At 32.5% G+C, this 128,727-nt stretch overlaps 1 protein-coding gene and 1 long non-coding RNA gene across 6 annotated transcripts; both read left to right on the top strand.

Moving 5' to 3' along the window:
- The first annotated feature begins 9,053 nt into the window (after positions 1-9,053).
- On the top strand, positions 9,054-95,367 carry LOC123714973 (fasciclin-2). 5 transcript variants are annotated; one of them, XM_045669691.1, is made up of 16 exons: positions 9,054-9,481; positions 83,521-83,683; positions 84,232-84,392; positions 84,638-84,762; positions 85,400-85,540; positions 86,394-86,528; positions 86,685-86,992; positions 87,450-87,571; positions 87,774-87,924; positions 88,348-88,540; positions 88,756-89,030; positions 89,103-89,250; positions 89,363-89,555; positions 92,066-92,261; positions 92,952-92,972; positions 93,249-95,367. In XM_045669691.1, the coding sequence occupies exons 1-16, from the start codon at positions 9,415-9,417 to the stop codon at positions 93,376-93,378; spliced, it is 2,529 nt and encodes an 842-aa protein (XP_045525647.1). In that variant the 5' UTR covers positions 9,054-9,414; the 3' UTR covers positions 93,379-95,367. The 5 variants fall into 5 exon arrangements, with proteins under 5 accessions (XP_045525647.1, XP_045525646.1, XP_045525645.1 ...); XM_045669690.1 differs by lacking the exon at positions 92,952-92,972 and adding an exon at positions 92,471-92,539; XM_045669689.1 differs by lacking the exon at positions 92,952-92,972 and adding an exon at positions 92,435-92,539.
- LOC123714975 lies at positions 74,951-76,465 on the top strand. The gene is made up of 2 exons (XR_006754381.1): positions 74,951-75,064; positions 76,221-76,465. It is a non-coding gene; the product is annotated as an uncharacterized LOC123714975 (long non-coding RNA).
- Positions 95,368-128,727: the final 33,360 nt, after the last annotated feature.

Genomic DNA, 128,727 nt, shown 5'->3' with positions numbered 1-128,727 from the left:
GACAGGTAGATAAGGTTAGATCTATATTGTTAGTTATTTTAGCAGCGCAAGTGTTACGAACATAAGTATACTCCAGCGACAACAGAACAAGATCCTGAGAGCAATTTCAAAAGTACTATGGTACATAATCTATGACAAAGTTCACGAACACCTTAAAATGAGAACTGTCAAAGAGAAAATCCGGAAACTGGTACTGGAATCTTTCGCCGTTCGAGCTAAACACAAAGAGCGGTTAAGTTGTCATCCGAACGAACTTGCTCGCAACCTCACCATAAATCAGTATGTGTGACGACTAAAACTTCACCAAATTCTAGAGCTATAAGGCAGTTGCACTAGGCAGAAGATGAGTACATGATTCCAATGGGAAGCTACTCCACATGATAGATAGCACCACAGAAAAGATCTTCTTTTTTATCCTTTTCTAATTTTTCTCTCCATAAAACCCTACCTCAGAGTTCAAGGTATAACTTAAATGAAAATATTCGATTTGGTCCAGTCGTCCTCGATTTTTGTGCTTAACAACATATTTTGCCACTCATTTTTATTTATACTCTCATAGATATGCTTTTGGCATATCATATAAGTTCCATTTTACCTAGTTTTAACTGACAGAAATGTTCTTCAACAAAAAAAGGAGTCTGGTAACAAAATAATTTCGCGTTGTAAAATTCAAAACATTCAATGAAAACATTATGTACCTTTATTGGTATGGTAAACATTTTATTAGTAATAGTTTATATAGAGATCTTTCTAACAACTTGGACATCCCTTATGAATATGCGAGAACCAACGTCGGACTCGCAAGCACAACTTATATTAATCTATTCAGAATTCTAATTCCTGCACACATCCAACCGCATTGAATATTCTGCACTTAATAGATTTACTTAGCTATTTATTATGTGTATTGGCGCAAATGTTATTGCGAGATAGCTTCATAGATTTAACACACGAAAACCCGGTGCGAGGTTTTGTTAAAATGACCCGGAATTAAAGCAAAACCAGGCTTTATACCTTCGTGCTTCATAAAATGTGACTAAAATAGAATTGCCATTTTTATTTGAGGAGCTATGTTACAATTGTTATTAATTTTATGATTTTTAGATAATGTCTGATATCTTTTGTGAATATTTGCACATTATCTTTATATATTCCAAGGAGATATCGGAAACACTTGAAACAAAAAACTATCAGGAACAACAATTTTCTTGTTGGAACAGTTTAATGGGCACCGACACCGCAACGAATGTCATTACGATGATCGTTGAAACGCGAACTGATACTAACAACACTTCAAAAATATATCTGCATTTTATTTCGCTTGTATAAGTTCTATTTTAATGAAAAAAATTGTATTTTAAAATAAGTTATTGGCATGATATGGGTTATTAATTTTTAAGTACAAGTTTTAGCCAGGAAATTCTGGAAATTTAATTATAATTTTGTCCCATAAATAAATGCTTAACCCTAAATAGTTTTTGAGTTTATTCATGAGAATAAGTAATATTAGATCAGTTTGTACACCCAATTGATAAGTAACAAATTCTAGATGAATCAAAAACGTATAATTATAATGTGCGTACTAGTATGTCAGAGTTCATATTTATAACGCCATAGACAAGGATTTTACGCTCTAGTGACTATGGATGCGCATAATTCTCTTTTTTACATGAATGGTCTATGCGCATTTGAAATGACACAGGACGCGTATTTGTCACGCGTATTGCACTGCTTATTGTATTCCCCTATTAGAATCGTATAAAACGATTTTGTTAATATAGGAGCCAGTAGGATTAAAAAATATTAAACGAAAAATGTATTCCACGAACTTATCAAAGTCGTCCATAGTGTTAAAATTATAACTTTGTCTACATACTTTATTTGTTGAGCCGTTGTAAATAAAATCTAAATTTAAACTCGCTCTTCAATGGACATAAATACTGTTGATATAAGTTTAAGTTTTGTAAAGAAGTGTAATCAGCTGATAGATCTGGGTTTAGAATAAAATGTTTTATTGATAATGAGATTATTAATACAAAATAGGATAAAAAATATTTAACTTTCAATTTTAATGGTTGCTAATGCTTTAAGTTTCAGTTTTATTTAGTTATATATTTTAAAAATATTGTAAAACTCTTAAACTAATTATTAGGAGAAGCACAAAGCTGTCTCGTATGATTATTGAAGCGATGTCACGACATTTGACACGTGTTTAGTACGATTTAAAAGCCATTGTTATAAATCGGTTTGGGGAGACGCGATTTCGCTATTGTGATTAACAATAAAATTATTGTCATTTGAGAGACAGATTATAAAATAAGTTTTATTGTGATGCGTTTGATTTTGCTCTATGATATAAAGACAGCATTACTTTTTAAATTTCTGCTTATCTCCAAGTGAAGAGGAACTTACAAACAGTTTAGTTGTACTAGAAATCGAATGGTCTCGAATTTGGTTTTCGTAAATAAATATTTAGAAACAATAACACATTTTAAACAGACACGTGAAATCAATTTGTGCATGCAAATCAATTTCACAAAGCTGATTCCTCCGCCACGTGCTAGCTGTCATCTAGTTGCTGTCACTTTTTGACATGGGGCTCACAGGACTCGTACAGTTACTGACAACTGACGAAACGACGCATTCTATTTTTGCGAATCATATTATATTTTATGAGTGTTACAAGCATATACAAATGTGTAAGTAGAATGTTTATTAAATTTTACTTACTGTTCAAAGTCTAAATTATTGTTGGTTGAACATTGCCTAAGGAATCATATTTAACGCGCCACCAGCGATTAAGCCGCAATACTCCACTATTACTAAATTCAGAGTATTGTATATCATATATCTGACAACGACTGACATCAATAGAGGCTGAAACGTCCTTAGCAATACCACCATGACATAATGGCAAAACGTGTAAATATGTGATTCAAGATATTACCTAACTAAAGCCTTCGCTACCTTTCCCATTGCCTCTCGCGCTGTATCAGCGTGTCACCAAGTCTAACGTCAATTTAAGTTCGATTATGCAATATAGCAATAAGTAATAAATTATAACTCGCAGATGCATATAACTAAAGTACGTACTAAACTGTAACATCAGTCAAAGTTACATCCGTTCGTAATATATTACTCATAAAGGCCGGTGTCTTCCTATATTTCCATAAAAGCATACAACATCCCTTTATACGTTAGCCAGCCGACCCATTTAATTACAAAGCTACCTGGTGCAGCCATGTGAGCTGTTCGACACTGTCTTATAAAGACCATCGAGCGTCCACTAACAGATGAATGAGTTAGCTTTGTTCCAATAAAATCGGCTTGAGGTTCATTTTCTCTTTTTAATGAATCGCTGTATCCAGACAATATAGTCAGGAAATAATATGTCTGGGTTTTACTAGACATGAGATACGGCTATAAAAAAGAAGAAAATAAAAAAATTTAACAAATTATAACCGATGTGTGGCCTCGATAATAGATTCATTATGTCTTACGGTATTCAACTGAAGGAATTGAATGTTATATACCCTATATATATTATATACTCTATGTGGTCAATATATTCTTGAAGCCTTGTAGTATGAAACAAATGGTGACTTTCATAAGCATACAAATTATTTGATTTCCTCCAATTCAAATCATTTATATGACTTAAAAGTTGGCGATTAAAAAAAATGGCGGACAGTTTCTTGCCCGCTCTACGCCCTTGACTTGCGAACTGGTAGTAAATGTAAATTAAGAATTAATTTAAAATCTTTTTTGTTGACGTACTTGGTTGAATAAAGTTATTTTGAGTTTGATTTCATTATATAATAATGCTTAAAATTATTAACTTCTTACAGGCATAATGACATTTTTACCAAAAGCTTGCGATTTATTTCGACGTTAGTTAGTTGTTTATTAAGTGGGAAAACCTTTTTAACTGTAGGCAAGCAAATTCTGGAACTTCAGCTATATGTTCACTCTTTATATTTTGCATTATGTAACACTACTGCAGCAAGGTAGCAAGTTATTTACAGAAATTTCTAACAAACAATATGTTGAATATTGCAGTCATGACCCTGACATATTATGATATATGATAGATTAGCAATTTAGGGTAGGTCAGTGATATTACCGACTGCGTCGCGTGACTGAAGGAATAATTTATGAATAACCCAAATTGGAACTGGGTTTGTGTGTTGGGGTGAATAGTATGAAACGTTAACGCCTTATAATTATAAGTTAGCAAAGGTGTTTCGCAACGTTTTAAAATTAATCAATCAATCTTCCTACCTTTTGTACTGTTGCTTTTTTCCTTTTTCCAATTTCTGAGTATGTCATTATAGTTATACTCCACTTCTCAGCTCCTCACAAGGTGTGTCTTGTCCATCTACCACTTGTCCTTTCGAATACTCATTGTTGTCCTGTATCCTTGTTGTGCTCCTAATGTAAATATTTCTAACCTTATATGTTTTGTTTATATTTAGTAAACTACTCTCCGTTGCTCTTTGTCATACATCCAATTTTTTTTGGGTATTGTTAGGGCCCAAGTTTGGCAGCCGTTTTCCAAAACAGGAACAATGCATGTATCGTCTTATATTATCGTATAAAATGTATTTCAAAATTAAAAAAAAACATGTGTAAGCTACACATGATTTACACAAAGTGGAAGTACATCCAACGTAGTCCCTGTGAAATGAAATGTGAATAATGTACTGAACGCAATCCGAATTGTAAATTCCTTCCCGATCATAGTCAAACGTCACGTGAATTCAAATCAGCCTTCTTTTACCTATATTACTCTTAAGCGCAGTTTTCATTTACATCGATTTTTCTCCAAGGTAGCAAGGAGCTCTGTAGCTGATTCTGCAAGTGAAGGTTTTGACTGGGGCTGACTTCACATAGATGAAATGAGTTTGCAACTGATCGATATATATTTACAACATATCGAGCACTTCATGTATATACATACCAACATAGGTAATGAAAACTTAAAGTTTGGCTGTACTTTCGCTATGAAAAATAGAATTTATTGAAATGACATCTCCCAATAAATTCTATCTTTGAAAATTGACCCGGAAAATTTCATGAAGCGATTAAAAAGAAATACTTTTTTACACGATAAATTGCCTGTAAAACTAGCAGTGAATTTCACTGACAAGATAGAGCCTAACATAATAAGCTGAATCCCGACAGCTTATCGTCAAACCAGTCAACCTGTCAGACGTCTCAGCTTCTCAAGTTCAACGCCCTTATCACTAAGAAATAACAAAACTGTTAGGGGTGGTTGGTAATAAATCAAGAACATGTCATAAATACGGCGCACCCCAAGAAGTGTCGCATTTTCCAAGTCATAACGTTAGGCTCTAATGCACTCTCAGTCTTAGGGAAGCTCGCTTGCGGCAGCCCTGAATTCTACGCACTCAATTTAGTTAGAAGTCGTATATTTTAATAATGGAAAGCCATTTTATTGTATTAGATTCGTGTAAAAGGGATGAAAACTTTAAAACAAGTGTTTTAAGAACTAAGAACGAAATACTATAAATCTTTGGTGAAAATCCCGATTTAATAAGAAAATGGAGTTGGTTTATCTTGTGTATTAAAATATCATGCAATTATAAAAGGTTCTTTAAATAATCAGCTTTCAGTGTTATCGGTCTACAAAACTTGCTCTTTTAGTAAAAGTTATATGTATTAAGGAAAAAACAAATATTTTGTTTCCAAAATAACAATAATTAACTGAATTATCAGAATGTCAATTGTCATTAAATACATTTGATATTTTCTAGAGTTCAAACCTTACACAGTTCTCAAAAGCGAGTTCAAATTACATACCTTGTAACCAATCAATTGATAGTTGGTCAAGGTGTAACTTGTATTATTTATACACTATTTATATCAGTGTGTCTACAACATATTTAATTAATTTATTTAAACTGTGTTACATTAAAATCAAAACAAATATACATAAATTGCTAGCGATGCAACTGGCCTTATCACTAACAAGCGGTCTCTTCCAGGCATCCCGAGTAAGAAAAAAAAACTAAAAGAGAAATACTAAGGTGAATCGAGCAAATCAACCAAATAAAATTACAAGAATCACTGAAAAATTATTACCAAACTTACTTATTTTCTTGCAGAGAATATTTTTGTAAACTACGCAAAATATAGTCATTAATCCTAGAAGCCATTTATTTAGCTCTGCAAGTTATCCTCGTTTCATGCACGAACGATGAGGCGTGTAGCTTTATTTAGGATTATAATGCGATGCCATCTACCTTTACGATATTGGTGATTTGAGAAGTCGCCAGCCTGTGAGTAATCCGCCGGGACAGTTGGGGGCAAAAATTCATCCCTCCTAATGCCATGGAAACCAAACAAGCTGAGATCAAACGGTTCATTACTAATGAAGTATTTTAGTAACTAATTTATTGTGTATATTAGTTACATGGAGCCCATGTTGAGGTTTTCTTTCGCAATATTTCGAAATTGTATTAATAGATAACAAAAAATATATATGATATTTTCAATATTTTTAAACCGAGAGTTTATGAGGTACCTATAACGATATTTATACAACTTTTTTATTAAACTGGGCTCATCTGAAGTCAGTGACACTGCCACCCACGACCACAGTGCCATGCTTTGCTCCGAAAGAAGGCTTGTTAGTGCGTGGCGATCCTAAGTTATGTATATGTATATACATTACATGATACTATACATCTTTGTGGTAAATGTGAATAATTATTAAAACATAAAAAGTTTAAAATATATTTATTTAGCCTAAGCAACTAATCGTTAATTAAAACGACTTATTTTTTGGATGTCAATTGTCCGTTATTTGATTGACATTCTAATAAATGGCACAGTCAAGTAGTAATCTTTCCAATTGCTAAATAGAGCGATTATCAACAAGGGGTAGTTTTTTAATTCTATTTGAGCGTTCAAAACAAGGGCCGATCGCCCTTCATTAAATTCGGCCGGGGAATAGTTTTGTCCAATTTTCGATAGCAGTTAAATTCTGAATTCGACTTGGTTCACCAGTACCAATATCCCACAAAAACTGATTTTAATTACCATCGAACCTTTTAGCGACGGGCTAATTACATATAATTTAAATAACGATATTTTTTCCTGACTTCGGCTGGAATTTTCTTTACCTAACCGGTATCGTAAAACCTGGTGATACTTTTCAGAGTATTTGTTCATACAGAGAGTCAATTAAAAAAAACGACTATGCATTCAATACACTTTTCTAATGTTCCACAATCATTTTCTGATGATACAGAGGGTAATGTAAATTGAAGGTGTTGAATGTCAAAAATTTGTCATCAGTCACCGTGACCACGCACGCTGTAAACCACGCGAAACGTCGGAAAAATTAAAAATTATGTAAAATAATTATAACTTTATAATAAATAATACCAGAGAATTTTAAACTTATGTTAACTATTCTCTCGAGGGAAATATTCTGCTGAATATAAAAAAATAAAGTCCTCAAAACTGTTCATTAAAAAAATATTATTTGAGTTTAGTGTACAGATCCCGGGATCCTATATAATTTAAATCAATTTACATTTAAAGAAAACACTTTTTTCCGGATTGATAGCTTCAAGAGAGAATAGTTAACATAAGTTTAAAATTCTCTGGTATTTTGGCTGGTACGTTTGCTTGAACAGTCTAGTCTCAGGAAGTGCCAACTTGAATTGAAAAAAAAATTGTATGGGGATTTACCGATTTACTATAACATCATGCCAGGATCAAATTAAAATGTAGGTCACCGCTATTATATACAATATATAAAATTAAAGGTAAATTTGAGTTAAAAGGTACATAGAGGTATATTGCGCCTATAATTACATTAATTATGCTAATGACCATTACATAAAATAAACGCCGAAATGCTTAATGAAGCTCTTGATAATTTTATGTAGTAATTTCAGTGATGAAATTATCATATATCGGTATTTGTATTGATATTAGGTATGGTTATTATGATTAATTGTTTAACCCAATTTTATTCGGGTATATTTATATTTAATTAATGACGACTTTATTACGCAGCTTTTTAACCTCTCAAAGCTGTTTACAATCAAATAGATACTTGAATCAGGTTGTGCTATATAACTAAACATAGTTCTACGAAATATTGTAATACTAATATACAAGATAAATATTCTTATTATTCCAAAATGTAGATGTATGTCGCCACGCGGATGCAATAATATTATCTTTGCGTCAACGATTCAGCTGAGTTTATTGTTACAAAGCTATTGCAATGAATTAACAAAGTTTTAGCTAATAAATAGACAAAATACCCAAGTAAAATCACAGTTTCCTGTGCTTTCCGGTTAACCAGGTCATCTAATTGGGATGACACCTTATCAGATTATAATTTTTTTAGGTACTACCCTAATAATTGAATAATAAAACAAAAAGAAACGTATTTGCTAAATATTGGGCCTGTAAAGACATCCATAGCTTACAGATGGATTACAGCCAGTAATTTCTTTTTGTAATAATAACGATACCTACTTATTTCCATTGGCCTCCTCATTTTATGAATGAACTCAATTAGAAAATTGCTCGGCGCTCGTGACTCATACGATATTGAACTGGATTAGTCACAAATCAACTCTCCCTTTTCACACTACAATTTGAAATGGATTCACAGATGGGATTCACGTTGTCTTATAAATAAGATACCTAATAAATAAACGCCAAAGAATTTTGAAGTAGAAGAAAGAAAATTCAATTTAAGTTGAATGAACGCATTAAAGTTTTTTTATTAATAAACTAGGTCAGATATAGTAAGAAGTTTTAGTAAGAAAACTTTAAAATAAATAAAAACTACAATACTTCGATTTAATGCTTCAATGTTTTAACATTTTTCTTATTTTGTCGCTCTGAAAAGGTAAAAGTAATAAACAAGGTTACATCAACGAAATTTAAAAAGCCTTTTGATCCTTGCGTTTCGCAGGCTCCAACCGCCAACGTCTGACGCCATTTAGTTCCTCTTTCTGCCGCGTCCTGCCTGAATGCCGCGCGCCGCGTTCTTCGCCGTTTGCGTCAGTTAGCCTCCGCGCTCGTGGAAGTTGGTCGTGTGCAACTCCCTACTTCTCGTCGGATTCAACTGTCGAAACAAGTTAAACTGTATGCGATCTTATAAGAACTTTATTTTATTATTAAACCATCGCGATGGACTTACAAATATCGTCCGCCTCACGTCATATTGTATTTTTTTCATAATGTTAGAAACTTTTGAAGTGAAGTAGTGTATTTTATCTTTGCGAACGTTACGCAGGTGTAACAAAAACTTTGTGCATTGTTTTGTCAAGAGACGTTAACTGTTGAAAAGTCAGAGTTTTAAATTTGACTCTTCTCTTGTTCCTGTTGTAAACCTGTAACGTGTTGAAAAGAGACAAAATGAGGTCCTCTCGTGGAAGGACGACAGGTGTGGCGGCGCTCGCGCTTATGTTGGCAGCACTAACAGGTAACGTACTTTTATTAAGTATTAAATAACCTTAATCGAATAAAAGTGCTCATTCTATCCCATACATTTCTTATAAGATACACATTTCGTACGTTACCTAAACCGGTGCGTCATATCTGATAACATGATAACGAGTTTTATGTTGGTAGTACTATATGTGAATGTAACACGTTTATTTATTGATAAAATGTAAATCTATGAGTCAGTTCACGCTGTTTATATGTTAAGAATTTGTTTCGTATTGATCACGGTTATATATTGTTTTCATTAAAGTTATTTTGAAATGGACTTATCATAATGTCATCGTTGTAATATTTTTTTTTTAAATTAAAACGGTTTTGATATCGTTAACCTGGTTGTACAATTTGAACATAATATAAAAGCGGCCGAAGATTTCTTTTAAATACTTAAAAAATATCATTGTAAAATTGTGATATTTCAAAAAAAAACCGTAAAAATTAGCATAATATGCCTACGTTTCGCATTGACATCTATGACGATACGCAGTACAATTTTCGCGATTTAAAAGAATCCCATATTTAGGCCGTAATAATCATAATTTCTTATTGCAATTGGAATTTAATAGGTACTTGATTAACTACGGATAGATGTTTTGTCGAGTCAATCTGTGCTAAATTACCGTGAAGCGTGCAAGAAACAGTTCATCGGAGTATCTTAGATTTCTCATTACGAATTGCAAACAGTTATCGGCGTTGTGGATTATTGTGAATCACGTATTCGGATTTGCGCAAGTTGAAAGATATGATGTTTAATTGATTTTTGTTTGAAGTAGTAATAAAATAAAATATTACAATTGAAACGCGAAACAAATCGTATTTCTTCTGACTAGATTTGGAGAAACCTTACATGTTATTAAATGAAATCCTTCGGCCGCGTCCGGATGAACGCGAATTCAAAGGTAACAAACTGATTTTTCTACGAATTTTACCCATGATTATGTTTTTCATAACACTGAAATGAAACAATTATTAATAAAGAGGTCGTAAAAGAACTTGGCAACGGACACGAAATCCTCGCGGGCTGATGTTGGCTGGGCCATTAGATTTTGGAGAATGTAGAAAACGGTCATCAATGTAATAATTGTCTCTGGAATTATAATTTGGATTTTATAAAAATTTAATGTTCTCTGTTTATTGAGACTATCCATCAACCAACGCATGGCTGAATCTATTCTAGATTGGATTGTTACAAACGAATAGAAACTCACGTGCACCACGAGGAGAAGCTGTTCCAAGAACTCGTGCTAGTAGTAACAATGGTCTCGCAGTGAACAGAGCAAAAACCATAAACGTGTACAATCCTAGTCCGAGCAGGGCAGGATTGATGCTTTTGAAATGTGGTGTTATGACTACCGTGGGCCGCTAAACGCACCAAACCATCGATCTTTACCAAGCACAATATTAAAACCCGTTTAAAAAATATATGTTTATCATGGAATATAAGATACAGGTTTCACTTATTACACATCATTCAATTTGAAAGGCAGACGTCCCTACTCATCGGCAAAGGGTGTAGGACGAGAGAAAAATCCGGAGTAAAAAAATCCCTGTACTCTTTTAAAATAGCAAATCATCAAACAACACTTATTGTAAAACAAATATCGCAAATTTAATAGAAGTGGCCTGTCTAGCACTAGTCCCAGGCCCGTTTATCAACTAGATATTCGTTAACTTTGTAGTAAGCCTTTTCACACAGCTTTTCTTTAATATATTTCTTAAATTTATTAAAAGGCAAAGATAAAAGAGCCTCTGGAATTTAATTAAAGAAAAGTATCCCTTTTTGCCAAAAAATAATTACCATCTTTAGATAGTCTAGTACGGGGAAATTGGCGCCTGCGTTTGTTCCGAGTATTCAAATCAAATAATTATCAGCTGTATGCCGATGAAGCAGAATTTCGTACTTTGGTCATACAATCGAGTGGACCTCCGCCAACGAGATGGACTGATCAAGTCTAAAACGCGTCGTCCTCAAAATTATACACCGTTGTAAAATAAGCGTAGGACCGAAATTGGTGGAGTAAAATTATATATACTGTATACAGCTGGCCATGATACTCAGACATGAGTTACCGACTTCGAGAGAGAAAACATCTTCAATAAATACATTTCGCCTCAAAGTACTTACTACCTTTCCTTATTAAAACAATAAGGTCATCTCTCTTAAAGATGACTCGTGAAGTTCTTAGAAAACACCACTTTTGAGACTTGGCAGTTCCAGGCACCTTTTCATTGAGTATATAAAAATAATATACATACTTGGTTAGGTATTAAATTCAAATGCTATACAGTGTAGGCATACTAAGGCAGTGTATTGAAGTCGTACATTATGACACATTTATTTAATGTTGTGGAAAGTAAGTTGTCATTTGCGACATATTCTTGGCTTTGACATTTTTAACATACAACATCAATACGTCGATAAATGCCGAATTCAGTTTCAAGACGTCTTAGTACATCGAAATTGAGTCAAGTATTTTTTTTATGTCTCTATAATATAACTACATAGTATCGAATTAAATTATTATTGTTAAGTAATTTTTATTAAAACGGTTTTCTTAATGCATTTATTTTTATTTGTTAAATATTTAACAATATATAAACTATAATATATATTTTTCCTATAAATTCTATCGATGCCTAAGTTTTATTCCTTTCTAGAAAGTAGGACTTCTGATTACGGATTTAATAAACCATGCCATTTGAAGTATGGAGATAGGAACATAGCATGTATCCAGTAATTGTCACAGTTAAGCTTTGAATGTACCACATCCTACATCTACATACATTCCAAACAATTTAGTCGAATTTAACACATCTGTCGTGTCATTAGCCTCGTTGAAGCGCATTACAGAAGTATTAACTGCGAGATTGGCGTAATGGGATATACTGACGGCTCTTCACAAAGTCATGACCAATTCTGATTATGACCTCAAGATTACCAGCATGAAGCTGGTACTTGAAAGTTTCACGGGAGATATACATTATAACGGACTCGCAAAACATTAACAATAATAATAAACCGTTTCTAGAAGTCATTTGGACGTTTACTTGAATATTAATGTTGCTAGGCCTTGTGGCTATTATAATTAAAATTGCCTTCGCCTATGTTGGGCTGTGGGGAGCCGAACGAATGGTCAATCCTCTCTGGGTACGGTGAAATTGAACTGATCGCTTGTGTAGATGTCGGAGACCAAAGCTTATTGTGCCTCAGAAATACCCTGGGATGTTTAAGTCAATTGAATTTATTTTTGTGTTGTGTTTAAAGCTATATGAGACCCATATTGTGTGTTAGACAAATTAAGATCATCGTATAATTCATTTCAGCCTGAATTATTTTTGATGAAGCATTTCTTTTAATATAATAAACTAATAAAGTTTTCGGTGTGAAATTTCAGTTATGGTTTACCACAAAATATATTTCGATTTAACAAAGTGTTTTACCACGTTCACGAAGACAGGTGACGTAGTCGATAATATTAAAAATCGGAAACGACTGCCATCTAATAATATTAGCAATAATTATTTGAAATATATTTCAGTATAACTTTCTAGTTTGAACAATTTCCGTACTACTTACAATTTTAATTGATCTTATATAACGATATTTGTTATAACGTGAGAGGTATTATGATTACAAATAGTTTGTCAGTCATATTATACATGCACGAATGATGTGGAATCCTCACCTCACATGATTATTAGAAAATGATTTCGCTTTAAATTCCATACAATGACGTTGTTATGTCAATTCTACTTAATATTTTTTTTGACAATCGAATAATTTTATATTAGAACCTAAAGCTTTTTAATAGCTTTGTTTAACAACCAAATCGTGCTATGTATAGGTAAACTATATATACTTCTAAACCACTAAGACAAAACAAGTGTCCTGCGGTTATTCATCAAGTTATTCCACTTAATTTTTTTCTTTCATAATTAGATCTATAGGATTAATAACAGCCCAAAGGTAATGGCCATTATTACAGGTCAAAGACCCTGTGATCTATAGATTCATTCGAGTGTAATTCAAATTGTAACAGCTTTCACTCAAGTGCAATCAAAGTGGCTTTATCCAACCGGTTATTTATGTCCAGGAAGTAGCCATCAATAATAGGTATTAGCAGCCTTTGAACGCATCTGTAATAACCACTAATGCTAAATGCGGTGTTTAAGAATATCATTGTTAATGCATGAACAAACTTCATTTATTACCCTTGATATAAATTGTATTAAAACTGAAACAAATTATCATGGTTTCCAACCAAAGATCACTAACTAATTATCTAGTAACTCTTATTCCACTACTAAAATATAATAAGTCGAAGCAGAGTACGTATATGGAAACATACAATCTAAACTTAAACTTACACATAATGTACAATCTAATTTTATTTACTATCAATTTCATGACACACATTGATGATGTTGTATAAAAAATATTATAAACTTCATATGGTTTTAAATTTTAAACTTAGGAAAATTCTCAGTCGGTCGTTAATTAGGCAGTCACGTCTTTTCAAAGGTCAGGTCATATCTGCAATTTCTATGAGATGTAGGCCGGATGAATCACGTTCCATACATCATCTTAACACGTAGACCACTTCTTACGTGACAATATTACTAGCCTATTCAAGTTTTTTACTAAAGATTTATTCGTGCGATATTTTCTGAGTAGAATTTTAACTATACAAATTTAGATGTATATAGTAAATAAATATGCTTCATGATTTTGTGTTGTGTGAATCAGACATTTGAACCCTAATCTAATGTTAAGTTTATTTATATCTCAAAAAACGTTCCGAGTAAGATACCAATACGAGTACTTGTATAGTTTACTGGGTCACTAACATTACCTTTATTTGCTAGACATCGTCATTGATAAGAGATTACAGCGAGTAGTTCCTAAACATGTGATAAGACTACTATGACGATATAGCAACGCAGCAATAATAAATTACCAAAAGTTAGAGTAAATCTCATAAAATTATCGGACGAGATAGAGCCGATGTTAAAGTTTCCATTAGTTTTTACGCCGAGACTTAGCGAAAAATCCGACGTTAGTACTATAATATTTAACTATTCGTACGATGTCTTGACACACTGTCTAATCATTTCCGTAGGATATTGCATTTCTCTAGACAGTTTTTATTAGTTGTTTTTGCTGTCGAACGAGACGGGCGTGGACCGGTTGACAGGAAGTCCTCTGTTGCGAATTTTCTGTGCCATTTCACTGTCGAGGTACCAGTTTTTGTCTGACAGTGAAATATTGGGAAGCAGATCTTCTACTGACAATGAATGCAAATACCACCTACACAATTATAATAGAACTCTAAAAAGATGTTGTTTGAAATAGAGAGTACTAATTTATTTTCATGTTATTTAATTGCAATAAATAAAGTTATTTACAAAGTGCCCGAACCAATTGTAATAACGCTTTCGCCAAACCTGTAATCATTAAAAAGGAATATCACAAAACAGGAAAAAAATATATAATTGTACAAATTTTGCTTTGCACAAACGATTCATTGCATAAATGCAACATTATTTCGTGTTTAAATTCAAACTAGCAGTAGTTGCAGTTGTTCAAATTGAATGAACATTTGTCTGAAACCCACAACATTTATGAAACTTGTGTAAATTATAGTGAACCTATGTAGTACATTGTATATGTTAGAGCATACTTTGAGTAGAACTCGGTGCATGCTAAGACAAACTCTTTGCTAACGTAAAAGTTTTATATACATATTTCAATTGCCTTTCAATATACTAAAATGTTTGTATATAAAATTAGCCTAATATACCTAAATTCTAGCCAAAAATTCAAGAATTATAAGAATAAAAGTATAGAAATGTAACATTAACATTTGTATATATTTTAAAAAGTGAAGTCATTGAGTGGTCACGTGCCTATTGTATAGCCAAAGCCCTTCCAATGTAATGACCATGCACTTATGTCAGTCATGCTTGATTTTGATTATGCCTGGACTATGCTTTATTTTTACCCGTCAAGTGGCTTTGGAAGCGGAAAACTTGAATGCACGAGCTAAATTTAATATTCATAACGCATTTTATTGTCTCAATAGACGATTCAAGTGCAGTTTATTGTGCTGGCTGAGTAATATTGAGCTATAGTGGAATTTGCACCAAAAGCGTTGGCAAAATACTAGGGCTAATTGCCGGATTTCAGAAAACTACGAGTATAAAATCTTACGACCGCACATATATTTTAAAATTGAGTTCAAAGTTTCAAGAATATATAGAATTAAATCTATTTTTGTTTACTCCATACTTTGTAAAAGGCTCCTTGTCGCTCTATATAAAATATGAAACATAAAGCAGAGAATAATTTTCTATTAGGTAACGTTCATAGTATTTAACGGAATTGCGGTGAGTCCAGCCCGGTGTGGCAAACAGACTGTGTCGTCTATGTAAACTGGATTGACGACCGCGCCGTGGACCTTGACGAAACTGCGAAAGAACGCAGGAAACAGAACTTAGTTTTGAATTGGAATCGTTTAAGAGGTTTAATTTTTAGGACGCAGTACATGGAGTGAACCGATATTTCAAATTCTATTTTAAGTTTTTATGTAAAATGACCATGAATCAGTAAACCACGTTTAAACGAAGTTTTACACACACCATGTCAATTTGTTTGATAGCAGAAATAACTCGCTTCTCCAATTACCACACAATACAGATTTCAATAACTGAAAACAGCGAATAAATTAATTTCCCTCATTAAGAATGGATCAGTTGATAGAATTAACTTTACATCCAATCAACAAAACTTTTGTGGTTTTATTTACTTTAAACTCGTTGTACATAAAAATGACGTGTTTTAAAAGAAGTAGAGTTCTTAACAAAAGTAGAGACACAATAATACATGATACTGTATTTGCATTAATATCAAAAGTAATTTAGGACGACTAGATATACGCTCTAACATAAACTATAATTTTTGGACATACGAACAGGTGTGTGTAGTTAATGACCGTTTTAAACGAGATTAATTATTCAAAACAAATGACTATTTGTATTGTACTCTATAACAAATGTGTGCATCCCCCCATTTAACAGATTCGAAAACTGTAATCTATCCGTTGACTAAAAAGTTAATACCTAAAAGTTGCGGCAATTTTTCAAGCGTCATTTGTCACACGTAAAACCCAGTGACAGCAACACATTTATACACTTCAATGTGCTTTTAATATACGGTAGATATCGGTGTTGATATTTTTGAGGCTAAATGATGGACGAGAAAGTTGAGATGGTCTTCTCAGCAAATATGAAAGATTGCATATCATCCATAATTCTCTCTCAGCTTTGCTGCGCCATGGTTGTGAGAATATAACGTATTAACAACGCCTTAAATTAATCAATAAAAAAACAAAAAAAAATTAGAACGCCTGTATTCGAGTACTTCATGAGGATTACATTAAGTCTACGTCATGATGTATAACATACACCTCCGACGGAGTGAAAGCCTCTTCTAAATTCTTGTCTCTCACCCTTGCTACCATTTACCAATCCTTCCGCGCTATCCCAGGTTTCTGGTGGGACACTCTTTTGTCCATTACACTGGGCCATTCCAACTAAGGGTCTTTTTGGGGACCCATCTGTTATCATAATCGCGGGCAATGTGACCGGCATATTTAATATATATATATATATATACTCTATAAATGACTAAAGAGTTTTAAGAGTAACTTATCAAAATTCATTATTCAACGCAAATATCATGAAACCATTCTTAAATACAATTTTGCTCTGCAAATACAGACAGTTAGCAAAAACACGAGAAATGTAACATTGTTTTTCCCAGGGTGCGATGAATTTCATTGTGGAAGCACTTTCTCACTATTGTTCTTGATGTAATTGTAGTTTGCTAATGATTTTATGCGATGTGTGCACTAGATGTACTTTTTACGGTCATTGTGCTTTTAATTTACCTTATTTTTAAATTAAAATGAGTTTATTAAGTGCTATAGTTGAAGATTTAGCGTACTATTGCGCACTTGGACATTGAACTTACCAATGTTCACGAATCTTATTTTTTTTATTTCTTGGAAAAGAACCGTTTGTCTCTTATTTCTTTCACATGTGAGAAAGAGTAAGACATCACGGAGTATTACAATCTAGCTTAACTTGAGACTAATAAGTAATTTAACTCTAACTTAATTTGCTAAAAAGGATTTTTAACATGAGGAAGTGTCCAATAACACTAATTACAGTCTCTATTAAAGGAAAGACACTCTGTTCTTTTGTTCTATTTTTTGTGTTTGCAAACTATATAAAAAAGAAAAAAAAATCAAAGGAGAAACTGATGACTGCCAATTTTTTAGTTAGGTTTAAACTGTCTTCCTCTTGTGTTGTGTCATACCAAATAATGAGTTGCAGCTCATCTTTATATAAGAAGCACTGTAAAGCTGAGTCCAGTTGCTTATTTATATTATGCAACGGTTTTCTGTTCCCATAGACAAAGCTTGTTAACTTATACTGCAGTACATATACTCGACTAAGCACATAACATATTTATGGTCTTCATAAAGTAGCATTTCTCAGGCTGCATTCGTAGAAAGTGCGGCTTACGCTGACTTATCTTTTGATAAGTTAGATAAGCCGGCCTGACCTCCATTGGACGTGAATATACTAAGATATGCATTTTTACTTACCTTTAACACGTACTTACGGTTTTTAAAGTAGCTGTTAAGAGGTTTGCTGTACTATTTTCCATTTCAAAAAATTTGTAAGAATCGCTCTCGCTTTGTTTGCTGTAATTTTCCTAGTTCCAAGTTTCCTTCTAGGATTCCAGTGACCGTTTTCCTATTTGGAAGCATTATCATTATTAAATAATTAAAATAAATCAGTGGCGCTACAATCTTTTAATGATTAAGCCTCAGATTTAGCCAAATAGCCAAGTAGGTATTCATCCTCATGTTCTGACACACGCCGTCGACATTTTGGGTATAAGGCAAGCCGGTTTCCTCACGTTATTTTCCTTCACTGCTTGAGCGAATGTTAAATGCGCACATAGACAGAAAGTGCATTGATTCACAGCCGGGGATCGAACCTACGACCTCAGGGTTTAAACTTAATTACATTACCAAATCGAATCTATTAAATTTCGAAGTATTCCATTAAAAACTGTGTGCATTTAAAAGTAACCGACTCCGTCATTACAATATGCACAATTAATATCATTAACGATTCATTAGCTTGGCGCGTGGGTTATTTTGGTCCATAAGTGGAGCGATAAAGGAAACCGACCACCGATTTCAAATGAAGGATCGTATAATTGAGTTTTAACATTAAGGTCATGACTTGTCATGAGCAGAGCGGTAAGAATCATTAGTCGTAACGTATAGAGGTATGAAATTCCATAGTTAACGACGGACAACCGAGCATTTATTAAGCAATATATTGGGCACATCGATATACAAGCTGCAACTATGACACGATTCTAGATAAACTTAGATTTGTTGCGATGTATTTTTAGAAATGAAAAAGTTATACTATCAAAAACGTTACAATGTTATAATTCTTAAATTGAATAAATGATACCGTGTTTTATATAATGGTAAATATAGGGTTCTAATTTTATCTACAACGTTATAGGATGTCGAAAATGGCTTGAACTGCTTCGAGAAAAGGATGGTACGCCCGTGAACTCGGCGGATGGAACAAACAACACATTACACATACACTTCAAGGAATTTATCGATCCCTTGTAGTGTATATCGTTCTCTCAATAATATTCTAAATTATGACCAGTAAAAATCGCGCTTAATTCAAACACCCGGACTGATAATTTTCCCGCTATCGCTTATATCGCGTCCAACGTTTGCGGTTTGAGCTTTACCGTAGCCGAACATACTTAAAATAGCTTTTGAATGCACTTATCGGCCAGATACGAAAGATTAAAGGTACTTTGGAAAGGCTATTGCTTCCTTTAGTCATACATCAAAGACTCGAAAATAGCGGGTACACGAATTCCTATATTTTGTACATATAAACGACTTTACATGTTCAAGAGAGAATTATTCATGTATTGTTGCTTATATAAGTTGAAGTTTTAAGACGAGCTTTAACACAGAAAGTAGATGATTTTTATTATATCGTGATTATTTCGTATTGGTATTTAGAATTATTAATAGAAATAAAATTAAGACCTATGTCAAAAAATAATGTTTTATTGAAATGCTTGTATTATAAGGTTCATATTACCAACGAATAAAGTGAAAAGTTGACTAACTATAACTATGTCATATCATACCCTATATATCATTAACTTGTCTATTTTTATTAAAATACGAAGGTCCAATTATATTAAAACATTAACAAGTGCACTAAGAAAAAAAAAGTCTCGCGTTTTAAATGAATTTTTAAAGCGCTTAAATAATGCAATCGATGGCTGATCGCTATGTAAATGGCTTTTAGAGCTTTGAAATAAAAAGCGTGCAAATTGAATTGTAATCACGAGTGTTCATTGTTTAGGTAAGCTGCAATGCGGCGCTTATGCAAAATAGTGTAAAGTCAATCAAATTTGAAGCTGTTTTGTATAATTGTCCAATAATGGGTGATCTATATTAGGTATTTAATCTGATGGACAGATAAGGAAGAGCTTCTGTCTGTACCTAATTAAAAGTATTAATTTTACAAAACCAAGAGATCTATGTGGTCCGTGATAAACACACATGTGGGCTAATTTTTAAATTTAAACTGAATGTAAAAAAAAGTGGATTACCAAATATTTGTATCGTATCATACCTACAGGTTTTATTGAGCCCGAAACAAAATGAACACAGAAAGTTTACAGAATGTACAATAATATCTTGTTAAATTATTGTAACTATGTTACTGCATTTAATTTAAACTTATAATAACTGTTAAACATAATATCAGAAGGTTGAACTAACTGGCTTCACTCTGGTTATTTTGATAGAAACTGCTTGAACTAAACCATGTTATGCTCGAAACGTTCATTACAAGCCACAAGGTAGTAATAATTAACTAACTTTGCGTTTGTTGCTTGCTTCGCGTTGCACTAATCTATATTAATACTATATATCATCGACTAACAATTTTCAAATGTAAAGGTATTTTATGTTTAATAACAAAATACGGGGCAAATGTTTTTCTCTTAAAGTATATAATATAAATAAATAATCCAGTGGTGGCCCCAGATTCCAGGGTTTAAATAAAAAAAAAATGGCGATCAGCCTTGTTCCACGATGTTTGCTAAACTAGTGCTAATTGTGCACATATAAAAGGTCGATGCTTAGTCACTAGTCGAACACTGCCGTAGATACTACCCTTATTTTTGGCATTCAAGTGGCCTCAGATCCTGCAAGGAAAGGTCTTCGCATCGAAATAATTTCAAGAAAAAGCAGCATAAGTCAAACAATTGATACTTGTAGACCTTGCGCCTAATACCACCACCTTTAGACCCTGTATTGCGTTCGAATGCTCCACCACAATGTTTGTACTGTAAATGTTTGTGGAAGATTGAGGATGTGTGTTATCTATCCCCCACTTCGCACTTTGCCAGCCGAGTGGATGGTTCACACCACCGAAAGATTTTTACTCTACTGAGTTTAACTTATCCCTAAGTTGAATGACAATAGGTGCTGACGATGTTATTATTGTTAATAAACAATTTTAAAAGTTGTTGAAAAAAGTGTAATTTATTTTATTGACGACAGGTTTAAAAAGGATTGTGGCGATAAACTCGCTACAATTGAAGCGTTGAAAGGTTGTTAGATTTGAAACGGTTTAGCTGTGAAACGAAGCACGTCCGAAAATCTAGTGGATTGATGAATTGCTTGCCAAACCTTGGTAGGATGGCAGTTTTAATGCTTTTAAAAATGGTTCGTCTATTTTTTAACAAGTCAATCAAATGTAAATTAATATTACACATTGTGAACTCACTAAAATAGTATTTTGGCATTAAAACTAATTGTGATTGTGAATATGGAAATATTATACTTTTAGTCTAATAAGGCACCGAGACAGGAATAATGTTCCATTCACTTCTAAAGCAGAATAAATAGGTAAATATCATGTTTTATCATAGTAGCGTGTTAGTCTCGTGGTTTAGGTGATTCTTTGGTCGTAAGTTTGTACCCCGGCTAAGTTAAAAAGTAAATGACTTGACTCTGTGAGGTGGACCCACTACGTGACGAAGAAAAATGAATAATGAATCCGATAAGGGAATCTGGAGCCAAAACCAATAAGGTCGATATTTATGTATTCGTTATGCTTGTAACATTAATCATACTGTATAAAATAATACAGAATTTAAGTGCTTCAATATCAATAAGTTGGTACATCGAAAAGTGTTTCTAGACTCAATTATTTGCAAACCTTATAGCTCCTTTGACGTCATCAAATAAAGGCCATTCTGGACTCTTGCCAGATGATAAGCTCGACCTAACTCACCCTGAACGAGGTTAATGACCTCTTCAGCGATCTGCGATTTACAATACTGTAACAATAATATTTGATCAATAGAGTGAATCACGATGAAAATCTGAAATGTTTCATATTGTTTTGTTTAGTTGAAGAATTGTTGATTGATTCGATTGATTAACATTCGGTAACTCATTTAAAGTGTCCGCAAGTTAAGCGTAATATCAACAAAATACATAAGTTATTCAACCATATAACTATATATCAAAGTTTAAGTATATTAAAAGATCAAAACACTCAGAAAAATTACATAAATGTTGGGGGTATTCTGGCGTAAGGGTTAATAACTGATACCATTCTTAGCATAAGTGTCGACGAGGTGCGTTACCAGGTTGCCGTTGGTATTTTGAGACAGCTGAAGATGAACCAGCCAACCAAAATCTACAACTTGAGAGCTGTAATTGGAGTTGGAGCAACGTAGCATGCCTAAATTAATGTACCCTGTAATATTATATGTTGGCTTAGGGGTTAAGGTGGCACCCTGAGATGGTGTTTTCTAATCCTGGCTGTGCACCAATAGATTTTCCTTTAAGCGCAATTATCATTTGCTAGTTCGGTATATGAATACCGTAAGTGGACACATATACTGCCCAAATTATAGGATATTATTCTCATAACATAACCAAATAATGTTAAACTGAAAGTAATAAAGCTCAATGCACTTATGGGGTCGTCGAGTTACGCACTGCTTAATTAGACCTCGTTAACGATATGCGTTACATCCTTTTGTTACTTATTACTATAACGGTATTTAACTGAGTTTTAATGAATATTTAAGAATACATAATAGTATAGAAATACTATAGTTTTAAATGTGTGATAGTGATTGTAAAATTGTATAGATATTTTTACAGTTTTAATTAACTATAATCATTTGTATTTAATTTAAAAAAAGATTAAACCGTTTCTTTTGATTTTACTAAGTGTATTGTTATTAGTTTTCCAAGCAATAAAGGGACAATAATGTTAATAGAAATAATGTTTTCGTAGAACTTCTACAATGCTTCAACAGCTTTTCTGTAAATGTTTTAAACAAATTTATAACAGTAAATTTTATAAAGAGTTTCGTTTGATTAATGAGTATTATGAAAAATCCAAATTCTTAAAACGCATATTTTTTTTAAACCAGGTACAAAACCTAACCACACATAATCCGATTTTAATAACACAAGGTTTCATTATATTAATGCAACTATACATAGAATCATTTACGACGTGAGAATGTACACAGAGTAACAGTCTTAAAATGCTTATTAAAACAATGGTCCAACCAAATATTAACAGTGAGTCAGCTAATAAGTGGGTATTATTGACATTAACGAGTGCACCATCCGGCGGGAAGCGGTGTGGATGACATATCAAGTTACTTCTAAATAAATATAGGGGACAATTGGGGCTGAGGAAGCATTGATTAGGAAACTGATGAAAGAAACGGGAAAGCGAAAGTTTATTATAGTACACTTTTGAGCTAAGATATACTCAACGTTATACGCTGTGATTCCCCTATTTTTAATTCTCCGCGGTAGTCCTAGCGAGTGCGGTAAGCCCGTGTGGTTGTGGAATGTCCTGAATGCGGTTCGTGCTTGGCCACAGACCGCATCTTTAGCACACATGGCCAAACTACTGTGTAGTTACCGCTTACTTTCTGAAACTATTTTGGTCTGGTCGTTATAATTAATCCAACAACCTAGTTTCCTGTTAATTTCTGTTTTGGCGATATATAGATAACTTAAAACCTATGTTTTAAATTGTAAAATATTTTCTTACCCCACAGACTGCGCTCGCTGGCAAATTTTCTTTTCGCGGATTTCAGCACCCTTCTTACGATTTCATCTAATTAAGTGCTATTAAGTCTTAGTGCTTTAGAACTATAGGAGGAGCAGATGTTTCCCTAATTGTAACGATTACACCTGCTGCATACTCCAGCTAAGCTGCTAATGAGGCATTTTATTGTTCTATACTGTCCGGCGCTTCTAATAGAACTAATTGCTACAGTAGCTTTTGCGTTGAGCAACTTAATAACGGGAAATAACACAGAAAGCGTTCATAGTAATAAATTGTTAGCTTAAAAAAACTCCACGAATAAATGCCTTTTTAAATCCTAAGCTAATATCGTTTTAGTTGGCGATAGTGTGAATATTAAAACTATAAAATACTGTGTACCCAAATTGATACAATACAAAGTCAACAAAGTACTGAAACAAATAAACACATCTCACAACAAACGAACAAACAAGTTTTCCTGTGACAAAAAAAATCCCCACAAAACACTGTAATTGCTATACCCAATATTATCACGCCTAATCACGCGTCTAAGACATCTAAGAAAACAAAAGAACTGGCACAAAGGCTGTCCCCTTAAGAAACCTCCATTGATGTATTGTATTCATCGCCGTCCCCATAAGGCTTTGGCTTAGCCAAGGGGAATTTCGTACGCTCCTTTAATTTACCGTTTTTATTCCCTTCATGTGACCATTGTCTTTAACCGCTCGCCATGAATTATGTGCATCAATTTTTGTCTTTTGTTTTGTGAGCGCTTCGATCCATATTCAGAGGTCAGTTTTTATTGTAACGTGAATCTTGAATTATGGCACAGTGCTTACGAAAAACACTTGTGGATTCATGCACGTCAATCGCCCTTTCATCTTGATATTCCCTATCTATTATATATCTCTGACCTGGAAATGTTGATGATGATGAATGTTGGAATGAATGGTCATCGCATTCTTATAGCTTCTACGACTTTACCTTTATTGTATCGGTTTTAAACGGTTGCCCAACAGAATGGTCATTACACAACAAGTCATTGCCCTCAGTTAATTCAATACTTAAGCTTACACGCCTACAGGGTCAATCTTAAAATAGTAAATTGTGTTTGATATCAGTTTTCATACTTGAGAACTTGACCGCTCGTAACTTGATCTTAACAAGATGCAGCATCTCTATACATAATCAACAATTACTCTGTTGTATCGAACTACTTATATGGATAATCAAGTGTACATGGAACGAAATTTTCAATTTAAGAACAAATTAATGTGTATATAAAATATCTGAGATCTGTATCACTATCGCTATGTTCAAAATAATACAACTTCCTTGGATTCAAAACCAATTTAAAAAGTATTTAACGAAATCTTTATACGAACTTTCAAGAATTCCTGGCCGTCTATTGCCGTTTATTGTCCCCGTCGACCTCAAAACTATCCAATAATCTGAACGAAATGCGGAACGCCATAAATGACGAATGTAAAAGAATGCTTTATGGCTTTACCTTTGTACGGTTAGTAACTTTTTATTTAATAAACTTTTCTTATAACTCATAATTTCGCAAAGAATGTGCGCAGATAAAAATAGACTAGACTTGAATACAAACCGGAGCTATGTTTTCTTTTTTTTGAAATGCCACAGCTCGCTTTAAATCTGTTTACGGCCAGTATTATAGACTTTTTTTTATCTCCGGCATTTTTGTTAACAATTGTTCAAGGCGAGCGTGAAAATTCTAAAGGATTTTAATTTTCGGTTTTAAAATTTCGAGATTTACGTCTGACGAAGTATTCACAGTGTAAGTTTAAAATGTTTCTTTCGATGTGGAGATAGTGGAAGTTGGCTGGCTTCACTCCAAATAGTTTTTTATTTATTTTTTTATGACTAGGGTATGCCATTCAACACAAGGTAAGGTTTGAAGTGTTTTAAGTGGTTAATGTTTAAGTGAAAAAAGTCAGACGTAACTTCACGAGCCTTGAGTTTGTTTATTTAATTATGAATTATGGAAAATAATCAATTAAAATATTCATATATCTTTGTTTGTTATTAATCACGCAAGAACAATAGTCACAAGCAATAGTTTTAATATCTTACCGGTCATATTACCGACAATAATACTAGAATTTTTATTAAATCTTTTACTGTAACAGCGTTCGATTGTTGGCATTTTACTTTTATTTTACGGATACGATGTTTGACTTTGTATTAGTATTATTTGAAACGGTTAGTGCTACAGGCTATTTGTGTAAGCTAAAAGGCATTTCTCATATGATGGTTAGCGTTTAGACTTATAAAATAGTTTCAATCTACATATCTGTATAGTTTTGTAATGGAAATTAATCAGTAAATATTTCTATGGTGTTTATTACTATACAATAATAAAACTTTCTGATAAATGTATTTAAAAACGTGTGAATATTTATTTCAATTTGATATATCAATGTGAATGCCTACAATTTCTTTCGTCCGTTTCTCCAGCAGAATAATATAATGTTATTGCTCATGAGAATATCACACATTTAAATAACACTTCTTTAACAGATATTAAAGTGAATTTAATATATTATATTTTGAACTCATGTTTAGAGCGCTTTTCATATCTTGAATCATCAGAGTTTCTAATATCTTTACCGAACAAGTATATATATTTTTAATTATTCGCTGTATATATAAGGTGAATGTGTAAAAAATGTTACATGTGCAGACAGAAAACTGCCATCTACCAATACTCGATTTGAAATTTACATATTTCGCGTAAAAATATTTTCCAGCCAGCTTGCATTTCTCAACGCCATAACGATCTGAGCACGGAAGCGCTCCCAAGTGCCTCTACAGCAGTCAAGCGCCAACTGACCTCAAACTTATTTTGCAGGTGTCAGACATTACATAATTGTCTTTATAAATAGCAATTATTCACCTACAATATGAAAACGTCCGAGTAGCTCGTTAAATAGAATAATGTAAAAAAAATATTGAGTATGTTCACAATTCCTGCATGATCGGAACGATTTACTTATTTCAATGTAATTAAAGCTTTAGTGGACGGCGGTTTTACATATGTAAGATTGAGAATCATTTTTAATTATAATAACAATAATTATGAATAATATTTTTCATAATTAATCAGCGTGGACCTTCGATTTCTGTATCTGTATTATGATCATTTGTCTCATAGGCAAGTAGGTTATTAGCCTCCTGTGTTTGACACACGCCGTCGACTTTTTGCTTCTAAGGCAAGCGTTCACGATGTTTTCTTTCACCGTTCGATTTGTAAATGCGCACATAGAAAGGCCATTCGTCCACAGCCGAGGCTCAAACCTACGACCTCAGGGATGAGAGTCACACGCTGAAGCTGCTAGAGCAACACTGCTCTTTAATTATATTTTTATAAGTAAATATATGTATAAAATTTTGATTCTTTTTATCATATTGCCACATACTGCTACTACGACTCCGTTGCATATTTTATGTTCTGTTTAATACGATAACACTTTACAAAATTTACATAAATTTAATAAATGCAATTAAAATTGTCGAGCTGACATACTCACGCCTCAATTTAACATATACTCCGAAGTATCAATTGTCTTAGCCACCCACTGCGCTCATAAATTAATGTAATAAACGACTAGAAGAGTGGAATAATAATACATCCTTATATTAATTTTATAGCCAGACTGTATTCTTAATTAATCGTTATAATTTTATCGGCCTTGTTAAACACGAGTCTTGGAATTTTGAATTGGATAATTTCGACTCGATTTTTGTGATTTATATATAACAATTAGTAGTACTAGATAAGGTCAAGTTAGGTAAAATTCTCTTCTAAATGTATGATATGATACGTTTAACTTCATATTAACTAATAATAAAAAATACTGGTTCCGATAACGAACGTGTTGAATAACTATGAAAGCTATAACTCAAAGTTGAATATAATAACTTCCTGTCTCCACTCTCCGATGGATACGCTCACAGCTATTGCATTGTTCCTGTGCTTGACACTTTAATTATAAACGGAACTAACGCCGAACCACTAACATCTCGGGTATATCCAGGAACGCTCGTCATTCCATATAAATAATAAGCGCCTGTGGCTCGCTAAAATTAATTAATTGTAATAGACTAGCATCCGCCTGCGTGGATTATTCTAACAGTTTATTCAATATACAATAATCTGTTTAGTAAATAGGGTTTTTGGAGTTCATACAAACAGAAGCAGCCTACATTATATAATTTATAAGGTTATAACCATGGCATAAACAATCTCAGTCGGCTTCCAGAACGATTATTACAATAAAACCATTCAAATAATTGATTTTTGTTTGTTACAGGTAAATTTAAAACAACTAGATTTTGAAAACCGGCAAAAGCTTCGAGGCACCACATAACAGGTCAGGAATCAAGAAGAGAAGATGAAAATCGAATTAGAACAGAACAGCTCTAGCAAGCAGATTTACCATTTATAGCATTTGTTAGTTCTTGAAGGCATTAAAACGTTAAACCTTAAACAAAGTTTTAAACCAATAATAGGGCACAATCCCATTTTCTCGCTAAAGGAAATTTCGCTGACTTTTACTCGAGTGCTTCGGGTTTTATAAGTCACTTTATAAATAGCTTCTTTGATGAATGCTTTCCGGCGAAGAGCAAAATTAATTTCTCTATTCGATTTAATATTTTCCTAACGTACATGTTTCCTTTAATGGATATTTTTAATAAATCTTGGTAACATAAAAATATATTATGTTATGACATTATAAATAGAGTTATTCTCGCATCGTAACTATTTTTACTATATCAAAATCTATAAGCTACAGATTAAATACATAACTCTTATAACTCAATTTAAGTATTATTACAGTATATTTCTAAATCTTGTAAATATTTTAACTATACTCAATTACACAAAAAGTTCTGCATAATTTCCCACGTTTCTTTCGCTAATTATTTTCTTATGCAAGTTGAAGTTACGTATTGAATCTCGCAAAAAGCTAATTAAACTGAAATTCCATTGTAAGTGATTATGGATCTTAATCATTTCTTTGCAGCACCATTACATTGGGTTAAGATACAATCTTAATTTTTATATCAAAATATTTAATTACCTAAATGCTGTCATTTAAATTGCATTCGCATCGCCAAAAATCTAACAACAGCTTACACACACACAAGCAAACCATGTATAGGTATTATTGTGGCATTGACTTGTAGAAAGTTCTTGAGATTCTTTTCAATGTAGGTTTCTATACTATTATTATATAGAGGAAACATTTGTTGATGTTTGTAATGTTTTCACAGAAAAACTACTGGACCGATTTCAAAAAATATTTCACCATTAGAAAGCTGCATCTTCACTGACTGACATAGGCTATATTTAATTTATTATTGAGACACTGAAGTTCTAAAAAAAATCTCTTGAATATGTTTTATAGAAGATTTTTTTTTTATAATAATCAAGCTTAAAAATTCCTGGACTTATTATAAAAATTATTTCATTACCTACTTGTTTATCATGAATTTTTCAATAGTTGTACAATTTTTACATTTACTAATGCCGAACATTCCACGGCAATGATGTTACGGAATTAAAAATGTATTCGATATAAAAAAACTTTTATATTATCAAAAATATATCTTTAGCCGACTTGTGGACTTTCCATTAACACGAGATCGGTATCGACGCGAGTGAATCCGAAGGGGACTAGCAATGCTAGTCTTTCATGGATAGCTAGAATATTAGTTGTTGAATATTTGTAATTATACAAATATTATGATACTTTTATTAAAAGTATCATCCAGGTTTCAAGTAGGTATGATATGAATTGTTTTAAAATGCATATATTCGCAGCCTCACTACCATATTTAACCTATTTCATAAATTAAGTTTCCAGTTAATCCAGCGTATAGCGCATGTAAGTGTTCTTGATGTGGAATTTTTATCACAAGTGGCTTGATGGAAGACGGGCCCCGCATGAATTATGCACGTGGAACATTAAAAGCTATTGTCTGGCTGGAGATAGGTCGATCACCTCCTATTTACCGTTGATTGCACTTTATTCTGTAGTTTCTGAACCATTTTACGCCGCGTGCCATCCTGGCGACTTTTCATAGGTTTTATCTCTTTTTCCTTTAATGTCAAATGATTCATTAACAATCAAAATGATAACTATTGGTATCTTCATGAAAAATACTAATCGTAATTGTTATTCCTATTAGTTTTGTGTACAATACGTCAGCTACCTAAGCCTAAGAAGCTAACACGATCGAGTTGTGTTAGTATTATGAAATAACACCAATATAGTAATGTGAAAAGATGATAAAAACTGCCAACCGAGATTTGTATGTGTAAATTATACCCTCCTCTTCATACTATTGTTGTTTCTATACTTATGCTAATAAGTATATAGTTTTATAAATCTATTAAAAAAATACATTCAACTAGTTATCGTAAAGTGCTTAAATACAACAGATTTATATAACAATGGTTTTATTAACTTAACTCGACAAGCATTATTGTATTCTATTTTTACAATAGTCTATCTATAATAGTCGAACTTAAGATACTTCGAAGTTTGGCTCGGATAAAAATCACGCGAAAACCGTATATGCGATCACAACCGTGCACCGGATATCGTTAATATTTATTTCTTGTTAAAGCGATACGAGTATTGCATTAAATATGAAATCCACGTACAGACCGATATTATAAGAATCGGTACGTCTACTAATGTAGTTTGTTTACTTTAGATTCTGTCCCGTATTCCGATATTTATGATGCTCATACGGCACTAAACTTTTATAGCCATACGTTAAAATTGTATCACTGTAGATATTTTAAAACTGATATAAAACCCTCCTACATATTACGTGGCTTTATTAGATATATTTATAAATTTCTGTAGTCTTTATGATTAAAGCTATATGCCATGAATCCATAACAGCCGCTTCTATGCCAAGCCCTCACGTCGAGCACCAATTAATAGTTTTATTATTGCAGAATCATGCACCTTCTTTAAGGATCATCGAGCCCATTTTACGTTGTTTTACAAAGCCTTTCAGCATCGAGCGACCCTAATCCAATCTGAGTACTGACCACATCATTAATTTTCTACGATATCTCACCCTCAAAAAGCGCGAACTATTTATATTTCCCTCCAACAAAGCCTATAAATAAAGGCTTGGTCCCAGGGGATACATTGCTGCCTTTGATACAGCCCCCTTGTTTTGGTGCGGACTTACATTCCTATATCATTACCTGTCTTGGAGTTGTCAGATACATGCATTGTATCCGCGTGCCCCTAAGTGCTTTAATTGTAAGAGATGCTTCGTGAAAGGAGTGTTTATATCTAATTGATATTGTTTGGACTTATGACAACCTTTAGTTCAATTGACTGGACTTTTTCGAGATCTTAGAGAAGACTTTTACGGATTTTAAAACGCCGTTATTGATCCAGGTTGAAGCATGTTTTCACACCCTACATAGAATATCCAGATAAGATCGGGGTTCCTCTTCTGCTAACAGTGAGCTGAGGGTTGGCACAGTCTTACTTGTTCCGTTTTATTTCTGTTCTAGTTTGTTGAAGTTTAACAAACCTTGTCAGTTGTTGATTTTATCAAATAATGTTGAATGGTGTTAATTTCGTTAATACACACAGAAACAGACTAATTTTGAATAAGTTATATAATTACGTTATCTGTGGAACAATTTAAATGATGTTCTTCGTTCGTTTTAACATTATATTTCTCAACGTTAACATAGGAATTCTTTTCGTAAAATTGTTACTAGATTGAATTGGCGCAAGCCATTAAATGAATCATAGAAATGATGACATACTCGAAGTCAGCAATCTGCCATTCTCTTACATTGTCATTTTTTGACAGTTCTTACTTGTCACTTGGGCTGAAATATCAGGGTATATGTCAATTTCAAATTGGATTAAGCCTCACCTCTTAATACCTCTTTCCCCAGTTCAATAGAGTGACCAAGTATGTATTTTTTTTCATAGTTTATATTTTGATTACAAAAACTTTAAATAAATTTAACCACTTCAACATCTGTCGACACTATATATTTTGCTCGGCTCTGAATAGTCTCGCCAATATCTCCGTATCTTGCAAATTGTCTACAATCTACATCTTGAGACTCGACACAACTAATTTAAGTGCAATTTACTCCGGGCCTTATGTCAGTACGAGCTTGTTAGATATTCGTATGAATGTTGTGTTGATTTGCATATTAACAAAATATTAGGCATATTAAATCTAACGTGGAAATTCCATGTACTCTTCCTTTAGTTAAAGTAAAATTAATATAGTTTCTACGAACCGATTTCTTTCTAGTCCAATTCCTGTTTAATGAATGTAGTACTAATTGTCATATTTGTAAAACAATAAAGTAAAAAAAATGTCCTAAGCTAAATTAATATATATACCTGAACTTAACACAATTTTAATTAAAATATCAGCTCACAAAAAGCTCCACAGGCTTGCATCCTGTCATCTGCAGCTTCGTTGAAATAGTTCTTTATCAACCAGTAGCTACCACTCTAAAGATGCTTCACTAAAGAACACTTACTATACAGATAATAATTTTAAAAATAGAACAAGTGGTTTAAGCGTTTGAGAGATTAGAAAAATTGTCTATGAAAAATATGTATGTGAAGCAAATACTGATCTATTCACAAAAATTCATCGTTTGTTGAACCACGAATTTGCGAGCGAAACCCGTTGCTAATAAAATATTTACTCTGTTATTACGACTGTGTATAGAATAGATACATAAAAAAACCCCAATAAAGTTTAGAACTCAATTTACTAGAAATGTCACATTTCGTTTTAGGCTTAATAGACATTGTTAAAATTTGAATCAGAATTACAAAGCTACATTCAACACTACAAATGAAATGCAGAGTTCGGTCTATATCATTAAATTTAAATGTTTCGAAACAAACATTCAACTACGAAGTTTGTAGATCGCAGTATCGGCCGCAGTGAATCGTTTAACTTATAAAGTGCATTTATTAAAACAACTTGGCTCATTAAGATGTCTATATTTACTTTACTATGCTATAAAAGGGTTGTTAATATTCTTGATGGCTTCAGGTGTTTTTTTTATCACATCTGTTATTGATATAAGATAAAAGTTTGGCTTCGCCTTAGGATGGCCTAAAAAATCAAGTTGTATAAAACCTGTTTATAAATAGATTAAAATTAGGTTTAGGTAATTAACACAACTATTAGTCTAATAAAAAATGCTTGTGTGTAAAAAGCTTTAAACAAAATAATTTAATTTGTTCCTTTTAAATGAGTTTCACTGTATTAGTCAAATTAATGATAACAAAAACGGCAACCTTGTTATATGATAGACATTGCAACTAAGTTGTTAATACTTGCAGCAAAGTTTCATCGGACGTCGAGGCAAAATACGTAATTCCACCCTTATCACCTCGGCGTCCACCGTTCCACGACTGAGCGTTTTTCAAGGCAATTTTTGCGCGCACCAACGCCATGTGGAATCAGCTGCCCACTGAAGTAGTTGCGAACGATGAAAAGAGCGTACCAATTCTTAAAAGGCCGGCAACGCACTTGCGAGACCTCTGACACCGCCGCCCATTGATAGTGTCCATCACTTAACATCAGGTGAACCTCCTGCCCGTATGCCCTATATAAAACAAAAGTTATTATTTCGATTAAAATCTACATTTTGTACCGGGTTTCAATGTATTTTTTGATATCAATGAATCGGTAAATACAGTTTACGAATCCAGTACAGTTAAATGAGGTAAATTGTTGGTAAATCTTCTTTCTCTTTTGTGTTATTATGAGAATAAATTTATTTTACAATTGTCTAATAGTGAGTTATTGCCTGTTGTTCAGTGGCAAATACTTAGCAGCATCTCTTATGGTATGGATGGTTTCTTTTACGAGCAAATGTTTCCAAGCCACCCATCATTGCCCATTAAAGGTATATAAGTATACCACGAGAAAAAAATATTCTACTATTTATGAAAATTCCAGGGTTAAGCTTGAAATTATAAAAAAATGCTACTTATAAACGGCTTAAATCTGAGTCCATGGGAGAAATAGGCTTTGTAATTTCTTAAAGCCTCTGATCTTGCTTCAGGCTTTATGCGGATGTATTTGTTGTGGGTTAAAGAAACTTTCTTTTATACTTACTTTTAAGGTTTTTTTTTATTTTTTGAGTACGATATCCAAACTAATCTACAATATCAATTTAATTGAAATACAATATATCTAAGAAAAAAAAAGTGCTTCACTAAAAATATGGCTATTTTAGTTTCAAATACTTAAATCGCTTAAGTAACGACATTTAAAGGATTATAGGTAGGACTTTTGATAATGAAATGTTATTAAACGTATATAAAAAGTTTATTACAAATCGCAGAATAACGCGTTTCTGGTAAATTATCTAAGAAACTTGACGTTACTCGTAAGAAGCAAAAACATCCCAATTATAATAAACAAATCTGCGTCAAGTTAATTTACGTAAGAAAGCTTTGTTGTTTCACACAGCTGGTGGTTAAATTTCTCGTTTTAATTATCTTTGAAGAGTATTCAGCTTTTTGTATTTTTTATTATTTTATTTATTTATGTATTGATTTATCCTTACTGCCTCAGCTTAAAATAGAAAACGCCTATTATTAAATCGCCTTTAGAATTAAATTACATTTCGATAAATGAACTATAGTTAATAAAACATTAACGCGGATATTTTCACAATAATAGTATGAAAATGTTAAACTAGACACTGTCTATGAAAATTACCTCATTTTCTTCAACCTAAGGCGGATCGTCTATGAATAAATTATTCAAGTAATTTCAAAGTAAAAAGACAATTTGTTAATTCATATTTAAGTACCTTATTATGCTTGTTCAAAGAACAGTTATTTTCTATGATCAAAGCTATAATTAATTCATATTTCAACCTGACGTCCTATAAAGTTATTACCTATTTTAAAAATTTCTTAAGCCCTTGCGCCTGTCTTTGTCTCTGTTAATAAACATACAATTGATTTTGCTTAAGTTTAAAACTTAAGAAATACAGTAACTCACTCATTCTCCTTTGATAGGAGCAAGAATTCTGTTAGGTAAAAAAATAGAAATTATATTCAGTAACTACAAATGTATAACCACTGTATCTCTATTAATAAAAAAAATCCTAACATAACAGTAAAATCTTACATATAAAACAAACAAAAATAGCAATAATGAATTGTACATCTTACAGGCAATTACAGCATACTCGATAGCTATTAGTAACATAAAAAGCGAGAATTGTATATGATATCTTATTGGAATACTAAATTTAAAAAAAAAACTGGAAAGCCTTGCTCCGTGAAACAGTAAGAGGGGTCAATTTTAGGGACAAATTTATTGGCTAACTTAAACTAACAGCCGAATGGAAGAGTTAAAACCTGGGACGGTTCTACGAAAGAGAATCTATAATGAGATATATAGATTTGAGTAACGATTATATTGAGCAATATATTCTTGAATCTTTATTGCTAAGTTAAGAAATCTAATTAATTTTTAACACTGTTTTGTGCTTCTATCTAGTTAGGACAGTCGAGATATTTTTACTAATATTTGATTTAAACTGTATAGTTAACAAACGAAAGACTATGTTCATTAGGGGTGCAGATTCCGGATTCGTCTGGCGCCAGTACATTGCAAAGATTATCTATGACAGATATGTAAACTGTCCTATGTCAATTGTCACATTTTAGCAAGTCAAGTGGCATAGCAGAAACCGACCACCCACCGGGCCTGTCACTAACCGATATTATGTCTGGCTGACACGTTTCTCTCATTTACTATTTACGAGCGTACAAAGTGCTTGTTACAATGTCTCTGTAAATTGTGATGTTGGAAATGAATCGTACTTTTGAAAATCAACCCGTGGAAATAGGAAATATTGTCCTCAAGTTGCTATGCACAAAGCACTACCGTTCGAATTTTTAATTTCTCAATTGAATCGTTTGACGTAAATGCCATTTTGAGTTCTGGCAAACAATTAACTCATTAAAGAGGTTTTATTACTATAGTTACTAATTTGAAAATCGTAATGTTGATTATAGACTTAATTTATCTTTTTATACAGCAGTATTATTTCGTATTGAATTTACTTAAAAATCGAACTTTACTTAGCATATTTTATTAAAAATTTTAGATTAGAAAAACACATAATTAATATTATTTATACTACATATTTGTGCAACCTCCTTTCTTTTTCTTTCTTATTTTTCTTAAAGACAAGCCAATTGATCCAAACTTTAACGGAAACCCAAGTATTAAACACTTGAAGCCGTACTAAACACTTGTTCAGGTAGTTTTTTGCGAATATCAACGTACGGTCGCCATGTGGTACCGAATACCGATTTTTGGGCCAGTTTGCGTGCTACTTGACAACATGTGGGCTTTATCACCGCTCAAAGATTTCGAATTTTTATGACGCTTTTTATTCACTGCCTATAATTCCAAATTGACGGTTATTTCCACTACGTAAAGTACATGTACAGTATTTGAATGAATAATAAATATGTGTATAAATAGTTTATGTATAACATATAGCTAATATCGTAGTAATATAAAATTCTTCATTTCAGACCACATTTTAGAAAATAGAATATAATAAATAATAATAGTCATTCAGTGGCGCTATAACCTTCATTGCGAATTGACCGCAGATTACATCCGGTTTTCAGATTACTTTTTTTCATACGTAGACAAGTAAGCGATAAGTTTTTCACGTGACGGTTTCGTCGATTTTTGCCTTTACCGTAGGAGCCAGTGTTAATTGTGCACATGTAAAGAAAATCCATTGGTGCACAGCCGTAATTCGAATGTACGACCTAACGATTAAGAGCACGCTTAAGCCACGAGACCAACCCTGCTAATAAGCTAATAAGTTAAATACAATTAAGAATTTATGACAAGGTTTTTTCATTAAAATTGCGCCTTAAATAAATTGCCTGCAATTCGGCTAGACCGCTTCAAAATTTGACTATAAATCAATTGAAATTGTTCTACAAGTGTATTCGAGTCGGCAGTTCAAAGTGGTCAGCGCAACAATGAAACTCGTAACAGATGGCGCTGTGTGGCACTGCGTAAATCAAACGCGATTTATGCTCTAAAGTTGGACATACTTAATTGTTTTAGCTCTATGACAAAATCATATGTAAATTATTTGATTCATGTAAACCTCCTTCATTTGCTTGTTAGGTGTCGTCACGACGCTCTCCTGAACCTTGGTGCCTGAATATTATGGCCAGATTCTATGACACGGGGATGGTCGATTTTTCAACTTAGGTATCAGTGTGTGATTGGAATCAACCATCAAGCATGTGCTTTTAGTATAAATTTCCATTGGAACTATATCTCCGTGTTTAACACCAACTGAAGCGTATTCGTCAATATTTATGCGAGCTTCAATATTTGAGTATAAATTTATCTGAGATCAACAAAGCCTCATGTTAACGCTTAACATGATTCTGAATAAATAAATTATTGGAGCATTCAACTACATTAATAATGTTTAATAATTGTTACATTTTATACGAGATCTACTGTGTATTTTAATTACAAACGTTGATTTTCTCAGCTTGTTTATTATCGCTATAATTTAATATCTATAGCAAACATATAATAATAAAAATTGATTTCGAAGAATATGGTACAAATAATTACATTATGAGTTATCATTGTAGTCAATTTGCACGATATTAAAATATATAATTCCGCGTCAAATTAATATTCATTATAATGTTTCACGTAAATAATAATTAATAGAATAAAAAATATAGTATATTAAATCGATTTTTAAAAACTCTAGTAGGAAGTTCTTTGAATGTTTTTTAGTAATTCATTATAACCCTTGATATCCATACAAATGGTGTTTTCTTCCAATTTCTCCTCATGTCTACACGTCCATTGTCTATGAACGTGGCCCATTCCCGTTTTTATTAAATATATTTATGGTTTTTTGAACGAATAAGGACATTTCCAAAATATACATCAAGGGATGCAATAACATTTTGAGCTTATTTATCTAGTTTTATACCCAAAAATACGCAGGCGTTTATTATGTTTAGTTTATTGTTTTTTTATATTATAAATTTATTTGTGTTTTTGAGTAATATGTCTGAAAATTACGAATTATGTTAGGCTTGGTCATGTTTATTTGTATTTCGGCCAGTTGAAGGCATCGTCTATATTAATTAATGGGTAAATTAAGGTTTTGAATGTTACGTAATTTGAAATATACTCTGTAGTATAGTAGATTAGAAGTACCTTGTAGGTTAACTGTTTTTTTTTATTAATTTAGCCCACAGTTTAATTAAACATAATACAACTGTATTTTCGTATTTCCCTTTTTACTTTAATTTTAGAATTATTAATTTAATTAATTTTTATTAGATTTATCCTTCCGCGATGTTTATAAAACCTTCATTTTATTTTTCATAGCACTAAATTTTTATTAGTAATAAATAATAATAAATAACTTATAAGTTTTGTATCTCTGATATTATATAATAAGTTAAGTTAATATGACAAGTTTAAAAGAGATAACTTCGATGGACGACGTGTCTAATTATCATAAATTTACAACAATTTTTTTTTTAAATATTTATCACATCATATCAAACACTTACCCGTCCTTTCAAATAATTTTCTAATACCCGTCCTAATAAAAAGCTATATTCATCGTACGCACACAAGCAAGCATCAAAATATTTCTAATCAAATATTCTTTATCATGAAAAATAAATTTTATTCCACGGTTCACTTTAAAAGCTCGTTTGGCAGCTTTATCGCAATTCGACAGCGATTCCTGTTTTCACGGAATGCTTTTTACAAAACGGCAACAGCCATGTTATTTAACATGCGTAATATTTGTGGATACCTGGGGCTTCAATTGCGCAATTAAAAATAAAACTTTATTTATTTATTGTGTAACTTCATATACATAACTTGAAGTTTTATATATTATGTTATATATTTCAAATTTTGGGAATACATACGACTTGTTCACTAATATATATATCATGTGATGCGACGAGGTGGTGACCCAAATAATTTAATTTAATGTATGTTGACAGCTATCGGAGAAGTGACGCAAACAATAATTATAATGCACACAGACTACAACTTTTATACGAGGCCCAATTATTCTTTTAATTCCTTGAGTGATATTATTAAGGCTGCTTTCGTTGTACTCTCTGTACGTAAGCCACCGCCAACTTTTGGAAAAAAAAAATCGTATGAATCGTATTTCAAACTTTTAACATTTACTCCATTTCGAATGGAAAGTTATGTTCTGTTTGTTCGGTCAGGTACAAATTTACGAGCCATTACTGAACTGGACTCACTCAACACCTCTCACCTTTAGCCTTTAATAAGAATATTCTCAATTAAAGAAAACGTTTAATTTATTTATTTATATTATATTTTCAACATTTATAAACAAGTTACGACTGTATTCACGTAGCATAATTAAAGAAATCTAATTCCAAAAGAAATGGCCTTAAAACGACATAAAAGAGTAATTTATCTACTGAAAACGACCTCTTAACATTATCATTTATAAGTTTATAACTCTCCTAGGTTACCTATATTGACTTACTTAAGGTGGGGCCGAGGGAATCCAGCGTAGAAAATCAGTCTAAACGGTCCTGGACAGCTCTCTTAATTTCTCCACGTCGTTTCAGCTTCCTTCGCCTCTGCAATGATGCTTTGTTGCCAGGTCTGGTTTGGGCGGCCACTACTCTTTTCGTTTCGGTAATCTGCTAGTTTTAAAACGTACCTCTCACATACCTCTATACACTAATACAGGAATGCGTGGACTGTTCCGTAAGTTGGACACGGTAACAAATACATCATCGTACGATATAATTCAATTTTAAAAATATCACATACATTCGTCACATTTTAAAGAGGCTTATTAGAGGAACATTTGTTAAACTGCTTCGAATGTTATGCTTTCAGAAACGTAAACGTAATAATAATAATAAAAATAAATAAGGGATAAAGCAAATTCTTTCGTGTACGGGCTAAGCATTTTTGCAAATATTTAATAATGAATTTGTGACCCATGCTAATCCATTACATCGCTGAATCGGCACGTTGGCGTGAGACCTGAATAGGGCCTGTTTGGGCACGTTCTTAGTAGGGCACATAAAACAATGTTATTGTAGCGAATAGCCAACATCGTTGTTTTGACTTGAAAGAACAAAGACATTTTTCACATTACTGTTACTGTGTGTTTATCGTATACGTGTTGTATCCTTGAGAAGTTGCGAAGTAACTAAAAACTATAAATAAAATTTATTGAATTAAATAGTTCCGTTTACTCAAGTATACAGTTAAATATTAAACCATTAAATTATATAATGCAATAAATATATATTTATGTACTGTATGTTTATGCCATGTTCTTAAAATTTTTCAACTATCATTGCCTCCAATCTAATAAATACAATGTTAAAGTAATTATGAGACTGAATGTTTCAAACAATTATCGACGCTACCGGAAATATAAACTTTTTGCTATGCCAACTACTCACTCTACTGCAGTCTAGCGTCACCAAGCTTCTTTTTCCCGTTTGCTCTTGCAGCTTAATAGTTTCTTCGCCGGGGCGCTTACCTGAAACGTATTAATGAAGCGTATGGAGCAAATACTGTGGTTTACACTTACTGCAAATTAATATAACGCAAGAAGCAATAAATTTATGAAACTAATAACACTTTTGTAACTTTTTTATTTTTCTGTAAATAAATAAATAAATGAATGTAGGTTACAGGAAACAGTATTAAAATAAACACATCTTTAACAGGTAGAACTGGAATCGTATCTTTTTTACATGTTTACAAATAGAAATGCTATTAAAATGTGTATCAGTTGTCACGTTATGTAATTTGAGACTTCTGCTATTATTGGCGGTTATAAAAGGCTTTTCTAAACGAAGCTTTTCTATTGAATTGGTAAAATTGATATTTGATATTTGTGTTTCTTATTCAGTGGTGCCGAAAATCTATTTAAACGAAAACAATACGTCTGCAATACAGAACAATCAAGAATTCCCTTATTCCTAATAAGGACCCACAAAATTTGTTTTCCTCTGTTTTTTTTTATTATTATTTTAATCGTTTATTTGGGCTTCTCATATTGTACTGCAAAAGTAAATTACATAATACAATTACACGATGACTTCTGTGAAAAAATGTTAACAAAGGCTAGTAAAATGAATTATTGGTTTCTTTTATTCAATCAACTTTTCCGTTGGGGAGGAAATGTATACGGTATGCATGCATTCGGGAATTGTGGTCGGAAGCCTCACCAGAGCCTACCCTGATAAGGTTTCCTGTATTCAGTACCAACAACCTTTTTTACCATTCAAATAAAAAGTTTTGAACATTACAACTTTGTAATTGAATTTGTTAATTTAAAATTTATATTAATAAGAAATTATACATGAAATTAGAAGTTATAGTTTACTCACTGGTACTGTGTAAACGTGTTTAATTGGCTTTTAGTCTTTTTTGTCTTTAGATCGTTTTTAGTATTCTATAACCGCCGTTATTCTGCGACGAACAACATCATAATTTCCTCTTAAGAATATAAATCGATTTTAGTATTAGAAAAATTCACAATGCCCTACAAGACTACAATAGCGTAATATGTACCCGATGCATTGTCAAGATAAACCTTTCTTTAAATCCCTTTCTCCTTGCAAAATCAATTTGTTGCATTTACCTCGCACCGTTCATAAACTTTATTTTCACTTTCTAGAATGTTCGTGCTTTTAAATAATGAACTTTTCGATACAATCTCATTTAATACTATGATGGATTCTGTGATTAGCTAAGTACTTTTAATCATTTACTGTTTTACGGCCGAATAACCCACTTTAGTACGTGAAAGCCTAAAATGAGCTGACGATCAGCACAATGAGTCTAAATAGAAATTTCTATTCAGTAAATTGTAGATTTGCCATTTAATTTGCAAACACATATATTGTGTTATTAACATGCGTACATACTGATGCAATTTAATATCACACTAAATGGGTATTGCCGGTCAGTTCCGTCAATGCCGCCATTACGCCGTACATATGTAGATAAAAATGTAACAAAATTTAAAATCTTAATCGTTGTAACAGTTTGTTTTACATGATATCATCAGGTCTAAAGGTACATCTTATGTCAAATGTAGGCTACGTGATTGGTATTATTATTCACTTAGAGGAATATAAATTGTCGACATGAATTTTAAGTAGACAATTGAATGAATCGTAGTTTTTGATTAACTTTCGGGGCCTAGAAAATGTTCTTAATCGTCAAACTAGGCAAATAGCCGGCAAGCAAGCTCACTCACGTATATTTTAAAACAACTTAAACTTATAGGTTTTGACGTTAGACGTTGACGTTAGTCATGCCAAAGATTAAATATCTTTGGCATGAATATTTAAGTGTTTATAGGAAGGTAATTTCAAAATACAATAGATTCTAAATAAATGTGTTGTCGCTTTCAGAGACGAGTGAAGTTGTTTCATCGACGAATACCCCAGAATCCTTTAATTTGCCCAAATGTTTTCAATTAAAATCATTGGTTTTATTGGTTCGGTTCCAGGAAATCTTTTAGTTCGTGTATTCAGTGAAAACGGTACGTGATTCGAGTTACACACGTCACAAAGGCCAGCCTTTGTTGGGATTGGGGAAATTGCATCTCTCAAATCCTATTTCAACAGAACATCGCCGAGTTTACGCGCGATCGCCTTCCGCAGTTCATTTGGCTTGAATATTTGGGAACTCTATAGCTTTACGTGCTTGAAATACCTCGGTATATAAATCTAGGACCGACGAAAAACTATAGAATGCAAAAGTGCATTCGAGCTTGTGTTGCGGTCTGTTTTTATTCTGATAAAAGGGGATAAATTACGATACAACATTCCAAATGTCATTGCTATTAAAATATGTGCGTGTGCGACGCTTTGTGGCTTAGTGGCGTAGGTTTATTTCAGACATTTAGCGTGAAGTACCCTTAGTCTAAGTCAAAAGTTAAAAATGCTTCTTTAAATTCGAATAAATGGTTTAAATGGTAAGCTACTTGATTATCATAAGCAAGTAGCCACACATTATCTAAACAAATATCTAAAAGGGTATGCGTGTGCACTGTAAACTACTACGACTACTGTGCAACTAAAAATGCCTAGTAGCATTCAATTTATTACCTATATATCGAAGTTATATCTGACTTATACTTTCAGAGTATATAACATCATTTTAATAGTGAGGAGTTGTTCGTAATAAGCTATTATACGACGATGTCACATGCATACAGCGGATTTCGCTACAATTTGAAAACATGAGGCGTTATTATAAAATTCCACGTCGTGGGTGGTTATATCATGTACAGTGAATGCAAACCATCTTCCTTATAGAGCCTTCCGTCCCCTAACCCTCGGGTGACACTTGCAGAATTTTGATTGCTGCTGGGGAAAGATGGGCGAACTATGGATTCCTTACAATTTAAGGAGATTTTTGGAATTTACAATTTTTTTATGTTTTCTTGAGAAGCAAAATTTTAAGCAAAACATTTTAAACGAATATAACCTCGTATTATCCATTAGTAATTTACATGGTCGTCGATGAATTTTATTTATAACAGGGGAAAACGGGCAGGAGGGTCAATTGATGTTAAGTGCCTATGGAGACTCAATGACTGGCACAGAGTATGGGCTTGCGAATGCGTTGCCGGCCTTATAGGAATTGGTACGCTTTTTTCTTGGATCCTAAATCGAATTGATTCGAAAATATTACAATATTTAAAAAAAAATATTTCATTAAGATTTAATCTACCTATATTTAAAACTATGTATTTTATGTTTCGTGAATTTTAAAATATATACTATACCTATTTACTTAAGTTTGGTAACTTTACAACAAAAGTAAGCTATCTCTTCAAAAAGGCAAAAGCTGCTCTATCCTATACTTTGAATCAATAGATTTTCAATAAGGTAATATTGTACATGAAGGAATAAAAAAAAACATTTATAACGTATGTTAGTTAACTGAAGAGTTTCACGTTGTCTCAAAGATTGTCTAATTACATGCTTCGTTATCCACGAGGACAAATGTCAACTGAGGTGATCTCGGTACTGAGATTGCAGCTTCCCACTTGACTCTATGATAATTAGTTTCACTAGGGAATGGAGTACCTGTTCCCGTAGGCATGTTTATTCTGCAACTCAACGTTTAATTGAACGCGTTAACGATCAGAACATTTACTAACATTCTATTATTAACTGTGTGAAAATGATAAAGTATATACAATGATACATTTTGGAAACAAACACCGATTAGACCTCATCATACACATAAGTTATCAAAAAAACGCACACGCTCGACGCTTGACGCTTTCATCTGTTTAAGAGACTTTAAAAAAAAATATCAGTAAGGATTCAACACTTTATACATTCACTAACAATCTTAAACAACGACATCTCCATATGCTCCTAACGTAATACTTGAAGTGCCCCAATGACACAAAATCTATTATTATAAATCGAACAAAGTCAGAATCCTTTATTCATATAATAGTGAAAACTTATCAACATCAAAAAGGTTATACATATGAAATGCTTCCAATTTTACATTAACTGCTAGTTCTCAAATCAAGGGCTTAGAACGGAAGAGAAGAACTGGCAATAAACTTTCCGCCGCTCAAAACCAAAGCAGACCCTGATGTACTTAGCTTAGGACTTAAACGGACCAATCGCCGACTATATACATGCAATCATTCGTTGTATGACGTAGGTACCCTATGTACTTAATATATTCATCTGTGTCATAACCCATAGGACGAAGCATGGATCTAATAAGTTTTTGACCAAAATATGTCACTTCAAAAGCCCTCGTTATGAAAATTTCACGTCCTTATTTACAACTCACAAATAGGGGCCTATACCCCATATAGACGAGACACAGTGATCTATATGTAAATTTTATAACCCGCTTATTGTATCCCGAGGAAGTGTTAGGGAAGTAGTGACACTACATCAAAATTTATTTGGTTCGCGCGCTGCAACTTCAACAAGCTTCCCCCAACAACGTTTCTAAATTATTTTTTTTACTAGATTCTAAATAATATTCGGTCATTTAATTTACTTTAGTAAATAGTTTTACATAAATATTTTATCTATCATTGGCATGTTATCAATAAAAATGCCAAAAATATTTCGCATTCAAACCGACGAGTGCTTTAACGCTGCGAACTCTTGACTTAAAAAACCATTTATTCAATAGCAATCAAGTGAAAATGTTATTTATAAATCTTTTCATTTCAAAACTTAAAATTTCGACCCTAAACTTACTAACTAGGTACTAATTATACTAAATTTAACGAAATACAAAAATAAAAACTACTTCACATGATTTAGCTGTGCGTTCAAACCCCGGCTATTCACTAACGCAGTAGGATTGTTAGTCACCGGACCTTAACAAGGAATTTGCTAAAGAGGGTCTGTTCCTCAGCCTTTTATATGATGACATACAATATTACATAAAAAAAGGACGTCTATCTGTAAAGTAACTGGCGTTTTAATTATAAAAATCCTGAAACCAAACCCTACAGTGCTTAAAAGTTATTAAACTTGGTCAAAAGCTAAAAAATGGGAGTTATGAACGTCAAATTAAGTTGGGACATTCTTCTTTGTATATAATATATACAAAGAAGAATATATAGTATTTTATATATTGTTGTGTTTTACGATGTTAATTTGTATTCATCATATTTTAATAACTACGATTTGTTTCAGACAACATAATAGATATTCGTGTGACAACGTTGTACTACTCAAATGCAATAAAATGAAAGTAAATACACACAATAACACATATCTTAAAAAGCTAAACTTTAAATGATTTAATGAAAACGGTTGCCTGTTTTTTTCTATTAAATAATTTCCTAAAATAGGAACATTCAATGTTGTCACTGTTGTGCGACAAATTAGTGAAGACAGTTTCGTTAATTCACTCCAACTCATTTCCTGGAAGCCCAAGTCGGGGATTCCCGGCGGGATACCGACTTCATTTGTGGTATATTAGCCGAGAAAGGTTCAAAGGAAACGTCTCTCTTACATTTGATATGGAATTTTATACAGACATGCTTTTGGCTTTTACAACTGGTTAAAGTACCTATAAGTACATAAAAAAAATTGTTGATTGAAATTAAATTTAAATAATGACTACTATGTAGAATGTTGTTTTTTAAAATAGTAAATAATTGATAAAGTAATTTGAACACTTTACTAACACGACTTGCGTTTTTGTCATACAGCGGCATTGTTTTAGACCCTCACGAGTTTGTACATTACGTATGTCGCTTATGTATGTATATTACGATCATCTCATTATGAGAAAAGTACAAGACGTTATGTAACAAGTTCTCAGAAATAATAACGCTGACGTATTTAAAAGAAAATTGCTCTAAGCACTTACGGTCCTACAAATGCGAGATAAATGAGAAAAATGTTATTAAAGTAGAATGTTCGTGGAAAATTTCAGTCATACATCTTATAAGGGTCTTAGCTTTAATAAATGAATATAACAAGTTAAACACTGGAAACTTATACATTAAGCTCAGTTTAACACTATAGTAAGTATTCTACTACAGAAAAAACATATTATGAAATAAAGAACTTACTTGACGTAGTGAATCAGAATGTAATTGTTTATTTAAAGTAGGTAATATACAATATTTATACTTCAGAATTTTGTTTGTGAACAACAAAAACATGCTGACAGTATGTATCGATGAGTTCGATTCGATATCGTGATTTAATAAATCAGGTTCAATATGGCTTCTTTCATTAAATATTCTACGGAGCGGAGATTTTGATTAAAAGAGAAAAGCAAATACAATTCACGCAAACGAAACCGGTCGGCAAATATTCATTACTTTGTTTTTATTTAAATAAGGATTTCTAATACGGTTTTATTATCTACAAAAGATTTTTTTTATTTTTTATAAATCATATAAATTATCCAATAAATAGAGATAGTTTTATAAGGTCGTTTAATATTAAGATATTTTTAAATAACTTGTAATAAATAAATTATCACGGTCAGTATTCGACCCTCCGTGCTTATCTAAATTATCCCCGAATAAATCAACTGGAAAATTGAAATCCATGCTTTGATGCCTGGCTCTCGTCTAATATTATTATGTGGGGAGTTGGGCATTTGGAAATATAGTTTTACATCTAACAGTATTCTGTCTACATTAGGAGTTAACTTTTAGTAAAATATTTCAATAAGTATACCGGAGCTTAGTTTTAGACTTTTTTAGATGCCATAAAACATTATTTAATGGGCGGTAAGTAAGTGTTTAAGTACGCGTTAAAAATTCACTTTCACGAGTTAGTGGACAATGATAAATTTGTAACAAAATTTATTACATAGTTGAATTTGCTTACTCTGAAAACGTACTATAATAGTAATGAATACAAATGAAGGAAACAATTCCTACAGCGGTGAGAGCTTCTAGCTAAACAGAACAACTAAAACCAAATTGTTAACAGAGTAAACTTTAAATTAATTAAAAATCGTTCATGCATTTAAAATACTATGATACAAATGCCTACTATAGTTTTCAAAATAATGTAATAGGGATTGTTTTGTTTGATCTCATTAAACTCAGAGCAAACTTTTGTACATAAAAGTTTTTTTAACTAACGGTAAGTACTTCTAAATATTAATTTATTTTCTTTCTAGCCTTTTAAATAGGCTGTAATACCAGTTCACATGCAGTGGTGGTTTTGGTATGGCGTGTACATTCAAATAAAATCCCAATTTTTTAAAGGCTGACAACGCTCTTGTCTATGGACGGTATCACTTAACATTAGATCAGCCTCCTGCCCGTTTATCCCAGTTATATTAAACAAATCCAATAACAATTTTAATAGCCTTTTTCATTTTGGTAAATAAAGAAGGCAATAAGGATAAAAAATGCGTAAACTGCATGATTTTTCTTATCATCTATAGGATTTCTTTGAGTTTAGATGAAATTAAGATAGCGCAGTGACTGCAAGTAATTGCTAGGGATGGGGCTCTATCTCACAGCCCATCAACATAAAAGTTTATTATCATGTTCGCTTCAATATAATCTATACATACGATAATAGCATAAACAGTTGATAGAACTATTGTTTCACTATATATTTAAGTAGATATAATTTTATGTTTTATTATGGTCATACTGGATGGAAACGATTTTGTCTTAGATACAATTCCTGTGGTATCTAGTTTTGATAGTACTGTGGTAAGATTTTGAACTTACTTTTCACGAATTTATTGTCGCCAGACTTGTGATACAGGTTATATTTATATATTTTTTCATTACAGGTACGTTCTACTTAGCAAAGTCAAACATAGGTGAAAAGGTATTTTGTTTAGAAGTTTTAGAATACCAACGGTGCATAGATATTCATTTTAACATATTTCGACCAAAATACATATTAATTTTACAGGATATGCTTAAACAAACGAATTATTCCGCAAACAGTTTCAACAGATACCCTTCCCTCATAAAGATCTCATCACAGCGAAGCAATAACTAGCTTAATTGCCAGCGCAATATAAACAAACTGATCAATACGTTTTTAAACAGATGAGAAGGAAACGGATTTATTTGAAGTGTTCTAAATTTAAATTATTTATTGACGTCTTTGTTTTGCTTAACAAAAGAGACCCACTTTTCTAGTTTTGCCACTTACGCTCGAGTTACAATCCTATAATATTTTCTTTTGAGTACATAGGGCAACTGGTAGGACGCTCACCTGTTGTTAAGTGATACCGTCGCCCATGGACACTCAATGCCAGCGGGCTCGTGAGTGCCGGTCTTTAAAGCAAAGCCGAATTGGTTCGGAAATACTTCAGTGGGCAGCTAATTCCATTTAGTGATGGTATGCGGCATCAACTAAATATTATTTAAGATTGTATATAAGTGTGCCTAGTCCAGCCATAAGTTCTGTTACTAATGATTTTTTTTTTGAATAAAGGTATGTAATTTTATTACAATTTATACCTATATATTTATTAAATTCCCAGCAAAATATTAAAAAAAAATCTATTCGACATGGCAACCTTTGGTTTTTTTATACAGGCCTTTAATCTGTTTGGCCACGAATCCATAGATTTACGTTATGTTTCCAAGTGAAATTTCGCTTGATCTGACTTTGCTTGAACCAAAGATTAAGGTCTGGACTAGATGAGGGCCAGTCTTCAGCTTATATAAAGTCCGGAACGTTGGTTTCAAGACAGGCTTAGGTGGTTCATTTCTTCCTAATGGGGTTTCGACGAATTCTGGATTTAACAGCATTAACATCCTTTCTAGTTCTAACAGCACGCGGCCGCCTCGATCTTTTGTTTTGGTCTTCTTAAACAACCCATTGCATAGTGTGATTTGATAATTAACACGAAAAAATATGTGAAATGGCGCTAAATCGAAAGAAGTTTTTAAAATAATATACATTTTCCAAATTCAAAATAAAAAGTTGAAAAAACATTAAAGTTTTTGTGTAACAGTATTTATGACCAGACTAGCTATATATAAAGTGAATTGTGGAAAACATCCTGTACTTTAATCCAATATGAAAAATAATTATTACAAAAATAAAATAATTATATGTATTTTATTAAATTAAGGTCTAATAAAAAGTATAGTAGGATATTTGACAAAGCGTCAAGGGTCATTGAAGGCGAATTTCAAAAAGCACAGTAGCCGTAAAACGCCCTATTTACTAAGAAACAATAAAAAGTTATGTCCAATAAGTGTCGAAATTATCGGTCATAAAAGCTTTAAGTGTCAATGGCTTTATTATATTTGAAAAAGGAATTTTCGATGAAACAAAGGAGGTTTGATGTTTGAAACAACGGGTTCTATTTTTGAAATTTGAGTCGTTCGATTTGCTTCGGTTACGTCATGTGACGTACAAAGAATTTCTTTCTTAGACTAATTAAGTGAAACAAAAATCATTGAAATGAGCTTCGTCCTATTTGTAAAACATTAGTTTACATACTAGATGACCCGGAGAACTTCGTACCCCCTAACAGCCTATGAACTGACGTCTTTTAGCTAAAATAAAAAATTGTTTATGAAGCAAATGTCTATAGAGTTATTCTTGTCTATGACGTTGACATTCTCTTATCTTTTTTTTACGTAAGTCTTTCTTAAATATTTTTCTAACATATACCTCAATCATTGTTTGAAAGATCTGAGACAAATCCAACTAAAAATCATCAAAATTGGCCCAATCTTACACGAATTTTTAATATAGATCGATGAAGGTTACATGCTTGGCAACCTTAAAAAATAATCTAAATTTCAGACATTATTAACAATACTAATTAAAAAGAATTGAACTGATATTTTATATGAAAATCAGACGGGAAGCTGTAACAATGTCTTCATTGTGGAACTTAATTAACATAATCGGATCGGATCGCTGACTGCAGTAACAGTATATGCATAATAAACAAAAACATGCCGTATGAATGAGCGAAAATTCGGACTTTATATCCCGCGTAAATAGTCTTTTGTTTGGGCCCCAGAATTGTTTCGCATACGCACACTCATTCGTTAAGTAACGTTAAAAATGTTATGTTCGGTTATGTACAAAAAACTAACCTTGAATTATTTTTTTATATACACGTCCTTTGCCCAATGCTTTATTTCAGAGGCCCTTTCTTTTGTAACCACTTTCTTAAAATATAGGTTTTTACTAGCGATTCAAAATTTTATAAACTTCCAATCATAAATAACATCTTCTAAACTGGTCCCATGCTGAAACCGAAAGTAATCTTCTTGTACAACAGTAGTTTCACTATAAAAAATTTATTTATTACTATATAGTACTCAGGCACTATTATTAATTATTAATATGTCATTTGCAAAAGATGCACTTTCTCTTTGTATGTAGCGTTAAGGTATATTCAATCAAAATCAAAATTAAATTAAACATAAACAAAACCACACACATTTACCATGTAGGCACATGCAGTCTATTGCAACATCCTTTGCAAAGGCAATCAATTGTGGGAAATTAAGTTCTTTCTTTTCTTTTTTCATTAGAGAACCAAAAATCTGTGTAGTAATCGTTAAAATTTTACGTTGGGCGCTTGTACTAAACAAATAAACTAGCATTGAATTGAAAAATATTACACGTCGAATTGCATACCTCCTTATTTTTAAATTTGGTTAAAGTTCACACTTTTTTAAACAGTAACATGGTTTTATGTTTGAAAGTTAATGTATGAAGCATATTTATTTCGTTAAATTGACAGTTTCTTTAAATATTACACGTTCGTCTTGACGCATATGGAATACCAAATATTTTATTGCTTTTAAATGCTTGAACTACTTATTATTCTATTTCAAAGACGTCCCAACAAAGGGAAATATGTCAAAGAATCGGGGTCATTGGAAACAAATAAGTTCAACATGTGGGCCTTTTTCTACATATGCGAGATTACGTAATGGAACAAATGTTTAAGATACAGTTTTCAGTGACCGAATTAGCAAATGTAATTAAATTGTCAAAGAAACAAATATTAACGATGTAATTATTGACGTAAAAGGCAATAATACATTATACAAGTAAATTTATTACTCAATTAGTTATATTTCATCTACAGCAGTACCTACCGAAAAAATGTCACCAACAGAATATTTCAGTTACACGACCTGGTTAGCAGTCAGTTTAAAGTTACTTATGTCTTAGAACCACCGTGTTTACGAATTTATTTATTTCGTAATCTTACAGCTAAAATTAACTAAATACAATAAAAAAACAATTACACTAAATATATAGCCAAAGATGGAATACATAATATACACAAAAAGGTTTAAACATTTGGGTAAGGAAAATATCTAATAAAAATGATTTAATAACTAATTCGGCTCTGCTCGAAGTGAGTACGGATATTCTTAATACTTTTTTTAAAGCAAATTTCACGATATATAAATAAGTCAAGGCTTAAATAGTGGTCGTCGTATGTCCGAGTTGCGCGATACAAAACTGAGCTTTCTGCATAGTTGGTTTTGATGTGAGGAACGTGAAACAAAGCATGATTGCGAGTATAGGTATTTACGAATACAGATGCAGAACTTGCCCGCCTCATGCTATACTATTTATTATTTACTTGATACGCACATTTATCGTCCACATTTAAAAGCTATATTCTCAACTCGTGACGTCATCATAAAGAGGTTTTATACATGAAATCTGGCTCAAAAAAAGCGCGCCACATGAGAACAATTTAGCTTTCGTCACAAAAGCATTCCTTTCGCTTCCGCTATCGGATTTATATGGGACTATTTTTCGATGTCAAGCATTCGCTATTAATATTGTTTATTACTTTTTATTATTTGACAGATGTTTTGTGAGAGAGGCGTGATACATATAGTATTAATGATAATATATGCATTAATTGGCGGTTAACCTTAAGCCTACTTATATTTATTTGCCATTCTGATGCTGGATTAGGTTCAATTTCAATGTCATAGGTTCTGCGATAAAAAGATGCAAGTCGTTTTTTATGGGCTCTTTTAAGATTAAAAATGAGATGTGAATAGAGACGCTTTTCAACCTTCATGGGAGACGAGACATCGTTTGACGAGTGATGACAATGTACAGAGTTTTACAGTGTATCATGCTAAGTAAAAACGTAGAACGCTGTGCTTGTGAAATTATTGCGGCCCTCTAGTTGCTTAGTAAACAAACGTCACACATTTTTAACGCCATCTTCTCTAAGTATTAAATAAGGCGCTATTAGGGATTGATTTGTTCTTCGACCCATGAAGCGATTTGTGTATTTCCTTTTAGAAAGCATAGTTTGGTGAAGTACTTTAAAAAAAGATCCGTAAGCGTACGTCTTTAGAACAGAAGTACGTTGGAGCTTTAGAAGAATTTCGCTTTTTTCTATGTAACCCCTGTAGCAAGCATTCAGTACATAAACATTTAAAACAAATCATAAATTCAGTGAGGGATAAAAAGTATTTTCTGTTAGGGATAGCAAATGGTTTACTTTGGCAAATAAATAACAATTTACGTGTCGCAAAGTTCAGAGCGCCGCAGGGTGCAGCCACATACGGGGGTCCAACTAATGCATTTTACTCGTACGGTACGAAAATAATTCATTTAATTCCTTTTACTGGAGGATATTATCTTAGTTTTTATCTGTAATAAAGTTATCGTAAGATAAAAGTCGCATCTGAAAGTTTATTTTAAAAGTTTTGATCTTAATAAGTATAGTACCTAACTAGTTTTGTGGGGACAGGGAATAGGGGCGTTCTAGTCACTTGAGAGTTGAAGTACAGGTCAGCCCAGTAGATGGGCGCGCCTCGTAACCCTGGCGTACGAACTCAACGTAAAGGAAATATCCCGAAAAAACCAGTACATCTAAGATTCAAAAGTGTACGGCGTGTGTCAGATACAGTATACTGATTGAAGTTCAGATTCATAAATTTGAGGAAATTGTAATGCCACTGATTGGTTTTTAATATTTGCTAAATAATGTATATTAGGTTAATAGTGTGCTAGTACATATTCTTACAGACAGATTACATATTCTTTTAAACGAATACTTAGTTATTTTGGGCTAGAGGCGTCAGCGTGCGACTCTCACCCTGGAGCTTGTACTTTCGATCCCCGTCTATGGACGTGTGCGCATTAAACGTTCGCTCGAACGGTGAAGGAAAACATCGTGAAGAAACCGGCTTTCTTTAGACCCAAAAAGTCGACGGCGTGTGTGCCTTTTAGATTGACAAAATATCATAAAACATATACAGAAATCTGAGGTCCAGACCTAAAAAGGTTGTAGTTGTGTTTTCATCGGACAAAAACATTTTTGCTGTAGACAAATATAATCTAGGATCGTGTTCGGAATTACAAAATCAAACCCGGTCAGTGCCCTTATGCTCTGAATATCGCGTACATAATAGCTTATTGATATTGAAATACAGAGCTCGAAGGCGTGTCTATTGAGAAATCAGATCCTTTTCAAAACGCACTTATCTCCACACGGTACCGCGATATAGACTAGAGCTTTGAATTGCAAATTGTGGTCGGAGGCCATTGAAATGACAATTTGTTTTCTTTTGGGGTTTCCTGTTTGTTTGGTGTTTTTTGTTTTGTGTTCTGGCTGGATTTGTGTATGGTTTAAATTTAAATTTTAGGAAAATATTAATAATAATTGTCTGTTTTATTTCCGTAAAAGTATGGTTTATAAGGTTTCAATACTATATTACTTACAACTTACGCAGAATCAGTTTAAGAAATATGGTTCTATGTGATTTCGTTTCTATTGTGTTAGCTACAATCTATTTAAAAACTGTGTTATCAATGTGAAAGCGTAACAAACGTATTTATCAAGTTTTAGTTTTGAAATTCCATTTGCAGATAATAAATCTTCTTGTAGCCTATTGTTTAACATTATGTAGTTCATAGCTTCGTGAATAAAATGTAACAAGTGAAGGCTAAATATATTAATTGCTTCACGAATTTCGTGATGATGCTTTCTCGAGCAATATCTTATTGTCAGTAAATCTCTGCTATTGATGATACAGTCTTTGTAGTGTATATTATAGCCTATTGGCACGAACATATTTTTTATATTGAGTGACCTAGAAATCTTAGTACACTTGATGCATTTACAGCAACGAGAGTGCAAGTACGAGCTAGTGTTAAAATAAACTTTTATTTGAAAGCGCGTCACGATCTAAGCTCACGATAACCACCGGAACATAGAGTTTTGCACTTCACGCTTTGCCGGCGCCAGTTAAGCGTCAACTGTTTTTTACGTTATGTAACTTGACTCTTGTAGAATTTTAATTATTTAGTTACGCCTCAACCGGTCTGTGTAAAGCTGTTATTCTAACACGCTTTTCCAAACGGAATTATTTAACTAAATATTTGATATAATTTATAAATGATTTAGAAAATTATTTGATATATCGTTTGCGTTTAAGATATTTTATGAATCAGGTTGATTGCCACAAACTTTTAACGAAATTTAAATTTGCTCCTTTTAGATACCCCAGGCATCCCATCATCTCATTTGTAGAACACATTTTGGCCACAAAAAACCGATATCCAGACTGCTCAGTCTGATATCCTTAGTTGCTACCCTAACATTTTGAAATCAATTTTCCTTTAGTTTCATAATTTATGAATGAATCTATTTTTCTCTTTGTGTTTGTTATGTTTGCATATAAGTGCATGCTATATTAGATATTATATTTTTTTCTTATGTTCCGCTGCATGAGTGTACCGAGCGTTGGCAAGTTTTTATAAATAAGTAAATTCTATTACTTAAACGCAATTAGGTATTGCCACTGTTAAATACAGTACACAAAATATTTATGGTAAGAACATGATCCCAAAAGGAACCAGTCCTACTACAAATTGTAGAATATATTATACTTAAGTGATAAAGAAACAAAACCTTTGAAGCAAAAAAAACTTCGCTCTGATGGAATGTCAAAATTACTATAAGAAACACCATAGAGATTTGAGTCGATCGAGACAAATAATAATACGAACATAAACTAGCGATCAGTAAAGGTGACGAAGCTTAAAATGTTATAGGTCCTTTTGTTGTGGGATTTTTAAGGGCTTGCGGTCGCATCCGGTGTATATCCGGGTTTTATTAGCACACGATATAGAGTGCCATTCAGCGCTTTGTGATTTTGTATTGGCTTTTGTGTGGGATGTCGTTCGGCTATTGAAATTTTAAGTGCGTATTTATTTTTTAGCGTGGGGCTCGAGGTTCCAATAATCATAAATTGGTTAGAATCTATTGAGTCGTATGTTTTAAAACTTTGATAAAGTAAAACCGTTTGTTTGAACAATTCAAAAACTAGGAAAACTAATTTTATTACAACACAATTCTCCGCGTTATATCCGGGACGAAAATTGCGTTGTAGGGGAGATTACTGTAATTAATAAATTAAAGCTTCTAAATATAATAAGCAGTAACACTAAAATGCAGTATTTAACAAATAATTTTATTTTCAATTGTTAAAGTTAAACAATATTCAAGCAGAAACACAAGCAACTTTTAATATCTAAAGAGTACAAAAACATCTGTTCAAATCGGTGGGAATTAAAATGTATTTAGAGAAACTGGGTATATTTACGTTCGCAAGCACATTTTGTTCTCCTTTGAGCATTTAGTTACAACGTATAATATGCAACCTCTAGAATTTAAATGCAATTTAATCTAAACCGTTGGAATTAAATTTTGTAAAGAAATCAATATATTTATTTTAATTTTTTATTTATTGACGTTTTTATACTTAAATATACTTAACCCACATAGTAATAACGATAATGAAGTATTAATAAATATATATATATATTGTTAACGCTTAGTTATTTAAGGTTGGGAACCTTTAACCTTAACCAGTTTACAGAAGGCACAATGTTAAAGAAACGGTAAATATATTAATATATATTTACCGTTTCTCCTTTTATAATTAAAAGGAGAAAAAACAGACAAATTACAAAAATGGCGCTAACAATATATGATAAACACAAATCATAAAAATACTAGCAATTTAAGCGTTTTTGTTAGCAGAAACAATAGAATATAAAAAATTACCAGCAAAACAGCGGATTAGGTATTGAGGTAGGCACTTAACAATTTTTTCTTTCAAATCGATCACCCCACTACCGAATATATCCAGTTGCGGATAAGTACTGTTTAATCCGTTAAAATCGTGAAGAAATCCAAAGAGTGCCTGAGGTCCTTGGTTCGTTTTTGCAGACGGAATATGTTATGTAAGGGACGACAATGTTAATGTCATGTAAGAGGTTACTAGTACTTAGTTACTAGAGGTTAGGTACTGTTGACCATTTAGCTCTTTACATAAGAACGTTACACCGGCTAGAGATCTCCGATCGTACAGTGCCATCATGTTAAATTCCTTAAGTCGCTCCTATGAGAAAATACTGTACTAATTAAAGCTAGGTGTCGAGTACAGTATATTTCAATGCTTTGCGAATGGATTGCATATAATGCTACCATATTCAGTATGACTGCGCATTAGAGCGTTATACAAAATTGTTTTAGTCTTACAAGCAAAACAATTTGCATTCCGTTTAGGAAATCCGAGCATATTTGCGCATATGGTGACTACTTTTTTAACTTGAGAGTTGACTTGTTATTATATGATTGTGAGGCAGATAATAAAGTAATTGCAAAAACCGGGTAAAATATGATTGAACCGGACATAAAAACGCTCTACCAGAAATAAGCTGTCAAACTCAGGTTGATATAATTTAAGTATTCCCAATTTCCAGGTGGAAAAACATAAAATGTTGACGGTGCGCGAAAAAGCTTGTCAAAAACTTTCGACACGTATTTTATGTTCACGCTCAACGAAAATTTGTGTATAAAAATATACGCCAACGTGTCATGTTAAAATATTTCCATTAAAACCTATGCCTCAAAATTCCATGTATTTTCGGTTATCAAATGAACTAAAAATGCAATATTTTCCTATTTCCCAATGTGAAAACAACCATGTTTTCGACAGTTTTAAGTGATATTCCTATCGAACCTGTGTTTGAAAGTCAGCTGATCTACACTCAGAATATCAACGTAGGTAACGCTGGGATAGATTCCCGGAAAAATGTTCCTTTCATATACGGTTTTTATGTGTCAAACACATAACACACGCACGCGCACACACACACACGAACGCGCACACACACACACACGCGCACACACACAGAGACACAAACACACACCAAATTTATTTTTACGACTCCGTTTCCATTTTTTTTCCTTTAGAACTTCCTTATTATCTTCTATTGTATCTTATGACAATGAACTGATTGTACGTGTTCCGGTCTGGTGGTGGAGAGGCTGGCTATCTGTCACTCAGGTCTCCTGTTACAGAGACCAGTCTCTCACATACACTTCCAAATGTTATCATCTTAGTTTAATCATAATAACCTTCTATTTATGTATATGTGAGAGAAGAAACAAAGATTATTATTATTATTATAGTAGCTTTAGTTTTTTAGATTATCTGTTTTATATTTTATTTTGTTGACACTTACATTGATATTGCATTTTTATTCTTTAGTTTATAAATGGGCCGTAGAAGCTACAGTTATGAATGTTAATACCTGAGAAGACATTTTGTGTGGTCTTCACATAACAGTAATACTCATCTATAATACATTAGTGACGGAACATGCATATTATAATTTAGTTAGGCGAAGTCTCAGGCATGTCTGGGCCCGCAGGTGTGGTCTTACATTTACACCAATATTAGAACGATGGCAGGAGTAAATCTTGAAGCGTGCACTATTTAGTTGTGGCTGATGTTTAAATGCTGTTCTTGGCCTCAGGTATTTATTCATAAGTCTTAAAACAACATGTGTGCTTAAATTATACAAGAAAAGAAAGAAAATAAAATATAGAAAGCCATGGATAGACAAAGTTGGAAAAAGCTGGCACTGAAGGTAGCTGGGAGATAGGATATATAGGATAAACATCTAAGCTGTATATTCTGTAATAATTGGAAATTAAACGGGCTTTTAATTAATCCAAACAACAAGTGTTTAGTTTACATTCCTTAATATTAGTATTAGTTGTGTTAGTATAAGTTAAAAAAAAATTAAGTTAGTGGTCTAGTTTTTGAATGGCCCCTTTTAGGGTTAAAGCCTCCTCCATATTTTTCCATTTCTCTTTGTCTTGAGCAACATTCATCCAGTTTTTGCCCGCTAGTTCTATAATGTCATCTGTCCATCTTTTATCCCGCGCTCTAGCAATATGACCTGCCCATTTCCATTTTTAATAATTAATAAAGCTTTAATAATAATAAATAATAATAAACGGGCTTTTATTTTTATTATATTATGATTAAATGGCTATTTTCAAATAATGCTTGATGATTTCAATTATAATTAGTTATTGTGATGTCTATGGTCTATAAACACTTTTTGATATAGAAGCTCACAAAAACCACACATGTTTTTCACTGATGTAACCTGTCGTGAAGTGAAGAGAATCATTAATTCGTAACTGCCTAGGTTTAGTAAACATCAGTCGATTAATCTCTGTAATCCCTCGAGACCGCTAATATAGTTATTCGGATGTCGGAAATGGCAATCGGACCGGCAATTGGGTTTGGTTTGACTTACAATGTTATTAATGTCATCAAAATTGCCTGGCATTAATTGAACACCTGGGGACGTAAATTTAGGATAGATATAGGTTTCATTCTTAAACGTTACTGCCACCTTTATGTCCCACTTCTTTTGGTAGTTAACCACTATTTTACCCCCGAAAAATGTTTGATTTATAGAATAGGTACATATATAGTAAAGTACATAATTTGCAAAGCATCTAAGGCCTTCGAAATGTGTCTAATGGTCGTATTGTTACTTTAATATCTCTATCCTGATTTGGGGTATGAACCCAAGAATTCATTTGAGCATTGTAACCACCTTAAATTGAAATGAAAGGCTTTACGGGTCCATATAGTATATTAAGCCTATATCATGGTATTGTCGCTGCTCACGCGAGCATAACATGAGTTAAAGGGATTAGAATTATGTACATATATGTACTTAGAGCTTGGTTATTGTAATTTTATGTAGGTAGTCGAGTGATTTTCAGAGCCTTCTAATTGTTTTCGAATTCCGCCAGCTAAATTTTATTGAATTTATTTTAATAGAAATATATATGTTCTGCTAGTTTATATTCATTCGCCATATATGCTGTAAAGTTTTGTTACTCGATGCCAAAACATTTCTCTCGCAAATGATTTCGACAAGCATAAATACGTCAGTCTGTATATATCATACTGCTTAGTTATAGCAATTATTGCCCTTTGAGTCTACGTTAAAGCATTGGGAAAGACGTAAATGACGTTAACGTCAAACTGTCAACTGTCACTTCAAAAGCTTCATTTCGAAATACAAACAAAAACTACTACACCATTTAAATGAAATTATCCAGAGTGTTATTACTAATTGTGCACAAAGAGTGCTTTGTGGATTTATTCTTATTCTAGGTTCTTATTTAAATATTCACCGGTCCGAAACTGTTGTGGAGTGAACTATTGAACGAACAATGTATGCCTAATGGATTTCCTAATAGTTTTGTTGGCGGGAAATAGTGCATTTGCCATGTAAACTAGAATATAAGTGTGGTTAGGCTCCGATTACCAATATAAACTAAGTTAAAATTGATTTTGACAGAAATTTAGGTGACATCGATTACTATAAATGTTTTAATTAAATGAAGAATAACGAGAATTACAGCTGTACTTAGAGTCGTTAATTAAGAGATAACGATTATCGAACCAATTCCACTTACCATCCTTTAAGAAAAGACCGTATCAATTCTTAAAAGGCCAGCAACGCACTCGCGAACCATCTGGCATTGAAAGTGTCCATGGGCGGCTGTATCATTAACATCAGGACCTGGTTGTTTGCCCCCTGTTCTATAAACAAAAAACATGAATTTAGAACAGATTAAAAAGTTCACTATAGATTCAATTGTAAGCTTAAAACTGTGTACCAATACACCAGAACGCTATGAAGAAACTATATAAGTTAACATTGACTTGAAATATGCCACAGACTCCAAAATTCTCAAGAGGCGATCGTTACTTGAGATTACTCTATTCTATATAAAACAAATAATGGTTTCACACAGCAGCTGAATCAAAAGTTGTGCGACTGCAATTCTCCGTATGAATTTCGTTTTATCCATTAAAATATCGTAATTAAACGTGGTTTAAACAAGCTGAAAACATACCTCGATATTTCAACTGGTTTATTAATTTGACATTGCGCAAATCAATTAAACCTTTGTTATGATGTTATGTTGTGTTATTTCGATCATTTCATGTACCAGTCTTTTCTCAATAAAATTAATAAAATTGTTATTTTGCATTGTTCAATATCATACTCTAAGTAGCGGTACAGTGTGAATTCCTTAAAAACTTGATGAGTGCCTCAGAAAATCGAGAGAGCCGCTTCAATGTTTCAGATATGATATTTTACTTCGATGAACTCAAACGGCCTATCAAATGCTTATGTTTATCTTGCCTTAACGTTGAAACAGTATGCAGCTCACAACCTAAAAACAGTTAAATTGAATCCACAACATTACTTTTCGTTTCGTTAATATTTTTCCATGTTTTACTTAACGTCCAATTGCTGTAATTAAAAATGTTATTTCAGTCAGGAATTTATCAAAAAATCAGCAATCTATTCTAGTGATACGCGCCATTTAAGACGCTCGTCAAGTACTATAAGAAAATGTCTGTTTCACCCTTCGAATGACTTACACAAATTGCGCTTTAACTTTGCAAGCCCATGGGGTCTCTTTGTCAAAATACACCCCTACATTGAGAGCAAATAGTCTTCGAATTCGTCACGCTTGAAATTACTTAGATTAAGTATATTGGCGACCTTCAGTTGTTAGGAATCTAAAATTAAAATTAAAATAAAATTCTTATAAAAAGCAATTGTAAATTCGACTTCTACGATATTTTACTTACAAAAAAACCAGGGTGGCGTGAAAATCCTTGAAGGTTACAAGAAGATGGCCTAAAGAGATTCTACTCTACGTTGTTAAGTCTCAATATTTAGCGTTTCCAATTTAAATTCTCATGAACAACAATACTGCAGAACTAAAAATAGATTAAAACCCTTGCCCAAAATTGTAGCTAGCTAGTAGCTTGCCTGTATAAATCAGCCAGTTCACTACATTAATGTTAATATAGTCGTCTAAGCCAACTTCAAAAAACCGTAGGTTAACCGATATGGATAGGTGGTAATAAAACATTTATTATAAGTTTCAACAGGCCAAAATGAAAACTGTGATCTAAATACATCAACAATGCTATTAAAACAATAATGCTTCATATAATCAATCATATTTATAAACATAATATTGTATGTATTGCATACAACAAGCCATAATTGATTATTAGCTAACTTCTAAGTAGATTCAAAGAGTTCTATTATTCTACACCTTTGTCACTTAAGGCATTCAAACTTTTTTAGACCTGGGCCTCAGATTTCTTTATTTGTTTCATGATCATTTGTCAATCTTATAGGCAAAACGGTGGTCAGCATTTTGGGTTAAAGGCAAGCCGGTTTACTCACAATGTTGTCATGAATGAAAGTCCATTGTTGCACAGCCGCGGATCGAACCTAAGACCTCAGGGAAGAGATTCGCACGTAGGGAATGCAATCCCGACTCGAGATCGTAAATTCGAGATCCCGCGGGATTAGAAATATCAATCCGGCGGGATCCCGAAATTTTCGGGATCTCGTATAGTTTAAAAAAATAATTCACGTGACTGAATACGATGAAAACTGCATGTTTGTGATAGTGAGGTTAATTAAAATACAATATTATTTGAAAGAAAACAAAAGCCTTTATCCTTTTACATTACGAACTAAACAACTAACAATTTCAATTACATGAACATAATCAAGGTAGGTATAGCTCAAGGAGATTACAATTGGTGATTTTGAAAGTAACTTATAAAAAAAGAGTATCTTCTAAAATGTCTCAAGAGTGCTATCTGCTAACCGGCATCTAATTTCCATTGCAATGTACCCTATGTAATGTGCAATGTCGCGTGAAGCGTCCCGAGCGGATGTGTGTAGAATCGCTGACCATTGCAGCCCGATCCCGTCAATCTCGAATGGGATCTCGTCATATTATGCTTCGGGATTGATCCCGAAAAATTACATGGGATCTCGCGAGATCGACATCGAGATCGCTTACTTTATGACTTATTGACAAATGACAAAAATTTCATTGGCTTTTAAAATATCTACACAAAGTTGCATCAATAATTTTAATAAATACAAAATTGTATACTTTTACAGTTAGACTGTAAACTGTTATGTTAAACATAACAATTTTACCACCCGTAATAAGAACGTGGAAATAAGTCTCTGGAGGAATATTTCTTGGCATTTATTATCTCGTGATGTATCTGCGGGGAAATGGATTAGATTTTTCTTTTCCGTACCATTTCTTTTCGTTATCCCGTTTCTTTAATAGCAATACAATGTTCAATATTTAGAAATATGAATGTGAAACTGTTATATGTTTATGTCATCTCCGTAGGAAGAAAAGTAATACACGTTAGTGTAACATTTACAGTTAAAAACTTAAAAAGAATGAGTTCAAAGTACGATGCAATATTGCAATAAATCCAAAAATTACGCCACCTACGTAATCAATAAAAATCAATTACACACCGAGTAATAAAAAAATCTACGAACAGTACGGAGCTGGACCCTATAATCCGAACGATTTTAAAATCCCCTTGTTGAATTGTGGCGATAATTGTCATGAAACGCGGCTATCATTAAGAGATTGAGAGATTACTTGTTCCCCATTTCGGGGTTAAAAATTGGGAATAAGATTTATATCATTAGTTTAATGGTGCGTCTTGACGCCGGGGTAGATTTAGACCAAGAATATACGTAGTTGAAAATATCCGGAGTTCTGCAATATTACTTTGAATTTTTTTTATGTTTATATTTATTTTTTAGTATAATATATTATTAATTAAGCTAATAAGTAATTTAAAACTAACCTAATTCACTAAAAAGGATATTTAACATAAGAATGTGTCGTACTTACAGTGTTAATTTGAAGACACTCTCTTCTTGTGTAGGTACAGTTTTTTATCCGCTTACCACTGCTGTGCACTGACGACTAACGTGCACTTACACTAATTCACTAATTCGAATGGTTGTGTCCTTTTCAATCTTCTCCAAAACTACATGGCAGCTCAAATATTCCCGCCGGTTTATTGAAAATAAATCTAATTTTAAAAAAATATATTAAAAATAGTCTATACTTTCACGTATGTATAAATCCTATCTTTGCCAATCAAACAGGTCTTAGCTAATTCGGCTGTTCATTTTCCATTTCGTTTTTCCAAGGAATGCATGGGGGAGGCTTATTGGAAAAGTTTTAACTGGATTACATTTGATTAGACGAGACGAACTCGGATGAGACAACTTTATGCTCGGAGAGTTTATGCTCGTAACTTGTTTATTTGTAATTTTAAATTACACTTTTGTGATGTAAATTAGCTAAAGTTTCTGCCTCATTTACGTTAAAAAATATAATGTGTGTATTTGAATAAATCTTATTTATTCGAGTGGTTTCCGGCTATCGTGGTCAGTTTTTTTTTTGAATTTGTTAAAAAAATTCTTATAAAATTTATTTGAATATGTACTGCTAGCAAAAGCCAAGGTAAATATTAGATCATATTATTAAAGCAAGTAAGACATTGGTCTGCTTAAATTCTTGTACAATATAAGTATGTGAGGAATATAAGTTCTCAACTATTTCACCTAGCGTACTATGAAATTGTGGTAGATGTAACATTTTAATAACTTGTATAATGCTTGTATGTGAATCATACAAGCATTATGTTATCTTAACTTGTAAAACAATTATTGTACTGTAAATTATTTAAAACAGAGAGTTTTTAAATGTACCAACTTCACTGCACTTCAATTACGATGAAAAATCAGTTTTCCTCCCTCAGTGACTTGAGATAAAACAGATTTTGTAATGAAATAATAACAATAGTCTTTCAACTTAAGTTAAATGGCAGCGTTTCTTGGAACTGTTTTCTAGTGCTTTTTATCCGTCTTTTGTTCTTTTTAAAGCATTTTTATTAAATTCACTAAGAATTTAATTGTTTCTTAAATAATTTGTTTAATCTAAAACGTATGTTCGTACCTAATTAAAAACAAAACTACACCAATTATTTTGTCAATTTGTTCTTTCGGTTGCCTTCGATTTCTGAATTTATTTTCAAAACTTTTATAGGCAAGCAGGTGATTCTGTGCTTGACGTAAGAACAAAATCTATTCGTGTATAGCTTTCCATTCCACAACTTCAGGCTTGAGAAACGAAAATTTGTTATTAGTACTTTTATCCTAATTGCTACCTTTAGAAGTCTAATTTATCAGCCTAGTGTTAACCACAACCCATGTCCGATATTTATCTCGATACGACATCCAAATTTCGTGAAAATCGGGACGCGGTAAGCGGCCCGAGGGGCCACTAAATATAAAAATGTAATTTCATTCTTTCCTTATAACTTCTAAGGGCAATATTTTTGTAATACGCAGGTGTAAAGGTCTATCATTAATGGTGGATCACCCCTAGTCTGCTTCTCACTTACACCTCACACTAATGTATTGCTATCTCGTTCTGTGCACAGATGTTTTTAAGATTCATAGCAGTTAGATATAATTTACTTTTTGTACGATGCGGAAGATTTCATAAGTTTTGTTCCCCCTTAATGTTGATAACATTAAAGCAGGTAAGCTCACCAGTAAATGTAAACAGATATTTAATACAATTTGTGTCAAACCCCCGAAACAAATGTAATATTAGTTCAATAGTGGACTAACTATTTAACAGTACGTAGTCAACAATATTAAATGTAAGTACTGCATCTAAAAGAACAATGCAGAAATGAGAAAATAGTGTACATGGCTCGAGGTTAGTAGACTAACACGGGTGTGATATGAGTAGAAGTATTTCATAAAAGATAAATAAAAGAAAAGCAGAGTTTGCTAAGGAAAAGTAATTAAATTTTCATAGATTTTTAGTATTAACTTAGAACTACACGAAATCTGTAAAAAACGAGCAGTAAGGAAATTAAAAAAAAACAAATTCGCGCACTGCAAACAGTTTGCATTTCACCCATATACCCAGTTGCTAGTCACGTAGCGCTTGTATTACGTTTTTTAAAGTAGGGTAACTTCGTTAATTTACACCAGCCAGAGATAATGTCGCCGGACGGCTTAATTAACTTTATTAGAATTTATTTCACGAAACGTTAACGTTTAGGGGTTTTTAATCTACGAAAATCCGTTGTCTCGTTAATATGAAATTTCGGAAATGTATTTCCGGTAATCTTTTTAAATTCCGACGTGAAATTTGAAAAAGGAATAACGATGTTTCGCTTAATTTGAAAATATAATTTGATGACGCTGTAATGAAGCTCGAAAGATTTTTTATTTTCCGAATAAAATAAAGCTTTATAAACCTAATAATTACACGTATTTTAAGAGTTAAAAGTCAAGCGCACATTAAGTTAGGTTTTCTTCAGAAATAAAATCAATGTAATAGAAATACCGAACATATTTTGCACAGTAGCTCCTCTTACAAAAGTAATTGTTTATTTGGCTACATACTTAGCGAAGCAGAATCATATCTGGGGTTGATAATCGCGTAAATTCATTAACCGGGCTGTAAAATGTTTTGTGAAGGAAAATTGAAAATTGTGCTCAAATGGAAATAATGTCAAAACAAATAACAGGGGCTTACTTACAAGGATGAGTCATTTAGATACGTCTTTTGATTGTTGGATAGAATATTGTTTGATTAAACCGAATTAGTCTGAAGTCATACATTTAGGAATATAACCTATGTGAATGTTTGTCTACGAAAGGAGACATTTTATTGGTGGTAAACAAGACTAATGTGTCCAAAGGGTTGGACAAAGCCTATGATTTAATATGGTCTATGATATTTACGCAGGGCCATCGCTCATGCCCTGAGCCGCAGTTAGTCAGTTGTCACTTGACAGCTGTGTTATTTGACCGCCATTTTGAATTCGTGACGCATGACTTGACGTTTGTTTGAAACTTTCCATAGCTAATTTGTTTAGATGAAAATCTTTATTCCAAATCTATGTCGTAATCATGGACATTTATATAACTTGTTTTACAACAGTAACATAGCAAATCAATAGGATTATTATATTTTAAATTATGTAGTTATTTTTAAATGATTTGAAACGATTAAACTTTTTTCACCATATCAAGTTCGTTACCCACGAACATATATAACAATTTATTCGCTTATTAAGTGCAAAACATCATGTTAAAAGTAACGAGTGCTGCGGCTAGATGACCGCATGTTTGCATTAATGAACTGTACATGGCCTACTTTTTTAATGGAAAAGGTGGTTTTGTTTAACGATTAATATTTATTGAGTTATTATTAGGTTGTAATTTAAATAACAATGTTAATATGTACTCAATGTTATTTTCCTTTCACAGGTAAATTATAACGAAGAAAAGCTCATTACAATGCCGTACAAGGAAAATCTTAGGTAAGTTCTTTATAAGGTCAACCACAGGATAGAATTTTGGTACAGACGTAATTATATCGTAAAGAGTATTGCACCATTACGATTTTGAACGATTTTTTAAATTCAAATTTATGTGTTGGGTAAATTTGTATTACATTATTTGTAATAAAAATCTAAACCACCATTATTATATATCCTTTTGCGGCCAATGCACCAAAATATGATTCACTGAAAGCAAAATTTTAAAAAGGCTACAAACAAACATTAACTAGCTTTAAGGAATTAATGTAGCTTATAGCCAACATGAGACAGAATCTTCAAACAACCACAATTTCCTAAGAATCTCAAGACGTTATTCATAATGTGCTCCTAAATGATCCAAAAGCCTTTTCAAAGGACACTTATGGCCTTTGAAAAATGTTTGAAGGACGTGGATATTTGAGAGGGTTTGAATTAAGCCAGTCCCTCTAGCCTTTTGCTTAATGTCTCTTCATTTTTTGGAAGCTAAGGTTACACAAAGTTACACTACTTGTTGTAATATTTTTTGAAATGCCAAACTGTGTCACTAATATAGATAAAATACGTATTTTTTAATAGATTTCAATAAACCAATTGCAATTTGACGCGTTGTTTTTTTTAATAATGTGATAATAAATAAGTTGCTAAATGATTTTAAAATGAATAAAGCCTAAAAACATGTTATCTACTGAAGACACCAATTCAACTTAAATCAGAATTAACGAAATATAGTCAGCACTTTTGAGGAATTACAGTTTAAACCCGTATGTGTCATTCATAAAAACACTATGAAATAATTTAAAAAAAATTTGGCGGCAAGAAGCTATGGGCGTGATTTAGCTAAGTGTAACTCTCTACTTTTAGTAGTATAGGGTTCGGAACCCTTTATGAGTCACTTTTTGGTCACTCACAACAAATTCGACCGAATCTTGGTAAATTTTACAAATAATATATTTTCCCAAATTATGGTTTATTTTATAATCTCACTCACTGCATTTTAAAACCTATTGTCAGATAGTATGTCTTACCAAACAATAAAAACTCATAGTTTATTCAAATTTTGTGGACACGCTTGACCTAGTTCATTTTCTAGATACATTTACAAATCTAGGTTGTTTAACTGTAGATTTGCAAATTTTACGCAATTCAATCATTTGAAGAGTGACAAGAAGCCTTTTTATATAATATAAATAGTACATATACGATTTTTAAGCACATATCTGAAGTCCAATTATCCTTTTGTCGATTCTTCTAATTTGAAAAAAATAACCAAAGACAAACCATTGAAAAACCAGGCACACAACCAGTTAGACATGCAGCCAATTTAATCTGCAAACCGCAACCAAATATAAAACATTAACAATTCCATAATTCATTCAAAAATGAAACAGCAAAAGTAATCGAATAAATCGTTTGCAAATCACTCAATTCACAATAAAACAATTAAAAACTGTATCGTAAACAATACTAATTAATTTCGTTTCACACGTTCATCCATAACCTATGGATCGATTATTCTAACGAACGTGTTAATCAGGATTATGGTGCTCGATATTCACTACGCAATAGTGATGGGCTCCCATTAGAGTTCGATTATGGACTTATTATCACTTAATTAGATCTGCCGAATGCCTTTAGGTTTACATTACACTGATTGACGGAAATACGTCAATTACAAGCGTAATACTAATTTGCAAATTAACCGGAAAATTAGTTTGATCTTTTTATAAGGAAATGGCGCTAAGCGCGTTTGTTGTTCGCTTTGTAGTATCTCCCAGCAATTACTCATTTTTCTCGATACGATACTATACTTAGACATAAATGTAGTCATTTCTTATTTTTATTAGAACCAGGCAAACCAGGACTAAGGAGAAAAAAAAGCGCACAACCAAATCAACAAATATAAACAAGTAACATTTAAAAATTAGACAATAACAAAATTTAATATAAAATAAATAATAAACTAAAAGATGATTTAGATAGAAAAGAAAACAGACCATACTTGGTAATCAGAATGAAGTTGTTCCGTCAAATTAAGTTTTAATTAGACGGTCTTGAGATTTTTCAATGATACATAGTCTACCAAAATCCTGGAATTTTTCATATCTAAATTGGTGGAATTTATTGGAGCGGATTTATTAGTATTCTATAAGCGTTTCTAGCACTTACCAGACGATCAAATATTGATAAACTTTAGCGAAGTTTAAGCTTAAGCCGGCCGTGGCTCTTGTAACTTAATATAGAAATTTTCAGAGCAGCCAGGCGTAAATCTTTCGTTAACGGTAAAGGTTCGGACTTCGTAAAATTAGTGTTTTATTTAACTTTTTTTCATTAACAAAAGTTGTTCCATACCTTTATAATTATTAAATATCTTGTATTACTATAATTGATAACGGTATTAAAATATAGACTCGTTTTAATTTTAATAACGTCGCTTTAGACAGGCTTTGCCTCGCTCGGAGTAATCTATTATATTTATAATCCAGGTAAATATCCTAAAAAAACGGTGATACTTGTTTATATACTGGTATATTATTATTACCTTTATTAGGGATACATTTGGACTTTCTTCCAATCTACAATTTATCTATATATTTTATTTTCTAATAGCATACTAGGTACTTTGACACTTAAACACATTTATATTTCCCATTCTTTTTAGGTATCTGTGTCCATTTCTTGGCAAATCCAAATCCCGTCATTCCTGTCTGCACTCTTCCATGTACCAGCTGTTGTTCCCTAATTTGGTCTATCCTTCTACCTTCTAAATGGTCTTCTTCTTTTTCGTTTATTGTACCTTGGACACCAGTGCAGTACTTTCTTGCTCCAATTTTGTTACAATCATTACACTACAAAAATATACCCGAGTCATTTCTGTCAATTGTAATTGAACAGTAAAATTGCAATTTGTCGTAAGTTATAATTTTAGCTCGTGGAGAATTTAGAAAGTGAACAAAATCTTAGCAATATTTTGGAATAATTGAAAAAAGTTTCACCTTTCCATTCGTTCGATTTAAGTACGATATGGTGTTACGGTAGGAAGTGGGGCAAAAAACTGTGTAACAGGCGGTTTCCGTGGGAATTCGTAGGGCTTCCGTCGAGGACACGAGAATAATTATATCGTATATCATGCGATATTGTAAAATGCTATACTTGATATTAAAACAAAAATAATTTTAGGCATTTTATGTATTTATTTATAAGTAATCTTACATTTACACATATATATTAAAGAAGAAAACACTTAGATAATATATAAATCCAAAACAGGTTACAAATACACAAAATATACGAAACAGAAAACATAAGTCAATTCAATGATAGATGAGTCATAAAGTTCATTAATAGATTTAAAAAATGAAAAATGAAATTAAACAAACGACAAGTTAATATATTTTTTTAAAAGCTGAACTTCTACGTCTGCTACATAAAGAACAGCTTCTTTAAATACTTCTTTTGATAAGGTGGAAATCGTCTTCATAAATTGTAGTATAGCGACATAATTTTGCAATGCGATAACTCAAAAAGTATATGTACAGTGGATTTGGGGCAATTATACTGTGACTGTATTTTCATTTCATTGTATCGGAATACATTGATCTTCAATTACCGCCTATAATGAATGAAACTCAAATGTGTTGCTGAAATATGTACTTTAAGAAACAATATTAACAGTGGTACAAAAAAACTGAGTTTGTTATTTTTCTTCAAAACTCACTTTTATCCTACTTCTATTATAATGCGAAGTGTTCTAACAAAAATATCTTCGAATTAAAATTTAAACCAGCGTTTTTTTTTCAGAGTTTCAAACAAACTAAATGAAACCTAAATAAATATATAATAGATAAGTAATAATGTAAATAATCAAATCTAAGAAATATAATTATTTCTTTACAGAAACTATTTATATTTATTTAGCTAAACAAGCTACAACAACTAAACAGCTAGAGTAGTTTATGCACTCGTGTGACAATCTTGGACCCTCGGGGCTTCATGTGACAAATTGGAAATAGCAGGCACGGAGGATAAGATAACTCAGACACGCTAACTTTCTACACAATGTAAGATATTCCGCCTAATATTAGAAATACGACTTTCACATCGTTCACAGTTATTTATTTCCACAGTTTCAGCGTAATACTAATAGAAAAATCTAGATTAATAGACGGAATAATTGACATATTAATAGAAATGCCGTAAAACAAATGACTAGAAACTGTAATACATAAATGATATATTTAGAAACCTATTTACTCGGTCTGGTCTGGTCTGGATTCCAGGAACAAAAAGGAGTTGTCTTATACATTATTTAAAATTGAAAATGTCACCAACATTTGCGAAATAAATGAACTACCTACATAATATAAAGTGTAGTATGTGTGAGACAAAAACTCCACTTAGTTATAATTTAAACGACATAAAATGTCTTATATTTAAAACTATGGAATAATTCACCCCAAACGGTCATTCCTAATAAAGAATTATGTCATTTTAGTTACGGTTGGTGTAACAGTTACCACAGGTTACTAATATGTTGTGAAGGGTGCACCCCGGAGGTTTCAGGTGACAAATTACATAAGATGTGCCCACCTGAGGTGGGTGCACCGAAATTCTGCTTTAATTAATAAATTACACGTGACATTCGAATACCTCCGTAATTGCTGTAGTTGTTGCATCCTAATCCTAATATATATGAAAATAGATTCTGTTTAATTAGAGAAATATAAATCTATTTCTGTGATTATATAAATATGTACTCATATTTGTTAATCTTTAACGTTGAACAAAATTAATAGAGACGAGTCCAGTGTCTTTTGCTTCATTAAAATTCCCTAACTTTTAATTACTTAAAAAATCTCCAAACATCAAATGATTATGTCCGGTTTACGCTCGTCTCCAGTTGCTTTGTTCTTTGACGTGCCTTAAAAAGACAACTCAAAAGATTTTTTTGTCTAATTGAATTAGTAAACAATTAAATCGGTGACCCACTTTGGCAAGTAATAAAGACTAGGGCTTCGCAGATAAATTAAAAAAGGGGCTCCGGTACTTCCATTTGCGATTAACTTTATTAGAATTCATTTGAAAGAACGCTCGGGGCGTACTAATGAGCTTCTATAACCTTTTGTTGATCGAGAATCTGAGCCAGAGAGGACTATATTTTCATCTGAGGTCATCTGAACTTTTTTTGGGGTACTTATGTGTTATACATATGAAATTAAATCGATATACATAGAAATAGTATTAGTGTTCCTGTATGTAAATTATATTTTCATTGTTGTTGTCGTATTGATGTGCTAACATCGATAATAATTTATCAAGCGTCACCTTGAAATTGTTCATAAATTTAAGCGTAGTTTAAAGCATAAATATTAATATATATATTGCCTTACTGTCTATAAATTCATTTATATTTTTAAGTTGATTTCGTAATCGTGAAATTTATTCTTTATTCGATTATTCACAATACAATCTTGGCATGAATCACATCCATTCACACAAAATATGAGTGCGAGATGGTTCGAATTCTTATCTGCACATATTTTTGTATTCCTTTGTATTCGCTTTGAATGCGCTGAAAAATGAATATTGTAAAGAAATACGATAATATCATTCTCTACTACAATATGTTAAAATATTTTATTACTGCTTTTTTATACAAATTTACATATTGAAGATATTTAAAAATTTAAGTTTTTTTATGTGTCATTTTATGTATTGAAGTTTAATTACTGCTACATTTTGCGTGTTGTCACTTGGTTAAAATGAAAGTGAACTTTTTTTTAATTTAATTTTATTGCAAAGACTCAATTTACTTGTTTTTCTATATAATTCTGGTAGTTCTTATAGATTTTTATATTATAATACCAAAAAGTATGTACTAATTTAGATTTCAAATCTAATCTTAATTTTTCTAACGAATGTTCATCAGTCATTCGAAATTTGAAAACCGGATATCAATACTTAAACTTATTGCAAATTAAATTCTATTCTGATTTCCGGTAAGAGCCAATCGTGTTATTATAACGCGGGGCTGCGTTTGACGAGTGCCGCAAGCGACACCTTGGAAAATTGGAAGGGAAATATAATTGGAAAATTATTCGGCTTCGCCACTTTTCAGTTACCCCACGCATTAGGGCATTAGATGAACTGCCTCGAGGAAGATCGTTGCATTTTCAAATTGAAATAACCTAAGAGCTATAGAGAACTGTAATAATCTTACTGGCTTTTGAATCGATGTCAGATCTCGCATCTGACATCGATTCTATTGTAGCATTTTAACGGGAAAACTAAGGTTTATATCTAGACAATTAACATACTTGATATCCCTTATATTATTTTCCAATCACTACAGCAGTGACCGAAAAAGGTCAAGTATGAACTTGCAAAGTTATAAAAAAGCGTAGACTAAAAATACAGAATACTTAGCCCAAAAATTTGTGATATTGACAAATTGCTTTCAAGTTTATTCGACGGTTTCATCTCAAAACAGTGACAAGTTGATAAGTCTCCGCCTTGTGCTGTCAAGTGTTTATTCATTCCATTTTTATGCCGCAGGGTGTTTGTAATACAATTGTACTCAGAAGTGGTATTTCATGGACTTAAAGTATTACCTTCTATGTGATAATGTTCTTTGCTGTCTCTGGAGTATGTCTCTAATTCTTTCGTCGTAACCAATGATTGATTGGACATTAAAAATGATATCGGACATGACATGAGTGAATAAAAAAAATCTTAATTTAGGCAGGATATTACAACTGTAATTCTTGATCATATTTAAATCCCGTTAAAGGCTGGGACAGTACGTGTACATTATCTAAGCACGCACCACCTATTGACAGTTGAGATAGATAACTTTTGTTTCATTAGCAAAGTAACGCATTTTAGTCCCTCGTGTCACGTTCGTCACCCCAGCACTCGACAAACAGCGCGTGATGTGAGGTGAGCGCGTAGGCTTTTGGTCTGCTGTTTGCTTTGCTGAGATAACAATAAGAAAAACTTTATGTAGCTTAAAATCACGTTCGCTTTGGTTCATTTCTTGGGTGTATTGGTTAATCCAGGGACAAATCTTTATTAACGAAAATTAAGTAAATCGCTATTCAATTAATTAATTTGTCGCATTAGTTTTTTATACTAATATAGATTAAAAATAGCAGTAATGTTATAAAGAAGTTCCTAAACATCTGGATATATGTATATTTATAATTTTTATTAAACAAGAAATTTCGGAATTGTTTTCTCTAATAATTGAAATTATCAAACGAAAAACAAATTATATAGCAAATATCAAGTTCATTACGTCTGTTGTTAATTGAAATTATGAATCTAGTCCTCGGTTAAAATTAACAAGTGTATATATCCCGAAATGTAACATAATTAGGCCGTGTATTTTCAAAGCTCCGAGATTTATACTGTAAACTCAGCGACTTATTGGCAAACATAGGGGATGCTGGCTGATAATTAATCTGCGCAGACGGATCCAACATCATGCTTTGAATACAAATCATTGCAGTGATTTTACGATGATAGGATATGTTTGAATGCTTTCATTGTGTAGATTGTTAGTTTTTAATGTGATTTTCGTTGGTAGATATAAAGTTGACATTATATTATCACAATAGAATGCTTAGATCGTCTTTAGGCACTAAATCTTGTGTTACTTGTTAAATGTAAATAGTATGATCGTTTAATATCGCGTATAAGTATAATATATACTTTTAGCACGCTTGCGATGCCTACAGTACCTTTTTCTCTACTCTTATCCACTCTACGCTATGATCTTTCTCACCGAAATGTATTCATTAAAGAGGACTGGTTATATCGCGATGATTGGTGTTAACAAATATTTTTTTTAGTAGTATGTTGATTGCGTGGTCTGGTAAATCAAAATTAATATTACTGTAAAGTTTTTACGTCTGTAAATCTAATTAGCATAACACATTAAACGCTCAAATCACGGCTCGCTTGAACGTAAACTTTCAGTATTGAAATATGTTTTTGTAAGTACTGTAAGCGATATCGTTCGTGTATGTGTTGGCGTAGACGGATACTTCATAATTATAAGCTTTTAACTTGTTAACGTGTGTACTAATCAATTTTCGAAAGGTCAGAGCGGATACAAATATGAATTGGGTACATTATTTACATAACTCGACGTCAGAAGCCTCTTTCTGCAATCGGAACAGTCGAGTTGTATAAATAATAATTGTTCGTTTAGCTTAATATTAGCTTTAAAATGCTTTGAAAAAAATGTGTTTGTTACATAGTGCAGGCATTTCTTAAACGACGCTAATATTGTGAAGGCACTGTGCCAACCACTAATCTAATCGCTCTCACTAAACCAAATCCCCTTTTACTATTATTATCAATATAGCTGTAGGACTTACTAAATTAATAAACGTGAAAGTTTGTGTGGGTTAGAAGTATATTATATTTAAAAAAATAATGTCAGATATTATTTAGGAAATATATGAATTTGATTTATATATTCTAGAGGTTTTGCCTTTACTGCTTTGTTATATGTATGGCAATGTAATATATGAAATTTATTGTATTGAAGTATATTGGCGGATACAGGCTGATGCTTTTCGAACGTTATAATGCAATCTCGCTTAGTTCCACTTAAGACCGCAGAAGTCCTAACGTTTTCCAAACAATTTTTTTAATATAAAACATTGACTGTTCGTTTTCTTGTATACGTTTGTATAAATGTACATACTAATTTTCATAGTACTATAGGAGTCTTAGGTTTCATTAAATTGCTATTGAAGTAGACAATCAAAATCGGCTGGCGCCTCATCAAATGATTTTTTATTGAAACCATGTGGTCTATTGAAATGCACCCAGTAAGTACAATATACTTTAGCGAATTGAGTGTAATGTGCGAAGGATGTTTTATAGAGACGACCTTGGCTTCGATTTGCGTTGAATCATCTCGAGAACTTGTTTCCTGGCGTTTTGGTTTGTCATACATGTCCAGAATATAAAGAAACGTCACTTCTAAACAGAAGTACGTTTAATATTTTTATTTCTTCGATAATAAATACTCACTCATTTTGAATAAGCTTCAGAATAGAAATGACAATTAGTTTTGTATTTTATATGCTAAACAGCTAAACGACTTCTATTTGATAACTTGCTATTGACGTGCATATATACACATATATTCTATTTAAATTAAGAATGCCATTGATTATATACTCGTTTACATTTACATAGGGAATGGTTCTAAAGCTAAAATTGCAACGTTCACCAATTTCAGCTAGGTGCGAAGCAATTTACAATGCAATGATGTCGGTTTGTTTGTGGGCTATAAACCAAGTCAGAGGCACAGGGGCAGAGCCGGCATCACACTGTAATTAATGGACGGCAAGACAGGGGTGAAATTGGATCAATTTGACCCCCCCTTCCCAATTTTAAAAGGACCTATTGGTAAACAAAACTAATTAACGCCGATCGTTGATTGGGTAAATGATTTTTTGGATTAAATTCAAATTTGTTATGTAATTTATTTCGCTCAGCGTTCTTTGAATAGAGGTATCCTTAAAGATGTTTATTTTAGCTATCTTTGAGATAACAAATAACACAGTCATTAGACAAACGAAATGCTGCGTTTTACGTAAACCATTATTCATTTACAAGCGTATACTTTTTTTATGATGCCGTATCTGCATTAATATTTAATTAATTTAAGTTTTATTTCTGTTTGCACACACATTTAAGTTCACTTAAATTACAAAACAAATATGTAATGTGTTATTCGAATATTTTTTTAATACAAAGTGTAATCTTACAAGCGACCTAATAAATTTCCATGAGCGTGCTTAGCAAAACACTTAGGTTATCCGCATACCCCAAGTCAGCTTTATAAGCACTTGGATAAGACTTGAGAAATTTAAAATTAACCTGTGCTAAAACTCAATTCAGCACATATAAAGGACCCTCGCAGGTCCTTCAGCCGAGTGCGATGTCCTGCCCCACGTATTTAGCTATTGTTTTAAGTGTTCTACGCTTCGTTACGCCCCTCTCCTCAACTGAATTTTAAGGTCTTTTTTGTTTTCTTTATGGAGGACCCTTGTGCTAAACTGATAATGAAGGTGGGGCTAGGAAAATTTATTATTGCAAAGGTTCTCGTTGTCGTAATTGCGTCTTTACGGCGCAATCAGGACGAATGCTGTGTTTGGGTTTCGTCCTTGTGTTTTGTTGTGAGAGAACATTTTCTGTATTCATTGTGTTAATTTTACCAAACGGCCAAACACTATTTAAATAATAAACGTATATTAATTTATTAATTAGAAATCTGGGATGAATGAAGCGTCAAAATACTAGAAGCAATGTTACCGCGTTACGTACATACGGTTAGCCGAATATTTTTAAATGGCCGTTAATGATTTGAACTATTATGTTATATTTATTTATATATTGCGAGCGGAATTAATTATCTTGCCTAATAATGAAAGCAAACACAAGAGTAATAAACTAAAGCTTTTCTCAGACCGCACGGTAAGGTCCAACAGAAAAATTCTTGTGATATTGGGATTTTATTAAATGAAAAATAAATATTACTTCATAAATAAAAGATTTTAACTTGCGTAATGTGAAAAATAAAACACGTCTTTCCCTTTGAGCTGAGTTTCTTGATTTAAGTTACGTATATTTTCCGTAAACAGAATACACAACGTAATTCCTCTTATTTCCCTCAATTACGGTCTTTTCAGTGTGGATTAGGGTTGCTCACTAAAAATATTACCTCACTCCTGTTGTAGGTTATTGTGAATGGAGTTTAAAGTTAGAAATGGATTCTGCTCCGACTATATATTAGTTTCAAAAATAAATAAATGAATGTCTCCTTGATCTGGTGGTTAGCTTGACTGCTAATCAAGAAGTTTTGGGTTAGAATCTCGTGTATTATCTAGTATACTATCGTCTGATACTGCCTTTTACCCAGTATTTTTACCTTTATAGAATTAGTTCGGAGTTTTGAAATAGTTCATTGGTAACCCTCTTTGCGATCTCATGTCAAGTGTAGGTGTCTGTCGTTTGTATGTTTTATGTGGTCGGAAAGTAAATTACTGTTCATTTTGTTTGAGTGCGAGTGTGGGGTGATTTATTGAGTTACTTTGCAGGTAAAATGGTAATGTGTTTGAAAAAGTTTTCATTCACATTTAACATTAAATATTCTATATAAATCGAGAACTTTCGACACGGACTCTATAAAGTCCCGTTAAATAGTAATACATAGAATTATACAGTTCAAACATCCTAGAAAAAATAAAATAAATCAATGGCGCTACAACCTTTTTAAGTCTTGGCCTCAGATTTATGTATCTGTTTCATGATCATGTGTTAAATTAATAGGCAAGTAGGTGATCAGCCTTCTGTGCCTGACGCAAGGAACTTTTTTTCGGTCTAAGACAAGCCGGTTTCCTCACGATGTTTTCCTTCACCGTTCGAGCTAATGTTAAATGCGCACATAGAAAGAAAATCCATTGGTGCACAGCCTGGGATTGAACCTACGACCTTAGGGATGAGAGTCGCACGCTGGCACGCATTTTTTCCATTGTTAATTTTGTTCCTTTTTGATGCATGTTGATGGTATAGTTTTAAACACGCCGTGTAACCCTATCATACATATAAAGCAGCCCTGAAGACGATATTACGTATTGTTCTAGCTAAGTATAAAATGTTATGTATAAATTCTGGAATAGCAACAATTGAAGTTTGCAATAATTTATTATTTCAAATGTGCAAATATTACACATCACGTTATAAATATATTAGCCTCACTAATTCACTAACATTTATCGGAAATATACTGAACACCTGGGAACCCAGAGCCCGCCTTATCAAAGGAAACCGCAGAGAGTGGCTTCCCCAAACATCTTCAGAGGACTAATTGTAATACTCGACGTGTCTTACGCCTGAGACATTTCTAGGATATGGTTTTACTAATACCACAGGCTACCCTACACGTTATAAAGAAACATTAATTAAGGTAACGTAGCATATTACTACGAAAAGCTTCATTTATTAGTGGATGTAAGGAACAAGTTTTGTTTATAATTTGAGAAGATTTCTACCGGTTTCGTGATCATTTATTTTCTTAATTCTCGTACACTAGTAGGCCTGACACACACCATCGACTTTTTGGGTCTAAGGCACTATTAACGACTATTTCCTTACTTACTTTTACTATACGAGCATGTGTGATATTCGCAGACAGACAATCAATCAATTGGTACCATAGGTATGGTAGCCATGATTCGAATGTTGCCAATGCTAAACTATTTACCAAGTTTGCATGGTGTTGCCATTCAAATAAAACAAATAACATTGTGTTCTCTTATTACATAATTTCGTATAGTTAGTTAATCGTACCTTTTGATTTATATTTAATTTGTTTTCGTTATTATTTTATTTTTATATACATATTTTAGAACCTAACAATTTGATTCATGACTCTTCGAAGAATAGCGTTTGGTGTTGTATATGTGTAAGTGTTCATTGTTATATACCCGCTGCCTCCTTCATTTTGATCTGAATGTAGTATCAAATATGTAATGCAACAAAATGTGGTATGTATGTAAATCATTTTAAAACAGAATTTACGTAGAGTATATTTTTTTACATAGGTTTAGAATATCTTATTACCAAAGTGTATAGAAGTTATCTTTGTGTCTAAAGTATCGCGTGACGACGCTCAATTCACACGGTGGCATTCTGTTTGCATTGAATTATCTTCGCTTAGTGAGCAAGTGAGTAATTCGAATTCACAAAGCTGGCTTACTATGACATGGGAGGTATTCATTTTCGTCAAATCGCGGATTAAGAACGTTACAGGAACAAAGGTTTTCACTAATCCACAACTGCCTTAACACATTTAGGGTTGTCTACTAGTTTATTGTAAATATACGATGCGAATCATCGATTAGATTGCCGTTGAAGTACTGGTTTAATTATGTACCGCTTCAAAACAAGACCTAGGCACGAAAATATTTGTGTCGAAGTTTCAAAATCTAGCAAAACTTTTCTAAACAGATCCGATGATCATAAATACTGTCCCTCAAATTTTATTTAAATTAACAAAAAATTGTATGCTTAGAAAAAACTTTTTCATTCATATGTATGTTAAGTCAAAGTAATAAATCATTTATTCATATAGGTAACGAAATGTACACCGTCAAAACAAATTGAAAATTTGTAAATAGAGAGATTTAAAATAACATTATAGATATAAAAATTGCCTCTTAATATCATTTCAAATTATAATACAGAGTTTACTGTATGGGTATTGAACTAATAAAAATGGATGGTGAAATGGACAACCCTATCTATTCGCGTAAATGCTGCAGATTCTCCAGGTTTTCTTCCAAGGGGAATTTATTCCCTCCGGCGTGTCTACGAATACGCTGGGGTAGGTGGGCTTAATTGGGAAATAATGCCGAAACGATTAATCACAATACCCCATGTTTAATTCGAGCCTGTTTCTACAAGAGAACACTTTGATGTTAATCTTAAAAACATTTAATTCCATCTGCGTAGCTATTGAAAACGCTTTGTTATTTGTTGAGAGATTCAAACAATTTCATCTCAATACTGTTTCCATCCAATGAGACTAATATCGGTTCAATATAATAAATGTTACGCTTTTTGTAAACTGTTGTTAATTTTTTTCTATGTAGTGTCATATGAATATGAAATACAAATAATTGTGAATACCGTGTCAAAATTCTGACACCAACTCGATGGGAAATAAATACCAACTTTATTATATATTACAAGCTAGAAAGCACGTTTACAGTGCTAAGCCTGCTATATCTTTCATACGACTACCTGTATTACAACGTGTTTGTTGGGGTTTTACTGATTTCCAATGGGACCGGGACTGCAGTAGACCTGAAACTGTCTCGGTTCGTTTCACTTCACGTGCGATTGGCCTATTGTTGGAAACTCGGTGGTGACTTGAAGACGGGCAGGGGTCGGACCGCACTGGATTCATCGAAATGAAAAGTTTTATATTATGGGAATCGCATTGTTTGGAATTGATTGAAATACCGTCCCATATGTAAATGTGTTATATTGGCAATTATTTTGCGATCATAACGATGCAGATTGAAATCGAAGCACAATTTAAATAATTTCCTATCGATTTAATTTCAGTTCGCGATTACATGAGTATAGAATCCCTAAGGTTAAATGGGTCCCTTCCACGTCTCTTACTTACAGTTTTGCTCAGCTGTCTTTTCCAAAAAAATCTTTCCTTCGTTTTTAGATCACATATTCATGGTTTGTAAGAATTAAGTTAGGAGGCAATAGTTATTAAGTATAAAGTATCCTGTGTTTGCCTGTTAAATGGTATGCAAACAATTAGTGTTAGTTGTTATATATTTGTGTTCCTTGATGTAGGCTTGTATTGTATACTAATTAGTTGGTGTATATTAAGTACAATTAAAATATACGTTATTATAATAGTGTCGCTTGAATTACATAATTTCACGTTTCGAGTGCCTGTGTGTTTTCTGCTGTGTTTGTTTGTATGTACTGTCCAATCTAATACAATATAACAAATCAAATCTATATATCTATATTAATTATTCATATTACTACGTAATGTTCATACATTATATTATTATCATTTTATAAAAAATCTAGATACTATTCTTATCGTTGAACATAATGTTTCTCAAGACATATTGAAACCAATTTTCATAAAAATAATATTTCAACAATTAACAGACGAAAGAATTTTGGAGTGAAATGAACAATACACAGATTCACCTCATTTGTGTCATAATACGTATACAAATCCTTGTTAGAACATAATTGGTAATAGGAAACCACGTCGGGTTACAATGACTACGTTATGAGGCAACGCCGCAAACCCTTTAATCCATAGCTCGCTTAATTCACTTGTCCCCTCATTTGAGAATTTGTCCACAACCCCCTAAACCTCATTGATGTCATTTCAAACGAATATTGCAAATTCCTGTTTATTTATAAAGCAATTTTATTCGGCAGATTTGAATTGGGTTGTTTGTTTTCTATTTAGCTGTAGGATTGGTCAATAATTATGTGGTTTTGCTTGTAGTAATTTAAAATAATAGTTTTCATAATCATCATTCCTGATGTGGTACGTTCAATCTACGGCTGTGCACTAATGGGCTTTCTGTCTGTGCGTATTTAACATTCGCTTGTGCGATGAAGGAAAATATCATGAGGAAACCGGCATGCCATTGATCAAAAATTCATGGCATGTGTCAGAAGTTTGCGCTTGAGACTAGATGGTTGTCGCGCCATTGGTTTCTGTTTTATCTAAAATACGATTAACATGAATCTAGAATGATATTTTACCGTTTAAAAATACTTCACAGGTTTCACTTATGTAAAACTAAGATTAATAATTAGAGCGCACACATGTGGGTATATAAAATAACTAAAACAAAGCAGCAACAAAAATGTGGGTAGACATAATAAACTCGATGACTCAACTAAGCATAACATAGAACATTGTGCGGATTTGAACATTAACCCTCCGCAGTAAAACATTCAAAATCTAGATTACCTCTATATAATGTTGTATAATAATGTATATTACTCTATTTAATGTTTGTTTCTGGAAGAAATTGAGCCTATAAATAAATGTGAACTAAAATATTGATAGTTGTAAGTTTGTTGTGAAAATCGGAAGAAAATGCTTGGTTAGTCAAGACGAATGTAACGTAAAAAATAAAATTCGGTGGAAGCGAAGGGACGACGGCTGGACGTGGTCTGCATACATAAAACGTTGTAAAAAATTCTCTCCTCCCCATTGATTACATACCTATATCTATGTTGGAGCAGATGCCGTTTTTATGATATTTACGAAATATTGTGGATAATCCTCAACTATATATGAATTCGGTAAGCTGATGTGTGAGATTTTATCTATAAACAATAAATTTTCCGTCTCTTTAATTGATATTTATCAAGTGCCCAACACACAGATATTTAAGTTGAATACATCTTCGTCTTGCTTTCACTGTAACCATAACTTGGTTTCGCGCATTCATTAATGAAACTTATACATATTAAATACTGCTCACGAGTTATTAACCGTTCTTAAAATACTAATACATTGTCTGCCCGTAAAATACAGCGAAAAATTAGTCTAAATTAAAACCTATGTTCTAAGTTAAAATGCATGCGGTACAAAGACATAAATTAGCAGCATTCTCGTCATATGGGCCCGAAAGTTTGGCTGGCGTTGTTCAAGTAACTGTGTCACGTGCCTTGGAATAAATTGTTCCGAACTTAATTAAAGAGTTCTATACACCCTCCGGTATTTTATGCGCCACAAGTATTCGGTATGGTATGTTAACAAGGTCCTATTCTTAAATTTAATGTCGACAATAAAATAAAACGATATCCATGAAATTAAACTGTAGGGATAAAAGTTTGTTTTAATAAATCTTTTTGGTATCTTTAAACGTATACGTCTCCCACTGTAGCTAACTCATATAAAACCCGAGGGTTCTGGGTTTAAATTTGAAATGTTATTTTTGACCTAATATTTTCTTTTACAGGATGTTCGGCTCAGAACCTGAGGATATTTCCGATGCAGAAGCAGCAAACGGTGGCTGTTGGGAAGTCTGTGGTGCTAACGTGCCAGGCTGATGCGTCAGACCCCGCCCTAGTGTCACAACCGCAGTGGAGGGATCCTAAAGGACAGATTATAAATGAGGCTGCGTACGTATAGCAAGAAAGACTTACTTTACTTCCAACTATAAATTCTACTGATAATTAACAAAATTAAAATAGCCTGTAATCTAGTTCTACATAATCAGGATTAAAATCCAAATGTCCAAATTCTTTCGTCCCTCTTCCTCACCACCATTTTCCAATTATTCCCTACTATTGTTTTTATTCCATCATCCCAGATTTCTGATGGGCGTCCTCTCCATTTTTTCCTACTGTTTTCCATCAATTCATGAACATTATAGAAAGTAGATGTAAAAACCTGCCTCTTCCCTTTCTGTCTTTTGATTGCCTCTGGATAATGTCCAATTTTCCATTATATAAATCGTTACAGTCAAGTATCTGTTGTGTAGGATTGAATAGATTTATTTAGATATTCGTCTTAGTTTTTCATATCCGCTTAAACTTATTCCGCACAATCCTAGTGGAGGCTTTTAAGGCAGCGTTTGGGTTTCATCGGAAACGAGGTCCAGCCATCTAGTAACCATCTCTCGTGTGACAGAATGGAGCTTTACGATTCACACTATACATTTGTACAGGTCTGGCACGCGCCCGGAAATCTACACCGAGCCAATGCCCGCGAAACAACTTCAGCTATTATACATATCGTCAATCACGCCGGCGATGGCAGGCAATTACACTTGTGAAGCAACCTTTACCAACATGCCGCTCAGTGCTAGCGTTATTCTGGACACTTTTGGTACGCATATTCATTTAATTGCATTTAGAATAAATAGAAATTAAGCCATTGCTTTTTTAGTCTAAATATTTTAGTCTATAATTACGCGCAACGTCTACGTTGTCTATATCTATGTTTATCGCGTTGGAAGGCATGAAAATGAAGTTTGATATATATGGATATAAATAATCAGGAATGTGTTTCCTCCATACTTATTTAATTCTAAACAAAATTGTTTGCTTTAATTTAAAATCTTTTTATTTTAGTGGCAATTACCTGGACAAATGCGAATGAAAATCAGTATGCGACGAAAGGAAAAGACTTTAAAGTAATGTGCGAAGTGACTGCAGAGCCTGCACCTTCAGTGGATTGGTTCAAGGAAGGCACTCCCGTATGTATTATTTCTATTTATATTTTATTGAATATGTAACTTGGTGTGCAGTATAATGTATCAAATATCTCGACTAGTAATAAAAGCCTGTTTCAAACAGCAGCTCATTGCAGCATATAACTCAAACACACAACTTTTATGTTATTCCATATTCAAATTGTCAATCTACTGTATGTTAAATATTCACACACATAGACAATGATCCTTTGAAGGACTTAGTGGGCTTACGCAGGTCAAACATGTGGAAGCCTCAGGACTAATAATCCAATTTGAACGTTACGGGATGCCATACATGTTATAAATGAATAACAATGGTGACTGTTTAATCATTTTTCTAACGTAACATTCAACAAAATTAGTTTTGTAATAGGTCTGCCCAGACAACTCTGTCTGACATGACTATAATTAGTCTATATTTAACGACAATTAAGTAGATAATTCTAATATGTGTTGTTATATCTATTATATTATTGTAGAATCAATTCCGAATCTAAAGGTATATTATCTTATTAATTAAAACATTTCAGTTTGCCAAAACATTTCAGTTTGCCAAAATATTGTCTTTTGTTGTATTATATTTCTAAACAGTTACAGTTAAAAATTAAACAAGTACTAATTATTGAATGCATTGTTCTAGATTTTGACTGGTGATCGATACGTCATTGATGTAAACGGTTTATTAATTAAAAGTATTGAGGAAAGTGACGATGGAACATACACATGCAGGGCTGTTGTCATTCAAACTGGAGAACTAGCTGAAAGGAATATTAAACTCGAGGTATGGATTAAATGTGTAAAATTACATACCAGTGGCACTACAACCCTTTTTAATCTTGGCATCGGATTTCTGCATCTGTATTTGGCAATGATTTCTTTAGGAAAATAGGTGATAGGCTTTTGTACCTGCCTGGTACACACGGGACACACCGACGTGGATGTTGGCACATTTCTAGAATAGAACGTACGCATAATGTTAATACTTAGTAATTCTTTTTTGGGAAAAGGGATAGTAATAAAATCCCAGAGGCCCTTTTATAAATTTAAGAAATGTGTTTAATAAAAGCTGTGTAAAACGGCTAACTATAAAGTTAACGATTATCCAGTTGAAAAAAGGGCCTGGGACTAGTGCTGGACAGGCTACTTCTAATAAATTTGCGGTGTGTGTTTTACAATAAGTGATTTTAGTTTGATGATTTGCTATTTCAAAAGAATACCGAGAGTTTGTTACGCCGGCTTTTTCTCTCGGCCTACACCCTTTGCCTTCTTTGACGATGAGTAGGGATGTCTACCGGCTCAAATTTAATGGCATGGAATAAGTGATACATATATCCTTTATTCCATAATAAACATAATTTATTTTATTTTAATAGAAAATGCATTTGGATAAAGCTGAGTTTCGAACTCACGTACACTTACCTTTGAAACGCAATCCCAAACACTAGACTGACACTTGTCATAATGTTTATACAGATAATTTGTATTGTCTTTAATTTTATATAATGATCTTCATCGCTTGGCTATACACATGTCTTTATAATACATCAATAACAGGCACAAGAGAAACCTTAACACATAAAGATTCATGAATTGAAACGTATTTAAAAATAAAATTAACTTTAAACACTTGCTAGGTATACACAGCTCCAGAAATGGAAGAAAGAGAAACAAGAGTGGTCATTAAAGAAGGAGAGTCTGCGTCAATCACCTGCAAAGCAAGAGGAAAGCCACCACCAACGTATTCTTGGATTAAAGCTTCAACACGAGAGGTAAAATGTTTTTTACAATCTGATTGCCTGCTTTATCTGTATGTAAATTTATTAAGCATGAACTACTGCAATTTATTTGGAATTTGTTTAATGGATAAAACATGCACTGTAAAATAATTGTAAGTTTGGAAGAAATAAAAACTTTATTTTTTTCAGAATTTGGGAACTGCCTCTCGGTTCAGCGTGAACGAAATTAAAGGTCTACTTACATTTGACCGCGTAGAGGCTGGTGACTACGGCAAATATATTTGCAGTGCTGTCAATCAGGCGGGTCATAACGAGACGGAAATCGAAGTAGAGGTTTTAGTTCCACCAAAAATATTTGAACTATATAACACAACCGCTGCCGAGAAAACCGAAGGCAGATTAGAATGTAAAGCTTCAGGAAGACCTGCACCAAGGATTAGCTTTAGGAAATTAAGCAGCTCTGAGCGGCTTTTAAATGGTCCTAATGATGATGGAAGGTAATTATCATTTATTTTCTAGTTAATTTCCCTACTTTTAACTTCCTTGAAATCTCTATGTGGTAGAGACCCTGAAAGTTGTAGTGTATATAATTCAAATGATGTTCATTGATTATTGACATAAACTGTTTATGTTGTTGCATTGACTACAGCTAGTATAGTAGCAACTATAACATTTAACTTTAATATAGGGAACCGGCAAAATCCAATAAAAAAAATCACGTAATCATTCATTTCAGTGTCAGATGGAGAAATCCTATTATTTTCTCTTTGAATATAGATTATGCCGCATAAGATTAGTGTATCAAAGATTTTGTATGACACTTTTACCAACGACATATTTAATTCTCTTTAATTGTCGATGAACAGAGTGAATGAGTTATCCTTTTGCAGTTATCTATCGGTATATTGGTTTATCGGTATTATTGTCAATGAGTCGGGTCTATTTTGTTTTTAGAATCATAATTGAAACCAGTAATCGCCAAACCGGTGATCAGATGCAATCAAGTGCGGTGATTACTATTACGTCTTTGAATAGAACTGACGATGGTTTATATGAATGTGTCGCTGAAAACGAAGGTAAATATTGACTTAACGAAACTAATGTTATTATTTTTTTTTACAATCAAAATGGTGTCTTCATTAAAATGTTTTCCTAATTGTTTTATTTTTGTGCCGGTGTATCCATCGTCTGTGGATAATTGGTATATAGGCATTTAATTATTTTGCGTTGTTTTATGACTGTAATAAATTTAAATTGTATATATGGTTGTATTTTTAGGAGGTGAAGCGAGAAAGAACGGACATTTAACTGTTCAATTTAAGCCAACATTTGATCATATGACGAATGTACCGATCTGGAGTTGGAATTCACAACCTGTAAACATCAGTTGCATTGCCGAAAGTATTCCCAATGCAACTATCAAATGGAAGTAAGTTTTCAACATTAACATTTTTGCTTTCTAAAAACTTTTCTTTTATGTCAGGTGCACAAATATCGCGTAGTTTAGTTTCATTAATAATTGTGTAGTGTATACATAGTTGGTTAGTTTATTTCATATTAGGCGTAACTTTGAAGAAATTATTGAATTGTTGTATTTAAATTTATATGTAATAAGTGTACAATAGTATTTGTATAGTAGTGTAAGTATTAGCAAGCTGCACTAGTAACGAATTTTATAAGAGGGTGAGACCTAGAACCTAAAACACACGATAGATTGCAATTAGATTTAATAAATATTTGGAAAGTATAATTAAAAATATCAAATCAAAATTTTAGTTGTTAATTTAGTTATTTGTATGAAATTACTTTTTAGATATAACAGAGAATGTTCAATTTCACATAATGTTTCTAGGTTCCACGATGTCGATCTAATCGAGTCTCCTCAAGTGAGAATATACGGATCGGGACCCATAAGCTACGTCACCGTCACGCCCACCGATAGAAGTCTTTACGGCGTTTACAAATGTTTAGCGACCAACACATTGGGAGAGGCCGAGCATATCAACCAATTAAGAGAAGCTTTCCCTCCAGGCACTGTTACTCAAGTAAGATATTATTCATGCAATTGTCTACAATTATTAAGTAGAATTTAAAATATACTTTTTACATCACGGCCAGTGATAATTATTTAATTTATCATTGGGAGTATTTCGTATTAAGAAGATAATTCATCAATTAAAGGCGATTCGAGTTATAGAGCTTTTCCCCGTAGCAACTAGTTCTTTAAATTAATTATTTTATTTCATACGTATTATTACAGGCTAAACAAGAGACTATCACAGCCACTTCCGTATCATTCAACATAGTTGGGCCGCCCGAAGAAATGGGCCCTCCGATCCTAGCATACACCACTCAATACAAGGAAAACGGCAACTACGATTGGAATTTAGCTATGAATAGAACGTGGTCTGCTAACTCCCCTTACATCGTTGAGAACTTGAGACCTATGTTCTCCTATGACTTTAGATTTGCGGCAGTAAATCGAGTTGGCGTTGGAAGTTGGGGCGCGCCAATCACTGTTATTATGCCTAGGAGGTTTGTGTTGTGTCGAGAATAAATTGATCTTTGAATGCAAATTCATATTTCATCACTATGTGATCATTATAGGTCTCCTCCGGAACAACCTAAGTGGAGAGAAGCAGTGAGTTCTGAATCATTGATTCATGGAAAGTTTGCCGATAGATACGAATTACAATGGAAAGTGCCGGCTCACAACGGTGAACCAATCGATATGTATGAAATAAGCTATTGTCCAGTAAGTGTTCTACCTTTTTTTCTGATTGACTCACATTCTTTTTAAGAAAATATACTGTAATTTACTTTTAATATTCTTTCGAAATCAGGCGTACTATTAATTTAATTTTTAGGTCATGAAAGTTAGCGGTGAATGGCGCATCTCAGGAGAATCAGATTGTTTGACGGAAGAGCTAAAGTCATACGAAGCTATTAACTACGAAGTCCGAGGTCTTCAGCCAGACACTAGATACAGAATGCACGTCAGAGCTCACAATATACTGGGCTACTCCTTGCCAGCCCAGCTCTACGTACAGACGGCCCTCGGTGAGTACCAAGATAACGAAATCCCTCATCGAGCTGGTTTCTACGATGTTTATACCGCACCCGATCCGAACACTTCTGCGGCGTCCACCTTCACATGTTACGTTTCAGTTTTATTTATCACTCTAGTTTGTGTTTTGTGAGATGTGAACATTTTCATTTTCGCTTTCATCTAGTAGATAGTTTTACTCCTGTAATTCTGGCTATGTTTATCGAGTACAATGTTGGAATAAGTTTGAATAAGTATTGTTATTTCTGATTCATTTTTGTATATTTTAGTTTTAAGTTTTATTCTATAACAATTGTTTGACATCTTCATCTTGCCTTAGCTTACGTGAATGCAATATTTGTGACAGTGATTAAGGAATCGTATTTTATTTTTTATAATTTTAACTATCATTTATATTATTGTAAAACGTAAATACTTTTGCGCTTGCGTTAATTTTCTCTAACTGATACATACGCATGGGGTTCAACTAAACCGTTTTATTTGAATTTAACCATCCCATTTTCATTGTGTTTGTTTAAAACGAAGTAGATATTTCTGTATTGGTAAGTTTCATTTTCATATTTAGAATATTATTTCAACGAAGTGTTTTCAATTAGTTTTTGGTACTCGCAGTTCTAATGTATTTATCGTATTAATATTTTTTAGGTAATCCCAATGGAAGTCCACGCAATTTCCAATGGGCTCACATTATAATGGATACTCTTTTTGCAATATTAGTAATAAATCTCGATTCAGAGATTTTAAACTAGTGAAAAATTTAAATGAGTCCAAAGATGACTGTTATTTAGATTTTTGTGATAAATTGATTTATTAATTGTAAAAATAGCTATATAGATCTACTGTCTAATGTTTTGAACGAATTGTCATTAAATGATACGATATGTGTTTACTAAAACTTATGTTTTAACAACTATTGGATGTGTTTCTTTTGATATATTAAACAAATTATACTAAAGTTATCGAAAAGATAATTATTCTAAATTTGTGTAGAGTAGATAGTTAATGGATAATGAATAATGCACTGCCGATTGCTATCAGTATTTACGTTTATAAAATTGATACATACTTAAAATTTTGCATGTTGTAGGGTAAGTCATAATGTACGAATTTTCGATGGCTATTGTATTCCTTTTAATAAAACTTAGATAATCTGAATTAGTGTTAAAGACAATCGTCCGTCTCAAATTGTGTGTGAAAATGAACAGCGGCTTAGATAGGTTGAATTCTTCGGTGAAGGACATGGTTATGATGCAAACTGAAAATGACCAATGTGCAAAGAATAAATGTTTCCAAAATAAATGTTAAACATATTTTTATTTTAAATGAAAATGAATGAAATGATGATGATGAATCCATTGATTCGTTCATTTTTGTTGCGTTTGCGACATCCTAAAACGAGTCAAATTCCCAGCTAAAAGCTGTCAAGATGCTCAAGATAAAATAACCCCTAGAATATTGTTCGATTGCAAAGTGTGTTTGTGGCCCTGACTGATGAATGGGTAAATATATTTTGTATTCATATTAATATAGTTAATATTTGCTACACAATTTATTTTGGAATGTACTAATTACCCTTCATATGTGTATTGCATGAACATGCTACTAAATTCACTTAATATATTTCCGAAACGGCATAGCATGTACCTTCCTAAGCAGCATAAAAGGTATCTTCTCTAGGATTATAATTATATAGAACTTTATTTGATTAGTCTCTCATTAGTTTAGCCGTATAGATTGTGTTAATTTAGAGTTTATTTTAGTATTTTATATCTGATCAGATTGAAATTTTTTTATATAGTTTTTAGGTATTCGGAATTTAACTGAACTATCTTCGAGTTCTTATTCGTCCTTTGATATTTGTAGTTTAACTTTTATTGGTGTTATTAATGTTTATAATAAAACTACAAATATTGAAATCTATTATAAGTATTTATTTAGTTTAATCCAATTAAACTTATTGTGGTGATGGAATAGAAAAGTGTATTTATTTTATGAATTAAGTAGCAAAATTCGCTTCTAGACTCGACATATTTGTCATGGGGTTTGAAACTTTATTTTGCGTCAAGTTCTATGGAATGTTTGCATCTTGACAACTTTTCTTTCTCGTTGTTGATTTGGGCTCTATTTTATGCATCATTATCTTCAGCTGTCATCATCAGTTAGGTTAATTCAAACCCCATTTCATGACACAGAGAGCTTTCTCTTTCAAAAGTTATAGACTTTGTTTGTCAATTCGGTGATTGGGTGCACGTTGCCTACTTCGAAAGCACTCTGTTTAGACTTGACTGTAACCAATGAATTTTTTAACATCACATTTGTTACAGTCATTTTAATATCACATAACATCATCAGCTTACTTGATATGATGCATAAAACTAACAATTGAGCACAGTGAAGTCTTTGGTTTTGATAAATTTAGTTCTTTCAAAGGTTTATAATAGACTTTGCTGTCTCTGTTCCCCTTCTGTGCGATAGTTAGTCTAAAATGATTCTATTTTAACAGGTGTCGAACGCTCAGGATTTGCACCTCCTCAACTGCTTTCAAGCGGAGCCATAGTTGGGATAGCGCTCGCCGGTGTCCTCATCTGTCTTCTCATAGTGGATCTCCTCCTTTTCTGCTTCCGAAGGCAAGGTGTCATTGCAACGATTTGTGGTAAACGCGTTAAGACCCACAAGGATGATGAAACAAAATTAGGAAGGTAATATATCTTTAATGTTTTAAATTTCATTAATTTGATCACTTTATCAGTATCATCGACATTCCTTGTTTGTTACCTTTTCTCCTTCCTTGAACTGTTTTATTATTTGTCTTTCGTCCTGGTTCCCCTCTTCATAAGTGTTAGTGTCGATGAGAGATGTTTCTGCCCGCTAGTCTGTACGGTTGGCGCTTCCCGCTCCCTTATTGCAGCACGAAGCCGCGAGCCCCGCCCTCACCCGCGCCGCTGCCGCCTCCGGTCAAGCTCGTGCCGACACCAACGTAAGGCGCTCACAATTGCATGCTTTCTCTGTGCGATTGCTACACGGATGACACAAGTCTTGATTAATATGGGGCATTGTACAATTTCAGCGCCAGCTTAGCGTTTTGCATTTGTAAATTAAACGATTAGTCGCAAGTGTAAATTTTTGCTAGTTTGGTAGACATGTAGATGTTATTACAAAATCATTGACCTAGATAATAACTTTTTAAAGTAAAGGAGTTTGCTTGGAACATCTCTTACGACAGTGTTTAGTAACGTTTGCTTTTTATTTATCATAGTTTATTTTGATGATATTGTTTATCTCCTAATTTTCTGATTATCAACGTAAATACTTATTATAAATAATATGAATCTTTGATTCTAATAAATTATATTTTTATGTCCTTCACGCTGCTATTTGGTCATTCGTAGTTATATTCCAACGACACCAGTGTAAGATATATTCTATTTTGTATTAACTACAGCACTTTGTTGGCATTTGTATTGCAAAGCTAACTTGCGTATAAATATGCTTATTTGTGATGTTAACATAAATTTTGAGATGTAGTCGTGTTGTTTGCGTTTCTTAAGCTTTTGTACAGGATTGTATAGTAATATAGTGTACATAATTTGCTTGTTTAGTTCTGGTACTAGCCGTCATTAGATATAATGTATATAGCCTAATATTTCACTAAAATACAAATGCACTTAGATTATTTTCATTCTTAGGGATGAAAAGGAGCCGCTGAAGGAGACAGGCGATGATGCTATCAAAAGGAATTCTTCGGTAGAGTTTGACGGCCGCAGAGTTTACGCCACTAGTGGAGGACCTATTATTGGAAAAAACTCAGCGGTTTAAATGTACTACTATTCGGTTAGCTATTTTGTTGTACTAAATCAAATATTTCCAGCGCTTTGAGCGTGAAACTAGCCTGAAATTAAGAAATTTTTAACTTTACACAACGGCACTGGAAGGTTGTATCTTTCCTACCTGAAGCTTATTATACTACTTACGCATTCGTGCGTTTTGACAGCACGCAATTACAATATTAATATAAATGTTTGATATTGGTACAACATTATGGTTTGGATAAGGACACTCAAATTGTTAGCGAGAAGCTTGTGTATTTGTGATGAGCGCGACCAGTATTTATAACTGCCAAAAGACGAATAACGTATTTGTTATGGAAGCTTTTTGTTTATGTTACTATGGGATTAGGCACTGACATTTAATCATCCTAGGAGGATATTTTTCTACTTTTAATACTCTAACACGTAATAATTAAACAGATTTAGACAAGATTTTATAATACAATTTTGTACTTATAAAATCGCTTCAAAGGTACAAAATGTGCCTTTTATGATCGGTTCATTTGTAAATAATTATAAGTTTTAGAACGTAAGTTTGGTTTAATGTTTGGCTATGCTGAAATATGTAATCCTTATACCAGTGATCTTTTGCTAATTTATTTAATCCCTAGAGGGTTAATCACAAAATATATTTATAAGTCATGCATTTAATGTACTTTAAGATGTGTAAATAATTAGTAATAGTGTTATGTAAATATTATGTACACACACTTAAATCATAAATTTTTCAATAGAATAGTTTCCCAATTATCTTAGATATAGACGTGGGTATTATAAATTGACTTAAATAGGTATTTTATGTCACTTTTCATTCTTCATTTAAATAGGACGAATTAATTTTAAACTCACCATAATGATAATAAGATCTTAGTTATAAAATTGCTCTCTTTAACATAAATCAGTAGGTTTAAAAGTATTATTCTAAGTTTTAGTATCTGGCGCGCTTTAGCTGTTATGTGTCTGATAATTTCTGAAGTAGCGCGAATAGCGAGTACAGAGACACTTGGTAACAGATTAAAGTATATAATCACATATATAAGTGGCGTAAAGTCTTTTTCAATGTTGTTTATTTATTTTCTGACGCTTTTATATGTAATGCTCACTGTTGTCCATAAAAAAACACTTTGATTTTCGCCAAAGTTACTTTTAAATAGTTTGTTATTGTCTAGTATCTCTCTTCAGTCGGTAGATCATGTCTGTCTGTCGTGGTCAGCAAGGAATCTTCTGAAGCAGACAATCAGTTTCCACTAGTTTTGAGACCGATAAATCTTTCACTTGATCGGTCCATCTGTTTGGTAGACAGCCACGTGAATTTTTGCCTTCTGTGTTACTAACCATGATCAGTTCTCATCGCCTATAACTTCAAAGTCAAAATAACTTATGAACGTCAGAAAAGTAGTTATATTATTGCTATATTTAAGCATTGTCTGGTACACTTGGAAGGAAATATAACACTGCCCTTTGCGGTCCTTTTTTAGGTACTACTCAAATAATGATTGCTGGTTCATACATTACTTAGTCACTATAAGATATTTTTATAACAATATGTATTGTCAGCTCTTAGAATATACGAATATATTTATAACAGCTGGCGCCTTTGCAATTTTACTTCAAACGTAGTATAGTCTAATCTAGATTATGAAATATCACGTAATTTATCTACATTGGTCAACGTTGATAAAGTTATCGCTATCGGTGGTTAGATTGGAATACATTATTTATGCACCCGTCTTAAACGATAATGTTAAAAATATGGAGCTTTTAAAAGTTAAATGTATTTCTTGACTTCAGACACGTCAAACAAATGGCAGAGCTACTAAAATAATTGCTAAGCGTAGTCTTGACGTAGCTCTTAAATTTGAGTGGCCTTGTTGGGCTAAATTTATCAAGGGCTTCATAGGAACTAAGATTTGTGTAAGCGGCTTTTGTAAGACGTTATACGTGAAGCATTTTTATAAAATAAATGTATTTCAAACTGCTCTCTCCTTTTATTTAGATGGCAATTTAAATATTGCTGGAACCAATTTGCACACTGCACATAAATACTGGACTATGAGCCCTCAATTATTTAAGTTATGTAGAACTGTTTTAACTCTAAGGATACAGTGAGCCCACCATCGTGGGCTAGCTACGACTCCAAACTCAGACAACATATCTATCAAAAACTATAGCGACTTGAGCGAGGATAAAAGTAATAGGAGGCAATCGGGCAGGAGGCTCTTCTGATGGTAAGTGTCAACAAGAGAGAGATGTGTCTTACACACACATTTCCAGAAGTCTCGCATGCTTTGTCGGCCTTTTAAGAATCGAAGTCGAATTGATTCCAGCTGGTGCCACATAGTGGTGGTGTACGGCAAAAGCTGCGCAACGGTTATATACCTTTTCACTAAGCAATATAAATTCGTTAATGTTTCGTACATTTATTTTTATTAACCTCGATACTTAGGGAAGGGTAGAAAAGCTTAATTTATCCTTGTTAGTGATACAAAGCGAGACATCACAATGCACGCTTTTTAATCGCGGCTCCTATTACATTGTAATCTGCACTAAGGGTTGCGCGTGAGCAGACGGGACCCGTATTTGTAGCAATATCCTAAATGTTACACAACACTACACAGTGCTGTACGAAATTTATACTATCGATAACTTTAACATATAGTACGTCTACTACTTTCGGTTTTCTCTACCACCCAAAAAAAATAGGTGCCTATGCCTAGGTAGTACTACTTTAAAAATCGTGATAAAATGTAATTTATCTCTAAAATAAATAATTATAACTTTCACCTTTTACCGATAATCGTATTAAGTGCAATTCTTTTGTCTCAAAGAGAAAGTTTGATTACAATCGGCGGACCAAAGAACATTCTACAAATTTTAATAACCTAAACGGAATTAGTTTAAAAATTACGCCTTAAATAATAAACTGAATTGGTCCAATTACAAAATATTCACTAGGCATCATTATGTCGTTTTTCACAGCTGTGTCATCCACAATTCGAAAGAAAGAATTGAATAAGTAGTTTACTACTTATTATGGGAAACGATTACTGTACGTTACAGATAGCATTTTCCAAAATATACCTTAATTGTTACGATCCATGTAGATTATATATATATATATATATATATATCTTTTCAACGAATCGCAAATATTCATATTGTAATGATCGCAGGTCAGACAGGGCCTTGAAATCAATACGATAGCAAGTCGAGTGTATATTATAAATATTTATTGGTTTTATATACAACTGAGTTATACATATAAGCCACAACTACAGAGTGATCTACTGACTACTAACTACAGGTAAGTGCTCCATGTATTTGTAATTGAAATAAAAGGTATACAATCTACACAATAAAGACTAAAATAAAGTCGTTAGAAATGAAATCTTTGTACTTTCATATATCAATCAATATCAATTTATTAACCTACAAATATGTATAGGAATATTACAATATTATCGATATATTGCAAACACTATTATGCGTCACGCGTAACCCTGGTATAGTTCATCGTTGCGGTTTAATACATTTGAGGTTCACACAATGACACACCCCGCTGAAGATAATTTATGTATTGTCCTTAACTATAGGGGCACTGTGATATATCTAGTAAGATAAATGGACTCGCTTAAACAATTTGCCAACGCAGATTTTGTTTCCTTTCCATGGATTGACAGTACAATAGGCGAATAATAAACTAGTTTAATTTTATCTCAGCTAAGTGTTGCCTAGTGACTTCAGCGTGCGACTCACATCCCTGAAATCGTAGGTTCGATCCCCGGCTGTGGGCCAATGGACTTTATGTCTATGTGCGCATCTACAATCGCTCGAACGGTGAAGGAGAACATCGTGAGGAAGCCGGCTTGAGACCCTAAAAAGTCGGCGGCGGATGTCAGGCACAGGAGGCTGATCACCTACTTGCCAAATAATAACGAATAATACGTATCTGAAGATTGATTTTTATTTAATCTCAGTTATATATCGTAAAATCAAAACATTCAGTAGTGTTAACATCAGAACTGATCATAAAATAATCGTAAGAGTTGTTGATAGTGTTTTCTACTTATCTTCTGTGTGTTAGTTAAATGAGAAAAAAATTCAAACATTATGCCTTACAACTCTGTGAATTGAACAAACATTATACTTTTAGAACATTCGCAACTGATAGTTACCCCCACATTAAGTTGTTATTGGTTATCGAGCGCAACAATTAGGGCAGGCCACGCGCAGTAGCTTACTTCCCTTCAAATAATTACCTCGGTAGCAGATGATACGGATTACTTATAAAAGTAAATTGTGGGTCTTATTGAAATTTGCTAAGCCGAAATTAGTTGTTGCATGTTTATGATTCGTATACGAAATATTTTATGGAATGAAGAAGGCTTTAAGCTAAATTAGCATCTATACACGTCTCTTAACCAATGGATGTTTTTGTCGTTTGACGGTCGTACGTTAAGACAAGGCTAGGTGAGAAAATCAGTATTTTATTAAACCAGAGCTTCAGACCCAAAAATCGACAAAGTACATCAAACACAAGCCTTATTTTTATCTAAAGGTTAAACCTTTATAAACAATATTTTACACAACTAGACGTTTGGAGTACTTTGCTGCTTTCTGAATTAATTTCCCGTTTCTATACGATTACAAGGTCGTGTAATGTGTATCATACGCTATCTATGTACGTATATTTTATATATTTTTTGAAGTTTACCACATCACACACTATACTATATTCACAGTATATATTATAAGCTACCTTTCCTTGATATAAAAGCTTCAATTAAAACAATGTTTTGACTTTAAACATTGTTAACACCACACAAGAGTTTTAAGGATAAAACTTTGATAATCTTTTTGAAACTTCTAATACAGTAATGGCGTAATACCTATGTTAGGTTAAGTTTTAATATTACATGTTCTACATTTAAAATGATTGTACAAAAATGTTGCACTTATTTTTTACATAATCGTGAAAAGGTATCCCTACAATGTTATATCAGTATTCTGCAGTTATTGACTAAAAGCAAAGTGTTATCCATCAATGTGTCAAAATCCCATCTGAGGGTGTTACAAAAGATGCAAAATATAATAAATATTGCACCCGTTTGAGTAATGGCGTAAAGTATTGTAAATTTCACGGATGATAGATAGCTAATAGTATCACGTTATTTGGAAATTGTAGGTTTATATTGATAAAATTAAACACATATATAGGGTTTACTTCATTATAGGTGCTGTTGATGAAATTGTTTTTTTAAGAATTGTATTATATATAGCTATGAGTAATACAAAGCAAGCTGCAAATGCCTTACTTACTTAGAAGGTATCAATGCCCTTACCGTGTCTAGCTTTCATGTCCTTTACTTGGATATCTCACACGAAAAACATGTATATATCGAAGTACATGCACGTGTTTATTGGGCAGCTTTCCTAAGCCCTACTACATAACCAAACTATAAATGAATATAGCCCTACCTCAGCTTAAGCAAACAAAGGGCAGAGGATTACGACATTGTCATAATTGACATATATTTAGTAAACCCCTTGTTTCATGTTGATGCATTTTGATTAAGGCTCCTTAATCCTTAAAGCCTCGCGTAGGTTGAATACTAAATTTATCCTGAATTTAGATTTGGAATGGGATTTTCGGACCTTGTGTTAGCGATGTAAATGTGCTCGCATGGAGCTGAAAGCTTTTGGATTGTGAATTGTGCATTAGGTGTTACAGAAATAATGAGGTTAGAATTGTTTACAGCGAGTCTCGGCTATTCATTGGTTCGCTTTAAATCTATCTAGGTGCAGTAAGCAGGTATGATATGTTTACTTGAATGATTTTAAGGTAGGAATTACCTTGTGTTTTTTATATGTAATGTTTCAGTCTTTTTGTTTAAAGGTAAGGTTAGTAACTATCACTCAGGATTATACTACTATTACTCGTTATTTTTAGGAGCTTTGTCGACCTACTGGCTAACCGTGAACGTGTCTAGGAAATAGGTTTTAGATGAGATGATTATTAATATTTTTTATTATGAATTGAATATGATGATGAATATTTTTGTACTAAATTATTATATGTGAGTAAATATGAGGCCCAAACAAAGGTTGAACAAGAACTAATTTTGTAAATTCGAAACAAGGACTCGGTTAAAAGCAATACGAAATATCTACAGTAATACCATTACTATGTTATTTATTTAGTACTTTGCCGATCTTGGATAATGGTATTGGCTAAAAGGTTAGCAAATTGTATTTATTCCCGACGATTATTTATTTATCTTTAGTTTTGCAGTACCTTTGTTTAAATAACATGTATCTAATATCCAAATCTAAACTCACGAGGTTAAATTTGTTTCGAGATTAGGGAAAAAGTAGAGAATTGTAGGCTTGAAACTACTCGCAGCTTCTAAAACGTTACGAGTTAAGCTTTTTCAATAAATGAGAACAGGGCTTTTTATAGAAAATTATATTGGTTATTTAGGTTGCAAGTAAAAATAAAATAGACATATCTTTATAGAATTAATAGAGATTTAGAGTAGTGATTGCCTAGTGGCTTTAACTGTGGCGGCACTGATTTATTTTATTTATCTGTTTATTTTTTTACTAAGTTAGTAAACTCTACAATCTTTCACTATACTAAAACAATTTTTTTAATTGATAAGTGTGATATTTTTACTTTATCTATAATTAAAGTCATAATTTTTAATTAGTTGGTATACTCTTATGGATATGAGCCCGTTTTGTGATTAGTGTGCGTTCCTAATTTAATTTTCGACACCTATTGGGGCACTAAACCTTTGTTTATTTTATAGCTCTAAATACCATTTGGACACAGAGCAGATGGTCAAGCGACAAAAGTTATTGATACTTTTCCAAACCCAACTAATACCCGTATAGTAACAGATGTTCTGTGGCTATTTGAATTTGGGTGTTAATTTGATTTATTTGCAGCAGGTATATATGTATTATTAAGGGTCTGTTTCACAATGTACGGATAAGTTCAACATAAGTTCCTAATAAGCTATTTATTACTTATTGGTAGGATAAACACTATTGTTGCGTTTCACGACTTTCAGATAGCGCTATTCGTCACAAAAAGTCCATCATAAATTATGAGTCCTATGAAACGCAAAGTTTCTTATTCGGAACTTTTACCTTCCAAATAATTTATGTGTTGCATAGCTATTTGATACTTTATATAATGTATGGTACATTGTGAAACAGACCCTAAATGTACTTGAAACCAAAGTTTAACTTTTGATAATTAATTTATTGATCGTAGTAATAGTTTTAGTTATTTTTAATGTCTTATATTTATCTAATAATAATTTGGTCAATAGTATCAAGGCTACGGCATGTGAAACCCTGAGGTCGTCAGTTCTGCTTTCTAGATATAGCAAGGAAAAATACCTACATTGTAACTGTAAATAGCATAGTAGTTATGGCTTATGGCCTACAATGATCTATGACACAGATGCTGTCACGAACCTCTTTAAAAAAATAACAGGGATTCATCATTACAAATGCTCAATCAGTCTGGTAAAAGTAATGTATATAATTATTTGGTTGAAATAAATAATAACGTTTTAAGGTATAAATCCCTTCCGTACATATTGATAAAATCACACCGTAATCTTCTTCATAAAACGTAAGATTACAACGTTCTTTCTGAAGCATTTTCATCTTATAAAAGTGTAATCTCAAAGCCGGTAATAAAACAGGGACATCTCCATGGAATAGAGGCTCGGCCGCCTTCGGGACGCTGTGATGTGGTCACGTACGGACTTTTACTATTTAGCCAGAGAGCTTTGTAAGGAACTGAAATTGAATTGTTCAAACTTGACAGACGTGGACAATGGTTGCCGAATATAACAATTTATGTCTTACAATTTAACCCTTTATTATTAGAAACTATATTAATTTGATTACGTATGTCTTTTCCCCTCACATCTACTACATACTATATAAAACAAAAACATAATGAGCAATGTCACCGTTTTTAAATTATTTTTATTTTTGATAATATTTGCTTGAAGGAAAACATCGTGAAAAACGTCTACGTGTCAGCCATCTGTGGCCTACTGGCCTATAATGGAAATATACTAATTACACTATGAAACCTCTCTCGATGACGGCGACAGTTAAATTCCGATTAAAAATAATTTACTACGCGTGAAATTTACAATGTCTTTAAAAGTAGCTTACTTAAAGATTGCTTTTTGTGGAACAGGGGGCAAACGGGCAGAAGGCTCACCTGATGTTAAGTGAAACCGGCGCCCATGGACACTCTCAATGTCAGTGGGCATGCGACTGCGTTGCCAGCCTTTTAAGAATTGATACGCTCTTTTTCCGGTCGAATTGGTCCTTGTATATAAAGAAAATACTGTACGTATCATGATACAGGCATCCTTTCTTATACCGTGTGACATTCAGACCCCTTATTAAATCAAATAAATAGGATTGCTACAGTAGAAACTTGTTTTATTATACATGAAAAGCTAGACTATTTACGAGGATCTCTGAAACGTTTACGTCTCTAAATGATGATAAAATGCCGTCCTTATCCTGGCTTTTTTCTCATAACCGAAAATTCTTTAACGTTTGTGCGATTTTGTATTGAATAATGTTGTATTCTTATAAGGAAGACAGAGGAATTAAATGGAGTAAAATGGTACAAGTTATTTTTTTATAAGTCTTTGCTACCTACCTTTTTAGGTTTGGGCCAGATTACTGTATCTGGTTCATGATAATTTATCAATCTGATAGGCGATCAGCCCCTGCCTTGCGATTCTGTTAATCCGTGATTTCAACTCGCACCAACAGCGCTCCCTTCGACACTCACCACATTTTTGGAACCTTGGTATTCTGCTAAACAATTTCACTTTACGTCTTGACAAGTGGAGGGACTTTGTAGCTCAATTACCAAGCCTATTAATATCGTAACAATTAACCCATTTTATTTATAAAAAGAGATAATTGTCAAAATTTTCATCCTATAAACCAAATATTTACTATTAATTATTTGATAAAAATACAATAGGTACGTACAAACAAAAACATGTTTTGTAGGACCTAGTTTAAACTCAAAATAGACAAAAACACTTGTTTAATGTAGTGTAAATGTAAAAAACGTCTTGCCAATAATAACTTATTATGAATATTGTGAAGATGATATTGATTTTGACTGTAAACCTCATCTGGCAAAGGGGCCGCTTAAAGGTAAGTAATAAATTTATTTATTAGTACATTTTGAGTTACGTGTTTTGTTTATAACTTCCAATTAAGAGTTTATATTTAGTATTTACTATAACCCGACAACGGAGGCAAATAAAACTTCAAAATATTAATTATGTTTCAGCAATCAGCATGAAACAAGGGATACCTAACATCTGGGATATTGTTACAATTGTTTATTATTATCATGTCACACTAAAAGTGGTTCTTTCAACAAATGGTCTAAGGAATCAAACTATAAGGATGGATAAATATCTTAAATTTTCAAAACGTTACTGAAGGTGAAAACCATGGTTTTCATATAATATTTTGTTAGAGTAATTTTAAAATAAAAGGATATCTATAAAGAAAACAAATTAGTGTTTATTTATAAATTTATGTAAGCAAGTGTTGGTACTTTTGAAACTACTATTGCAACCTGAATAACCAATTACTATTGCAATTTAAGTGAGTAACAGTTATGAACAATATAATTAAGAAGCTTAATAAGTACTTAAACTATCATGTACGTAACAATGGCATTTCATACTTGTCAATATTTATAAAAATATAGGAACTGAAATTGGGCTGTGATATAATTTATTATAAATGAAAGGTTAGTCGAAATTCAATAATTTGAAAATGTCTACACTATTGTGTTTTTTGTCCTTGATTCATTCATTCATTCACACTCATTGATCCAAATGTTCTTATTCGGAGGCAGATAAATACAACCAGGAATTTTGAACATTTGGAACTCTGAAATTATTACATTTATAATGTTTGTATAAATACTTATAAAAATACTAATATTTTACAAAAACTTATCATAACTTATTTATCGTTTCCTGCTCGACTTATCTCTGCTGGAGACAAGACATGATCAAGACTACGTCGAAAAATTTGCTGTGAGATAAAAATGATCAAAATAATCAAAATGTTTACCTTAGATCAACTATTTACGAGACTCTTCATTCAGCTCATAAAGCAGCAAATGGTATCGGTAAAAGCAAATAATTTCTTGCGTTTGGAAAAGAGTGATAGACCAAAGCCGAGATACCAATTGGTCGTTTCGTGCCTACATTCTCTTCGCCATCTATAGATAGATATTATATAAGTATCTTTTTAATTATTTACATAATTTATTTCTTGAAATAGAGGGTTAAATTGGAAATGGGCCTTCTGTAACAGTAAATAATAATATTTGAAGAGTGAGTTACAGAATCGCAAGGCTGTACCTGACATCGCACGCCGTCGACATTTTGGGTCTAAGGCACGCCGGTTTCCTCTCGATGTTATTATTTAGAGCAAATGTTAAATGTGCACATAAAAAGTTCACCCGGGATTCGAAATAATTCACAAGCCACACAAATGAAAGTCGCACGCTGAAGTCAATACTGCTCACAAGTCCTAAATTAGTTTCGTAAATACTATATGAATTTAGTTAGTTCAATCCATTAAGCCATTAAATATTCACATATCACTTTTACAATGGCTTATGTCACGTCAATATAACCTAATTAATAAGTTACAAACTCTCCGTCTGACAAGTAAATCAGATAAGTATATTGAAGTAATGTTTTCATAGTATGAAACAAAGTTAATTCCTGCTGTCTCATCTGTACGCTGAAACTATGCAACGGAATTGAATGGAGTTATTTAGCATAATTTTCATCAAGTTTTATTGAAATTGATTGAAGAGGAAGGTTTATATGGTATCGCGAGAATATGCATGTGATTGTTAATATTAAACAATCAGGAGTCATTAAGAGAGATACTTTTCATCCATGCAATCGTGGGCTTCAGTTAAAAGGTATTCAAAAACAAACCAACATTTGAAGAATTAATTTAGTACTTTTACAATCTTACTGAGTCGATATAACTCACCCCTTTATAAGGCACTGTAAAGTTTTATGATACACTAAGAGCAGTTATTGTTATAACCAAGTTGACCCACCGTAACCCGACGTAAAACTTTATAATTTAATTATAACACCCAAAGGTGTCGTTTGGTTTGTGCCCGCAACCCGTACTTAGTGCAAACGGTAAAGTGTGTGTTAACGTAACCCGCTATCTGACACAACCATTTTATGTATGTGTTGTACTGATCTTTCTGAGAAAATCATGATAAAACTTTATACATTTAAGGGGAAACAAAACAGGGACTATTGGAAGACGGCGACTACAGTAACCAGTTATGCTACTATAGCTTAAATAAAATGCTCGTGGCTGAAGATTTGGAGTGATACACTACACAAGTATGCAAGTGTGCCTTTGAAACTAACGAAACCTTATGTTTATCTTGAAAAAAGAGTTGCCAACATACGAAATAATGCTTTCACGCTCAAAGATGTTGTCATTATAGATTCGTAGAAATATAATTGGTATAAATTTGCATTTAACATTAAGGAATCAGGTTGATCAGACCTTACAACTAAATTTAAATTTCCTGTACGCTCTACATACCCCAGGCATCATCCCATTTGTCCCTCCTTTCAGAAGAACGCGTTTGGGCCACAACTCCGATATCCCGATTGAGCATTCTGATAACCAGCTAGGACTGGATATCTAATATCGATAGTTGCTCCCTTCACAAATTTAAATCAACTTTACTTTTGTTTTTATACTTTATTTTTTAATTAATATCTCTTCGTGTTTTTTTTGTTTTGCGTTTTTTTGCGTGCTTGTCACATAAAATATTGTATTTGATTTTTATTGTTACAATGTAGCAGTGTGCTGAGCGTTTGCAAATTGTTAGCTTAAACTAAACCTCTTATAAAGGTTTAACAAGAATTATAAATACACAATGTAACAGATAACAATACAAAAATTAAATCAACAATTTCAACGTCATACACTCCGTCGATTCCTTAATAAAAGCCACGAGTTTTGTTCCAATTGAATCTTGGAAATGTTAAGAAATTCTCTTATTCTGAGTAAATTCTCTAATTCTAAGTAAACTAGTTAGTACAGTTCGCGGTCCGTTTGTTTGCCAGCGCTCACCGCTTTAAGCGCTCTTTTAAATTTAATTTCGCCTCGGACGAGATTCAAAAAGACAATTTCCCGAAGACGGATTTTACAATTCCTTAGTCGGTGTATTTATTTGACATCTCAGGTCTATTATCTGACATACAGGAAATAACGAATTTTCCAGTTGTTAAAATAATATAGTTAAATAATTTTAGTTTTTCTTCATTTTCCTACAGATACAGATAGCCCACCAAATATTAGTATCACTCCTGAAAGCACATGCATAAAAGTTTAGCGTTTAAAAAGGTATATAAAAAGAAACAGTGGCGCTATAACCTCTGGTGAACTCAGTTTTCTGCTCTTCATAACCACACGACTTTTTTTTCGCGTCTTAGACAAGTTCAAGAATTGCACGCACAATCTGGCACACTACCACGTCCAGCTACTACGTACCGAAGTGCCTGAGTAAATATTGTCTTAATGTTAATTTGTATCGAATAAAATGAAAATAAATACTGTTTTACCTAGAGCCCTATTTGAAAATAGATTAATTAAATAAATTAAATCATTGTTTAATATTACATTAATTGTCATTCGATATCGTATAAGTTGCTTTGTAGGAACAAGTTTTGTTTCCAAGTATTAAGATAACATGAGAATAGGCGACGTCGACGTCTCCCCTAATTACAAAAGTTAGCGCAAACTTTGCCACCACAATTATAGAAAAGTTTTAAGAATATAACTTTAGCCAAAATAAGATGCCTATTCTAAAACAGAATATATGTCCATGCTTATAATTAAACACAAGCCAGAAAATGCTGCCAGCATTAAAGGCAGACTGCTGTAGGAACTAAACTATTTAAATTTATTTTTGTTTTCTATTTATCCATTTTTAATTATTATTATTAGGATAAGAGTATTTTCAATTCTCTATATTTGTTTGTTATTAAATTAATTACGTGACGGCCAGCGGTGATCCCAAAAAAACTAAATATTTAACTTACTTAACTAAAAATGACTATTTAATCGGCAAATAATCTATATTATAGACTTACTAGTAGTTGAGAATTTGACCGGTCCGATGTGAGGTATCCGATCAAAGCTATTGGTATCTGTTGTCCGCTTCCTTCCGCTTCCGCGTTGCGTTAGAGGGGTACAGTTACTGTTTATGCGGGTGAAAGGGAGTGCAATGCATATGTAACAAATTAAATACTTCTTTTGTTTATTAAAAACAATAAATAAGCTTTTTGTTTCGTATGAAGTGCCCTCCACTCCACTGTAATGGGGCACAGAAACATTTTCGCGTGATCACTGATAACAATTCTTCATAAAGCTAGTTGCAAATCAGCGAGCAAGCGTTATTTGCACATGAACACACGCTCTCAGGGTTGAGAATTCAATGCATGAAATTAATGGTTATTTTATATTTGCAAATTTAGTCATAAGGATTTTTTAAAATATATTAATACAAAAACATTTTATGGCAGCTTCAAACCAATGAAAAAATTTTTTTTATCGTTTTGGAGGAACTATTTGTTAATTAAAAGCGATTCTGTTAACCTGTGAAGTCCGATATAAATAATTAGAAGGATAAATTATAGGAATGTCTTCAGCTAATGGTCGAATACACTTTCGGTAAGGCTTCGCAGCTGAGACCCAGACTTAGGTAAGTACCTGGGGGACAGGCTGCCGACCATAAATGATATTTCATAACCCCTGTGAACGTTTAAATTTAGGTAATATATTTCCGCTCTAATGTTTCATTTCACTGATTTCGTGTTGACCTTATATGTGACTGACAAACTACTTACGCGGGTTAACGTTTCATGATTTAACACTTCCTATGGTCAAAAAGTTTTGGACTCCATTCTCGTCAAACAATTATTGTTTCAGGACTATGTTATAAAATATAATAATACTATATTATTATAATAGTATTGTCTTTGGTTAGCATAGCTTTTACACATTGAAAGCATACAAATAGCTTAAATCCGGTTCAAAAATTGGTAGCTTTCTATTTTATTATTATATTAATATAAAACTTGCATTTTGAGTGCATCTTTATTAATTGACTTTGGTTATTCAGATTTATAAAAATAAAAAATTCCAACCTTTCATTGATTTCAAAAAAAGCGTATTCCGGATCACCTGAATTTGTACGTATTATATTATATCGTTACATATAACGATTTCAGTTAAACTTATTTCGTTAACACGTACGTCATTAAAATTGGAAATCACAAATCTAAGTTACAAGAGCTCAATTAAAATTTAAACTTAATTTGTTAAATCCAGTTAAACCAATTACGGCGAAATCAATGTTAGTTAGTTGTTATGTCTACAAGAATTAATTAAGTTAGTCAGTTCTGGACTAAAATATTTGATTGGAACTCCATTCTGTTTCGTGATTGGATCCATATGATATAATTCCTGTGTAAAATTGGGGTCACAATTAGAACTTATTGTTAGCATTGTAGATATATAAACTTTTAGCAAAATAACATCCTTGCCACCAGGGCCTTAAGACAAACTGAAAAATTCTAAGGTATAATGGCTAATGGGATAATGTTAATAAAAACAAGAGAAGCTTAGAGGGAATTAGAATTAGGACGAAAATAACAAAAGTACGTGTACATAACACGGTTATAATATACTATATACGTTATTCGGCAGAACAGTTTCAATCACCATTAGCAATTTTATCACTAGTAGTCGATAATTTCGGTCATGAATATGTCATTCAATAATAATAAAAATGCTGCTAAATAGAATATTATTTTTAAATACATTTCAAACAAAAAAAATGAACCGACAATCCTTTTTAACAGTTTTGCGAGTCATAAAAGGCAAGAAACTAAAAATAACCACTACGGAAGCAATTCAGAGTTATGATGCGTTTGACACCCCTTTGTAAAATCCAATGCTTTATTGATACACTTACCGCAAAGTCTCTACTCTCCTTAACACTGTACATAAGTTTCAGCGAATAGACACTTGTGTTACCACCCTAAACTTAGTCCAAACTGAGACAAACTAAATTTAGGAACAACGATCGTTTGTTAAAGGTAGAGCAACTTTGAACACTTATGCATTAAAAGATGATACCATCGGTGCGGGAAATAGACTTTAGAACGCCTAATGGAAACCACAGCGATGCATACATTTGAGATTGCCTTTTGTAATAGCGCAGGAATAATAAATATAGTTTGCGGTTAAGAACATGAGTAATAACGTCCAAATTTTTGTATATATTAAAATATGTGTTAAGTAATATTAAAGTGAATTTCAGGTAGACGAAGCCTTGAAAATAACAGATTTATTTCTCTGACAAAGCTCTGTTAATGACCGAGTAACTATAAAAATGATTATATTAGTTCAAATAAGACGTAAAGGTGTAGATGTCTAGAGTTGTTGCCTTTTTAATATGGTCCCTGACAGTCAAATGGTGCTGCAGGATAAAAACAATCACGTATCACAACCATTGGTAGCTGAAGTTGGTAAATTTAAAATAATGAGCGATCGTCTTTCATTATTAGAATAGAACATACGCACAATGTTAATACTCGGAACAAACGCAGGCTGCAATTTCCGCGTACTAGACTATCTAAAGTTAATAATTATTTTTTGGGAAAAGGGATACTTTTCTTTAATAAAATCCCAGAGGCTCTTTTATCTCTGCCTTTTAATAAATTTAAGAAATGTATTAAAGATAAGCTGTGTAAACTATAAAAAACCTATTTTATAAAAGGGCCTGGGACTAGCGCTAGACAGGATTAGAAGTATCTAATAAATTTGCGATATTTGTTTTACAATAAGTGTTGTTTGCCATTTGCTATGATGCTTTGCTATTTTAATAGAATACGGAGAGTTTTTAGGCCGGCTTTTTCTCTTGGCCTACATCCCCTGTCTTCTTTGCCGATGAGTAGGTATGTCTACGATATGAATTTAATTACATATAATGAGTGATTCCTCTATCCTATATTCCATAATAAACATATATTTTTTTTATTTTTTTGAAGTGAAACTTTTGTTATCGGCGTTGGAAAAAAATTACCGTCACATTTTTAGGTTACGCAATGCATTTTTCCGTTACGAGCCATCTTTTTCTTGTCCCTACCACGATTGATTTGAAGAGATTCGAAGCCATTAAAACAGTAATAAATCTATTACAATTAATGAAATTCTGTAATAATCTTAGTAGTAATAAGGTAAAATGAAATAATTGTATTATTTGTATTCATGTCAATGATATTAAAAGTTGCATGTAGTAGATAATTTTTTGATAGGTCATAAGGAAGTTTCACTTGTAACGTGTGTACACTAGTACACGCACACATTTGTTATTATATTTTCTGCCTGTGTTATTAAAACCAAAACGAATTTTAAACCGAACTGATATGAATATCAGGCACGTATATATTAAATAATATAATTTAATGAATATTTGACGACTATTTGGATAGTTTGATACTTGTTTCTTTACTCAAAAAAAAAAACTAATTTTGTTCAGACATAGTAAAAAAAGCAATAAAATTCTCCATTAAAATGAAACAGTTTAGGTAATTCATATGAAATGCTCGTAATAAAATTATATTTCGAGGCGCAATATTTAATTTTATGGAGTGGAAAACGAGAGGGTAGGATAGGACAATGGTATGATTTGTTACGGTGACAGATAATATCTAAGAAAAATCTCCATCTATGTCGCTAAGAAAATATTCATTTATTTTTTTGTTCGTTTCATTATTCGAGGATACTTTATTAGCTTGGTTTACGAGATGCAAGATTTGAATGCGTTTGTGGGTTTGAGATATAATAGGAGTGATTCATTTTAAGGAGTTTTACTCATTTTTTTTATTTGCGATCACCTTTGTTGGTTGGTGTACATATCATATGGTTTTTCCTTGAAACTGTGACTAATAAAATATACCTAATATATCTGTATTGTATATGATAGAAAAGTTTGTGTTATATATATTACATTAAAATATAAATATCTATAAGTAATCAAGAAAATATCAGTGTAAAAATAGAATTGTATCATCTATGAATGCGACTTGATTTTGAAACGGTGAAATCTGTGTTGATTACATATTTTAACCTATATGTGGAATGTAAATATAATAAAAGTAAAATGACACTCTCAATAAATGGCTCTAGTTAAATGAAAATGAGAATAAGCGAGGCCCTCGTTACGATAGGGCCTAGTTTTATGAAACGTACTTAGTTGGTATGAAAGTTACCGTGACGCGAAAAAATGATTCAAGTACTAATGTACTCTACGATATTCAGCGTATGTTTTTACAGCTATTAATTACGTTTTAACCTTGAAGATTATTCCGTTTTATACAAAAATTACAATTGGAATCCATTCTTAATAAAACTAACTAACAAAGCAATGATATTAAGATGAGGAATTAGTAATAAACTACTGAACAAAGTCGGGAAAATAGTAACTATGTTAAGGAAGATAATTAAGTATTATTGCCACTTTGTGTCACTCTATACTTTGTTAGCAGACAATACGTAATTTGGTAATTTTACCAAGGCTATTTAGCCTGTTAATAAATCCGTATCTGTTTCAACCCTCGAGGTGTGGGCTCTTTTGTTGCCAATTAATTAATTATCTACCGATAACTGATTCCTGACAAAAGTTATTACTACTATTAATGGACTTTCATTTAGACTGATTGATAACTGTTGATGTATAACTTTTGTATACATTTATTCCGGCTTTCTGCTTTCTACTTGTACATCTACATTTGAAGTAGGTTTATCTCAAGACACAATATTACAAAAACAGACATGTACGCGTTTTACAGCAGATTTAGTTACCTTCTTTTTGTGTCGTGTGTTTTACATTTAAGAACCTTGAAATATATTAAATCCAGGCCCTGCTTGGCTTGTTTCAGCTACCGTTAAAAATAGTCAATGTATAAAGCAGAGTACTTCCCAATGTGACAGCGAGGTTGTGTTGGGATCTTTGATAATACTAAATTATGGTTGAATCCAAATTAAGAAAAAGATAAAACGTTATTCGACATCAAACTTATTTAAAAACTGAGACGTATGTGGTGGTTTGTCATTGACAGCAATATTACGAATCCTAATGATTACTGGACAGTATAAAAACTTTGTACGCATGACTCCGATCGATTTTGAAGATCTTGTGAATTTAAGATCAAAAGTACATAAAAAAGCAACATTACACCTCCTAACGTTGGTCAGTACCCAGTTTAATGGAATTGGTGAATGATTTTTTTAGATTGATCCTTTAGTTTTGAAGTTTGTTCGTTACAAACATAAAAATATTTCCTCTTTATATAATTACTATATATTTAAAAAAATGTATTTATTTGAGAACCCTTTAATTCTCTTATAATAGTTTTGTGGAATAGTCCACGTTAGGCCTCACATGTGAACGACCACTTTTTTCTAAAAAAATGCCCATTAGATAAAAAGTTCTCTCATCTAAGATATCACGTAACCGAAGGTTTTACCGCAGCATTAGGACTTTTCCGTCCTTCGGGAAAACCTTCCTTTGTTTATATAACATTTCTATTAGCTTAAATATATATTATTTGTTTTACATTTGGACGGCTTCCCTCTCAATTGTACTTCAACTCACTCGAGAGAATATTAATGGGGCTTTAAAGTATTGTTATTCTAATTAAGCTCTTGTCTTGTTTTTAATAGTTATTTTAAGGTTTTTGTTGATAATATTTGACACAATATTTTAAGTATAAAACAATTCAATCTGTTTTGAAGATTTTTTAAGCAGTAATATTTTAATGAAAGTGTATTCAATACATTTAAACCACATTTCCATCCATTGAAAATTTCTTTGTCTGAAGAATAGTTTTTGTTAAACATCGTGTCTTTCGTTCAGTAATCAATATTAATACAAAGTTGGGACAAATAAAGCTTATACAAGCTGTAACCGAGGTGAACGACCCCGCCCCATGGGACCAGCTGATGTTATTGACAACCATGTTGTTTCTTTTATTCTCTCCAGAGGGGAAGACAAATAGTCGCGTACAGGTGTGTTTACATTGTACATTCAAAGATATCAATAATATTTGTTTTTTAATTATTGACCAATTTTATAAATATGCTTTAACAGTGAATATAGCTTTACATGTGTAAAGCGAATTCCGTTCATGCTACTAAAAGAACTGAACTAAGGACCACTTAGACAAGTTAGACTCACTTAAACGCTAATAACGAGTTTATTATTCTACTTTAATTATTCCTGTATATGTATGTGTAGGTCAAAAGTATTTTTTTAATCCATGATGCTTTAAACAAGCTTCGAATATCAGAGGCAAGTACACAATGTATATATTTATATTCTTTAATAGAGCCACCATAATGTTTAATAAGTAAAGTACGAGGAAATCTCTCCCATAATTTAAAAAGCTTTAACAATCTTTATCTTTTATTCAATTTAATGTTAAGCTCATCTCGGAACGATTCCAAAGGGATTCGAGTATAACCTCAACGCACTTACTTTTGGGTCGCTGGGACCATAAACTATTCATAGACAAGAGTTTTGAAGAAAACTTATTTGTCGCTTCCGTTTTCTATTTGAAAATAATGTCTTGTTTGCATTCGTTATTGCCTTTATATGTCTCTGGGAGGGCGTAAAATGTTAAAATTGAATTTCAAATGTTTTAATGTGGACCGATAAAATGTTTGTGTACGCCTTGTTCAAATTCTATCAAAACGGTTGAATCTGGCTCTAACTGTTTATTCAAAATACTAGTTGTAATTTCTACGAATAGATTTTGAGGAAAATATATTTATGTGTTCTTGTATTCGGATAACTTTTGAAACGCAATTAAGGCACGAATTTCTGTGACAGTTTTTAAGGTTGGACTGCGGTACGCAATGGAGAGCTGGAGCACTGAGGCCCGCCAGCCCGTAATAACAATTCGTTATGCAAAACATTTAATTAATGTAATTCATCAATTTTTTTTCTGAAATGGCGACTTGACTTGCGATAAAATATATCGTGTAAATTTCATACTTCAAGAAGAGATGACAAAAATGGAGAAACAATGTACTTTTTTGGAGGTTGGCGACCGTATAGGCCCTAAAATACATTGTGATTGTGAAATATCAATTAAGTTGTAACTAAAATAGATTTTATTATAAAAATCACTAATACAATGCTAATGTGGTTTGCTAAATATTTTTAAACAATAAAAATATGTTTTAGCGCCTTATTGTAGATGTATTATAAAAGTATATCGTAGTTTATTTATTGACATCCTACGAAATGAATTATACCAAAGGTCGTAGCGTGAAATCGGAAGTCGGGTGTCCCGCAACCGCCCCCATACCGTGACACTAAATAACTGTTACAATAAAAGTCAAGTTTCGATGTAATCATAAATATTCGCTATAAATATTTTGTACACTTTGTTTTATGAGGTAATAAGGAATATTGCCTTCCTATATATAAAAGAAAGTTTAAATTCAACCACCCTTGTTAACCGATTCGTGTACCTTTAAAGTTACTTTGTATAATAGTAAAACTTCTATATTCGACATGATCTGCATGTCGAATATAGCAGTGATCGCAGTGAAACAAATGAAGCATTTAAACTTTCTGAAACCAAAGTGGTAAAGTTCCAAGGTCCGTATGTTACTTAGGATTAAACGCGATTCCTAATAATTCTTACTTTGCCGAAAATGTGGAAAAGCTGATGTTACAATAGCCAGCTGCAGAATTTAATTACAGATAAGGGATTAGAATTTCCAACTCGATTCGATTAAAACATTCGGACTTAAATTTATCACCGGGTCCTTAACACTAATTAATTTCATTCGTTATCTGGAATTCTGAACAATGTAGGAGTACCTAATTAGGGCCAGAATGCTGGCTTTGTTTATTAACGGGTTTATTAATAGGTATAAAATTATAGCTTCATTTAAAACATCAAAAAATTTATTTTCTTTAAAATGTTAATTACACAATTTATATTTTAATTGTATTAATTAAATAATTTAATTTTTGAGTTGTATTTTCTAGGTAGGAGGCAAACGAGCAGGAGGCTGATCTGATGTTATCTGATACCGCCCATGGAAACTCGCATTGCCAGAACTCGTAAGTGTGTTGCCGGCCTTTCAAGAATTGGTACCCTCTTTTCTTAAAGGACCCCAAGTCAAATTATTTCGGAAATACTTCAGTGGGCTGCTGGTTCCACATAGTGGTGTTGCGCGGCAAAAACTGCCTTAGAAAACGCTCAGCTGTGGAACGCCGGACGTCGAGGTGATACGGATGGTATTTTGTATTTTGCCTTGACGTCCAATAATGAAACTGAGCTGCGGGTATTAGACCGAACAACTCCTCTGAACACTCTCCATGATAAATGCGGTAGAAGATGCAGAGAGACCCCACATCTCTACGCAACGCCAAGGCAACACGCCGCAAGGAAAGTCGTCGACGATTCGAACCGCTCTTCTTTGAATACGGTCAAGTGGAAGGAGCCAGCTCCTTCCACTTGACCTGGGGACTGGGGAGTTACCGCCCAGAGGTGAGAACAGTACTCCATTAGGGGCCGATTTGCACTTTATGAGAGTGTTTTTATTTTCAGTTCTACTCAGAAAATGTTACGAATATAAGGAAACTAAAATAATCAATAAATCTAGTCCAAAAAAATATTAAAATATAATGTCGTCCTATTGACAATACAATTTTGTCTAGCGTTCATTTAACGTTACACAAATATAAGGCATTGATGTCAACGCATCGTCACCCTCTGAAGCGTTTCCAAATTTCCACCATATCAATATTCTGCGTCCGTAACGCACCGTGTCCCGAATTTAAATGAGGTAGGCCTATTTTGCACTTTTGAATACTCTATAAGGCTTTGTTCTTTTTACTTAAAACTCTTCATTTGAATACTGTAAATGATATGAATACGAGATTATTAAAAGGTAACAATATGAAATATTTTCCATTGTATTTATTGGTTTAAAATAAAGCTCATAATTCATTTTTAAATATTTTTATTATTTTACAATTATTGTAAGCTTAACTGTTCTTATTATTATGACTGATAATTAATATGACATTTACCTCCCTTTTTTTATATGGCTGTGCGGTCTTTTTTATAATTGTACCATATTCTTTGCAAATAAACGATTGATTTAGAATATTTGATCGTACTGCGAGATACACTGCTAATATTTTAAATGCTAATACTATTATAACTTGATAATCCAAGTAGGATTTGATTGAATCTAAACCTAGTCCATGAGATCTAAACTAAACTGGACTTCATTCAACGTAGTGTTCAGAGAAATGTTACAATCTCAAATCTCACACGTTGCTTCTACTTCCGATTCAAAGAGAAATGCAAGTTTCTTTCACCCCCGGTTCACGGGTATTTCAGAGTTAACCGAACGATACCGAACTTTGGTAAACCCAGCTTAGCAAATGCGCTCTGGAATTGTATTAAAATAGCAAGTTTATATTCCTGCAAACAAAACAAACAAGTATTATATGCTTTGATATATGTATACGAGTATGTATGTGTCGTTTAGAAGAAATTAATTTTAGTGTTAAATGATAATATTAATCGTATAAATGAATTGCTTTCTTTGTTTAGATGTTTTGTCTTTCTCAATTAATGTTCTATCCAACGAAATCATAATTTATTCGCTGAAGTGCGCGTTAAGCCAAATAAATCATTAATCTATATAAACTTATATATTAGTACAGAATTAGTAATGGATGTCATGTTTGTATATATATATGGGCGTAATAATATAAAAGTATTTCTACAAAGCATTTAGTTTCCATTCGATAGATATATGCTTTTTACTTTGATTATATTATATTTCATGTACAACGTAACTATATATTTGTCATAGGAACTTATGATTTGCTTTGCTATTTGCCTTGTGTTGAAGGGTCTTTGGACAAGTCCGTATACAAACAAGGTGTAAGTTAAAACATAATACGTAAAAGTTTGCTTACTGTTAGGTATTAATAAGTAAGTAAATTATAGATATCTTTGTTTTTATTGTTACCCATATTAAATACTTAATAAAACTATACAATTAAATAGGGGATATAATTAAGACACGCTTATCAAGACTAAACACTTCAATGAATAAAACGTCAGTTATTTACAAAGAATTGATTGTGAAATATTTTGCTCACGTTTAATGGCAAATAAAACAAAAGGGAAAAATGCAATAGGGCAATAGTATGGGGCCATAAAATTCGATGTACTCGTAAACTATCGAGGATTTTATGATTCATCTTCTATGTTTGCCTATACACTTGGAGGGAGGGTACAGTCGTGCAGAAAATCAAAAGTTTAAATGCAAAAATATCTAATTTAAGTGGAGAAATTTTATTTACAAGTCTTTGATGACACTTTGAAGAAGGTCGAGTTATTGAAGAATTTTATTATATTATATACCTCATGGATTATATATTCATATTTATGCTTTTAAAAAATACTAACATAATTAATATTGAGGTATATTATTATATGACACAGATTTTCGTACATATAATATTTCGTACAGATTTTTGTGCTTATAAGTTTGACTGCTTGCCTCAGTGCTAGTCAGCAGCAACACAGTCATTTTTTCTTGTACCTTCGGTATCAAAGCAGCTCATTTGCCATTATTACCGTATTCTCTTAGCTGGAAAAATTTCATTGTGGACACTATAACAGCAAATGCACGGTCCATGGATTTTTGGCGCAGATAACATACGCAAATCAGACCTAGTCTCAATAATAATAAATCCAATTTTCTTCTTGACAGTAGCAAAGTGACGAAACCGTCTCGTGTCTAAGTAAATTTGGTCATCTCACCCAATCTTAGTATAGGGGGCAGCCCCTTTGAAATATCGAGATTTGCAATGAATCATACTGGCATTTTCTTATTTAATTTACTCTCTTCTGTTTTATTTCTCTCTTGACCCTCGTTAAGAAATGCCAGCCCAAAAGGTAATTATTAATTTAGAATCGATTCGTTCAAATTAATGCGTTTCAATCTTCGTCTTCATTCATTAAACGAATGCGTCACATTATGGCTTCAACAATTCCGCTAATGATGTTAATCTACATCGTCATATTGTCAAGATGAAGAAATATATTTGAATGTTTGATGTAAATAAGAATTATGATTATTTACTTTATTTATTTGTGAGAGATTAAGATTCTTTATTTGATTTAAACTAAAGTGGAGAAATGAAGCAAAAATGGAACAGAATCGTAACGTAGTGGAACCCTCGACGTGGAAAACGAGAGAGGCATAAGAAGATGGGAGAACAATACAAAAAAAAGTACCAAGTCGAATCTTGATTCGAACTGCTAGAAAACGCCAAGATTTGAATAGTTAAGAGAAGGTCTTAGTGGAGGGACAAGTTGTAAAATAATAAATAACCGTTTGCCGATAGATAATGAGTAAAGAAACTAAAGTGATATAACAATTAGTTAAGGACTAATTATTAAATCACTTTGGGCACATTTACTATTTACATGATATATATTATATTTATACCTTCTTATTTATATCTGATGTCCTGTAGCTTCAACGGGGAGTAATAACAATGTAACACAATGCGTTGTCAAGTTCTGCTGGTGCAGGCGGTGCACCGACGGGGTTCAAACGCAAGACCCCAATATTACTAAGCTAACCTACTTATAGAGTATTTAGGTTCTCTATTCGTTAAAATTAACAGTATTATTTATTTGGATTTACAGGTTTCGCTACATCTCTTTAAAATATAGCGTTGCTGATATGAATACCTCCAAACGCTCTATATATTTGTCGCTATTTGTAAAAGCAAGTATTTTGTGATTTTGCGGAGCTGATCCAGCAAGATTTTCAATATAAGAGGTTTAAAAGATAGCAAGCTCGGCAGTCACGTATTTCCTCTTACGACCCGATCTCCAATGCTTCGAGATCACTTGAGATCGCACGTGGCGAATATATTGTAGCAGAATATTTTATTGATTCTAAACTAGTTATTACATACGTTGAGTCATATGTATTCAATTGCCACTTAAAGTACTGTTACAACAGTTATAATCGTTTATGAGTAGAGCAGTGCTGGCCTAGAGTCTTCAGCGTGCGACTCTCATCCCTGAGGTCGTACGTTTGATCCCTGTGCACCAATGGACGTTCTTTTATTTAACGTTCACTCGAAAGGTGAAGCAGAACCTCCTTGCCTTATACCCAAAAGTTGGCGTGTGTCAAGCACAATATGCTGATCACCTGCTGACAAATGAACATGAAAAACATACAGAAATCTGGGTCACATCTGAAGAAGTTGTTACGCCACTGATTTATTTTATACTTATGAATTCAATTTAATAGTTTGTTTATTTTTGATTTAATATCTTTAAATATATATGTAGGAATTTACATATTTTTAAACATATGTTTTTTGCCTTAAAACGTATTATAGAAGAGACATAAAACATTGTCTTGCAAATTATTACTTCTTCATAAAAACCACTTTTGGCTCAAATGGGTTGTGTGCGTCAAAAAAATCTATGATGCCAATGTTCTATGTGGAGAGTCACGCTGTTCAAATAGCTCACGTATAAACTATGATGGAGTAACCAAAAAACCTCAATGTGAATACCATTAAATTTGTGGCAAAATTGCCAATACGAATGCCACATAATGCTTCACTTAAATAACAGTTGTTAATCATAACATTATACCGTACTAATTAAGCCTGAAACTGTTAGTGGTCAGCGAATTGAACCATTCTATACTATATCTAAGCATTGATAAATGATTTTAGATGAATCAATTATAGTCAATGTTTATAGTTGCATGTTGTAGTAGAAAATATTTACGCTATGATATATGATATAAGTTATCCTTATATAGGGAACTCTATTAAGTGTTACAACAAAATACCTTGTGACATATTAAAACTAAACGAAATAAAATGAAAAACTTTTATTAAAAATACACTTTGTAGACGAGTATATTACAAATTAGAGGATTATATTCATAGGACCATCAAACTGGAAGAAATCAAATGGTTGATAAACTAGATATATAGGTTTATATTTACTTTTAATTTAATTTAATTTTTTTGAAAAAGAAATCAACTTTGATGTAACTGTTTGACTGTATGTTAATTATTTCTTTTTTTATAAAGAAGAATGTAAAATCTATAGTTGCAATATATGTAAATATTTAAGCACCATGAATCTACATAATAATTTAGTTATCTGCTGCATTGTATTATATAACATCATGCACCTATTTTATTTTGTAAGTACAATGTATACAAAATATTGTATAAACAATTTTAAAAGTTCTCTTTTAAAATTGTTTAGTAGTATGGAGTTTTTTGCCCATTCCTCCCATATGAAACTACCTTTTGGAAGGGCCAACTAGTCATTTTGACTTTTGAAAAGTGCCATTGCCAAAATAATTTAAATAAATGATTTACATTGACTTTAAAATTTGTTTGGTCTGAAAAGGATACGCCAGATAACTTTAGCCGAGTTTTACAACAATTAAAATTAAAAGACACAAGTACCAGCAGTAGAATGGTTCAAGTAATACTGCGTTATAGAATAAAATAGTAGTAGAATTTTGACAGATTGGAGGAAGGCACTCGTTTTATAAAACATTGATATAAAAGCCATATACAAAACAGCAATATTTTCAACTAAATTTAAAGAAAAAATTACGTTATTTTTTTATTTAATCTATTTATGCTCTCAAACATCACACATGTTACATTGAGGACAATGAGATAGATACTTATAAAAATATTTTATAGAAACGATATAAATTCGTGACTATGACATTTGAATTTAAGACGGCACAGCGCCTATCAGTTCCATGCATTTTCATCATAGCTAAAATTTGTAATTTTAATGCCAAAAAAAAACAAAATCAGTTAGTTGGCAGTTACTATATCATGGATTTGAATTAGTAAGTGACGAATTCATAATATCAATGTAGATTACGCGCTTCAACGGATTGTTTTACACCATATGTAAATACTTACACTGTTGGCTCTGCGACTCAAAAAGTATACATTTTGCCATTAAAAACTAACACCGATAATATTTGTCGTACAACAAAAGTTAGGTACAAAACGGAGTCGATGATTCGTGTGTCTCAAGACTTTCAATAACACTCATCTTAATCTTGACCTCGCTGCCGACCTGTTTCTGAAGTGGTGCTCAAGAAATGCGAATTCAGACTTTTTGCTGTCGTTTCTATATTAGGAACTCGAGCTATGAATTAACTTATTATGCCTGTTTGGACATTGTAATGCTATATTAATGCATATTAATTTAGTAGCCTACTCTCAGTTTCTTGCAGTGCAATGGCTACTAAGATCTTGACCGGATCGGTTTGATGTGCTCCGCAGGGAGTCTTACAGCTTGAACCAAAAACGATTTAGTGTCATGCCGAAAGGTTCAAAGGCAGGAAGTCCAAGGGTATTCCATTCTTTCTAGAGCCTTGCAGTGACTGCTGTCTATTATTAATAATAGTCTAATACATGATTTTTATATTTTTTAAAAACCAAAATGTATTTACATCGATTGCCCCAATAAACGAAGTAGTAAAAGGAAAATCTATTACTAGGATACTAAATATCTACTACTCTATAGGCTATAGTGCACATATATGTATATGTAAAAATAATTATATAGATCAAATGAAAGCTATTCTTTTACTTTTGGAAGATGTAAACATTGTTGTAATGTATTTAGTGTAAATAGTTAAAAATAACTAAATGTACATTACAGTAATTTATCTAATAAAGCTAAAACGTAAAAGCGTTTTCAGGACGTTTCACTGATTAAAAATATTTACGGATGACACAGTAACCGCGTACCTTTCGACGGTAATTTTGACAAATGTCTAGATCTAGTCTAGACAGATTTATTACCACTTTTCCCAGAAATATTAGGACAAAGATATAACCACTCTATTTTCTTTAAACTCTAGCATAATCAAGGTTGTTGTTGTCTATGTCAGAAAAGTAAATTTGCTAAATGAACTAATATTACTAATATTGTCTTACTAACATCCGCGACCATTTTGATGTAAAGTGGGAACAATCCGTGTTCCAAGAGGTATCAAATTATTTCAGTATAATTATTATTTTCTTATGTAGCCAAGTTCAAATTTCAAGGATCGTCATGCTCGCGTAAATGTCATTGCTTGTGGCGGCGTCCATGCGTCGGGGGTTGTCTCTCTTCCTAAAATATGGCCGAGGGGTTCGATGGCTGGCCATGCGCCATACTCGTGAACGGATGCTACTTGTGGTAACTGGTCGTACATGAATTCGTGTATGCGGTGATGTTAGTAATTTCGACTACGTATTTGGAGTTGTTCCCATGAGAATATAAGAGCGTGCTCCTATTCCACCATGCCGCCTGCTGATAGAGTAGTTTAAAAATAACTTTAATTTTTTTATACGAACGTAGCTATAGACATTAATCATAATATATATTTTTAATGAGTATATGTGAAAATATAATAATTATGAAACTAACAAAATATTATTCCTTTTTTGTTTTTTTTTTCTTCAAATATTGAAAAGCACAGTTTGCATATGTTTATGTAGTTGAAATATATTTTCATCTGGTTTATTACTAGCTCGTAATATTAATCTTATTGGAAGCCACTTATATGCTCTCCTCAGACTTCTCTTGTTTAGTCCTATAATTATTTCTCCTTCTTTAAATCTTCCTCTACACAATGAAAATAGAATATCAACTATCAACAATAATAGTGTGGTGTTAACCAGCGAAGGAAAACATACATGAATACGAAAAATATAAATTTTATTTTAATCTAGTTGTTTTTTTTACAAAATAAAAAATAACAGTCATTTGATCGTCATCAGTCAAATATTAGCTAAATAGATCTCAAAAATAAAACGAGTAGTTTGGAAAAATACCCGAGGTCACACAGTAAAAATCCACAGATTATTTCAATTTATAAAATTACGACAGACAAACATGAAATGATGAGATGTAATTAATTAAAAACAGCGCGGTTATAAACCCGGCTTAATATTGCATGCATATGCATAAAAACGTGTCCGTTAAACTAGTCAAAAATATTGACATAAGTATATATCGTAAATGATTTTATTTTTTATGTAGATGTTATTGTTAATTATGATGTGATGTTTTTAACAAAATCATTTTTTTTTATTTCTACCATTAATTTAAACAAAATTGACAGTGTGTATGAAATGTTTCATTGTGCATTTTAATTCAAGTCAAACGTAAACCGTTGTTTTCGACAGGCAATTCTCGAAAAGGGGACAAAGTACGTTATGAATGCAGAGTAACCTATTTTAGACAATTTAGGTACACATTACCAATTTCAGTTGATGCTTAGTATTCAATTTGATGTCGAATTTATATTAATTTTAATCCTGATCGCTTGATAAGAATTTTATCTTTGTCAAGTATTCCATACACACGGAATAGATGAACAAATATGGCAGGGTAATGATATTTATTCTCGTTTTACCAAACTCAAACTACGGCGCGGTGACCGTTTATAGACAATTTGTTTTACAATAAATACAAAACTCTGAGGATATACCAATGTGTCAAATTATGCACAACCCTCAACTAAATTAAAATATTACATATCTATTACGCACAATATTTTGTATAAATATTTGTGGACATAAAACGAGTTTTGTATTAATAGTCATGTAAATCTAAATGAACCTACTCATCTAAGATGACAGTTAATATACGTATTATAGTCTGTGAGTCTCTGTCGCGTTGTGCCTCTGTATTTATGGTGCTTTTTAGTTATGTATGTAGATAAACTGCTGTCTGCTCTGCTTCCATACTTATGCATAGATTCAGTCTGTCTGCCATTTTTACTTCTTTTATTTGTGAAATTCACTTTAAAAACTTTGGTAAATAATCTTAAGAACTGTAATAAGCATTTTACACTAGTTTAACTTGTATCTAGTTAATAAGTGAAACATCTAATATGTAAATAATCAAATAAAAAGTTAGGATTAAGCAAAGTACATACGTAATTATAATGCCCGTATTAGGTCTTGCATTGAAATTTTTACATCGCAATATCGTTTTCTGTTTCAGTCCCTTATAGAATGATAACCCTATATATCTGTAGTCAAAAATGGTAACCTCATGAACGAGACACTCAATTATTTCAATCAAAACTAAGTCTTACTAATACTTATAAAAATATTGTAAGGTACGACTTGATCGTATTTACATAGTAGGGAAATCAAATCGATTCTTAGTGAGCAGAGAGAAAGGGTTGATCCGTGATCGGCATATTCAATGCCTACGTTGATTTGTTCAGCGATCACTCGCATACTAAGTTAAAGACAAATTGGAATCCTTGATTATGGAATAATTATTGGTGTTATTATTAATGAACTGATGTTCGTTTCGTCTGAATAGAATTTTAACTCGAATTGGCTAAATTAGGTTTTACTATTATTTTTACATCATTATTATTAACCTACGATTATGCGTTGGTATAAATTAGAAGCTAAGCTTTGTGTTTGATTCCCAGCTATGGAATTATTGTTTCGAATCAATATACACTGCGCCTCACCGATGAAGATAAAAAATAATAAATCAATGGCGCTAAAACCTTTCTAGGTCTGGGCCTCAGATTTCTGTATCTGTTTCATGACCATTTGTTAATCGAATAGGCGAGTAGGTGATCAGCCTTCTGTGCCTGACGCACGCCGTCGACTTTGTGGGTCTAAGGCAAGCCGGTTTCCTTCACCGATGTTTTCCTTCATCGTTCGAGCTAATGTTAAATGCGCACATAGAAAGAAAATCCATTGGTGCAAACCAGGGATCGAACCTACGACCTCATGGATGAGAGTCGCACGCTGAAGCGTCTAGGCCAACACTGCTCTACATCGATGAAGATAATCGAACGAAAAATAGAAGACTTGTCTCCTTATGTTATATCTTAAATTAAATATAAATTTATATTGATCCAACTTTATTAAAGGAAGAAAAGTAAAGTGTGCTTTATAACATTCTGATAATATTTTAACCACTTCAGAAAATGACTAAAAAAGCGCAATATTTGACTTCAAATAGTAGAAATACAGTTTACACAACACGCGCCGCCCAAACATAACAGTACCTAGCAAACACAAATTAAAGGGCCGACGCTCAAACGTGCGACCCCTGTCCCCTGCGTCACAATCACAAAATGCTTTTATTTTCCTTTCCTTTATTGCCTCATCAGTGACCGTTATAGCTCGGGAAATGCACTTTTCACTCGTTCGTTAACAGGTATAAGAAAATGTTGGTGCTTTATTTAGTAGTTATTACGTCTGGAATTAATTATGGCAACATATATATCGTAGTTATTTTCAATATTGTTGAAATTCCCAGGGTCCAAACTGTCATTCATAGTCAAGTATTTAAGTGTGAAGATTATTGTTGTACATATAAATCGTCCTCGAGTATTATTGCCAATTTGAGTTTTAGTTGAACACGTAATCTTCACGTGGTGTTAATAAGATCCACCTTGTAGAGTACATGTTGTCATCATTATTTAATTCGTCTCAGTAATCCGATCCCAGTGTAGTATAACAGTCAACAAATGGCTTTAAATGTTTAAATATATAAACTAACATAAATTAATAATGAATATTACAAAACTAACATCTGTTTACGGGCCATCGATTATCAATGTTCTGAACATTTAAATTCACTCATCTAGAAATTATGAACCTTGTTCATTATGACAGTTTCCACTGAAAACCGTATTAAAATATATTATAATTATACACTTTATGAATGCAAAATGATTTTCCATCATATCCGAAGCATAAAATTAATATCAAGTTTCGTCAAGTATTTGTTTACGTTATTACTATGGTGTCAGATTTTGAGAGCTCGACCACATAGATTTACCATAAATCTTGTTAACTTTGCCACACAAGTGACATATATCTATCTACGTGGGCTTCTGCTTTCGTTTTGTTACAAATATGCCCAAGGAGGATTGTATATTATTATTGGTTACCATATATTTTTGGATTTTACATAATATTGTTTATAGGATGGATGAAAAAATTGTGGATGAGGTAGCATAGATATAAAGGAATTAGATTTCCTGCCAGGTGTGTGCGATTCCTGTGAAATTACCGGGATTACCACGTGACAGATAACTGCATAAAAATATCATTTTGATTACTCTTATTTATTATAAATATTTGTTGTAAATTTACCATTAAATTAGTTTCAACGTAAACACTTCTTTAAAAACATCATGACTTAAATTATAATTCTTCTGACATCCTAATGTATAATCACTGAACGATATTAAATAGTTCTCTCTACAGTTGCTAACACAATATAGTTAAGAGAAATGTGAAACACGGTCTATTCGTTCCTTTGATTGTAACGAACAATAATTATTTATTGCAACTGGCATTCTATAAATAACTATAAAGACTAAAGCTTGCTGTATGTATTAAATAAGCTATTTATTTATGTACTTTTTAGTTTTTGGCTAATGCAACAGATAGAAGTCAGATTGCAGCCGTGGAGAAATATCTTCTGACACTGGCAATTAACGCAGAAGATATGCACATGTGTCCACACAGACAAAAATCTCCTCTTTAACATATATATGATATACCAATGGTTCAGAACCAAGGCTAATTTCCTGATTTAGGGCTTTATTTAGACTCTACGAGGCTACAGTTTGCAGGTGCTAACCACTTTGTGAAATTGGAAATTTACAATATTTAATAAAGTTACTATCTTAATATTACCACTTCAGTGCTCACAAGCTCTATTAACCGTTTTATCACTTTTAAGCAATGTAGTTTTAACGTATCCAGTGTGCACTAACCTTATCCAATACAGGTTCAACATAGCAATTGAACCCTCGTTTCAAGTCCATTGATTTCAATCTTAGCACAGAACACAGTGAAAATCCATTACCTCAAGTAGAGTGTGGTAGGTATATAAAATTCTGCACTGGTCATACTTAGCAACTTTGTTTTATGCAAGTTTCTTTAAACAAGTAACTTTGTTTATATCAAAAACCTATTTAAGTATACTTGGTGGCTTTTTAAATCACTTGAAGAGGAGATTTCTATGAAATTCATGAATTCCCACGGTTCAAAATGAAAAGAATTTTCCGAAAGTTCCGTCTGTAAAAATCAAACCTGGGAGATTAGGTATCACTGATTCGAATTCTTCTCGAGTATAACTGAATAAGCACTACTTATATAGAACTTCATATATTCGGTAGTGAGCTAATTTAAAAAAAAAAACGTTGTTACGTGTTACCAGTAAAAACAAAATACAAATGTATTGTTTATTTTTTTTTTCTAAAACGTATGTTCACCGTAATTGACATGTATATTAGAACAGATAGATTAAAACTTATACAATGAAAAATACCTTATATACGATGTGGTGTACTTTAATAAATAAATCTTTTTTTATAAAATTAATATTAATTTTTATTACTAAAGCGTTTGACTTTGGCCCGTGTACTATTTGAGATTAATCTTTATTCACATAATTTGTATGATACAATAAAACACCAGCTTGTACAGCTGATAATCTGTGACGGAATAAAATGGACGATATTGTGTCCCAATACCTTTTTAATCAAATTTCAATCAGAATGTTCATATTTCTCAAATTCTCTATGTACGTAATGTTATTTAAGCAATATCAAAAATTTTAATGCAAATAACTTAACTTAATATTAAGTTCTTTCAGAACTGTGGTTGTCATGCTTAATAACCCGTTAAAGAGACATTTCCCCTGTCTCCATACAAATAGTCGAGATAGATAATTTATCTTCTGGATACGAATGGCCTGACAGTTTGCAAGATGTCATTTGGGATTAAATTTACCTAGAATTATGTCTTAATAGGCCTTTGATTTTACTGCTAATTGTGTCCAGTCAAAGTAACTCAACTCGTTAGATATGTAAAAATATATTTAATAGGATTTAAGTTTAACTAGAGTTACGTGCTCTCGGTAATACGTACATACATGTCAGTTTCGTGTATTTTGGCAATATTTTAACGTTTTTTAAACAGTAATTGCTATATTTCTGTAAATACAAGACCATACCGATTTATATCCGTTTCTCAAGAATCTTTAGTGAAGATTTAAATATGCTTATTTATGCGTACCTACTAGATAGTAGGTACCATTTATGGACTCATGTATCGATTTTTCCTCAGGACCCAGCCATAATTTGGCATTTGCGTAATATGTATGACGGTCACCCAACCATTCTTAATGAGTGGTGGCAGTGTTGCACTTAAAGCCTAAAAAACGTTAACTATTTATTAGTAAAAAGTTAAGTTTTAAAAACATCTCTTCAACAATACAAGTAACATAAGTATGTAAAATTGAATGTATATAATGTATTGAATGTATATTGTGTGTATATGTATAGAAATCTAAATCTTATCCTGCAATGTGTTATGATGCTACTACTTCTACTCATAAAAATGGACTGAGCCAAACAAAATATATAGTTTAAACAATGTTTAAGTGAATATTAACATTTCTAGATCTAAGGAATAATTTTATTATCTCAGACATGATTCGGAAGGAAATGTCATTTTGTGAATGTGGGCACGTTCCCAGGCGTCTCAGTCTGATTCATCTTATAAAACGTATCATGAGTCATACTTACAATTGGTATTCTAGTTTGATTTTTATCATATTTTTCTAGATGTCTTTTGATATCTATTCGAAGTCCTATTTACGATGACGTTGTAGAGAGGAAAATTATGTTAATCAATAACATTAATAAGACAAATAAAGCTTTATAAATCATATTTTTTATTTACATATGATATTTAGAACGATTCGTCATTACATCAAATATTGTACATTAAATAAATAAATCGGTAATTTGCAAAGAAAATGTTATTCAGATTGATTCATTATAAAAAACGCACAATCAGCCATATAAAAATAGACATGCAAATATCATATTAATTATCATGATGTCATAATAATAATAAAAGCTTTATTCATGACAAATAGGTTGTGAAAAAATTCATATATCCGCACATTAGGGAGTCCCTATGTTGTGCGACCCTAACTAATAATAAGAACAGTTAAGTTATTGATACCTATTGTCTAAACTTATGTTCTAA

This window comes from Pieris brassicae, chromosome 10 (genome assembly GCF_905147105.1).
Source record: "Pieris brassicae chromosome 10, ilPieBrab1.1, whole genome shotgun sequence".
In the NCBI taxonomy this organism is placed as follows: Eukaryota; Metazoa; Arthropoda; class Insecta; order Lepidoptera; family Pieridae; genus Pieris; species Pieris brassicae.
This window is presented reverse-complemented; position numbering and strand designations above follow the sequence as displayed.

What these genes read in the sequence shown, in the direction of transcription:
- LOC123714973 (XM_045669689.1), top strand. Translation starts at nt 9,415, where the DNA reads ATGAGGTCCTCTCGTGGAAGGACGACAGGTGTGGCGGCGCTCGCGCTT. An exon ending in GGTTCAAGGAAGGCACTCCC is followed by an intron (nt 84,763 to 85,399) that starts GTATGTATTATT and finishes GCATTGTTCTAG; the next exon opens with ATTTTGACTGGTGATCGATA. An exon ending in AATGCAACTATCAAATGGAA is followed by an intron (nt 87,925 to 88,347) that starts GTAAGTTTTCAA and finishes TAATGTTTCTAG; the next exon opens with GTTCCACGATGTCGATCTAA.